Genomic DNA, 124,814 nt, shown 5'->3' with positions numbered 1-124,814 from the left:
CTTTCTCTTCTCCACCCCCTGTTCAACAATTCTTCCTCTCTTCCCCCCTTTGCAGCTGCTTTCTGTCCCTGCCATCCCCCTGTTCTTCCCTGCCGACCAACATCCCCCCCCCCCCAAAATCCTAATGCAGCAGGCTAACAAATGCGGGCTCTGAACAGGCTTGTTCGCGGCCTGCCCTGGCAGGGCTTCCCTCTGCCACGTCATCAGTGACGTCATCAGAGGCAAGGCCTTGGCGGGGACAGATAGCGAACAAACCTGTTCAGAGCCTGCACCTGCTAGTCCTCCACCTCCGCCGCTGCTTTAGGAGGCCCTGAAGGTATGTGGGCCTCACTGGTAAGCCCGATTTTGGAGGGGGGGGGGACAAATCAATTTGAATCGATTCGCTGAAGTGAATCTGTGACTCGGGCAGCACCAGTGAAGAATGTAGCCACCTCCGTTCCTTTATAGAATATGCTCCTAATTCTATTAAACTGGATGTCCGACTTTACACATAGCATATAAAGCTGAGTGTTCAATTTATAGAATAAAGTCAGTTTAATCACTGACTGTTAATTGGAATTAACAGCCAATTGTTTCTTAAATCGGTGTTAAGAGCATTAACTGGTACCAAATAGCAGTTGTGTACATAAATGGCCTTAGTCATTGTTCTAGGACAGGGATGGGCAACTCCGGTCCTCGAGGGCCGGAATCCAGTCGGGTTTTCAGGATTTCCTCAATGAACATGCGGGCGATCTATCTGCACGCCCTGCTTCCAAGTGCATGTTGTGGAAATCCTGAAAACCCGACTGGATTCCGGCCCTCGAGGACCGGAGTTGCCCATCCCTGTCCTAGAACAATGACTAAGGCCATTTATGTACACAACTGCTATTTGGTACCAGTCAATGCTCTTAACACCGATTTAAGAAACAATTGGCTGTTCATTCCAATTAACAGTCAGTGATTAAACTGACTTTATTCTATAAATTGAACACTCGAGGACTGGAGTTGCCCACCCCTGTTCTAGAAGCTGTGCATCGTGTACAGCTTCTAGGAGGGCACTACCATGCTTATGATCTAGGTGTGGGCGATCTTTAAGTGGGGGTTGCTTATACTACAAAGTTCCTTTTGGTGTTGCTCCATTATATCTTGTCGACAGATTTGTTATCGTGGTGCATGAGAATAGTAGAAAATCTCATGCCCTATTTACGTTCCCTTCAGCCAAGGGCTGTAAAAGTAAGAAACATCCTGGGCGTTGCCTTTCCTACCAAGCAGCTTGCTATGAGAAAGATTTCCGTCCATTATTGATTAGATCCACATCTTATGAACATTTCAGAAAACTCTTCTTCTTTCCAAATTCTTGATCAATTAGATTTCGGTGTATTACATTATTTCTGTATTTTCTCATAGCCTAATCCTTTGTTAACCCGCATTGAACTTATGGCTATGCGGTCTACAAATTTGCTATTATGTGATGTCACTTGGGGTATGAACATAAGAACATAAGAATTGCCGCTGCTTGGTCAGACCAGCGGTCCATCGCGCCCTGCAGTCCGCTCACGCGGCGGCCCCCAGGTCAAAGACCTGCGCCCTAACCGAGACCAACCCTACCTGCGTTCGTTCTGGTTCAGCAAGAACTTGTCCAACCTTGTCTTGAATCCCTGGAGGGTGTTTTCCCCTATAACAGCCTCTGGAAGAGCATTCCAGCTCTCCACCACTCTATGGGTGAAGAAGAACTTCCTTACGTTTGTACGGAATCTATCCCCTTTCAACTTTAGAGAGTCAGAAAGTTCTGCTTCGCAAAGCGGGTGGTGAACGCCTGGAACGCTCTCCCAGAAGATGTGGCGGAGGAAACCACCGTTTTAGGATTTAAGGTAAAATTGGTATTTCTTATGTTCTTATGGGTATGTGCATAGCTACCAACAGTTGGGCACGAACAATTACACCAGGCTATAACATGGTATAAGGGCTTGTGCCAAGGCACAAAACTGTATATTTAAGCTAGTATTCTATAGGTCTATAATATTGTTGGTGGTAGAGAAGGACACCGGAAAATTCAAGAAAGGGCTAAAGACTATTTCAACTGAAATTATGAAGTTGACGGAGAGAGGAAACTAGAACGTTCAGGGTCCCGTGTAAATAGATACAGCTAGTTGAAACGGCCAACCTCCTTAGGAGGTGTATGAATATAGTGTATTTAGGTGCAATATTAAACTTAGTTTATATGTGTATATATTTAGGACGATTGATTTGATATAAGTAGGATGATCAATGTGCCAGTAACATAATTAAGATGATGGATTAAGTCATGATTATGCCGAGGTTAATAACTCTGTATAGGGGAGAGTGTGGCGCAGCGGTTAAAGCTGCAGCCTCTGCACCCTGAGGTTGTGGGTTCAAGCCCACACTGCTCCTTGTGACCCTGGGCAAGTCACTTAATCCCCCCCTTGCCCCAGGTACGTTAGATAGATTGTGAGCCCACCGGTACAGACAGGGAAAACTGCTTGAGTACCTGAATAAATTTATGTAAACCGTTCTGAGCTCCCCTGGGACAAGGGTATAGAAATTGAAAAAAATTGAATTGTAATACCACCAAAGAGCTCCGTGCATTTCAGTATAGAGCCCATGCATTGTAACACCTCACAGAAGCTCTTTGTAACTCTGTATGGTAACATCTCTACAGAAGCTCCTGGCACGTAACACCTCTGCGGAAGCCCAAGTAAACCGCTCTGAATGGACTCCCCAGTCGTTAGTAGCGGTATAGACACTCTCAACATAAACATAGGGGGCACAGTGGGCAGGAGAGAGGGCCACTCGCTGCTGCAGCTTGTGGCTCTCTCAAAATGGCCGCCACGGCCTCTCAAGGGCACACTGGTGGCCGCTGTGAGGCCGGAGCAGCAAGAGGCAGGAGTGAGTGGGCATTGCTGCTGCCCGTTGGATTTCTATACCGCCAGCAATATTAAAGGTAGGTCTGGGGGGGGGGATTATAATCTTCGTGGGAGTGTGTGGTGCAGTGGTTAAAGCTACGGCCATGGCACCCTGAGGTTGTTGGTTCAAATCCTGCACTGCTCCTTGTGACCCTGGGCAAGTCACTTAATCTCAATTGCCCCCAGGTACATTAGATAGAGTGGGAGACTGTGGGGACAGTTAGGGGAAAATAATTTGTAATCCGCATGGAATTGTAAAATATGTGGAATATAAATTATGTTTTTTTAAAAAGGGGGGGGAATAGAATTGGGAGGAGTTGGGTGGGAGGGGCTATCGGAGTCAGTAGGGTACTTTAGGAGGACCTGCTTCCTCTTAGGTGGGTTTCAGCTACAGCCCACAGAGTCAACCTCTCCGTGCTATTGGTGTGGTCCCACTTGCAGTTAGCGATTCAGTGCCAGGATGGCGGTGGTGCCCAGATAACTTCTGACTGGCACCAGACTGATCCAGCATTAAGCTGAGAGTGCTTTGGTGGTCAGATACTTGACGCTAGTAAGCACCAAGGTGGTTGAGGGCAGAGCCTGGGCAGATCCTGTACTTGTCCTGGGTTTATGACAATAGTTACTGGCTAAGGAAAGTAAACTAAAGTTAGCAACAGCAAAAAGGCCACCAAGCTTAAAGTTCTGCCACGTCGGTTCTTTGACCAGGCGGGCTGACTGAACTGGGTCAGTGCCTCCGCTGCCCGGTGAAATTCCTTTTAATATCCCACACCTCAGTGTTAAAATGTACAGCCACTGAGCCGGTCAGAGCCAGCCAAGTGCCAGCAGATTGGCTTCAAATCACCTAGGTTCATAGACAACTCGGCCCAAGACGGAGGCGCGTGCCGAAGAAAATTACAGTTTTTAGGGGCTCCGACGGGGGTTTTTGTTGGGGAGCCCCCCCCCCCAGTTTACTTAATAGAGATCGCGCCGGCGTTGTGGGGGAGTTGGGGGGTTGTAACCCTCCACATTTTAGTGTAAACTTAACTTTTTCCCTAAAAACAGGGAAAAAGTGAAGTTTTCAGTAAAATGTAGGGGGTTACAACGCCCCCACAACGTGGCGTGATCTCTATTAAGTAAAGTGGGGGGGTTGCCCCCTCACGGCCCCCCCTCCATCGGAGCCGTAAAAACAGTAATTTTGTGCGGTGCGCGCCTCCGCGCTGTGCTCAATTGTCTGCGCGCGCCTTTGTCTCGCCGCGATTTTGACCTGACACCAATCACCTAGAGCGGGTACCACATGGGCTTTATCAGAGTCAGGCCATGTTTTCAGCCCAATTAGAATGAGTTTGGGGCATGTTTGGTGACCTAGTTCAGGCTTGGAGGAAGTGTTGCTGATAACGTCATGTGTGAGCTGTGATACCCAGTCTGGGCTACAGATTGCGCGTGACTCAAATGAAAGGTACAGATCCTCTTTGTTGACCCACATTTTTCTACTGCCCCCGTCATTGCAGCCTGCACAAGGAAGTAACAATCGGTGAACCTTTTCATTTTATTATAGAGAACACAGCCCGGATATAGTAAAACACTGCTCTGTCCTGCTGCAGAGCTGGACAGCGATTCGCGGAGGCGTAATGGAGTCCAGGGAGCTCAGGAGGCATCCTTTTGCGACTTAAGGTGCCGACCGTGGGATTCGCTTTCACATCTCTTTTTGTGTTTTCAGCGTTGTGATGGGCGGCAGGGAACGAGGGCTTGTTTGCAGTGTGAGTCTAGGATGCAGAATGGCAGACAAGTATCCGCGCACAGGGAGGGCAGTAGAAGGCGGAACTGCTCTGAGGCCAGTGCTGGCATCGGACAAAAACGCAAGCAGCCTGGGAGGGACTGAGGCATAGGCAAACTAAGCATATGCCTAGGGTCCCTGGCAAATATTTTAATTATGTGGCTCTCAAAGCAGATTTTAGCCCTGATTAGAGTGTGTGTGTGTGGGGGGGGGAAGGGCTTGTCTGCCCAGTGTTTGTTTATTCTCCCTATCTCCTGTGCCTTGTCTTCAGCACTTCTTTCGCTGGCGTCAGAATCAGGAATTTTGGGTTTTGAAACTTAAACTTTTTCAGCATACAATAAAAGACTTTACGATAACTCCTGGCCAACGTTTTTTGCCTGGGGCTACCAAAGGGTTAGTTCTGCCCAGGAAAGAGCCATGGTGGAGTCGTCTGCTGAGCCTGGGGAGAAGGCAGAGTGGCAGGGCAGGTGACTTGGAGGGCGTGAGTCAGGAGACTGGTCCGTCTGTGTTCTGGGGGGGCTGCCTGTTGATGCACAGATGGCAGTCCTCACGCTGCTGCTTCTCGTAGCGGAACGAAATCCAGGCGAAGAGCAGGAGAGCCGCCGCTTGAATGCCACCAAGCAGGAAAAAATACCGGTCCATATGGCAGTTATTAATATTTCCTAAAAGAAAAGTGATAAATATGATATCACCCGCTGTTGCGAGCTGGTATGTGAGGGGGTGGGGAGATAAGGGGAATGCTTCCATTTATTGCACTTGGTCATGAAGGCTGGTTTTCCACTGCTGCTGGCTTTCACGGGGCTGTAGGTTGGTGAAAAAGTGTAGTTACTTACCTGTAACGTAGGTTCTCCATGGACAGCAGGATAGTCAGCCACTGACTATCCTGCTGTCCACGGAGAACCTACATTACAGGTAAGTAACTACACTATACTCTGTATTCAATCTTGGGCACTGTTTCCTGATGATAAATTTGGGTGTCTTCTCTCGCCCTATGCTGTATGAAGACAGAGAAAGAGACACACGCAGACACAAAGACATAACCCCCCCCCCCCCCCCCCCACACACACACATGCAGGTATATATAAAGAAAGACACGCATACAAGAGACCCAAAGACAAATATGCAAACACAAAGTTACACTAACAAAGAGAGACATAGACAGGGAAAGAGAGAGAAGCATACACACCCAAAAAGACACACAAAGACAGACATGGAAATACAAAACAAAAAAGCAAATATTCTCACCCCCTTTACAAAACCGTATTGCGCTTTTTAACGCTGGCTGCGGCAGTAACAGCTCCGACGCTCGGTGACAGGTCAAATGCGCGCAAGACAACAGCGCGCCGACAAAACCGCCAAGACAAATCAGCGCAAAGATAGCAGCGCGCAAGTACAACTCAGCGCAAGGCATCTGAGCGCAAACTTGCCAGCACTTAAATGTCTCTCGCTCAGTTGTCGTGTGCTCACTTGCCAGCGCTCAGATGTCTTGCACTCAGATGTCTTGCGCTCACTTGCCGGCGCTCACATGTCTCTCGCTCAATTGTCTTGCGCTCACTTGCCGGCGCTCAGATGTCTTGCGCTCAGTTGCCCCGCTCGTGCTTGTTACTGAAAATGATTTGCGCTGAATTGTCTTGCGCTCAAATGTTATGTGCTCGGTTGTCTTGGCGCTCGGTTGTCTTCGCGCTTATTTGCCTTGCGCTCACTTGTCTTGCGCTCACTTGTCCGCGCCTGTTTGTCCACATGCTGTTGTCTTGTGCGTAATTGGAAATTCTTTGAGAGTCAAAGCCGTTAACCGGCGCTAAAAGTCACGCTATGGTTTTGTAAAAGAGGGTTTTAGTTTCCGTTGAACACCAAACTGGCTCTTCACAAATCATAATAAAAAGATTAGCCAAATCTAGAGAGTAGAATTAAAACCAAACGCAGAATCAAAGACAGTGAAGAATTTTCCAAATAACTATCGCTGGGTTTTACTAAGCAGTGTAAGTGCATTTTACCGCAGGCCAGCAATATAAATGCTCCGACGTTCATAGAAATGCAATGAGCGTCAGAGCATTTACTTCACATATGTATGCGAATGACTTCCTCTAAAGCAGTTAACAGAAGAGCATACACCATGATTTAATGGTGCCTACGTTCTATTGAGCTTGCCCATAGGGGGCGCTGGGGCAAACAGGTAGGGTTACCATACGGAAAGCAATGGAAGTAAAACCCAGAAGGCAGGGGAAGGTGTGGCTCACCGGTAGAGCCACTCACTGACTCTGCACCCAGAAGTTGTGAGATCAAATCCCAGCACCACTCCCTTTGACCCTGGGCAAGTCACGTAGTCCTCTAGTGCCCACCCCCTTGAATGTCAGCTTTGAAATGCCAAAGCCACAAAAAGGCAGCATACGAGTCCCCATTCCCTTCCCTGAGCTAGCAAATTGGCAAAAGAATAGGGAAACCAATCCACTGTGACATCACCAATGAGGCTGGCTCTTAGGCATTGGTGGAATGAGTCATTGTGACATCACAATAGGAGGGGCCACTGAAAAGTTCTTAGCCCAACCAAGAACAGGATGATGTGAAGCCATGAAACGTACAAGTTATTTGACACTTTTCAGCCAATGAGGGGAAGGCAGAGCTGCCTCTGCACCCAGAAGTTGTGAGATCAAATCCCAGTGCTGCTCCTTGTGACCCTGGGCAACTCAGTGCCCACCCCCTTGAACGTCAGCGTTGAAATGCCAAAGCCACAAAAAGCACCCCCCCCCCCATTCCCTCTCAATCCATTCTCCCTTTTCTGAAGCCATATGGTAAGCCTGCGTGGGTGGAGTGTGCGCATTAATTACAGAATTCTATCATTTACCTGCACTTGCGCGTTTGCGTCAGCTCTAAAGCAATTCGATTGTAAGCTCTCTGGAGCAGGCATTGTCTCTTGGGTACTAATGTACAGCGCTGTGCGTGTCTGGTAGCACTATAGAAATAAGTAGTGGCAGTAAGGCTGGTGTTAGTTCTCGTGCCTTAAGCGTAAGCACGTTTTCAGCCGGTTACGCTAACGTTCTATAAATGGAAAGTAAGCGCCTGTTGTTCTTTATACAATGGGCTTAAAATATATGCCGAAACCAGTGCCCTGTTAGACAACTGTCCTCCACATGGGCACCCTTCAGCTTGTGTATTTCTGGTTCCTTACCGTAGTCCTCCGGGCAGTGCATCCATCCATTCTCTGGCGCAGAGAGGAGCGAGAGGAGTCCCGATCCCAAGAGAGATCCCACCCCGGAGATGAAGAAAAACAGCCCCATGATAACTGACTGCATGGTCCTGGGAGCCTCGGAGTAGGCAAACTCCAAACCTTGGAGAAAGGGACGAGAAAGTGAGCGACATAGGGAAATGGAGAGAACCAAGGTTCTCGTCAGCGGTGCCCCTCCCCCGCGCGCGGTCACAACCCCCCTTCTCTTCCCCCCATACCTTTTGAACTTCTCCGGCGTGAGCCGCATGCACACCTTGCTGTTGGCTCGCCCTTTGACGTCACTTCCTCTGCACGGGTCCTGGAAGTGACGTCAGAGCGAACGCCAAGACTGATGTAGGCGGCAACCTCATAAGGACATAAGAATAGGCTTACTGGGTCAGACCAATGGTCCGTCAAGCCCAGTAGCCTGTTCTCACGATGGTCAATCCAGGTCACCAGTACCTGGCCAAAACCCAAGAAGTAGCAACATTCCATACAGAATCTCAAAGAATAGCAAGATTCCGGAATCCCAGAGAGTAACAAGATTCCGGAATCCCAGAGAGTAACAAGATTCTAGAACCTCAAAGAGTAGCAACATTCCATGCTACCGATCCAGGGCAAGCAGCGGCTTCCCCCATGTCTTTCTCAATAACAGACTATGGACTTTTCCTCCAGAAACTTGTCCAAACCTATCCGCTCTTGCCACAACCTCTGGCAACTTAAGACAATTTCCTTGGCTGTTTTAGGCCAAAGATGACCTAAAGTAGAGAATGACATGGGGATAAATTTTTCCCCATCCCCACAGGAACTCAATTTCCCCGTCCCATCCCTGTGAGTTTTGTCACTGTCCCTACCCCATTCCTGTAAGCTCTGCCTTAACTGCACAAGCCTCGAACACTTATGATTTTAAAGTGTTTGAGGCTTGTGCAGATGAGGACGGAGCTTAGGCATTGGTGGACTGAGGCATTATGACATCACAATCTGAGCTCTAGAATGTTGCTACTTATGATGTTAAAGTGTTTGAGGCTTGTGCAGATAAGGACGGAGCTTAGGCATTGGTGGACTGAGGCATTATGACATCACAATCTGAGCTCTAGAATGTTGCTACTTATGATGTTAAAGTGTTTGAGGCTTGTGCAGATGAGGACGGAGCTTAGGCATTGGTGGACTGAGGCATTATGACATCACAATCTGAGCTCTAGAATGTTGCTACTTATGATGTTAAAGTGTTTGAGGCTTGTGCAGATGAGGACGGAGCTTAGGCATTGGTGGACTGAGGCATTATGACATCACAATCTGAGCTCTAGAATGTTGCTACTTATGATGTTAAAGTGTTTGAGGCTTGTGCAGATAAGGACGGAGCTTAGGCATTGGTGGACTGAGGCATTATGACATCACAATCTGAGCTCTAGAATGTTGCTACTTATGATGTTAAAGTGTTTGAGGCTTGTGCAGATGAGGACGGAGCTTAGGCATTGGTGGACTGAGGCATTATGACATCACAATCTGAGCTCTAGAATGTTGCTACTTATGATGTTAAAGTGTTTGAGGCTTGTGCAGATGAGGACGGAGCTTAGGCATTGGTGGAATGAGGCATTATGACATCACAATCTGAGCTCTAGAATGTTGCTACTTATGATGTTAAAGTGTTTGAGGCTTGTGCAGATGAGGACGGAGCTTAGGCATTGGTGGAATGAGGCATTATGACATCACAATCTGAGCTCTAGAATGTTGCTACTTATGATGTTAAAGTGTTTGAGGCTTGTGCAGATGAGGTCAGAGCTTGCAGGAATGGGGCAGAGACAGGAAAAGAACTCACCGGGACGGGTGAAAAAAAATTTCCTCCAATTGGTTTTAAAAGTATTTCCCTGTAACTTCATCGAGTGTCCCTTCACACCAGGGAAGTGAAAAAGGTACAGGGGAGGCAAGGGGTGTGCGCGCAAGGAGAGGAGCAGGGGCAGGAGAGGAGGAGGGATGCTGTGCCCTCAGCAGGACTGTGCCCAGGGCGGACCGCCCCCCCCCCCTTGCTATGCCACTGGTTCTTTCAGACATGGGTGTAGAAGAGAACCAACACTGTAGTGGATGAACAGGAAAATATGTGTCAATTAAGTGCTGGAAATGTTCCTTGATGTCAGCAACGATCGAAGAATCTGTTGCAGTATCAGCGAGACCCTTGAGCAACCGGACGTGTGATGGAAGGACGTTGCGGGTGGCAGGAGTCTGATCAGCAGACAAGGCTCTTGTTGCCACATCAAAGGCAGACAAGCCACAAATGATGTCATTTGACAGTAGTTCATTTAAATCGAGAAGCAGCTTCTGCAGTTTAAAAAAAAAAAATCTTTGAATTCAGCTGCCAGTTACTAAACTAAACTAAACTAAACTAAACCTTAGGTTTGTATACTGCACCATCTCCGCGTGCGCAGAGCTCGGCACGGTTTACAGAGGTTGAGAGGAAAGGAACTACAAAGAAAGGGTATAGGAGAGGGACTGAGAAGATAGAGAGGGGCAGGGAACTAGAGAACGGGAGGTGATTAGATTTTTGAGAAGAGCCAAGTTTTCAAGCGTTTACGGAAGGATTGGAAGGAGCTAGAATTTCTGAGCGGGGATGAGAGGTTGTTCCAGAGTTCCGTAGTTCTAAAGGGGAGGGATGTTCCGAGTTTTCCTGCGCGGGATATACCTTTTATAGATGGGAAAGATAGTTTCAGTTTTTGGGAGGGTCTAGAAGAGAGCGGGTTTGAGGAATTCCAGAAGAGTGGGATAACGGGAGGAAGGACGCCATGTAGAATCTTGAAGGCTAAGCAGGCACATTTATAGAGGACTCTGGAGTATACTGGGAGCCAGTGGAGCTTGGAGAGGAGTGGGGAAACGTGATCGAACTTGCCTTTTGCGAAAATAAGCTTGGCCAGTTGTCTAAGATGTTAGTTTTTACATACTGACACTAGCATTTTATAAATGCTGTTCTATCTAGCTGAAACAGGCTGATTAAGGCTAGTCTCAAATTAGAGACTGACGTGGGGGGCACAGTTTGCCCCCGTCACCCGAGGCTCTGTCTCCATCACCGCCCTGCGCTGATCTGCGGGTACCCATTCCCATGCCATACTCTACTACGCAGCATCCGCAAGTCTCTTTCAACTGAAAGGAAACTCTGGAATGAGGGGGGTATAAAATAAAGGTGAAAGGGGTTAGACTTAGAAGCCACCTCAGAAAATAATTTTTTCACGGAAAGGCTGGTGAATGCGTGGAATGGCTTACCGGTGGATGAAAAGTGTATGGATCTCTATGGGAGAGGAAGGGATAATACAGAGGTTCTCAGCATTACAATTAATACTGTTATTATGGGAGCGGGGGCTGGGGAGGAGCTTGGGCAGGTCTGGGGTGGAGCTTGGGCAGGTCTAGGGTGGAGCTTGGGCAGGTCTAGGGTGGAGCTTGGGCGGGTCTAGGATGGAGCTTGGGCGGGTCTGGGGTGGAGCTTGGGCAGGTCTAGGGTGGAGCTTGGGCAGATCTAGGGTAGAGCTTGAGCGGGTCTGGGGCGGAGCTTGGACGGGGTACTCAGTTGACATTTCATAGAATTAGGAGATACTTGGCTTGAAGAAGTTGAGAAACACTGGAATAGCAGATGGCAAGGTTAGTTAGACTAGATAGGCTTTATGGTCTTTAATCTGCCTTCATTTTGCTCTGCTTCTACTTTTTATTAAGGAATCTGGGCAAAATTTGGGTGGGACTATCTTGTAATATTAAGGAGACCTTTTTTCATATATAGTGGGAGTGCCCCAAGGTGCACTCTTACTGGACAGAAATCATGTGCTGTCTGAACGCTATTTTGGATACTTCTTACCCCATGTCTATGAACGTTTGCCTTCTTCATCAGCGACTCCATGGGATGCCTAAACTTGCTATTTTCATAGCGACTAAGTTGACGTTGGCGCAGTGGTGGAAGCAGTCCAATGTCCCTCCTGTGAATGTGGTGTTGGTCAAAACGGACTACGTTTGCTTAACGTCTAAATTGACAGCCTTTCACTGTGGACGCTTTGCTAGTTTTCATAAGCGCTGGAATGCTCATTTGTAATTGCTCATGTAATTGTTTAGGGGTTAGATAGCAATTAGCTGTCCAGGAGGCTAACAACGTATACTGTGATACAGTTAATTAGCAGGTGTTCAAGATAAGATGTTATATAGCTTAACGAACCATGAAATCTGTATAATTGATTAGTAGATATTTAACTTAAGTAATAGACTCAAGAGGCTGTATTATAATGTGATCATTCCATAATTAAGATAGCTATCAATTTAATTGCATTTAAAATTATTATAATTTAAAAGTTCACAGATTCCACCTCTGTAACTGTATTGTTTTTAGAAATGGAAATAATATGTTGAGGCCTGTTTTGAAGTGCTTATGTATCATGTAAATAGGGCTGGAAAATCCTGGACACCAGGTTGCCCAAGCTCCTAAAATTTGGTGCCTGTTGTCTAATGCTACTTTGATTTGGAGAAGAGTGCTTGCCCTCAGCCTGGGTCCAGGCCTGAGAGGAGGTGATGTGGCCAGTTTGATATCTTGGCTAACCTGGAATGCTAGGCCTGACTGGAGCCACTGTGGCCTGGGCCTCCTTTGCTATGAGGCTAGAGGAAATGAAAGGAAAGGGAGATGAAAGAAAAATGAAAAGAATAATAATAAAGAATTAAAAAAAAAAAAAAAAAGTTTAAGGAAATATATTTTTATTTTCCTTTTGGCTCATGACTGAAATCTAATCACCTCCCATGCTCCAGTATTCTGTCCCTCTCTTTCCTTTTAATCCCTCTCCTTTATCCCTCATTGTAGTTCCTTTCCTCTTAACTCTGTAAACCGTGCCGAGCTCTGCGCTCGCAGAGATGGCGCGGTATACAAACCTAAGGTTTAGTTTAGTTTAGTTTAGGTTTTCTAAATGTTTTCAACGTCATCGATGTTTAATTTTAATTTCTGGATTTTTATGTAGCCTTTCTAAATGATGCTTATAGAACTCTTTTGTCAAATTTGGGTGGTAATTAGATAATTTAAATAAATAACAGTAACTGAGACACTTCTTATGAAGTCTCCTCTTTTTACCTGAAATACTGGCAAAGACCTCGCTGATCCCGATCAGAAGATACTGGGGAATCTGCCACCAGATGGGAAGGTCGGCCGCTGTGTACTGGTCTGTGCCAATGACCTGCATCACTGTCTGGTTGTTATGCACATAGATCAGCCTCTCTTTCTCCAGAATGCCTACAAAAGAAGGCCACAACGTAAGCGACTGCTGCCCCCAGCCACAGCAACATCCTGGTTATGCAAACCAAAGGCTTCCCCTCTGCCTACTAAGTGAAAACAGTATTACAGGAAATTAATTTAGGGAAAAGCTCTAAGCCTCTAAGGCAGTGGTCTCAAACACGCGGCCCTCCAGATACTATTTTGAGGCCCTCGGTCTGTTTATCATAATCACAAAAGTAAAATAAAACAGTTTCTTGATCATATGTCTCTTTAGCTATAAATTACAATATTATTATTAAGACTTAGCCAAAAGGAAAGATTTATAAACTTTAAAGAGTTGCCGGACTTGATGGACCTAAGGTCTGATTCGGTGAAGGCATTTCTTATGTTCTTATGGAAAATTGTTATTTCTTTAATAAGACATTAACTATTTTTTTTCTGAGGCCCTCCCAAGTACCTACAAATCCAAAATGTGGCCCTGCAAAGGGTTTGAGTTTGAGACCACTGCTCTAAGGGGTGTCAATGTCCCTCCTCGAGGGCCGCAATCCAGTTGGGTTTTCAGGATTTCCCCAATGAATATGCATGAGATCTATTTGCATGCACTGCTTTCATGGTATGCTAGTAGATCTCATGCATATTCATTGGGGAAATCCTGAAAACCAAACTGGATTGCGGCCCTCGAGGAGGGACTTTGACACCCCTGCTCTAAGTCCTGGAAGAAAAATATAACCTTCTCACATACAACTGGGCCTAGAAAATAATTCTATCTTGGTGGAATAATGCTAGGTAGTGTTTTGCACCTTATAGTGGGTGGCCCTCATTGGAGACAGTAAAAGCTTAGTAGCCTCTCTGTGCAAGCTCTTTCATCCCTCATTATAAATGGATTGCAGTCTGGCAGCTTCAGAGGGTGACGGGACTAAATCGCGCGAGACAACGGCGCGCCGACAACTGAGCGCAGACAACTGAGCGCAAGGTTGACGGCGCGCCGAAGAAAAGCACTATTTTAAAGGGCTCCGACGGGGGTGTGTGGGGGGGGGACACTTTACTTAACAGACATTGCGCTGGTGTTGTGGGGGGTTTGGGAGGTTGTATCCCCCCACATTATACTTAAAACTGAACGTTTTCCCTAAAAAACAGGCAAAAAGTTCGGTTTCAAGTATAATGAGGGGGGTTACAACCCCCCAAACCCCCCACAACGCCAGCGCAATGTCTGTTAAATAAAATAGGGGGGTTCCCCACCAACACCCCCCTTCGGCACCCTTTAAAATAGTGCTTTTCTTCGGCGCGCCGTCAACCTTGCGCTCAGTTGTCTGCGTGCTGTTGTCTCGCGCAATTTTGTCTATGAACCGCTTCAGAGTCTTATTGTCGACTTCGTCGATCCCATGAAGCCCTTACTAGAAGAAGCAGTGTTAATGCTCCATGTAAGCCCCTCCCAAACTATGACCCAGTGTCTGTATCAGAGCGCGTTTGGTCCCCACTTATTCTCATGACATGGGGGAAGTTCAGCCCGGAGGCAGGACAGCTGCAGCTTCGCTCCATGGAAACCATTCAAACTTGAACAGTTTTTGAGAATTCCTCGTGTAGCAGAAACTTTTGAGAGTCTTTACTTTGCACCAGTTTTCAAAGAGAAAATGAGTTCACTAAGGAAGAACCAGTGTGGGTTTATCAAAGTGAAACTTGTTCTCAGGCTTCTGTAGCTGCTGTTCTAGGGTTACCAGATGTCCGGGTAAACCTGGAGATGGCCTCTTTTTGGAGGACTGGCTGGGTGACTGAACTGATTTTTAATAAAACAGCTGTTTGTCCGGGTTTTCGAAGAGCATCGAGCTTGGGGCCATGTCTGGAATGCCTCCGAGCATGCATGGATGTGATGCGATGACTTCACCCGCATGTACGTGATGTCATCATGTCACGTCCATGTATGCTCGGAGGCCCTCCAGACGCTGCCCTGAGCTTAAGGAAAGAGAGGAGAAGAGGTTTGTGCGGGGCTGGGGCGTAAAAGGGCGGGGCTGGGGGGGGCTACATGTCCTTTTTTGGCTCCATGAAATCTGGTAACCCTATGCTGGAGGCGGGGCCACATGTCCTTTTTTGGCTCCATGAAATCTGGTAACCCTATGCTGGGGGCGGGGCCACATGTCCTTTTTTGGCTCCATGAAATCTGGTAACCCTATGCTGGGGGCGGGGCCACATGTCCTTTTTTGGCTCCATGAAATCTGGTAACCCTATGCTGGGGGCGGGGCCACATGTCCTTTTTTGGCTCCATGAAATCTGGTAACCCTATGCTGGGGGCGGGGCCACATGTCCTTTTTTGGCTCCATGAAATCTGCTAACCTTATGCTGGGGGCGGGGCCACATGTCCTTTTTTGGCTCCATGAAATCTGGTAACCATAATAGCTGTGGCTGTCCAGGTCGTGCCACATCTAGGTAAGTGGAACCGACGTTTCATCCATCAAGCTGTGGTTTTCTTCAGGGTGTGCTTTGAAGTCTCAAGAGTTATATTTATTTAGTAAGCTCTCAAACCTGACTGGCTGGGTTTTGAGGTGGGTGGTTTCATTGAAACAGTGTGATTCTAGAAGGCAAGAAGATTCATTGGTACAGTTTAATCTGGAAGTGGGAAATTTTGGTGCAAAATTGAGATGCGCAAAGTTCATTTTTATGTAAATTCCAAATTTTGGCAGGAAAGTTTATTGGCCACAAGTTTGAATTTCCCACCCAAACTCCCAGCCTTCCAGAGGTTAAATTTTATCAATGAATCTTCCAACCTTCCAGAACCAAACTGCTCAAATGAAACTACCCACCCACCTGCAGACCACATGTAGCACGATGGCTGACATGTCAGTTCCACTTACCTGGATGTGGTATGAGCCAGACAGCTGCAATGATTGTAACGTGAAGAGTAGCTCGGAGGAAACATGAGATTCCTCCTTCCCGAATCGCTTTCATAGGGGATCGTAGTATTGCCTTCGGCCACTGCATGTGGCTTACAAGGCGGACACATGAACCTTGCTTTACCTTGACAAATTACAGCTATACTCGCTCGAGGAGTGCAGAGAGAGGGGGAACATGATCGAGACGTTCAAGTATCTTACGGGCCGCATCGAGGCAGAGGAAGATATCTTCTTTTTCAAGGGTTCCACGACAACAAGAGGGCATCCGTTGAAAATCAGGGGCGGGAAACTACGAGGTGACACCAGGAAATTCTTTTTCACTGAAAGAGTGGTTGATCGCTGGAATAGTCTTCCACTACAGGTGATTGAGGCCAGCAGCGTGCCTGATTTTAAGGCCAAATGGGATCGGCACATGGGATCTATTCACAGGGCAAAGGTAAGGGGAGGGACATTAGGGTGGGCAGACTAGATGGGCCGTGGGCCCTTATCTGCCGTCTATTTCTATGTTTCTATGTTTCTATGTTACCTCAAAACAATCACACTGTCTTTCTTTTGCCGACAGGCGGACAAATCAGTCTTTTTAAAGACGAAAAGTGAAGTTTCACACGTTTGTGAATCCCTACGTATCATTTTCCTCAGTTCACAAAATCAGACTCCTGAGGCAGGGGCCGAAACACGATCGTGTCGCGTCAGTGTCATATTATCTAATAAAGGAGATCGAGCACCAAACTAGTCACCTTCTTTGCCTTCCTGTAAAGTGAAACTTGCCATGAGTACAAGGATATTTGCGCTGTTTTGTGTGGGTGAATGTTCTGTGTGTAGACCTGAAAATGTAATCTACTTGTGCAATTTACCAGTCCTGTCCATAATAAACCGTAGGAAATTCCTTTCCTAAATTCAGCTGAAAGTACCTATGTTATGGACGCCACCCTCCTCCCCTCCCCCTCCACACACACACACACGCTTATATTTAGAAATACTAAAGGAGGGTAATTTTCAGACTCACAATTTATGTTCGTAAATCATTATATGCCCATGTAAATGGCTCTGAAAACTGTCCTCCTCATTAGCTTCAGAAGATGAGTGCCATATTCCTCTTCATTACCTGCTGTTATAACAGATGTGAAGCCAAAAACCATGCCAAGGGCCATCCTCTTGAGGGCTGACGGCAGCAACTTTCTCTGCAGCAGGAACGGGTCAATGACACGATCCTTCAGAGGGACCAGGACCAGAAGAACGATGACATTGGCCATGAGGAGCCATGCATCTGGGAACTGGCGAGAGAGAAGGAGTATGAGTGAGAAGGGGGAAGAACCGAACGAGACAAGGCAGAGAGTGAGGTACATGAGGACAGAGATGTGCAGAGAGAGAGAGAAAAAAAGAGATTGAGGATGTAGAAGAGGGGTCTTGCAAGGAGACCAATATACATACCTGTGGTAACTACAATTGCAGGATAATGCATGTATAAGACATCCAAAATATATCTCGGGGATATTAAAGTAAAATCAGCACTCACTCTAATATATCACAAAAATAATAGTGTATAGCATATATGTAAAAATAGAAAAAACTAATATCATATAGCTATATGTAATATATGGTAATAATAGAGCACATTCATAACTATTACTACCTTACATTATATATATCCGCGATTGAGAGGAGGCTTTTCAAAACTCGGACAAAGTGCTGGGTTTTGAAAAGCCGTCCGGACCCCCGGACCTGTCCTCAAAAGGAAGACATGTCAGGGGTAAATCTGTACGTCTAGTAACCCTAGGTAACATCAGCTAGGACGGACATCTGTCTGCTTTTAGACTGGACAATCCGGTTTATCAGCAAGTTGTACAATATACTTTTACAATTATGAAAATGTGTTTTTTTTCTAGAATTGCAGATGTAATGAAAGGGGAAGGAAGCAACACTGGGTTTCAGGAAGCTGATGCAACTTTAAGGGAGAGATTTCTGGGGTCAGAAAGGCTTTTCTGTGAAGGCCAGTTGAAGCTAGCTAGGATATGGTTTGAGCAAGGAACAACATTTTTCCGGGAGAGATGTGAAAAAACAGAGAGCCATGAAGCTGTCAGAAAGGGAAGGGACCAAAGCAAGACTGCCAGGAACGTCGTAGGGTTACCAACGTCTGGACGGCTTTTCAAAACCTGGCAATTTGTCTGGGTTTTGAAACCTCAAAATCACCATTGGGCAGGAGGGCAACGCGATGACGTCATGTGTGTCGCATGGGTGCAGGCGCGGATGCCCTCCTGCCCGACCAGAGCAGGCAGCGGGGGCAGGGCTAGGGCGGGATTGAGGGCATGGTAGGGCGGGGATGGGTAGAACTTGGCGGGCCTGGGGGCGGGTCTAAGGGGGTCCGGGTTTTTCTAAACGGAAAATCTGGCCACCCTAGGAAAGTCGTGGAGTGAAAGCAGGAGCTGCTCAAGGGGAAATTATGGTAGGCTTAATGGTGGCAATTCTATACAGAGCTGTCAAAAGTTATACGGCAAGTACACACATAAGTACGTGAATATTTTTGATAGAATATACTTTGCCAGTAGATATTCACTTGGGCAGAGTCTGGGTGGAGATTGGGCAAGGCACACGCTTACATGCATTTATAGATTTGGGTTTGTATGGATCAATTATTCATACATATGGTTCCTCAAAACCATGGAAAGTGAGTAATAGGTTCCTGCATGGGACAACACTTGACAAAAACCGTATAGAACATTCAGAATGTTGCAAACATATTTTTTTGGGTTGCAATACTACTTATAGAAGTAACATGTTTCTCTCTTTTTGGAGTCGTTGCTTGCAACTCATTTCTTGGATGCTTGCTGGCCATTTTCAGAAGTGAAAGTGAAAGTAAAGAAGGCTGATTTTGTAATGCGCGGGTCTGCGAATATGCAAACATAGTGTTATGAATGGCGAAGAGTGGTCACAATTCACACACCCACGGATACACAAAATCGCAAATATTGGACGCATGACTAACGAGAACGCACAGTATAAATTTAGACCTGCCATTCATTTGCTTAGATTTATGAGCCTAATTTACGAGCTTAGTACAAAACGGGAAGGGGTATAACGCGGACCCGATGGACCTCGCGGATCTAAACCCGCACGTCCTTAAAAATCTGACAGATCTCGGTGATAATTTAGTGCTGACGGATCCGTCTCAGCATAGGGAGGGGAAAGTATTAGGATCCGTCAGCGCTAAATTGTCACCGAGGTCTGTCGGAGCCAGAGACTAGTGCTGGAGCGGCTCTAAAATGAATCCTTTAAACTGGTTTCCTGCAGCCCCACTAAATCGGCTCTGACAGACCTCGATGACATTGTAGCGCTGACGGATCCTAATACTTTTCCCTCCCTATGCTGAGACGGATCTATCAGCGCTAAATTGTCACTGAGGTCTGTCAAAGCCAGAAACTAACTACAAGTGACACGGACCTCATATTTTTAAGGACGTGCGGGTTTAGATCCGCGAGGTCCGTCAGGTCCGTGAGGTCCGCGTTTTATCTCTTCCCGTACAAAACTGATGCTAAACTCTTACATTCCATGTTACCATCCACTTTTATGCTCCTAAATTTAGGAGTTTGGTGAAATTTTGAGTATAAAGTTTGGCTGACTATCCTGCTGTCCACGGAGAACCTACGTTACAGGTAAGTAACTACACTTTTGCACTGAGCCCTAGTAAATTTTCAGTGAATCCATTTCATTAGCATAACCTTCACAGTTAGGAGCAAAAATCCTTTGAATATAGGACCCTGTATTTATATCACATGGTATGTGTTAGCGGACAGCAGGGAGCAGGGAGGAGGTCAAACAGTACAAGACTGGTACATCTAGGGTTACCAGATTTTCCCAAAGGAAAATCCAGACCCATGGCCACGCCCCCAGGCCCACCCAGTTCCGTCCCAATTCACCTGTGTCACGACCCATTTTGCCCCCAAACCTGCCCCTAGACGGCATCCACGCATGCGCGAACACGACACAATGACGCAATTTTGACGGGAAGCTTTTTGAAATCCAGACAAAGTGCCGGGATTTCAAAAGCCGTCCGGACCCCCAGACATGCCGGGGAAATCCGGACGCCTGGTAACCTCAGGTACATCTACTAAAGCCATATGGCTAAAAGAGTGGGAAGATGGGACCGATGTTACCGTGTAGCCGCTGGCTATTCCGCTGGAGCTGGAGCTGGAGCTGGAGCTGTGGTTTGACGGTGTGCTTCTGAAGATGTCAGGGATGTGGAGGTGTAGTCCTTGTAAGTAGTAAGTGCTCTGCATCTAAAACAGAATGAAATTCATGGGGAGAGTATAAAAGAAACTCAAAGACAAGAGAACAGAATTGTTTAAATGCAAACTGCAGGCAACATAGCAAACACCACTTTGCTTGAGACAAGCCATTTAAACTAAACTAAAGCTTAATTTTGGGTGTCAGGTCAAAAGCGCGCCGGGACAAAGGCGCGCCCAGACAATTGAGCATAGCGCGGAGGTGCGCGCTGCTCAAAATTACTGTTTTTAGGGCTCCGACGGGGGGGCGTGGGGAGGGAACCCCCCCACTTTACTTAATAGACATTGCGCCGCGTTGTGGGGGCGTTGTGAGGGGTGTGGGGGGTTGTAACCCCCCACATTTTACTGAAAACTTCACTTTTTCCCTGTTTTTAGGGAAAAAGTTAAGTTTACAGTAAAATGTGGAGGGTTATAACCCCCCAAACCCCCCATAACGCCGGCGCGATGTCTATTAAGTAAAGTGGGGGGGCTCCCCAACAAAACCCCCCGTTGGAGCCCCTAAAAACTGTAATTTTCTTCGGAGCGCGCCTCCGTCTCGCGCTCAGTTGTCGGCGCGCGCCTTTGTCTTTCGCGCCGTTGTCTATGAACCTAATTTTGTATGCCGAGTCATCATTCTGAGAAGGCTCGACTCGGTTTACAGCAATTAAATAAACAGGGAATGATTTACAAATGATAAATAGAAGATAATTGCAAAATTTCAAAAGAATTAATTTTCAAACTGTTTGGCAAATAGAGTAGTTTTTAATGATTTACGGAAAAATTGAAATGAACTGGAACTCCTTAAAAAAACGGGGGAGATCATTCCAGAGTCGAGAGAGTTTAAAGACCAAAGATTGACTGAAGATCTTGACTCCTTTAATCCCTTTTTTAGAAGGAAGGGAGAGTTTAAATTGTTGGATACCTCTTGCAAAGGAGAATCGGTAAACGTTCCAAAATAAAGGAATAAGAGGATTGAAGATACCATATAGAATTTTAAAAGAATTCTAAAATAAACCAGGAGCCAATGAAGACTCTGAAGCAAAGGGGTCACATGGTCAAATGTACTTCTATATCATCACTTCCCAAGGTACGTCCCAAACATTTCTCTGATGTGATCCCATTTCAGAAGCAAAAGCTCACATGAACCCCATATGGTGATGAAATCAAATTATTACTCATTCATCATCTTAACAAGCACATTTCATTGTGTTAGTTAACGCGGCGAGACCCGGAAACCTGCAACAAGCACAATGCCTTGAGAGAACACATTTTGTACGAGCTGAGTCTGTCCCAAGAAGATGTGTTATTTGTTTCGAAAGGGATCATGCTAGTGGTATATTTGGATTTACGATACTGATACCTTTGGATATAACAGACAATAATGTGAATGGTGATATTTATAGGATTCTACGGTGCTTATATCTATTGATTATATTTAACTGGTTTATGAGGGGGCAGGACTGCTGCTAAGCCTGCTGGAACAGACGTTATTTCTGGGAAGAATACAGACCTGGAAATACACCATCCAATAGGGAATGAGAGTCACCATCACGGGCAGAATCTTTTTCAACACTTGGATGTTACAGACCACCTCTTTCTGATCAGCGAGACTTCTCTTAGTGCTGCTTTGCATATGAGGCAAGATTGTTTCTGTCCTGTGATATGAAATGACAATAAATGGTTAGAGGGGATTGTGGGATGTGCATTAAAAAAAAACAACTACACAGTTCAAAAACTATTACGCTACAAAAGTGTTGTTCCAGCAATGGTAAAAACATTAAAGACACAGTGAGCTTAGAACTACATAAAGCTCTTTTTTAAAATGATGGTGGGCTTTGATATCTAAGATAACATTAAGCCAGAAGAAGAGTGATACACTAGACCAGTGTTTTTCAACCTTTTTACACCTATGGACCGGCAGAAATAAAATAATTATTCTGTGGACTGGCATCGGTCCGTGGACTGGCGGTTGAGGAACTCTGGGCTAAGTCGTGGGCCAGACCCTGCCCATCTCTACCCAATCTCCATCCCAGCCCCCACCCCCATAAAGAACTAATTGCACCTTGCACGTCCCGTGCCTCATCTGGAAGCCTTCCCTCTGACGTTGCAACATCAGAGAGAAGGCTTCCGGTTCAGGCGCAGGATGCCCGTAGGAGCCGCTGCCCGTGGCTTTGTGCACTGAATCAGTTAGGAAGAGGGAACTGGCTCGAAGATAACGCTGCATCGATCACACCGTGGACCGGTGGTTGAAGAACATTGGGCTAAGTCGTGGGCCGGACCCCACCCATCTCTACCCAATCTCCACCCTAGACACCACCCCCATAATAGTACTAATTGCACCTTGCACGTCCTGTGCCTCATCTGGAAGCCTTCCCTCTGACGTTGCAACGTCAGAGAGAAGGCTTCCGGTTCAGGCGCAGGATGCCCGTAGGAGCCACTGCCCTTGGCTTTGTGCACTGAATCAGTTAGGAAGAGGGAGCTGGCTCGAAGATAACGCCGCATCGATTGCACCTTGGATCGGTGGTTGAAGAACACTGTTTTGGGCCTGATGCACGTGCTGACCCTGTGGACCGGCAGGAAATTTGTATGGACCGGCACTGGTGGTTGAAGAACACTGCACTAGACTACTAGAACCCAAATCCATGATCCATGATCAGATCTCAGAATGTTACAGCACAGCATATCCTATTTAAGAGGAAGAGTGATGCGCTGGGGGTTCTCCAAAGTATGGCCCATGGATATGATTTTATCCGGCCCGTGGAAGAATTGTGCGGAAATGCGCCGATTGGACTAATTTTCAAATGAGAATCCACAAAAAACACACGGGGGGTGTTGATAGATATCAAATGCATTAATTAAAAATTGTGTTCAAAATATACTGATATTCCATATTATGCTAATATTAATATTATTTACAACTTTATTTAATACTGAATCGTGATTGCATACTTCGCGGTATTTCTTTGCACCTGTTCGGCCTCGATCGACAGTGTCAATTCGCAGAGTTGTAGGTAACAGGGCAAATTTATCCGATGGACGTTTGAAGTCGCTACTTGTAATTAGCGTTTCAAAATTTGAACCTCAATTTAATAAGATTTTAAAAAACACAAAAACAGTTGTCTGGTAGGAGAGATTGGGCGATGATCGTGGGCGTTGGGGGTTCAGGGGGTTTATGTTCGGCAGGAGGGATTGGGCACCCTCCTGCTGGTAATCACAGCTGTTGGGGGTTTGGGGGGGGTGGTTTATGTACAACAGGAGAGATTGGGCATCTCTCCTGCCGATGATCATGGGCGTTGGGGATTCAGGGGGTTTCTGTTCGACAGGAGAGATTGGGCACCCTCCTGCTGGTAATCACAGCTGTTGGGGGTTTGAGGGGGGGTTTGTGTCCTGCAGGAGAGATTGGGCATCTCTCCTGCCGGTAATCGTGTGGGTGTTGGGGGGGAGGGGGGTTGTGTACAACAGGAGAGTTTGGGCATCTCTCCTGCCGGATCGTTACCAGTGCAGGGGGACTGGTTGCCTGGTTCTGCTGAGCTGATGGCGGCAGCCGCGATCAGCTCGGCAGCCCGATTCAGAACTTATATCTGTTTTGACTTGGTCTAAGTCAAAACGTATAAGTTTCATCTGGCAACCTGTCAAACCTTTTTAGTTATGGCTGCCAGCAGCTGACTAAGTCTAGGTCGGTCCACCTCCCGCCCTATCCACTCCTCCCAAAACAGCCCTTTTCACTCTGGGCATACAGAGGCAGTGGAAAGGCCTAAGCTGGTTTTAGATACGTCGTTTTGATTATCGGTATTTGGACGATCTGTCATTTGATCGTGTAAGTACCGACTTAGACCACTTTTTGTACGTTTTAAAAAAAATTGAACAGCCAACGCCTTTTCCATTTTATATATATATATGACAAACAGAATTCCACCAGAAACAATAATTAAGACCATTCCAATTTTTCAAAAAAAAAAAAAAAAAAAAAAAAGGGAATTATAACAAATTTAAGGATGTGTGGAGGCCATTGATGGATTTTTGTAAAGATTAAAAATTATTCTTGCCTGAATTAAAAAGTTTAAGAAAATAAGGGAGGGAGGGGGGGGGTATTTTTTGATTATAATAAAAGAATATATTTTTCATAATTATATAAGGAAGGGGGATATTATTATATTTTATAAGGGTTATTTATAAGATGTCAAGTGTATTTGAAAGTGAAATTGATATTTGTATTTATTGTATTGTACTTGATTTAAGATATGAAATGAATAAAGTACTGTATTACAAAAAAAAAAAATTGTTATGAGCTCTTTAGTTTTTTTTTGACTCATCACATGATGATACTAAGCCAATCAGATTGCAGATAATAGCTGCCCACCTGTCCTGGTTGCTTGTGCTCCTCCTGGTTTGACAGCAGGTTTGAAAGCTGGTTTTTATCATGGTTGAGATCTGACTGCCATGGGCAGGTTTGATGATGAAGGACGGTGTGGCCAGCAAGAAGACAAAGAGGGCTAGCACCACACAGATGGAGGGGATGGCATAACCAATTAGGAAATCCACGTTCTGCTGAATAAAGGCCACCACCAGCAGTGAGATGATGCCTCCAATGTTTATGCTCCAGTAAAACCAGTTAAAAAACTGGCGGGTGGCTTCCCGGCCACAATCGGTCACCTAGCCAGGGCAAACAAGAAATTTGCGTCAGAATCTCTAGTGCTTTGACTGTCCTTTAGAGAATGACACAGGGACACCTTTTTTCCCGTCACCGCACGAACTCAATTTTCTCGTCCCATCCCTGTGAATTTTGTCCCTGTCCTGCCCCATTCCTATAAGCTCTGCCTTAACCGCGCAAGCCTCGAACTCTTATGATGTTAAAGTGTTTGAGGCTTGTGCAGATGAGGACGGAGCTTAGGCATTGGTGGAATGAGGCATTATGACATCACAATCTGAGCTCTAGAATGTTGCTACATAGGATTTTAAAGTGTTTGAGGCTTGTGCAGATGAGGACGGAGCTTAGGCATTGGTGGAATAAGGCATTATGACATCACAATCTGAGCTCTAGAATGTTGCTACTTATGATGTTAAAGTGTTTGAGGCTTGTGCAGATGAGGACGGAGCTTAGGCATTGGTGGAATGAGGCATTATGACATCACAATCTGAGCTCTAGAATGTTGCTACCTAAGATGTTAAAGTGTTTGAGGCTTGCGCAGATGAGGACAGAGCTTGCAGGAAGAGGGCACGGACAGGAAAAATGAATTCCTGTGGGGACGGGGAAAAATGAATGTACTTATAAAAATAATACAGCTGAAATGGAAAGAAAACCATTAGGCTTCCACCCCCCTTTTGATATTTACATTTCATTTCTGTGATAAGGTTTGATTTTAAGGGTTTTGAAAACTGCTTCTGTGGTTATGAATCTAAATAAAATCAGGTGTTTTCTTCTTTTCATCAGAGCTCTGCGCGGGCATCACATTGAAAGTATGAATACATAAGAACATAAGAAGTTGCCTCCGCTGGGTCAGACCAGAGGTCCATCGCGCCCAGCAGTCCGCACCCGCGGCGGCCCATCAGGTCCATGACCTGTTAGGTGGTCCCTGACTTTTTCTATAACCCATCTATACAGCATGGATGGACAGCTGAGATGTAGCTTTGGGGGTGTAGGAGATTTTTTAAAATCAAGAGGAAGTGGCCATTGCGGAAGTTCCACCACTCGGGATTTTTAAAACGGCAAAAGAAGTAAAATATTAGGATGCAGAGAAGGGAGACGACTTTATTTTTATCCCGCGTTACCTTAAAGTTGTATGTGGGGAACCAAAAAATAAACAGTACAAACACAGTGAATAAGCCTGCAGAGTATGTGCTTGAACCCAAAGAGTCTCTGGGCGGCAGCAGTTAATGGGAATGTTTTGTAAGGTTAAGGCAATGAGATGGGGGGGTTTCCTGGGGGACTAATGCCTTGTCCTCTGTCTGCTTCTAGTGCTTGCCATCACAGTGACTCCGTCCACTATAGCAGAGGTTCCCAAGTTTAATAGTTCTCTTGATTAATCGCTTAGTCATATTTCAAAGCGATGAACAATTTAAAATACATTCATTAAAAAAATACAAAATGAACAATACAATACATATTTTAAATAATAACATTGGGTTAAAAACTAAAACATCATTTTGGGAACATAGGGAAGGAAGGGATTTTGAAATACAATTAGGAATAGTAAAGCAATACAAAGGAAAAGTACAATAGGAGGACAAATTAAAACATGGTTTTAATAAAGTATAATCTATGGCCTAGGGGTTACTAAAAGCATCTTTAAAAAGAAAGGTTTTTAGATTACTTTTAAATTTTCCTAGATCCTGCTCCATTCGCAAATAAATTGGGAGGGAATTCCAAGTCTGTGGGGCTGTCACTGAAAAGATAAACCGCCGTCTAGTATTAATGATCTTAAGCGAAGAAATAGTTAATAAATGTTGTTCATTGGATCTTAGTGTTCTATTTGGATGATACGGAATTAATGATTTATATATAAATGCTGGAGTTTTGTTGAAAAGAGTTTTAAAGGTAAGCAAACAGAGTTTATATGTTATCCGGTGAATAACTGGGAGCGTTTTTCAAAAGAGGTTTAACGTGGTCAAATTTTCTCGATTTGGTTATGAGTTTCATGGAGATATTTTGGATAATTTGGAGACGTTTAATTTCATTTAATGATATTCCTTTAAAGATATGTGGTAGATGTCAATGGTGCCCCTCAGCCATTCAAGGTGAATCCTGGCAGGTCCCAGGGCGCCCAGTTACTTTGAAAGCCCAACATATTACTAATTGTGATTCTCAGGGGGTGATTTATATTATAGTATGCCCGTGCGATCTCATATATGTGGGACGCACGAGTAGGAAAATAAAGACCAGGCTAACAGAACATAAATCACGAATTGTTAATAAGATCACACAGGCTCCTTTGGTCGAACACTGGTTAAGATTAAATCATACAGTGGCTGATTTGAGATGGCGGGTGATCAAGAAAGTAGTTGGGTGGGACGGACGGGGGGACTCTGTTAAACTTAATGAACTTGAGCAAAGGTTTATTTTCTCTTTGGATACGGTTGAACCACACGGATTAAACATTGAGTTTGAATGGGGTACGGTATGATTCAGATAGGACCCATAGAATACAGGGGGCGGAGACTTTGATGACAGTGCGGGAGGATTTAAATTTCACTCCAAGGACGACGACGCCATCTTTTCTCATGAATAAAGTGGAGTCGGATGACAGTGGCGCCCTTGGTGAGTACACCATTGAAACGTGATTATTATTACCTTAAACTAACTAACCAACTATAGATTGGAGGGAGAGGTTATACAATTGTATGTGACTGCTTTCTCTTTTACACCCTGCAGGGAGACCCTTGATAAAACACACCTTTGTGAAACATGTCGGGTCTGACTCCCTGGGTTTATGCTGAGATAAGTATAAAAAACTTTTAGAGTTTATATCATGACATTCAAAATTGAAGAGTCTTGGAATATTTATTTCTTAAAATTTCTGAAATTTCTTTAAGCTTATTTAAAAGTGAATAAAAATAAAAAATAAACAGAAAAAATAAAAAACAAAGATTATAACGATCTAAACAACGGTACAAACCCGGCAGCCAATGATGAGGCGCCCACATAAAACTTCCCGCTCTTTAAATTGAATATTGCGGTGGAGTGGTGGGGCTGAGGCGTCAGGTTTTGAAAAATTAAATGCAATCTAGACATATCTGAGACACATATAGATTACTATTAGTCTGGATTATACCAAATAACTACTTTGGCCACACGGATTGTAAGGATTCCTTTAAAGAGAGCATTACAATAATCTATTTTTGAAATCACCAGAGAGTGGATAAGAATATTTAGTGAGTTTGGGCATAAGAATTTTGAAATAGATCGAATCCTGCGTAATCTATAAAAAGTTGATTTAACAATATTACTCATGTGATCGTGAAAATTTAGTTTGTTATCGAAAGTGACTCCTAAAATTTTTGTATTTTTAACTATTTCAAGGGGGACATTTTTTATAGTAATAGGAGCAATGAGTTCAAGATTTTCTTTCCATGGGAAGAACATCGCATTAGTTTTTTTGATGTTAAGTGCAAGTTTGTTTGTTTTCAGCCAATGATGTATTAGATCTAGCTTCTCATCAATCTCTTGAATATCCTGGAGGGCCACCAGCCAGTCTGGCTTTCGGGATAGATTGGCATGCCTGCCACCTCCATGATATGCAAATCTCCCTTATGCATATTCATTAGGGTTATCCCCAAAACCCGACTGGCTGGTAGTCCTCCAGGACAGGGTTGGTAAACCGCTGCTCTATGGTAAACAACGACAGGCGTGGACCATGTTTATGATTCCTGCGTATCTTGTGGGCTAGGACAGCCCAGCTCAAGATATGACTAAAGAAGTTTCTTTTGGAGTTTTGTCTGAAGGAATAAAAAAGCTGCTTTGTGAGAGAAGCCGAAGTAAGGGAAAGGCATTGGGACTTGTATACCGCCTTTTTTGCAGTTATACAACCACACTCAAAGCAGTTTACATACAGGTATTTCAAGCATTTTCCCTGTCTGTCCCGATGGGCTCACAATCTGTCTAATGTACCGGGGGCAGAGGAGGATTACGTGACTTGCCCAGGGTCACAAGGAACAGCACGGGGTTTGAACCCACACACAACTCAGTTTGGTTCTCACCATCAGGCCAAGGAAAGTTAGCTTTTGCCTGAGGAACAGACAAAAGGGGGCAGAGAGTCAAAATGAGGGACAGAAACAGAGACAAAAGGGGAAGCAGGGAAATGGAGGGGAGGACAAGTCAAAATAAACCAATTAAAAGATAACAAGAGTTGTTTACTGGATATGACACAGTCTAATGGAATACTCCATGGCACTTTTGCTGGATATTTCTTTTTTAGTTTAAATGCTTTAGGACTTTAATATTGGCTGCCTACAGGATTCTTATTTAGCACTAAGTGTGTTTTTATTCCGCGCCAATTTTACCATATATAGAATGTAGTCCTAAGCGCAAAATGTGTATACAGAATTAAGGGGCTAGAGCACGACAATGAGAGAGGACAGAGAGAAAGAGAACCAGAGAGATGTCCAGATAGATGGGAAAAGAGAAGGATATGCACAGTAGAGAATGACACAAGGAACAACTTTTTCCCCGTCCCCGCGGGAACTCCTTTTCCTGTCCTGCCCCATTCCTGCAAGCTCCATCCTCACCCGCACAAGTCTCAAACACTTTAAAATCATAAGTAGCAGCATTCTAGAGCTCAGATTGTGATGTCATAATGCCTCATTCCACCAATGCCTAAGCTCCGTCCTCATTTGCACAAGCCTCAAACGCTTTAACATCATAAGTTCCAACATTCTAGAGCTCAGATTGTGATGTCATAATGCCTCATTCCACCAATGCCTAAGCTCCGTCCTCATCTGCACACTTTAAAATCATAAGTGTTCGAGGCTTGTGAGGTTAAGGCAGAATGGGGCACGGACAGGGACAGCGACAAAACTCGTGGGGACAGGACGGTGAAAAATTTGTTGTGACACCTTTTACAGAATCTGCTTAAGAATTATTTATGGATATATTCCACTTAGGGCTTGCAAGCTTATATACACCATCTTTGAATAAGTTTTTTTTGTGGGTTTAATTTAAAATATCACAGCCACCAAACTCTGCTATTTTATGGCAAAAAAACCCAATTGTTTATCTACTTTTCCCTTTCCTTCTCTACCCCTTTTCCCATGTCCAGAATCTACCCATTCCTTCCATACCCTTCCCTTCCCTACTGCCCTCCCAGGTGTCCAGCATCTCCTCTCCTCTTCCCCACTTTCCTTTGTCCAGCATCTACCCATTCCTTCCATATCCTTCCCTTCCCTACCGCCCTCCCAGGTGTCCAGCATCTCCTCTCCTCTTCCCCACTTTCCTTTGTCCAGCATCTACCCCCACTCCTTACGGCTGATTTTGCCTCCATCACTCTCTGCCCATTCTTGCCCGCCACACCTTTGCCAGTGCTGCCTTTACCAGGGGAGGGTTTCAATATCTGTAACCTTACCTGATCTGCTCCAAAGGATGTCACATTGGCTCTGACGGAGCTGATCCCAAGAGCGAGTATTATCAAGCCACTGTACATTGCGGGAGCGCAGTACAATGCCGGCTCTTCACAAATGTCAGCACTCCGACACGAGTTCCCCAGAAGGTTAAACTGTTGCACTTTGCCACACAACAGAGGTCGAAGCTCATCAGAGGCTGTGGCTGGCAGGATGCTGGAGGCTGTCATGTAGAGCAAGAAGCTGACTAGGATGGTCCAGTAGCGGCCCAGGTAGGCGTCTGCCAGCCAGCCTCCCACTGGCGAGAGGAGATAAGAGGCCCCGAGGAACAGCAGAGAGGCTTGCGACGCCTGTGGCCCTCCCCAGTTAAAGGTTTTGCTATTGAGGTAAAGCACAAGGTTGGAGACAATCCCAAAGAAGGCGATCCGCTCCAGGATTTCCACCAGCAGGATTGCCCAGCAAGCCGTCTTCCGCCCTGCAAAGAGGGAATTGTCGCTGGGTCTACCAGTGGCTTCTTTCCCCAGAAGAGGTCTGTGCTCTCCATTCTGCCCCGTGGGCATACTCCCGGCCTTCCGTGGCATCTTTCAGGATGTACCGTATATCCCAGTCAGCGTGTACGAGGGTGTGTGCAGAACTCCAGGTTACAGGATATGTGAATGAATGTATACATCAGTGTGCTTATGTGTGAATGTGGTACATCTATGCCTGTCCTTGAACCTCCTCTTTGGTGAGGTTGTGTTGTTTACTTTGTATATATTGTGTGACTTGGTGTCCTGCGACCTGTCTTTGCGCTTGTCACGCTCTTTGTGAATGTGTGTGTGCCTGTTCTTTACCTCTCATGTTTCTGTGTGTCTGTGTTTCTCTGTCTGTGTCTGTGTCCAGGATTCTGCCTACCTTTGTGTCGTTGTCCGGCGGTCGGTGTTGGAACTCAGTTTCCCCTATGCACTCTGCGACTTCCTCTTTAAATGCTACACTGATTTTGGGAGATCACATGTTCGATCAGATGACAGCGGGGAACTGAGCAGAACTGAAAGTCTTTCTCCAAAGTCACTTGAACTTTGAGCAAGGTTCCTGTTTAGAAACGAAAGGCCTTTCCATCTATGCATTCTTCCCGTCTCTTTGCTTCTCTCCCTCTTATCTTTTATCACTAATTTTTTTCTGTTCATCTTTCCATCCTTATCACTTTTCCCTTCGTGCGGTCTTCAGAGGCAGTGGATGAGAGATACCACTGCCCTGTCAAAACCTAGCTCCGGTCAAGAGTGACAGGATGTGGCTAAGTTTGTGTCATCCTGACTGGAGACAGTAAGAACCTTCCCCATACTCACTAGCACAGCTGTTCAAATGAGAATAGTGGTAGTGCAGCGGTCTCAAACTCGTGGCCAACCAGGTACTATTTTGAGGCCCTGGTTACGTTTTTATTTATAGATTTTTAAATTTACATTCAAGTAGTCACTTGTACAGAAAGTTGGTCAGTAGAGATATAACTTATATCCAATATGAATCACAATCAACATAAAAGAAAATTCTTGCCACTAACCCAACTCAAGTCCTCAAAAAGAGATCCAAGATTACATCAAGCGAGAAAAAAAGAGGGAAAACAATTGTTGTAATAGGACAAATTACAGACAGAACTGAGATGTGATGAACTATTGAGAACTATAAACTATTGAGTTATTGTTGATTCCTCTTTATCCAGTCAAGACAAAGCCAGAAAAGCGGTTAACTGATGAGGTTAAAAACAAAACATATTTAACTGAACGGTAGCAAATAATACACTTGCAAGGATATCTTAAGTAAAACGTTGCTCCCAGCAAAGTAACTCCAGGTTTCAAAAGTAAAAATTCTCTACGACGCTTTTGAGTTTCTCCAGAAAAATCTGGAAACATTTGTATTTTGCATCCAAGAAACTCTTTCTGTTTATTTTTGAAAAAAAGTCTCAATAACCATACTTTATCTATTGCGAGAGCTAATGTCACAACCATTGTAGAAGGTACAGCTGTCTCTCTCTATCTGATGTTTCTAAAAATTCAGAAACATTCAATGGTGTTTGAATCGATATTTTAGACTGCAATTGAACCCCATCTTTATTTGGCAAGTAATACACGTGAGTAAATGGCGGTAAAGTTTCCTCAGAAACTTGCAATATTTCAGTCAGGTATCTCCTAAGCGCCCTCGTTACGTTTATCATAATCACAAAAGTAAAATAAAACAGTTTCTTGATCATATGTCTCTTTAGCTATAAATGACAATATTATTATTAAGACTTAGCCAAAAGGAAAGATTTATAAACTAGAAAGAGTTTTTACCTCATGCAAAATTGTCATTTCTTTAAGAAGATATTAAATATTTTTTCTGAGGCCCTCCAAGGACCTACAAATCCAAAATGTGGCCCTGCAGAGGGTTTGACTTTGAGACCACTGGCTAAACTGTAACTATGACATCCTGTTTGTCTTCGGGAAGCAGAGCTGAGATTGTGATGTCATAATGCCTCATTCCACCAATAAGAGCCAGCTTCATCAGTGATGTCACAATGGCTTGATTGTCCTGTTCTCCCCTCTAAGAGTTTCACCTCATGCAAAATTGTCATTTCTTTAAGAAGACATTAAATATTTTTTCTGAGGCCCTCCAAGTACCTACAAATCCAAAATGTGGCCCTGCAAAGGGTTTGAGTTTGAGACCACTGTGGTAGTGTGTTTAGGGGAGGGGGTAAGAGGTGTTGTAGTTGATAGGGCTTTATGTTTGTCATCATTATTTTATTTTTTGTCATTTATTATTTTTTGATGGGTTTGGAGTTTTATGTGGAGGTGGGTATTTAACACATTATTAAACGCATATTTTATATTTGATTTTTCTAATGCAGCACTGTGGGATGGGCCTGATCCCAAAGTGGGTGGGCACAGGAATCCCTCCAGAGTGAGAGGGCACGGGCCGAAGTTATGAGGTGCTAAGCTCAGGAATAATCTAAGGGGGAGACAAAGACTGAGTCTGAATTCAAGAAAGCGTGGGACAGGCACGCGAGATCTGTTATGGAGAGGAGATACTGGATGCTGTGGATGGGCAGACTGGATGGACTATTTGGCCTTTATCTGCCATCATGTGTATATGTTTCTGTCTCTAAGTAGTGCTAAATATTTGCGGACAACCCACAGAGTATCATTTAGGCAGGCAAGCTATGCAACGATCAAAAGAAATTCCAGAAGAGATGAGAAAAAAAAAAAGTTGTTGAAAGCAGAGGGAAACACAGGTGCTGCTATCACTGGCTGAGTGGCATGCCAAGTTGAAGTAACTTCCTGTTCCACATAGCTGGGACTTCTATAGAGAAAGAGACTCTGGAGCCGGCTAGCTGGCCGGCAGTGTAAGGAAGGTGGGAGGGAGGGAGGGATACCAGACTGCAGAGAGGGAGGAGGGAGGAGGAGGAAGGGCAGTGTCGGGGGGGTTCCCTGCCACTCTGTCCCGAGATTCCCTTGCCGCGATCAGCTGATGGCAAGAGATCAGGCACAATTCTCTAACCAGTACCTGTGACATGGATTGCCGGTTAGAGAATCGGGGTGGTTAGGACAGGCGCGATTCTGTATAGGACGCCAGTGAGTGATTCTCAGCAGCCACTAATCACACGCCGGCATCCTATAAAGAATTTCCCTCTTACTGCCTACGAAAAAGGTGTTGGTAAGTGCTCGCAAGCTAATTTGTTTTAACAGCCATGTGTTAGTGGCAATGGTTTATAGACAACGGCGCGAAAGACAAAAGCACGCACCGACAATTGAGCACAGCGCGCGCTGCCGTGCTGCTCTAAATTACAGTTTTTAGGGGCTCCGACGGGGGGGTTTGTTGGGGAACCCCCCCAGTTTACTTAATAGACATCGCGCCAGCGTTATGGGGGTTTGGGGAGTTGTAACCCTCCACATTTTACTGTAAACTGAACTTTTTCCCTAAAAACAGGGAAAAAGTGAAGTTTTCAGTAAAATGTGGGGGGTTACAACCCCCCACACCCCCCACAACGCCCCCACAATGCGGCGCGATGTCTATTAAGTAAAGTGGGGGGGTTCCCCCCATGCCCCCCCATCGGAGCCCTAAAAACAGTAATTTAGAGCGGTGCGGTGGCGCGCGCTGCGCTCAATTGTCTGGGCGCGCCTTTGTCCCGGCGCGCTTTTGACCTGACACCAGTGGCAATATTAGCATGTGGGCCATTGATAAAAGAAAATTGGGAGAAATCGGCCAGTTTTTCCTGCATCTTTGTAAAAAGATCCTTAAAGCAACAGAAATGTCTGCTCTCAACTAGAGGTCTGCACAGGAATCCCACGGGAATCCCCCCAGGTCCATGGGACTCCCGCGGGGATGGACGTTGGTTCTCCGGGGTTCCCATGGAAATGCCAGCCTACCTTTGTTCCAACGATCCCTCTAAGCTTCTTCAATCCCTTAGTGTACCAGTTGCTGATTGCCAGTCGCATGGGAGAGCTCTGTACATCCAGCAGTCACGGAGACAGAACTGGAGCTTGATGGCCAATCATGAGCACTTGTAGACGTGCTCCCAGATTGAACCTCGTTGGCTCAAGCCTGCCACCACTCACTGCGGCTGTGCAGAGGAGCACGGGCCCCATAACTGTGCAGCTCCGGAGCCAGACTACCCTGCATTAGACTGCTTCAGCCCAGCAGGTACCAACATTAAATATATAAGTTAAAAAAAAAAAAAAAAGAGCGGAGGGGAAGAGAATTGCTTCACCGGGCATCTTCTTTGTTCATTAAATTCTGCCTTAAATCGCCTAGCAACGCCTATGTTGAGGCACCCTCTGACGTCTATTGACACTTATCTGAAAAGTAAAAGGCCTATAGGTGCCTATAGGTTAACCAACAAAATAGCTGTAACATAAACCCCCTCTTTTACTAAGGTGCGCTATGCTTTTTAGCGTGCGGTAAATATTAGCATGCGCTAATCATGTGCTAAATGCTAATGCGTGCATGTTATCCTCCGGACGCATTAACAGTTAGCGCACACATTGATTTAGCGCGTGATAAACGTGCGCTAAAATGCTTAGCGCACCTTTGTAAAAAAAGGCCAAAGGAATCATGAGAACTGAAAAGTAAAATAAAAACTCAGATTAAAAAGTTTAACCAATTTAAAAAAGAGAGAATCACAGCCTAGACTGAAGGACCACATTTTGTTGGAATAATAATGTTTTCATAGATTTGTGAAATAATTGAAAAGAGAAAGGAATATTATTCCAAATTTCAGTTAATCTGAATGAAACAGACTGACTCAATTTTCCTACAGATTTTACACCCTTAAAGGAGTGTGTGGCGCAGTGGTTGGATCTACAGCCTCAGCACCCTGGGGTTGTGGGTTCAAACCCCGCGCTGCTCCTTGTGACCCTAGGCAAGTCACTCAGTCCTCCATAGCCCCAGGTACGTTAGATAGATTGTGAGCCCACCGGGACAGATAGGGAAAATGCTTGAGTACCTGATTGTAAAAAACCACTTAGATAACCTTGATAAGTGGTATATCAAATCCTAATAATAAAGGAAAAGAGAGTTTATACCTGTGTAAGTTTCTCGAGTCGGACAGTCGATTAACATTTAGAGTCAATGGAACCAAAGATGAGAATATGCCGTAAAGAAGTTTGAACACTACACATGCACATTTAAACTGTATTCTATAATAAACCAGAAGCCAATGGAGCTGAATCAATAGCGGAGATACGTGATCAAACTTTCTCTTTCCAAAGATTAATTTAGCGGCAGTATTTTGTATAAGTTGAAGCCGCTGCAAACTGTTCTTACTCAGACTTAAATAAACTGAATTGCAGTAGTCTAATTGCGCCAGTAAAATTGACTGTACTAGTATTGAGAAATGTTGCTGATGAAATAGTGCTCTAACTCTTCTCAACATACGTAGGCTAAAAAAACATTTCTTCACTAGATGGTATATCTGATCCTGAAGTGAAGGAGAAGAGTCCAGAATAATGCCCAAAATCTTAGAAGAGAATTCAATTGGTAAGGAAAACAGACTAACATTTTCTAAACATTTCAAGAAAGTATCCTTCCCCATAACCTCATCCCACATTTGTCCCATATCCAAAAATTGTTAACTCACCAATCTGAAGAGAATTTAAAAGTGCACTGTGCAAACGTATAGTACGGGTGAGTTGTGTGCTAGCAAATGAACTAAACATTATTAATGCTTTGTTTTTCTTGATTTTGTCCCCAAATCTGTCTTTTGACTGTGGACTCTCTTGGCTTTCTCACCTGTCTTTTTGACAGTTCTAAATCCATGATGACAAGAGACAGTTCGTTTTGCAATGTGAAAACCATTTTGTATACTACTTAGATATGAAAGATAAATGAGGCTTATAATCTGGTCGTGGGGACTGGTATTTAGGAAATTTGCAAACCCAGATTTTTAATTTTCTTTTAAACATATACTGTACATGATAAACCAAAAACGCATTTTAATTATTCATTTTCAAGTTGTGAAAGATGGCATAGCCCATCATATCCTTCACTCTTGCAAAGCATAACAATTGTCTTGTGGTTCTGGGTGGATTCTCAATATATTTTAAAATGTTTTTTTGAATTATCCTTTTATTAAGCAGTGATTAGGACGTCCAAGTGCCAATTTATGACAGTTTTTGGATGACTTTATTTTTTTTTTTATTATGAGCTCCATAAGGTCCAGGAGGCACACCTCAATACTTCTAGACCAGGGGTCTCAAAGTCCCTCCTGGAGGGCCACAATCCAGTCAGGTTTTCAGGATTTCCCCAATGAATATGCATGAGATCTATGTGCACGCACTGTTTTCAATGCATACTCATTGGGGAAATCCTGAAAACCCGACTGGATTGCGGCCCTCCAGGAGGGACTTTGAGATCCCTGTTCTAGACACTGACTTCTTCAGCATATGTTCTAAGTGTACTCATAGATCCTCCTAAAACACTTGTACCTTTGGGCAGGTTGAGAAAATGTGTTCATACATGTCAGGTATGTTTTCACATTTGGCACAAGATGTCAATTGTTTGAGCCACACCTTAGCCACCCATGTCAGATGCATCTAGACCAGTGGTCTCAAACTCAAACCCTTTGCAGGGCCACATTTTGGATTTGTAGGTACTTGGAGGGCCTCAGACAAAATAGTTAATGTCTTATTAAAGAAATGACAATTTTGCATGAGGTAAAACTCTTTATAGTTTATAAATCTTTCCTTTTGGCTAAGTCTTAATAATAATATTGTCATTTGTAGCCAAAGAGACATATGATTAAGAAACTGTTTTATTTTACTGTTGTGATTATGATAAACATACCGAGGGCCTCAAAATAGTACCTGGCGGGCCGCATGTGGTCCCCAGGCCGCAAGTTTGAGACCACTGATCTAGACCCAACATTACCCATAATAAAGGACACTTTTCTACCACTGAATTTCAGAAAATTTTCCAAATAATCAGGGTCTGTAAAAGTCTATTTATTCCCAAGATGGCTGATCAAGGATTTACAAGCAATTTTTAAGAATAAAAACTTCTTCCACTGCTAGAACCTGTGATTTCAGTAAAAGAAAACTCTTAGGAAAATGTGTACATTTTGACTGCCCATTTTTAACTTGAACAGCCAGGCCTGACTGGGCGTTTGAAGACCAATATTCAAAAGCCCTTATGTGATGGTGGTAGCACCAATCAAAAAAATGCTTTCATTATAAAATATTCTTAGACATTAGATGTTCACAATATAACCATGGAAGGGATGAAGGTCATGAAAAAAAACCCTTTTATACATTCTATAGCAAAATCAGCCTGAGTTATCAGTCCAAGTGCTAACAGGTATGCAGCAAGTTTAACTTTAAATTGAAAGTTATAAATATAGCACTTCTGAAAGCACATATCATTTTAATTTAAATGGAAAACTTGCTCATTTCAATTTAGATGGCACCTACCAGCTTAATTTTTATTTCGTGATTTCTCAAAATGCCCATGAATATTTCTGGATTTTTGTGGTGTGAGATGTCCTGGAAGAGTAATCCCCCTTCTCCAAGCCAGCATGGTTCCAAGGGCTTTGGGGTTGTAAAATGACTGCCCGTTCCCCCTTTCAGGCCCCAGTCACTGAAGATGAGGTTATCCATGGTTACATGACATTTTATAAACATCTAAAATCAGAAGCCCTGATTATAACCAGTTCCTTCTAGAGGATCTTTACTGTCTCAAAACCACTTGGTGGCCTCGTTCCCAACATTGTTGGACAAGCAGAAGGTATTATGGGAGAATAGTGAGATGGGGATTCATTATCAACATCCTCGTGGAGCTTTTGTAATACAGTGTTTCCGGGTAACCATTCATCCACATAGATGGTAACTGCATTGTCTTCCAGCTCCTCCTCCCTAGGGGAAAAACAATTCTGCATATTTAAAACGCTCTAAGGAGAATTTTCTAAGCATGTCAATCACTTAAAAATGGAGCAGCATGACTGTAAACATCATCAGCTAAAAACTGCCCCTTTTCTCCTGCTCAACAGCACAGACAGACATCTACAATTTGTGAACTCTTAATTGGTTTGCAAGAAGGATTTCCCAGATGGGTGTTTAGGTCTAGAGAGAAAAACTGTGCATATTTGCAACATTTTCAAAAGGGGCAAAATATGCCCCTTTGGCATGTGCCTTTGATAGGATGCCTCAGAAAACAGTATGAGTGAGAGGAAGTGATGTCATCACTACCCCCGATTTAAGAAACACTGGTTTCTGAGGCATCATGCCAAAGGGGCACATTTTGCTCCTTTGTATGCCCCTTAGTATGCAGTTCGTACTCAGATATATTGGTGTATATCATCTAATTTATAGGACATAAGAGCAGCAATTTCACTTATTTGGGGTAGAAGAAGGGTCTTTAATAGAAGCAGGACTTCAGCTAGATGTTTTCTGTCTCCTGTTCAATTATTGTTTTATTGATTCAAATGTTAAATTGCACATTGGACTTTTGAATTTTAGAGCAGTGAGTTCCAAGAAATGTCAGCTTTATGATTTGATGCTAGATAATAGTCTAGAGTAGGTGGGTTTAACTGAAACTTGGCTCACTGAGGGTGATACTATCTCACCGTCACAAATGTGCTTCTCAGATCATCCGTCTATTTCACAGACAAGGGGGATGAAAAAGGATGGTGGATTAGCCTTTACTTTCAAAAAAATCTTATCAGTTTTATAAAAGGGAGATTATGAATGTGTTTCCTATAGAGTACTTGTTTGTTTCATCGGATGTTTTGTCCTCTTCTTTTTTTTCTGGTTTATGTTCCACCAAATTTGGGAAGTTTATCTTTGAATCTTTTCATGGAACTAATTGTACATACTGCTACTAAATTTGTCGACCTGGGAGATTTTCATTGTGCAGGTGAACTAGGACAGAACAGTTATTAAAAATTATTTCTTGAGACTATAAAAGACTTGGAATTGAGTCAGTTAATTGCAGTCCACATGCCTGTGTTGGGAAAAGACCCTTGATTTGGTATTTGCATGAAAATCTTTTCTCAGTTTTGGCTGGCGAAAGATGTGGTTCCAGCAAGCTGGTCTGACCACTATTTTATACATTGTGTACTCAGCTGATAAGTCAACAGTTATTAAAGTTACTAAAGTTAACAAAAATATGACAATGACACAGACAATTTAAGTATTGTTCCGTTTGCAATTCCATCTTTTGATGGTTTTGACCTTATGGCAATTCTTTCAGAGTGGAGCAGTCTTTAATAGCTAACAAAATCCTTGATTTTAAATCAATTATAGTGCCCTACTATTCTTCTGGCAAGTCTATATGGCCAGTCTACTAGAACTGCTTTCCTTTCCTACGTCCAAATGGCTTGTCTTGTGTGTTTTTCATTTGGACGTCTCATTGTTCGAAAATGGCCAAAAAGGACAGATGCACTGAGGGTGAAAGACGCCTAACAGGTTATTTTCAGGGGGCGGGAAAGATAGATGAAAATGGCCATTTTCTTCACCCGACGTTTGGATGCACGTTTTAAGATGTCCAAAGTTGGACTTATGTGAAAATAGTAGTATCCGGATACAAATGAAGCTCTCTGTCCTTTTCAAAAAGACGCCTCAGCCCCACCACTCCACCGCTTAAAGTATTTCATATCGCGGGAAGCATATTGTGGTGCTTCATCATTGGCTAGTCAATTTTTGAAAAAATTTTTTATATAAAGTTTTCTTTTTACTTTTAGTTCTAATTAGTTTATCATTGAATAAATATTTCAAGTTAGTTTTTCACTATTTCAATATTTCAAGTTAGTGAAAAACTAACTTGAAATATTTATTCAATGATAAACTAATTAGAACTAAAAGTAAAAAGAAAACTTTATATAAAAAATTTTTTCAAAAATTGACTAGCCAATGATGAAGCACCACAATATGCTTCCCGCGATATGAAATACTTTAAGCGGTGGAGTGGTGGGGCTGAGGCGTCTTTTTGAAAAGGACAGAGAGCTTCATTTGTATCCGGATACTACTATTTTCACATTAATACAGATTTTGACTGGATACATAATATAGAAAAAATTTTTTGCCACATTTTTGCAGCAAAGTTGGACTTAGACACATTATCGAAAATGCCCCTCTACACTGTCACTTATGCGCATTATGAAGTATATACAGTATGTGTGTAAAGTTCATTATTTTGTGTATGCATTTTGGCCCTGATTCTATAAAGTTCACCTGAAGTTAGGTGCTGATATCGGCGCCTACTTAATTGAGCTATAGGATTAATCAATGCCGATATTGACACTCGGCCTCTCACACCCGGCTTTAATTGGACGTCATTGAACGTTGGGCGTCTAACTTGAAAACCTCAATTCTATAAAAAGTAGACACCTAGCTGAAAGCACCTACCGTATACTAAAAGTGGGCGTGGTTGGGTCAGATCACGGGCGTGCTTTCAAGTTAGGCACCTCTTTGTGAATCAGGTGCCATTGGGCTCTGATTTTGGCGTCTAACTTTAGGCATAGAAAAACCCTGGCATAAATGCCGAGAACCACCTAAGCATGCTTAAGCGAGGCCTAAGCTTTGTAGAATCGGTGCCAATACTGGCGCTTTATAGAATCAGGGCCTTTATTACCTGTCTAGAGAAAAGGCAGGATATAAATGTTAGTTTAAGTTTAATAATAATTTGATTAATCGCTTAATCTAAATTCTAAGCGATGTACATGTTAATAAAATTACAAAGGGGGAATAATACAATAAATTAAAAAACTAAGACTAACACAACTATTGACAAATTTGACAAAATTAGGAACATAAGGGAGGAGATGGGTAGGAATTACAATTTGTATAAAAGTTAAAGAGACAAGTAAGGAGGATACATAAGGAAAGGGAGGATAAAAAAAAAATTACTTCAAATTAGTTCAAAGACTAAATGATTAGTTTATAAAAGCATCTTTAAAGAGAAAACTCTTCAGTTTACCTTTAAATTTTTCTATATTATGTTCTTCCCTTAAATGGCTAGGGAGTGAATTCCAAGTTTGGGGGGCCGTAACTGCCCCTTGAAAGTGTTGGTATTCTGCACATTCACGCATTTGATGGGGCATAATGTGGGTGTCCAGTTTTTGAATAGTTCTTTAAACCCAAAGTATGAGGGGCCGCTGAAAAGCTCTGAGCCCAACCAACAAAGTTGGGACAGTCTCCATCGAGGGTTGCGTACTTAGTTCAGTAATTTTCCGCTTTTTTCATTCCGTCGGCAAAATATAGACCTTAAAAAGCATAGAGCCCTCGATGGAGACTACCCCAACTTTGTTGGTTGGGCTGAGAATTTTTCAGCGGCCCCTTATAATGTGAACCTGCCCACTCTTTCTAAAACTGTATGCCTGGTATTCTGTTATCCGCTTCAGTCCTCAGATTAGAGATTCTTACCTAGATTAGCTACGAGGGGTGCTTAACCTCCCTTTCCCCCCAGAACATTATTTCTAGTCAAAAGGGCAAATCTAAGCCAGCTCATGTGATTTGTTTAAAATCCAGTTTTTATTCTGAGCCAGGTTAGACTGGACTAAGGCAGGGGCTAAAAATATATGCCACACCCAACCCTTATGCAGTGTGGGTCAGAAAAGCTCACTCTTTTCCTTACCTTTCCATTGGAGTGGTATTATATTGATCTACTGGGGACTCATCAAGGTCCAGGTGAATCATAAAACAGTCTCCATGGTAGAAGAGAGGATACAAATCAGAGAGATGATTAATGTAGAAACAACAAGAACCTTATACTGATAGATTTGCAACTCAGAGACCTAAAACGGTCAGAGAAAAATGGATTTTCCTGCAGAAGCTCACAGATATTTGCATGTTAGTAACTAACTGTGGCATTCTGGTCCATATCCTGCATTTATCAAAGGTGATTTCTGGATCTGCAGTTCTGTTACAGACAATAACTTTGGTACTGACACTTAACCAATCGTGCTTTAACTCGACCTTGGCACCTTCCCTCCACCAATCAGGTTTTCAGGATATTTCTAATGAATATGTAAGAGACATATTTGTCTAGGTAAATATGGTTGATGTTCTGCCTGTGGAGAAGTACTAGAATCTTGAGCACTCCACAAGAATAGAAGCAATTTTGGCATGTCGCCAACCCCTGTAACTTCCAGAAAAGGGGCTGTATCTTCCTGCCTGATGGATGGGTGGGTTGATCCATCCCTTGCAGGAAAAATAGGGTAGTGTAAATACTAGGGCTGCATGTCAATAAAAAAATTGTAATTGTGATGGGGATTCCTTACCATTGTCCTCTTGGAGCTTTTGCAATATATCTTTCCCAGGAAACCATTCACCCACACAAATGGCAACTCCCTCCTCTTCCAACTCCACCTCCCTGGGGGAGGAAAAAATTCCACGCATTTAGAACACTCCAAGGAGAATTTTCTACGCATACTAATGATTTAAAAATGGAGTAACATGACTAAGCAGCCTCATCTCAAAACTTCCCTTTTTCGCTCCTGGTCAAAAGCACAGGCATACACACCCACAATTAGTGAACGCCTCGCTGGGTTTGCGTGGAGGACTTCCCAGATGTGCGATGAAGTCTGGCGAGAAAAACTGGGCCTAGAGGCAACGTTTTCTAAAGTATACGTTTTGTTCTATTCGCTTCCGTCGTCGGCACCAATCACAAGCGAAAATTAAGGGCCTCTTCTATTAAATTGCGCTAGCGGTTTCTAGCGCGGGGTGCGGCGCTGAATGGCCCACGCTGCTCCCGACGCTCATAGAGTTCCTATGAGCATCGGGAGCAGCATGGCTCCCCGTGCTAGAAACTGCTAGTGCAGTTTAATAGAAGAAGTGGCTGATGGTTATGTGCACTTTATGCTAATTTCCAGAAAGAAGCAACCCATGTGGTTTAGAAATTAGCATAAACTAGGTGCACAAAAAGCACCTGCTATTTGAAAATGACCTCTATACTGACTGCCCTCTGAAGAACGTGAGGCCTCAGACCAGGGCCAGTGTTAAGTGTGATGCAACCAGGGGAGCCCGAAACTCAGAAGCTGAAGGAGGCACAGCTTGCTGGCAGGTCTTAGACGGGCCCTGAGCCGCCAGTGGAGGGGGGAGGGGGGATTGCCTCCAGGATGTGCCTCTCCTCCCCAGCATCTTGCGGCACACCTTTTGCAATACAATGCCATAGACATTCATAGGTGCCTAGATGCGACAAGGGCACAGATAACTTACGGTATTCTGTAAGCAGTGTGTGTAAGTGGCAGCACCACCCATGGTTCATAGTCAGTCGCGCGTGAGACACCAGCGCGCTGACAATGGAGGGCAGACAATTCAGCGCAAGACACCAGCGTGCCGTGGGAAAACTTAGTTTTAAAGAGCTCCAAAGCAGGGTGTAAGTAGGGAACCCCCCCACTTTACTGCATAGTGTTCGTGCTGCTGTTGGGGGGGGGGTTGGGGGGTTGGAGCCCTCCATTATAGAGAAAACGGAACTTTTTCCGATTTTTTTCTGGAAAAGTTCTGTTTTCTCTATAATGTGGGAGGTTGCACCCCCCACGCCACCCCAACAGCAGCGAACGGCAGCGCGAACAGTATGCAGTAAAGTGGGCGGGGTTCCCCACTCACCCCCCCGTCGGAGCTCTTTAAAACTAAGTTTTCCTGTGGCGTGCTTGTGTCTTGCGCCTAATTGTCAGCGCTCGATTGTCGGCGCGCTGGTGTCTGGCGCGCGATTGTCCCGTCACCCCACCCATACCCCTGCCATGTTCCACTCATGTGAGTGCCCCCTTGCATTTACATGTCATGCCACTTAGGTGGCGCTGTTGCTTTGCTTGGGCGCTAAGTGTTCACTGACTGTGAAAGTTCTGGTGGGGCATATATCTGGGTGATGCCTAATTATAGAAAGTGCTCACGTTTTCTAGTACCATATATCTGATTAATCTGGCATCCACTTCAATCCTCAGTTAGATTCTTACCTAGGTTAGCTGGGAGGGTCCGTAACCTCCTGCCCCTCCCCCACATCTTCCAGTAAGAAGGGCAAATCTAAGCTGGCTCATATGCAGTGGCATAGTAAGGGTGAGAGGCACCCGGGGGGGGGGGGGTGTTGCGCCCCTCCCCCGACCTCTTCCCCTCCCCCCACAGCCGCACATGCATGCGCCCCCCCTTTCGCTGTACCTTTTTAACTTCTGTGGCGCAAGCGCCAAGCCTTTGTCGGTGTCGGCTCGCTGTTTGAAGTCATTTCCTAGGTGTGGGTCCCAGAAGTGACGCCAGAGAGCGCTGATGCGGGCAACAACCTCGCGCCAGGGAAGTATAAATGGTACCGGGGAAGGCAAGCGGCATGCGCAGGCAGCAAGGAGAGGAGGGGGGAGGAGGGGTGTCATGCCCTCAGAAAGACGGCACCCGGGGCGGATCGCCCCCTCCCTCCCTTACTTTGCCACTGCTTCTGTGATTTGTTTAAAATCATCACCGTGATCCTGTTTTCACTCTGAACTGGGCTAGCTTGGACTCAAGGCCATAGCCAGGGCCGGATTTTCCTATAGGCTAACTAGGCTTCAGCCTAGGGCCTCAAGATCAAGAGGGGCCCACATTCAAATTGTTAGCAAAATTAAAATTACACTATTCTAAAAACAGTGAACACTAAAACACTGAGTCCTGGTGGCGTGAGGTGTGCTTCTGTGTCACTCCTCACGGCGCCTGCGCCAGCGACTCATCAAAATTCAGCTGGGGGTGGGGAATCCGAATTGCACACATGCTCCAGCTCCGGATCGGATCCCGCTGCTCCTCTCTCCCCCCCCCACCCCTTTTCCGGCTCCGGAGGGGAATCGGTCTCAGCCCCGGGTGGGGGCGCGCGCCGGTCCCCGTTCCAATCCTGCCTCCGGTTCAGGTTCTCGACTTTTTTTTATTTATTATCCGTGTCACATTTTTTTTATAAAGGTTAGTACTGATAACAACATGTTTCATTTAACATATTGATATATATCACAGTAATGATGTATTTTATTATCTCTCATGTAATTTACAAACTTAAAAATGGGAGGTGAAAGGGCCTCGTAAGTGGTATAGCCTAGGGCCTCTTTTCATCTAAATCCGGCCCTGGCCATAGCTATAAATTTATGCTAGGTCTAGTCCTCAAAGAGCCCCCAATCGGATGTTATCTTTGCTTAATCAATCCAAGACTGTGGCGCAGTGGTTAACTCTACAGCCTCAGCACCCTGGGGTTGTGGGTTCAAACCCATGCTACACCTTGTGACCCTGGGCAAGTCACTTAATCCCCCCTTTGCCCCAGGTACACTAGATAGATTGTGAGCCCACCAGGACAGACAGGGAAAATGCTTGAGTACCTGAATAAATTTATATAAACCATTCTGAGCTCCCCTGGGAGAACAGTGTAGAAAATTGAATAAAGAAATAGTGTGAAAAGTTTCAGCTCTGATAACCAGAGCTACTATTGTGACATCATAATGCCTCATTCCACCAATAAGAGCCAACCTCATCAGTGATGTCACAATGACTTGATTGTCCTTTACTTGGCTCACTCGATTATGATTTCTAGAGTGGCGCAGTGGTTAAAGCTACAGCCTCAGCCCCCTGGGGTTCTGGGTTCAAACCCACGCTGCTCCTTGTGACCCTGGGCAAGTCACTTAATCCCCCCATTGCCCCAGGTACATTAAATAGATTGTGTGCCCACTGGGACAGAAAGGGGAAAATGCTTGAGTACCTGAATAAATTCATGTAAACCGTTCTGAGCTCCCCTGGGAGAACAGTAGAGAAAATTGAATAAAAAAATAAAATAAAACTTGGGCACAACAATAATTCCTATTCCTCCAGTCCCAAGTACAAATTGTTTAAATCAGTTTCCTTAATTCATTCTTTATATTCTCCTTGAATCTCTCACTGGACCTCAGAACCTACAAAACCATCCTATTAGTTTTTAAAATTCAACTTTCCCATCAACCTTCTTTCCTCGATAAGTTCCTTATTCCTCTGCGTCCTTCACTAACACTCAGATGCTTACGGTTCATAGACAACGGCGCGAAAGAGAAAAGCGCGCGCCGACAATTGAGCGCAGCGCACGCCGCCACGCCGCTCTAAATTACAGTTTTTAGGTGCTCCGACGGGGGGTTTTGTTGGGGAACCCCCCCAGTTTACTTAATAGACATCGCGACGGCGTTATGGGGGGTTTGGGGGGTTGTAACCCTCTACATTTTACTGTAAACTGAACTTTTTCCCTAAAAACAGGGAAAAAGTGAAGTTTTCAGTAAAATGTGGGGGGTTACAACCCCCAAATTGCAAGTACTAAGGAAGTATCAATTGAATTCTACAGTACACAATTACTTCCTGAATTATTCCTTAGTAAACTTAGCCGTGCCTCAGAGACTGAATCATCTAGCAGATATTTTTATATTGCATCTCATCAGTCAAGCATGACGTTTTTCACGTTTATACGTATGCACGTAAGCACCGGGAGCGGCGCTACACTAATTAAAAACCTGAGCGTTCTTTCAGCCTGTCGCCATTTTCAAAATCCCTTTACACGGAGGACATAAGAGAATCTGGTTCCGTAAGTTGCTTCATTAAATTTCATCTAAATGTTTCATTTAAGTATGCTTAAAGATTTCTGCAACAATGTAAGGAATAAATAAATGTAACAAATTAAACTGTTTATTTCAGGCACTGCTTATTTTCCCCTGAGGAAGCCACATCGGGTGAAACGGTGGCCCCGTTGGGAACCAGTGCTGACTACTTAAAGATAAGTGCTTTGAAGTTTTGCACTATCTTATTAATAATCTTCATATTTATTTCTTAAAAAAATTTTTTGAAAAATTAAAAAAGAATATTGAAATAAGTTATTTAAAATGTAAACACCTGCCAGCTGCCAATGAATGAGAGCTTGACTGATGAGATGCAATATAAAAATATCTGCTAGATGATTCAGTCTCTGAGGCACGGCTATTTTTACTAAGGAATAATTCAGGAAGTAATTGTGTACTGTAGGGTTACAACCCCCCACACCCCCCACAGTGCCCCCATAATGCAGCGCGATGTCTATTAAGTACCCCCCGCCCCCCCATCGGAGCACTAAAAACAGTAATTTAAAGCGGTGCGGTGGCGCGCGCTGCGCTCAATTGTCTGGACGCGCCTTTGTCCCGGCGCGCTTTTGACCTGACACCGAACTTACTCTTCATTCCTTCTATAAAGGAATTTTTCTATACTAGGAAAACAAACTTTTCAGTGGTAGCCCCAACCCTATGGAATGCTTTACCATCTCATCTCCGTCACGAAAAACCTATCGACAAATTTAAGACTAACCTAAAAACGTTTCTTTTTCAATTGCGCTTGAATTTCTCTTCTTAAACCCACCAACCGCTTTTAAGAAGCGATCCTACCCCTAATGTTTTATCCTCTCTCTGTCCATTTCCTTTCTACCCCCTTTTTTTTTCTCCCCCTTTCTTATATCTAATAATGTAACTTTTACCCACTCCCCCCTTTCAACCATCACTTCAAAGTCCGTCTTGTCGATGTCTTTAATGTCCACCTCCCCTTCTTTCCATAGACATTTCCATTAACTATTATTATTTTTTTTAAATCTCTATTTTAATATTTTATTGTAAACCGGCTAGATACTCGTTGATGGTCGGTATATTAAAAATCAATAAACTTGAAACTTGAACTTGAAACACAATTGGTCGGGTGCCGACGGAATGACTGTGGGAAACGATCCTTGCTAAAGCATCGCTACGCGAAACATGTTGGATCAGAAATTTCCCCGATTGTTATGAACAAGATAAGTCAACTAAATCTGAGAGATTAAATGATCTATATAATCATTTAAATAACTTAAATGAATTTGATATTCAAAGCACTCTGAAGCGCTTTATTTGTTAGCACTTTCAAGAAATTGCACTTTAAGGTTAACCCTTTCAGGACCAAGGGACATATTTGTCCCATAACTTTAAAATCCTATAAATTTTGATTGGGATAGTCTACAGTTCTAAATTTGATATGTACGGATTCCATATGATACTGCCTTTATGTAAACAAACTGGTTCCGACATTCATTCATTAGCGTCGTTGCCAGATTGACGAGAAGATTCACTTGCCACACTGTCCATAAGCCAGAAGTGTGATTTTTAAAAAAAAAAAATAATGATATTTCACAAAAAAAATCAATTTTTTGGCATCTGCAAGCCCTTTTTACCATAAAAATGTCATCAAAACCACAAAAATTGGCCTACGATCCTTATGGTCCTGAAAGGGTTAAAAAGAGTAAAGCGATAAGAACCGGTGTGACTAAGTAGCACATAAAGCTAGCCACCATGACATTGTCCTTTTGATCACTTTTCTCCTCAACAATGAATTTCCTGTCTAATTACTTCTCTTTCCTCTTCCCCTCTTGAAGTCAGTCAATTTGTACCTTTGCTTAATCTTTTGTAAACCGCATAGAACTTTGCGGTATATAAGTTGTTATTATTATTATTATTGTTTGAGTGGCGAGTTGTGTTCTGAAGTCCGCTGGGAGATTCAAGGAGAACATGAAGAATGAATTAAGGAAACTGATTTAAACAATTTGTACTCGGGCCTGGAGGAATAGGCCTAATCCTCATGCCGGGTGAGTCAGAACCGGGATGCCCACTCTTCTCCTTACCTTTGCTTGCCAATACAACAGGAGGAAAGACAGATCCATTTGGTCCAGGAATTGCAGCACGCGTTAATGGCGCTGTTCCCCATGGCGTCTCCGAGGAAGGAAACGATCAGAACCGAAGCGGCAAAAGAACGCACAAAGGACAGTCGCTTGCTCAGACGCCAAGCCTCAACACCAAGGGGGGGGTCAACTTTCAGAGACCTGCTCTTCAGGCGAGATAACTCTCCGTCTTTAGACAAAGTTTTAGCCAGACCTAACTCGACTGGATTTAGGAGTGTTATTCATGAAGTTGGAGTTGCCAGGCTAAGCAACTCTTAAGCCTACTCCCGGAAACACCTCCTTTTTTTTATTTGTGAATTAAAAATGACAGATTTTCCAAAATCTGAAAAAAGAAAGAGGTTTCACAGGCCGCCTTCTGCAGTGCAGAGCCAAAGGCCAAAGTCTAATGCCAAGCGACAGCCAAACACTACAGACAAACGCCAAAGCGTGGAGATCAGATACAGAGCCAGACGATAAACACCAAAATTGCCAAACACCTAACTGCAAAAGCAAATACCACACAGGGAGCAAAATGCCAGAACCACTCAGCACGGGGAAACCCAGGTATTGAGAAGAGATGGGGAGCAGCTGTCTTCCTGCTGACCAGGGCTCTTACGGTGAAGTCACAATGCCACAACGTGCCTCAGTCAGGATCCCTGTTACCTGTTGGTTGCTCTTATCGATGACGTCACAATGTCGCTTAATAGTACCATATTGACAAATCTATATCAGCTTCCTGTGGCAGTCACCCGGGTTCATCGGAAAGTGGCCTGATACTGTGTCTGGCCCGCCGAGGGTAGCAGGAGCCTCAGAATTGTGCCCCTCTGTCTCCGTGCTGTATTTCTGGTCTTCATAAGGCAGGGAGACACGTGTAAGGGACTTCAATGATGCTTTCTTTGTGCCATTGTGATGTCAGCATTGGGCTCTGTAGATCTACACAGCAGATCCTGATTCGCGGAGATTCATGAAGGTAGAAGTGGTAACTTACAGAGGAGCCTTGGAAACCCTTAACAAGGGAAAGGGAAGGGAATGAAGACTTGTATACCACCTTTTTGTGGCCTTGGTATTCAAAGCTGATATTCAAAGCAGTGGTTATTGGAGGATTGAGTGACTTGCCCAGGGCCACAAGGAGGTGCACTGGGATTTGCTCTCACAGCATAAGAACATAAGAATTGCCCATGGACTTCTCTTTTAGGGAATTATCCAAACCTTTTTTAAAACTCTGCTAAGCTAACTGATTTCACCACATCCTCCAGCAACGAATTCCAGAGTTTAATTACACGTTGGGTTAAGAAATATTTTTTTTCGGTTTGTTTTAAATCTACTGCTTACTAACTTCATCCCATGACCCCTAGTCCTAAATTTAGGCACGGTTTCTGGGTGGAAGTGCTATTCTATAAACCAGGCCTAACTTTCCTCCTGGCTGTGGCGGTAACAGTTCCAACTGTTACTGCCGCAGCCACCACTAAAACCCGCGCTAAGTTTTTGTAAAGGGTTGGGGGGTTAAGCACTGCTTATAGAACAGCATTTTTTTTTTCTGTGACAATTTTTTGGGCACCATATATAGGGCTAGATTCACTAACTGCCAGATCGTGCCCGATCCGTGGCCAATCTGCGGCAGGCCGACTGATCCACAATGGGCCGGGATGCAAATGGGGGCAATCAGAGGAACACCCCCCCCAACGGCCACACAGATCGCTAGTGAGCAATCCTGAAGCATGCGCAGACCATTTTCTTTGCCTATAGATGGTCTGCGCATGCTCACCGTGAAGGAAGAGCTGCAATTTTTACTTTACTTTTTTTACTTTTTTATTTTACTTTGCGAGCCCATGGTTTTAACCTACTTTAAACCCGCAGGTTAAAACCACGGGCTCGCACTGCTCGGGGAAGGGCAGGAGAGTTGGAGTGGCGAGTCAGGGAGTTTTGTCATTCACCAGGCGCACAGGGAGATGGGGGAGAAGGAGAAACACACTGCATGGGGAGGCAGAGAGAGAGAGTCGGGGATGCAGAGAGCAGGTTCGGGGGAGGCAGAGAGCAGGTCGCGACAGAGAGCGGGTCGTGACAGAGAACAGGAGAGTCAAGGAGGCAGAGAGAGAGTCGGGGAGGCAGAGAGCAGGTCGCACCTTTCGGGGCAGAGAGCAGAGCAGCAGAGATGCAGGGGCTTTTTTGATGGTTTGATGGGCTGCAGGGCTGGGATTTCAGGGTGAGGACAGGCAGAAAGGACGTGGGCCCCCAGCAGTCGCTTCTTCTATTGATCGGCCAGCCCAGTCGGTGTCCCAGATTTGTTTAGTGAATCGCTCCTTGCCTACTTTGCATGCCTTTTCCTCTCATTTGCATGCACAGATTAGAATCGGATCAGCACAGGGGTTAGTGAATCGGGTCAGAGGAAAATGGAGTCTCAAAGGGGTCGCAAACCGATCGGTATACAATTGGTTTGCTTAGTGAATCTAGCCCATAGAGTTTAGCCCTATATGTTTTCACTAATAACAGTTCTTTATTCTAAATAAAGAACCTGTAACTTTTTTAAAGTTACCTTTTCCATCTTGTAAGAATTTTAAATCTAAAAGAAATTTTTCTACATTATTTTCATACTAAGCAGCTAAGTTTTGGAATATAGTTTATGGGTAATGTAATGCAAATGGCTGAATTTTTTTTTTTTTTAAAATTAATGGCCATAGTTCCATATACTATCTTTGCCATTAGCATGTGGCTATTAATGTGTGAGTCCCTATTGCCACCAATTATGTAGGCCATAAGAGTTTAAGTGCTAAACACAAGCTAATCATTAGCACATAGCACTGACGATTAGCACAGAACTCGCTCAATCTCTGCCCTTAGACCAGGGGTGTCAAAGTCCCTCCTCGAGGGCCGCAATCCAGTCGGGTTTTCAGGATTTCCCCAAGGAATATGCATGAGATCTATTAGCATACAATGAAAGCAGTGCATGCAAATAGATCTCATGAATATTCATTGGGAAAATCCTGAAAACCCGACTGGATTGCGGCCCTCGAGGAGGGACTTTGACACCCCTGCCTTAGACATACTACCCGCACAAAAAAAATAACACCCTCCCCCTATGTTATTATGAAGGGGCGCTGAAAAGTTCTCTGCACAACCAAAAAGAGAATGACGTGGATATAGTTCAATCAATGATCTGAAACAACGTCAAAAACATAGAATTTCATCTCTGCAAATTGCCAGTTTTCAGTAACGTTGTAGACAATTTCTTAACATTGCAAGCAAATTCGTACTAATCGGGTTTTCAGACCACCCCCCTGAGTATCATAACTCGCTGGAGTTGAATTCCTCATTCTTCCCAATGTAGCAAAAACTTACATATATTTTAATTTAATTTTTTTTACTTCATTATTTAAATAGTTTAAATAGTTTTGACTAAATAACTTTGCTTTTCAGCATTTCAGCAAAATTCTCCCCTCTACCAACGCGTTTTGCTTTGTCTTTATCAAGGTCGGGGAAACTAACGGCCTGTTTAGTATAATTTTATCTCATTTACTGTGCCGCCGCTGGCGTTTCGCTTTGACTGTGCCGCTGGCACAGTCAAATGAGATAAAGTTATAATTAGTTTCCCCAACCTTGATAAAGAAAAAGCGAAACGCATTGGTAGAGGGGAGAATTTTGCTGAAATGCTGAAAAGCTAAGTTATTTATTCAAAACTATTTAAATTATGAAGTACAGAAAATTAAATTAAAATATATGTAAGCTTTTGCTACGTTGGAAAGAATGAGGTCTTGAACCCCAGCGAGTTATGATACTCGGGGGGAGGGGTCTGAAATCCCATAGGCATTAGCACGAATATGCTTGCAATGTTATGAAATTGTCTACAACGTTACTGAAAATTGATATTGTGTTATACTGACTGAAAGTGAACTAATAAAGGGACAATCTCTGCAAATTGGCACTTAACGAAATAAAATAACACTCCTTTCAGCTCCAGTGGCAAAATAACGCTCAGAATTTAGGAAGTTGGTTGGTTGGGCTGAGAACTTTTCAGCACCCCCTCATATGTAATAAAAGTGAGCCAAGTAAAGGACAATCAAGCCATTGTGACATCACTGATGAGGTTGGCTCTTATTGGTGGAATGAAGTATTATGACATCACAATCTCAGCTCTGGTTACCAGAGACTGAAACTCTTCACACTACTAGGGGGGGGGGGAGTGCTGACAAGTTTTCAGCCCAACCAAGAAGAGAATGACGTGGATATGGTTCAATCGATGATCTGAAACGGCAAAGCACAGAATTTCGTTTCTGCAAATTGGCACTTAAATATATAAGATAACCCTCTTTTCAGCTCCAGTGGCAAAATAACGCTCAGAATTTAGGAAGTTGGTTGGTTGGGCTGAGAAATTTTAGCACCCCCTTCTAGTAACTAGCCCCCTCTTTTACTAAGGCGCGATAACCAATTAGCGTGCGCTAATCAAATTAGACTAACATGCACGTGTTAGCGTTTAGCGTGCGCTAATTGGTTTGTGCGCCTTAATAAAAGAGGGCCTAGGTCTCATCGCTTAAAATGGAGCCAGAGATAAAATAACCCAGCCTGTGGTAAAACAACCCCTCTGAACCACAGCCCACGTCAATATCTTTCTCCCTTAATGTCCTTCTACATTACTTTCCCATCCTAAGATGACCAGCGCGGATGGCAATCATAAATACATATTTAATATAGAAGGAAGCAGTATTAAAATACAATTGGAAAGTTAATGCACAGCTAAATGCATAAAAATAGAAAACGCAAGGATTGCAAGGATAAAGAGCTCGGCATGGAGTCTGATTTTCTCTGCTTTATGCCTGTGTATGTAAGCGTCTTTCTTTCTCTTCCTCCTTCTTGTCTCTCATTTTCTGCATCTCCTTTTTCTCACGGTGCTTTTTTCTTTTCTAATTCCTCTCTTTTCTTCTTCTGCACCTCTTGGATAGGCGGCAATAGCCTGCAGGTGGCTAAGTTTGTATGCCTGGCAGCTGAGAGACACCCAAAGCGGTGGAGATGAAATAACTTGGCGAGCTGGATGGGACAGCCAGTCCTTATCTGCTGACAATCTCTTGTGCACTCTTCCACTGACTTCCCATCACCATCTCTTCGCCTCTCTAGCTTTACCTCTGTCTTGCTTCGTCCGTTCTTTCCCTTCTGCGGTCTCTCTTTGCCGGCCCCTTTCCTTCTTTTACCCTTGCCAAATTCGGGGGTTTCTCTTTGTCACCTCTTACTCTTTTCTGCTGAGTGACGTACAGTCACCTGAACTTCCTGGAGGCTCTAAGCACAACCCTGAGTACAAGAAACAAAGAGAAATCACACTGCACAGAGAAAGAAAAGGCAAGCCTTATCTGCAAATGGATTAATTAGTGAAAAAAAAGAGAGACAGAGAAAGGTTGCATGAGAAACAAAGAAAGGAGGAAGAGAGACATAGAGAGGAAAAAAAGCCAAAGAGAGAGGAAAGGGAGGGGAAGTGAAAAGAAGAAGGGGAGAAGGGAACAAATACCTTCTCTTGTCCTGCAGATGAAGAGATCGGTGTGTTGAGCGGGAGATGGATAGGACGTTGGCTCCAATACCAGTTGAACTCATTCTCGTTGTGCTTATGGCAGTAGCACCTGGACAAGGTAAAAAGAATGGATTGGTTCGATCTCATGATTCCTTAACAGTTTGGGGGTTTCTCTGACATTTATTTATTAGGATTTTATAGTCTTTGCTTCATTTTTGGCTATGGGAAAAGCACTCGGGTCGTGTACAGCAGACGCTCGCCCTCTGATATTTATAACCAGTTGGAGCTGGGCCACCAGCTGCAAAACTGTTCCTACCGCTCTGATGTAAGGCTGCTAATGCCACTCCATTTCCGTAACATTCTTCTGAGCTCCAGACCTCTTTTCTATAACACTGTTTCCTAACTCCTGTCTACCTATTGGAAGGTCACTGAGGGCTCCCTCTGTGAAAAAAAAAAAAAAAATTCCTCTTCTATAAGGCTGCTTCACTTCTCATCCTGTTTATTTGGTTCTTTTACTCTGTCCGCCATGACAGACTTTTCACTAATGAAACCTTTGACTTTATTACCGGGCCTTAGTGGGGACACTCGCCAAACAAAGACTAGGGGGATATGCCCTGAAGTTACGTGGTAATACTTTTAAAATGAAGAGGAGAAAGTAGTTATTCACTTAGCAAATAATTAAGCTTTGGAACTCGTTGCCGAAGAAAGTGGTAAATGCAGTTAGCTTATCCGGGCTTAAAAAAAAAGGATTGGACAAATTCCTAGAGGGAAAAAGTCTATAATCTGCTATTAGGATAGACATGGGGGAAACCACTATGTATCCCTGGGATCCGTGGCATGGAATCTTGCTACTCTTTGAGATTCTGCCAGGTACTTGTAACCTGGATTGGCCACTGCTGGAAACAAGAGACTGCGCTAGATGGACCATCGGCCTGACCCATAAGAACATAAGAATAGCCTTACTGGGTCAGACCAATGGTCCATCAAGCCCAGCACGGCGGCCAATCCAGGTCACTAGTATCTGGCCAAAACCCAAAAAGTACCAATGTTCCATTCAGAATCCTAAAGAATAGCAAGATTCTGGAATCCCAACAAGTAACAAAAGATTCCGGAATCCCAGAGAGTAGCGACATTCCATGCTACCGATCCAGAGCAAGCAGTGGATTCCCCCATGTCTTTCTCAATAACAGACTATGAACTTTTCTTCCAGGAACTTGTCCAAACCTTTCTTAAAACCAGCTACGCTATCTGAGCCAGTATGGCTATTCTTATGTTTCAAGTTTATTAGGATTTTTATATACCGCCTATCAAGGTTATCTAAGCGGTTTTACAATCAGGTACTCAAGCATTTTCCCTATCTGTCCCGGTGGGCTCACAATCTATCTAACGTACCGGGGGCTATGGAGGATTAAGTGACTTGCCCAGGGTCACAAGGAGCAGCGTGGGATTTGAACCCACAACCCCAGGATGCGGAGGCTGTAGCTTCAACCACCGCACCACACATGTTCTTATGTAAAGGAGGGAATCTGAGAATGGCTTGAAGAGGGAACAAATTTGCACTAGCCAAGGCAACCGGTATGGCTAGCAGAAAGAGCCAGCATAAGGCCAGAAGCTATTTGGGACTTAAGCACACAAATAGTTATACACAAATTTTAGGCTTAATTATAAACTATACTTGTAGATGTAAGCTTCTTCGCTCAAGGGGTTCAGGGCATGGAATGGCAAGTTAATGCCTGACCTATGACGACAGAAGGGAAGTTTAGGAGCACTGGAGGGAATCTTGCGCCCATGCCTTTGAGGGGGTGGTAACCCCCTCCACGCTGCTGTTTTATGTGCCAGGGATCTATAGAAATGTGTTTTAGAAGACAGCAAACCTGGTTTCTAAAGCGGGTCTGCTCTGAGCAAGGGAGGCTGGTGGAAGTGGTGTTGCTTTGAGGAGAGGGTTGGAAGCTGCCCTTAATCTCTGAAACAGTCTGTGCTCAAACATCTCACTAATAGCTTTTGTTTTAGTTTAGAAAACAGAGAATTATGCTTAATCTACATTACATAAAGAAGGCCTGGCGAAAGCTTAGCGTAATGGTTTCAGTAAGATCGCTTGGATGCGCAGGGCAGTGACAGAGACTTTCACGGTATCGAGACTGAAGGACTAGGAAGCAACAAGCAGCTTATCCATAATACAAACAGCCTAATCCATGCAAAGGGCAGTGAGTGTTTTGTCCTTAGTATAAAGGTATATGGTACACTCATGTAGGTTGACAGAGAGGGGAGAGAGTGTTTCCTCCTTAATGTGCGATGTAATCCATATAAGGAGGACAGTAGGGCAGGGAGCGCATTGTCCTTAATATAAAGTTACTATATAGTACAGTGTAGTTACTTACCTGTAACGTAGGTTCTCCGTGGACAGCAGGATAATCTATCCTGCTGTCCACGGAGAACCTACGTTACAGGTAAGTAACTACACTTTTCTCCTTAATGTATACATGTAATCTGTGTAAGGAGATGATAAGGGCAGTGAATATTTTATCCGTAGTATAAAGTAATATTGTATATTCATATAAGGAGGACAGAGAGGGGAGAAAGAGTTTTCTTCTTAATGTGAAATATTCTCCCGATGATAGAAATTAATTTCTGAATTTTTGAATAAAAAAAATAAAAAACAGTCTTAGAGATATTTGGAGCATGGAGACAAAGCAGTATATTTCTGCATCTCAATGGCCACGAATTTGGACTTGGAGGTTGAAATGTACAGCGTCAGCGTCTATGAGACAAACTTGGTTTTTCTTGTTGCATAGGATTTTTGGACCCCAGTTCGTTTGCAAAAGTTAGAAAGTTCTAAATCTAATAGATGCTGGCATTGTCGTACTGATGTAGGAACTTTGGATCATCTGATATTCTATTGCCCATTGATACTTAATTTTTGGAAGTCGATATGGGGCCAAATTATTGTAGTACTTGGGTCATCGATACCACTGACTTATGAAGCCATAATTTGTGGTACTCTATTACATGTTAAACCTTCTTTGGATCGCTATAAAAGCCGTTTTTTCTTAATAATGATGGGAATAGCCATCCAGATGATAACACGCAACGGGAAGAGTTATGATTGACTTAATTATACTTTCTGGTGGGCAAACATGTTCTAGCTACAAATATGAAAGAATGAATGCTGAAATTTGAGGATACAGTAGTGCATTTGAAAGGGTGTGGAGCCCATTGACATCATTTATTGAGTCACAATAGCTGTCATGTACCTTTTCTTTTTATTTGTCCTCCTTACACATCCAGGGTGGGAGGGAGGGAGATGGGAAAACATTATAATTATTATTCATTATATCTATTTTATTGAAATTATACATGTGGTTTTATTTTCATTAGTTAAGGGGAGGAGGGGGTGAACATGTTTGTTGTTGAAATATTTGTATATTTGTATGTTTGTTTGTTGTTGAAATATTTGTATATTTGTATGTTTGATTCGTTTATGATTCAATTCACTGTATTGCACTGTTAATAATTGAAAACTAATAAAGATTTACAAAAAAAAAAAAAAAAAAGAAATATTCTCAATGAAGAACGGTAAATAACAGGGTTCCCCAGAGGTCTGTGCTGGACCTGCTGCTTATTAACATATTTATCAGTGATGTAGAGATGGGAATAACTAGTGAGATAATTAAATTTGCTGACGACACAAATTTGTTCAAAGTTGTTCAATCGCAGTAGGATTGTGAAAGATTGCAAGAGGATCTTTGGAGACTGGGCATCAAAATGGAAAGTGACGTTTAATGTGAGCAAGTGCAAAGTGATGCATGTGGGAAAGAGGAACCCGAATTATAGCTATGTGATGCTGGGTTCTGTACTAGGCGCCATCGCCCAGAAAAAGGGTCTAGGTGTCACCGTTGAGGATACGTTGAAATCCTCAGCTCAATGTGCAGCTGCGGCTAGGAAAGCAAGTAGAATGTTAGGAATTATCAGGAAAGGAACGTATTGTAAAGATTAATTTGAAATTGTTTCCCTTATACTTATCGATTTAAGGGGTAGGGAGGGGGGAATTTTATTATTACATGTTTTATATGATAATGGAATATAAGGGTGGGTGGGGTGGGAAAAGGGAAGGGATATGTTTTTATGTAATATATCAATGATTGTTTGTAAGTGATATAGTTAATGTTAAGCTGAATGAATATATTTAACACTTAATGTAATTTTGAAAATGAATAAAGAATATTAAAAAAAAAAAAAAGGAAAGGAATGGAATGGAAAATAAAGATGAAAATGTTATAATGCCCTTATATCGCCGCACCTAAAATACTGTGTGTAATTCTGGTCAGTAGCAGAATTAGAAAAGGTACAGAGATGGGCAACGAAAGTGATATAAGGGATGGGATGACTTTCCTATAAGGAAAGGCTAAAGCTGCTGGGGCTCTTCATCTTGGAGAAAAGATGACTCAGGGGTGATATGACATAACAGAGGTCTGTAAAATACTGAGTGGAATGGAAATGGTAGATGTGAATCACTTGTTTACCCTTTCCCAAAAAGCCTAGTGATTAAACTCTGGAATTCGTTGCCGGAGAATGTGGTGAAATCGGTTAGCTTAGCAGGATTTTTTAAAAGGGTCGGATAATTTCCTAAAAGAGAAGTCCATAGGCCATTATTGAGATGGACTTGGAGAAATCCACTGCTTATTCCTAGGATAAGCAGCATAGAATCTGTTTTACTACTTGGGATCTAGCTAGTTATTTGGGACCTGGTTTGGCCACTGTTAGAAACAGGAAACTGGGATTTGATGGACCTTCGGCCTGTCCCAGTATGGCAACTCTTATATTCTTATGTATCTGACACACATAAAACTGGCTAATAGACTGGTACCACCATATCTAAACTAAAACTAAACTAAACTAAACCTTGGGTTTATATACCGCACCATCTCCACGAATGCGGAGCTCGGCACGGTTTACAGGAAGAAGGATGAGAGAGGAACTACAGTGGAGAGATTAAAGAGTTAGGTGTAAAGGGGGAAGGTGAGAGGCCTAAGAGGGGGGAAGTGTTACTGTTTTGAGACTAGCCAGGTTTTTAGGTGTTTGCGGAAGAGTTGGAGGGAGCTTGAGGTTCGGAGAGGGGAGGTGAGGTTATTCCAGATCTCAGTGATTCTAAAGGGGAGGGATGACCCAAGTTTGCCTACATGGGAAATACCTTTTATGGAAGGGAAGGATAGTTTACAAATTTGGGAGGATCTGGAGGAAGTAGGGGTTGGGGAGTTCCATGCATTAATACCATCCAAACCAGTCACCAGTGACTTTTTTCTTTGGATTTTTAGACGGCGGGCAGGGTATATCACTCCTGTTTTTCCTGCCCTTATCTTCATTGATCCATTTTCCATGCGAACGGTTTTTGTGGAGCTTTCGATTAGCACCTCAACCCTGAAGAAGAGTTTTTGAAATGTAAATTCATGTCGGGAGGGGGGGGGGGTGAAGCCTCGGCTATAAGATAGGTTGCTTTTTATATAAAAACAAACAAACAGATAAGTAGGCCAAATAAGTGATGATTTGAAGCACTGTTTATTGAAAAATTAGGAAAATGGATCAATGCTGATACAGGCCGAGAAAACAGGAGTGATGTACCCTGACAGCCGTCTGAAGATCCATAGAAAAAAGTCACTGGTGATTTGATAGATTGACTTATGTATCTAAAGCAGATGTGCTGTCTTCAGTATAAATTTATACAGTATAAATTTATTCAGTATAAATTTATACAGTATAAATTCGACTGCTCCCAAAGCTCATAGAGTTCCTATGAGCTTCGGGGCAGCGTGGAGCATTCAATGCGGCTCTCTGCGTTAATAACCGCTGTCGCGGTTTAGTAAAATGGGGTGGTTATTCTTAATATGAAGCTATGTGATGTAACCAATGAATTAGGGGAGATGGAAGGGGTGCAACTGCTTTATCCTTAATATAAAGTAATACGGCATAAATCAAGCGTTACCTGTGATAAGAGGGACAGGCATTGTTCCAATATTTTCACTTTTTATTCACAGATATAACACCCAAATAAGGTTCCCTCTGTAAATGTCAAATGTTGTAAATTGCTTTTGAGCTGTATAGACAGAGCTGACCCTTGCGCAATATGCCATGTCCTCAATGGATGGTTCATTTTGTATCTGTCTTGTCAGTTTAGATTGTAAGCTCCTTCGAGCAGGGACTGTCTCCTTCAAGACTCTGTACATAGTATAGTAGTAGTGTGAAGAGTTTCAGTCTTTGGGAAGCAGAGCTGAGATTGTGATGTCATAATGCCTCATTCCACCAATAAGAGCCAACCTCATCAGTGATGTCACAATGGCTTGATTGTCCTGTACTCCCCTCTGCCCTCCAACCCAGCCAGCCGTTCCCCTTAACTGTATCCATGACATCCTATTTGTTTGTCTGTCTTGGCTGTTTAGATTGTAAGCTCCTTCGAGCAGGGACTGTCTCCTTCGTGACTCTGTACAGTGCTGTGTACATCTGGTAGCGCTATAGAAATAATTAATAGTAGTAGGGTGAAGAGTTTCAGTCTTTGGGAAGCAGAGCTGAGACTGTGACATCATAATGCCTCATTCCACCAATAAGAGCCAACCTCATCAGTGATGTCACAATGGCTTGATTGTCCTGTACTCCCCTCTGCCTTCCAACCCAGCCAGCCGTTCCCCTTAACTGTATGCATGACATCCTATTTGTTTGTATGTCTTGGCTGTTTAGATTGTAAGCTCCTTCGAGCAGGGACTGTCTCCGTCGTGACTCTGTACAGTGCTGTGTACATCTGGTAGCGCTATAGAAATAATTAATAGTAGTAGGGTGAAGAGTTTCAGTCTTTGGGAAGCAGAGCTGAGACTGTGACATCATAATGCCTCATTCCACCAATAAGAGCCAACCTCATCAGTGATGTCACAATGGCTTGATTGTCCTGTACTCCCCTCTGCCTTCCAACCCAGCCAGCCGTTCCCCTTAACTGTATGCATGACATCCTATTTGTTTGTATGTCTTGGCTGTTTAGATTGTAAGCTCCTTCGAGCAGGGACTGTCTCCGTCGTGACTCTGTACAGTGCTGTGTACATCTGGTAGCGCTATAGAAATAATTAATAGTAGTAGGGTGAAGAGTTTCAGTCTTTGGGAAGCAGAGCTGAGACTGTGACATCATAATGCCTCATTCCACCAATAAGAGCCAACCTCATCAGTGATGTCACAATGGCTTGATTGTCCTGTACTCCCCTCTGCCCTCCAACCCAACCAGCTGATTAAGGGTTTCCCTTAACTGTATCCATGACATCCTGTTTGTTTGTCTGTCTTGGCTGTTTAGATTGTAAGCTTTTTCAAGTAGAGACTGTCTCCTTCGTGACTCTGTACAGTGCTGTGTACATCTGGTAGCATTATAGAAATAATTAATAATAGTAGTGGCAAGAGCAGTGGCTTTTGTTTCTTGTGCCTGTCCTTAATAAGTGTAATACAGAGCTAACAGCAAGACAGTCAGTGAGAGCAGCAAGCTTACCCCGGACAGAATGATGTCCTTAAAATGGGGCTTGCTTTCTTTGTTTTTCAAAGAACTATTTTTATTATTATTTTTTTTTGCAATGGTGTATGCATTTCTAGACAATAAGAAATGTAACTGCTTTCTGTGCCAGAATTGATGTACATCAGATTAAGCAAACAGTTTATTTTGCCTAAAGCCAGTTTTTAAAAAGAGGGGCTTTATAATTCACAAGAACCCTAAAGACTCGTGAAATAAACCCTGTTGTGAAATGCTTGCTGACATGGCAGCAGCAGCTGTAGAGCCCATGAATCGTTTGATGTGGAACCCCATGCTTGTACTCCCATAAGGATAGATTTTCCAAAAGATAGTTAGGATATACCAGTGGAACGGTGGAAGTTACCTGCGTATATTCGGTAAACGTGATGTGGGTGCCGTGTTAGTCCACTTTCAAGGCCATAAATAGAATATAAGAAATAAGAAAACGACGGGAACAGCCATGCAGATGATAACACGCAATTGGAAGAGTTGTGATAGACTTAATTATACTTTCTGGTGGGCGAATTTGTGTTCTAGTCACAAATATGAAAGAATGAATGCTGAAATTTTAAAATGTTGTGGAGCCCATTGACATCATTTATCGCTTCAAAATAGCTGTCATATACCTTTTCTTTTTAGCTGATCTCCTTGCAGATCCAGGGTGGGAGGGAGGGTGGTGGGAAAAGCATTATTGTTTGCTATACTTATTTTATCTTTTTTATTGAAATTATATATGTATTTCTACTTTTATTAGTTAAGGGGAGGAGGGGGGGGAGAAAATGATTGTTTTTTGAATTATTTGTATATTTAAAGTGCGTTTCTTGATTTGTGTATGCTTAAATTCATCGTATTGCACTGTTAATATTTGAAAATTGATAAAGATTTACAAAAAAAAAAGAAATAAGAAAAAATGCTAAGCTGTTTTTTTGGGACTAACGTTTTTGGACTGGCTTTTGAAAGCTAGAACCTTCTTCCTCAGGTCAGGAATGAGCAGAGATAGCAAATATCAGAATATACGTAAATGGAGCAAAAACACTAGAGGCTCCTTTTACAAAGGTGCGCTAGCGGTAAGCGCACGCTAAAATGTCACGCACGCTAGCCTTTTAAGCAGGCGGTAATTTTTCAGCTAGCGCACCTTAGTAAAAAGAGCCTTAGGTATATTCAGCTACAGGATTTGAAAATACCTCCCTGCACAGAAGATAAAAAGTATGTACATATTTCTGTTGGTGAATACTGTAACCCACATTTAAAATATGGACATTCCCTGGGTATATTTGAGTTAGGGAGGAATATATTCTGGTCCTGTAACCCCTTCTGAGAACATAAGAACATAAGAACATAAGAAGCGCCATCTCCGGATCAGACCTTCGGTCCATCTAGTCCGGTGATCCGCACACGCGGAGGCCCTGCCAGGTATACACCTGGCTTACCCTATAGCCAACCATATCTCTATATGCCTCTCTCAAGGAGATATGCATCTAGTTTGCCCTTGAAGCCTAGGACTGTCGATTCTGCAATAATCTCCCCTGGGAGAGTATTCCAGATGTCAACCACTCTCTGTGTGAAGCAGAACTTCCTGATATTAGTCCTGAACTTGCCCCCCCTTAGCTTCATTTTATGTCCTCTTGTCCGTGTCAAATTGGACAATGTAAATAATCTTCTCTGCTCTATTTTGTCGATTCCTTTCAGTATTTTGAAGGTCTCGATCATATCCCCACGCAGTCTCCTTTTCTCAAGGGAGAACAATCCCAGTGTTTTAAGTCGATCCTCATATTCCAGTTTCTCCATACCCTTCACTAGTTTGGTTGCTCGTCTCTGCACCCTCTCCAGCAGTTTTATATCCTTCTTTAGGTAGGGAGACCAATGTTGGACGCAGTATTCCAAGTGGGGTCTGACCATTGCCCTATAAAGCGGCATTATAACTTTCTCCGATCTACTCGAGATTCCTTTCTTTATCATGCCCAACATTCTATTTGCCTTATTTGCCGCTGCCGCGCATTGTGCCGACGGCTTCAGGGTCCTATCTATCAGTACACCCAGATCCCTTTCTTGTTCACTTTTTCCCAGAGTTGCTCTTTGGGGACGGGATGGAAAACAAATTAAATAAAAAAAGTATTTTTCAAAATATGCGCTCAGTTTTTCCTGTGCAGGTCACTGCGCACCAATGGTTGGTCGAAGTATATGTGGGCACTGTGCGCTCGTGTACATTTTAGGTGGATTTTCAAACAGAAATGAATCTCTATTTGAAAATGTCCCTAAAGTTACATGGACATAAATGATGTCACCGCTAAGCAACTCACTCAAAATTAGCTCCAAAATGATCAAACATTCCAGGCAGGTCCTGAAGCATCCTTTTGATTTCTTCCAGAAGTTTCTGTGCTTTCCGCATCACGCTTGTAGGGGTTCTGCCCTTGCTGATCTCGAATTTTGCATCTTAAAATAAGCCATTTTGTTTCACTGACCGCTTTTCAACTCGAAGGTGGATATCTGGTGCCATTCCAAACGCCGTCCTTCTTCCCCAGTTAAACCCTGGCTAGATTTTATTGCTGCCCTGCCGTGCGAGTTCCACACAGGCATTTGTAAAGTCTGAGACCACCACTTCCATTTTATAGCTGGCTGTCTGACAAAGACTTTACCAGCTGCACCAAATAGAAATGTAAAGTGGGTTTAAATGTCACCCTCCAGTACTGGAATATTAATGAGAGAGCCGCATAGGGGGCAAGCTAGACAACTTTTCTGAGTTATGGCTCTCTTTTCTCAGGTAATTGACCTTTCTCCAAGAAATCTGCCATTTTTTTTCTACCATTAAAAATACCACAGAAATAAGATTAAAGTGGCTAGGGCTCTTCAGCTTGGAGAAGAGACAACTTGAGGAGATGTGATAGATGTCTATAAAATACTGAGTGAACGCAAATCGCTTGTTTAGTCTTTCCAAAAATACTAGGACTAGGGGGCATGCGATGAAGCTACTAAATTGTAAATTTAAAACACACCAGACAAAATATTTCTTCATTCAATGTATAATTAAACTCTGGAATCTGTTGCCAGAGAATGTGGTGGAAAGCAGTTGGCTTAGCAGGGTTCAAAAAAAGTCTGGATAATTTCCTAAAAGAAAAGTCTATAAGCCAGGGAAAAATCCACTGCTTATTTCTAGGATAAGCAGCATAAAATCTGTTTTACTCTTTTGGGATCTTATCAGGTACTTGTGACCTCGATTGGCCAGAATACTGGGCTTGGTGGACCTTCAGTCTGTCCCAGTATGGCAACTCTTAAGTTTCCATTCATGATATCTGATATTGAACCTCTGTCTGCAGTGTTCTACCACCTTACGTAATCTCACATCTGCTATCTGAGCATAGACCTCAACTGCATTTATCAGCCCAAAGAGCTGATGTGTGATTTCTATATAGAGACATTTTTATCACCGTTGATAATATAGGAGGAATCGTACATCTGACCGGAACAAATCCAAGAAAATTATGTTGTAAGAAAACAACTAGGCTTTTTTTAGATTAACCATGGTATTTATTTTTACAAATCTTGCAGCCTTTAGAAAAGTCTGTGACTGAGGCTGTGGCTTTGAGAGATGTCTGTAAACAAGTGTCTTGCACAGTCCTAAAAGATGTCCTCTTAAAGTTCACACCACAAGTTATGAGGTAGTGTGGGCAGGGTCTTTCTACCACCCTTTGTTCAGAAAAAAAATCATAAAAATGTAGGCCCATTTCAAAATCTTTTATTGTCTCACGCATTTCAGCTGATAGCTTGGCCTTTAGTTATCTTTAAAACTTTATAAACCTAATTTATTTATATTAATTATTGCCACTGCTTATATTTGATGAAAGCTGTTTGATTCACAGCACTATACAAGTGAAGGGAAATAAAGGAGACCAAACTACAAACAACCAAACTAAAAACACCAGTCGCTTTTACAGGAAAACAGAACCATCTTTAGAGCAGATTATTTCCACTTTCTTCATTTCCGGAAATTGGAAATGCAACAATTTCATAACAGATATTAACAGAGGAAACCCTGCCTGAGGCCTACCCGTGGAAGTAATAATTTTACCTCAGTGTTTTCATGAAAAAGTATTTGGCTCCCCAAAGTTAAGAATCAAATAAAAGAGCTATTAAAACAATAATATTTGGAAATTAAAGAACATCTTTATTCTATTAAAGACAGAAGTGTACGAACATGGGAAACATCCTGTCATTAGTTTTGTGAAGAAATTAACATTTTTGGTGGAAGCTTTCACTATCGATTTTAAGGCCAGAATACAGTGTAACATTTTTTCATGAATAAATGAAAAGCAGTGCTATTATTTTGTAAGCAATATGAAATTAATAGTACATTCCCAAGAAAAAATAGAGCTCAATCATAGGGGTTATAGATTTGAGTTTAGGCCACACCTCTCCTGCTGAATATCTGTGGTTAGATGCCATTATGCTATTTAACTGGCCAGTAGCCTTTCCCCTTGATATTCAAATAGCTTTGAATATCAAGGGGATAGAGTCTAAGAAAAGCCATACTGGGTAAGACTGATGGTCCATCTAGCCCAGGATTCTGCTTCCTATAGTGGACAATTCAGGTCAAAATACCTAGCAGAATTCCAAATGGTAGCAAGATTCTTTGCTACCATTTCCAGGGAGAGCAGTAGCTTTCTCCATGTATACCTTAATAGCAGTTTATGGACTTTTCCTCTAGGAACCTGTCCATACCTTTTAAAAAATGATCTCATCAAAGATGCTATCAGTAACAATATATATCTTAACAAAAGTAAGATCAATATCACTGTGAATCTGGGCTATAATTAAATCATTTCATAAAACAAGAGGGGAAAAGACCTCAGACATTTTGTATGTCGTTTCAAAACAGCCAAAGCTGATCAATCAAACGAAACATCCATGTAATCATAGGTCATTAAAAAAACCCTCTTGTAAATTTATATCTTAATGTGGTGTATTATCAACAATCAATAATAGTTTAGCATGCAAACTTAGCTTTTGGTTGGAGAAATCCTGATTCCAATGGGACCCGTTTCACCCAATGCTTCTTCAGTTAATCAGTGATGGAAAGTGAATAGGGAGGCTGGAACTAAACCAGTCCGCCAACATAATACCAACCAGATGCCATTACATCCTAAAACAAATAAAACATTCAATTAGACAGTAGTCACAAACAATACACTTTCTCCGTATTCGCGGTTTTGATTATTCACGTTTTTTAGCTTGCTGGCTCCTCCCCCCCCCTAATTACATTAGCTTGCATAGAGAAATCGCTGATTACAAGCGTTTCCAGAGAAGATCGCTGATTCCCGGCACTTTCTTCACCGTGTTTTGCCTCTCCTTCAGGAACAGGCCAGATCTACCACCGTGTGATTCGCGGTTTCACCACATTCACGATGGTTTTTAATAGAAAACAGCAAATAACATATGAAAAAGTTATTTGCGGTTTTTCTGTATTTGCGGTTCTGTTAATCCCCTATCACAGCAAATGCGGAGGGAGAAGTGCACTACCACACACACAGACCACAAGCCAAATCGGAAAACCCCGATCTGGGGAAAAGCTAAACAAACCATGGAAAAAGCCTGCACCCTTTTAAAATCCAGATGTGTAAATTGCTGTCACCCCCATCCTCTGGCAACGAGTTCCAAAGCGTAACTCTTTGGGGGTCCTTTTATTAAGGCGTGCTAACAGATTTATCACGCGCTACATGCTAAGGCATCCATTATATTCTAGGGGGCGCCTTAGCATTTAGTGGGTGCTAATCTATAGAGCGCGGTAAATCGGTTAGCGCGCCTTAACAAAAGGACCCCTTTGTTAGTTCAATCATCTTTTTTTAAAAAAAATTCTTTATTCATTTTCAAACTTACATTAAATGTATATATATATTCAATCACATGAACAATAAATATATCATTAACATTCTATCATTTTACATTACATAAATTCTTATCCCTCCCCCTTCCCACCCCTCCCTACCATATATTTCATAATCATATAAATACATATTAATAAAATATCCCTCACCCTACCCAAATTTTTTTTTTTTTAAAAAAATCATTTTATTAAGGAGTCAACAAGGGAAACAAGCAAATACAATGGGAATACAGGCAGACAACGGCAGCCATACTAATAATAAAAACATCAAAGGGCAACAAGCAAATAGTATACAGCCCCAAACCACAAAGCTCTGCTAGACAGCCTCTCTCCCATATCGGCTCCCCACATTTTCAATAATGTAGCATAGCACCAGAGCAAGCCCTCCCCCTACCACACCCAGAGGGAGAACAAGCACTCCAGCCATCGCAACCCAGACAAACAAACATACACACACCAGTTGCGCATCCCAATCATTCACACCCGCCTCCCCCTACCCCCCCCACTCCGGGAGACCAGAGGCAACCCCAGGAACACCTTCCATAAGGCCAAATAGGCCAACACCTCAGGATTAGCTGAGCGGGTGTGGTAGCACAGTTCAAAACGGGCCAAGTCGGTCATCTGGATGATCCAATATGATAAAGGAACAGGATCCTCCTGAGTCCAATAATGTAAGATAGCTCTTTTGACCGTCAGTAAAGTCAAATAAATAAAACCCTAACCAAATTAATTGATACATTTCAGTGAAACATTTTCAACTATGACATTCAAGGATAACATTGAACAATCAACCACAAATTGTGGTTTCTCTATTAATTTAGATGGAAGATTCCGAGTTAGATAAGGAATTCCGGTTGATTTCAACACCCGACCTGACTCCGATTGATCTTGAATGCTTGGAGCAACTTGAAGACAGCTCGGATGGGGGAAATACAACACGTATCTACCACTCCCCCGAAAAAGAAGGCCCGAAAGGAGAAGAACATTGTGGTAAAAAACAATGTTAAATATAGTAGATGGTGTTTTACATTGAATAATTATGTCAATAATGATATAGAAAAATTAAAGCAATTTTTCACTGTTAATGGTTTCCACACATCCTGAAATTTCTTGAAATATCCCCTTTGTAATGCAATAAATCTTTCCATTTTATAGATATGGCATAAAGAATTCCACCAAAAGCTATAATTTAATCTCCTCCAATCCTTCCAATTATATGTAATTTGCTGAATGGCAACACCAGTCATTAGTAGTAGTAATTTATTGTTGTTCGCAGAAATCTGACTTTTTGCTCTCATTTCCATACCAAATATCACAGTATCATAAGATAATGCCACTGGGTTTTCTAATAAACTATTAATTTGGTCCCAAATTGATTTCCAAAAATTCATAATAAATGGGCAATGAAACAATAAATGATCTAAAGTTCCTGCTTCTAGATGACAATGCCAACATCTATTAGACAATCATCTTTATTGAAATTTTTTTTTTAAATACAGAACAGTAGGGTAACAATGACCAATAAACACACGCACTTAATAGCACTAGTATCGCATTTTGTCAATCATTACCACAAAAGAAAATCGAAGGTAGGAAACATCCTACCAAATCAATAACCAAAGAGAAAAAGTAAAACTGGTCAGACGTGTAAAGTACAATATACAAGCAAGATCAGGTTACAAATGTTGTTATCAGAATGAGCATAAAGAACAGTACAGCTTAAGTCATCTTGGGGGTGGGTTAGGGACCCATAGAGAAGAGGACCCATGCCCATAAGCCCCTGTAATCACTGCATTGATACTTAAACATGTGCATTCCCCTATACACCCCCAAAACCCCTTTTGACTGGCATATAAGTAGCTCCTGAAGTCATAAGGGCTATTGGGGTGGTAGATAAGTGGGTCTAGGGGATTCTGGAGGCGGTTTGGGGGGACTCACCGTCACCTATAAGGGAGCTGTAGTGAGGAGAAGCCATGGCACCCTTTTTGTGAAGTTCACAGCAGTGACCTGTAAGGTACCCCACTATTTAGGTGGCATGTCTGGGTGTTCAATCCATCACTTTGCAGACCCCTGCCACGTCCAACAGGGCTTGTTCTAGGCGTTTTGGACTTGGACGGAAAGTTGGACGGAAATGTAGTATAAAGATGGACAATTTAGCGGCTTGGACGATCAGACCGGCAGGACGTATAATTAGACGATTTTCGAAAGTAAAAAAAAAGTTGGACGGTATCTTTCGAAAATGTGTCTTAGGCTCTTTTTAACTTTGGACGACTTGCGAGATGGACGTAAACGGACTTAGATGTCCCTTTCGATTATGCCCCTCCACGCATCTTATTGTCACTGGTATGTTTATAATCAATCTTTCACAGATCCTCAACGAGGCCACAACCCACTCAGTATACTCTCATAGTGAGTGGCTTTATGCCTCAAATCGTCACTGGATCATTCTCTTATTTAATATTTTTACTTTTTTACTTAATATTATTTATATAAATATGTACTACATATTTACTATATATGTACTACATACGTTTTCTTTAATAAATATATACTAGAAGTACTTAGCTGTATGGTCTTGATTCAAAACAGGGGAGATACATTGACATGTTTCACCCATCCATTTTAGTAGGTTTTTTCAAGGCTACCACTCCCTATTATGCTTGACGCAATTCCAACAGACCACAGCGTTCAGGGTAAGCAGTCCCCATGTCTTTCTCAACAACAGACTATGGACTTTTCCTCCAGGAACTTGTCCAAACCTTTCTTAAAACCAGCTACGCTATGTGCTCTTACCACAACCTCTGGCAATGCGTTTCAGAGCTTAACCATTCTCTGAGTGAAAAAATATTTCCTCCTATTGGTTTTAAAACTATTTCTCTGTTTGTCTACTTATTAAATTTGAACGTCATATTGCTGAACGTCATAATTCTCTATCCTCCTATACTAAAACATGGTCATTGTTGTTAGATTATTGTAACTCTGACCTTTGACTGAATGCTTAACTGATTGCTAGATTAATTGCCTTCTATGCCTACAATGTTTTAGATTCTGATGGATCTCCCAGATTACGCACTGTGCCTTTCTATACATGGTATACTTACCTTCTCTCATTTATACCTGTCTACCACTACTGTAAACTAAACTAAACTAAGCCTTAAGTTTATATACCGCATCATCTCCACGGAAGCGGAGCTCGACACGGTTTACAAAGCTTAAAAATACAAGAAGAGAGGGGAGAGAGAATTTACAAGAGCATATGAAAAGAGGGGAAGTAAGCAGGAGATGTTATATATTAGAGAAAAGCCAGGTTTTCAGTTGTTTTCGGAACAGTTGGAGGGAGCCCAGGTTCCGCAGCGGGATAGTGAGATCGTTCCAAAGGTCCGTGGTTTTGGAGAGGAGGGATCTTCCCAGTTTGCCTGTGTGGGGGGTGCCATGTAGAGAGGGGAAGGATAGTTTATGTCTGTGGGCGGATCTGGTGGTAGCAGAAGGGCAAGGAAGGATAGAGGGATTAGTGGCGGAAGGATGCCATGAATTATCTTGAAAGCCAGACAGGAGCATTTGAAGTGAATTCTGGAAAGTACAGGGAGCCAGTGAAGATTGGTAAGTAAGGGGGAGACGTGATCAAATTTGCGTTTAGCAAAAATCAGTTTGGCCGCAGTATTCTGGATGAGCTGGAGTCTGTGAAAACTTTTTTTTGTTAGGCATAGGTAAATGGCATTACAGTAATCGAGTTTGGATAAGATGATGGATTGTACCAGGACGGTAAAGTGTTTTTGGTGGAAATAGGATCTAACTTTCCTCAGCATGTGAAGGCTGAAAAAACATGATTTTGCCAAGGAATTCAGGTGATCGTTGAGGGAGAGGGAGGAATCGATAATGATGCCAAGGACCTTGCTTGAGAACTCAAGGTGAAGAGCAGGACCTGTGGGTAGAGTGAAGAGGGTGGGCAGGTGTACTAACTTTGGGCCGAGCCAGAGTAGTTTTGTCTTTGATTCATTTAATTTCATCTGAACAGAGAGGGACCAGGCATGAAGTCTCATTATGCATGAGGTGATGTTCTCTTGGAGGTTTGTAAGGTTCTGGTCTGTTTCGAGGAGGATAAGGATATCGTCTGTATATGTGTATATTGTTTCAAGGGGGGATAGTTTGAGAAGCTTCAGGGAGGTCATATACATGTTGAAGAGGATAGGAGATAGGGGAGAACCCTGTGGGACCCCGCAGGATGGTGTCCACGAAGCGGATTTGGAGCCATTTGCGTTGACAATGTAGGAACGTGCGCGAAGGAAGTTTGAGAACCACTTTAGGACAAAGGAGTCTATTCCTATCTCAGAAAGTTGGTAGATTAGTATGTCGTGGTGCACGACGTCGAAAGCTGCGGAGAGATCGAACTGTAGGAGAACAGCAAATTTGTTTCGGGCGTGAAGTTTTTGAACCTTTGAGATTAAGGAAACTAGGAGGGACTCGGTGCTGAAGTTGGGCCTAAATCCGAATTGGTAGAGTTGGAGGATGGAGAATCTCTCTAGGTAAGAGGAGAACTGGGTAGCGACTATGGTCTCCAGAAGTTTTGTTAAAAGAGGGATGTTAGCTATGGGGCGGTCGTTCGATGGTAAGGAAGGGTCAAGATCGGCTTTTTTCAGGAGAGGGGATAAGGCAATGTGACCCATTTCTGATGAGAACAGGCCCGATAGTAAAGCTTTGTTTATAAGGTTTGTAAGGGAAGAGATGGCCTGCGCTGGGATGTTTTCGTAGAGGTAAGATGGGAAAGGATCTAGGATGCACTTGCAGGATTTAAGTTTGAGGCAGAGTTTAGAGATCTGGGGCTCGGATACAGGTTCGAAAGTAGTCCATGATCTGTCAGCAGGGATAGGGTCGGAGTCTTTCAGAGGAAGAGAGTTGTAAAAGATAGCTGGGGGGAACGAACTCTTTATGGTAGTGATCTTCTCGTTGAAAAAATTGGCTAAGTCATTTGGAGATGGGAGGGTGGGGGAGGGGGAGGAGTCGTTTTTAGAAGTTAGGTTTCACCAGATGTGGAAGAGTGTACTGTTTTGGTTTTTTGATCTGGAGATTTTATCTCCATAGAAGATCTTCCTAGCTTTTTTTAGTACGGAGTTGTAGGATTTGATGTTTTCTCTCCAGGATTGCCTATCTGAAGGGGATTTCGATTTTTTCCATCTTCGCTCTAGGGCTCGGCATTTCTGTTTTAATTCCCTGTGGTATGGGAGATACCAGGGGGCCTTGTGAGAGTAGGAGATGGATTTAGTGGCTAGAGGGGCAAGAGCACAGTACGTGGTTTCGGAAAGAGTCACCCAGTTGTGCCAGAATGCGTCTGGGTCTGTGTGAGTGGGAAGAGGAGGGAATTTGTTGAGGAACTGGGACCAGAATAGTTCACTAGTGATTTTTTTTCGGTAGGTGATGGAGTTTGAGGCTCGGGTAGGGGTACCAAGGACTGACATGAAGACAGGGAGGCAAAAAGAGCCTAGGAGGTGATCAGACCAGGGGACAGGTTCCCAACGGGTCTCATCAGTGGAGGTTTTGTGCTCAGTCAGGTCAAGAAAGCTGATGATGTCGATGGAGTGCCCCTTTTCGTGGGTAGGGGTGGGCGGTGGGGCGGTGAAGCCTAGAGAAATGAGGAAGTCTTTGAAATCAGTTGTGTCCTTGTTGGTGTTGTCCTCTAGGAGAAGGTTTATGTTGCCAATGATCAGTAGTCTTTGGAATTTTAGATAGGCCCTTGTTATGGTCTCAAGAACAATTTCAGAGGATTTGTTCCAGGGGGTGGGAGGGCGGTAAAGTAACAGGATGCCTAATGGGTGGGGATGAAGTTCATCATTTATTGAAGCTAACATGAATTCTAAGGAAGGATGGCTGCCCTTTTCAAGAAGCTCAACATTAAAGAATGTTTTGTAGAGAAGGGCAAGACCTCCTCCTTTCCGGTTTATTCTAGGGGAGAAAAGACCATGGTAGCCTGGGGGACAGAGTTCATTTTGAGTGAGTAAGTCATCTTTTTCGATCCATGATTCAGAGATGCACAGAAAACCCGGGTCACGATCCTCGAGTAAATCTCTTATTATTTGGGTCTTATTTCTGACGGATCTGGCGTTACAATAGAGGGTAGGGACTGGGGTGAGAGAGTCTGAGGTAAGGTTGGGTAGGTTTGCTGGGGGAACAGGTTTCAAGGAGGCGAGGTTAACTCCTCGGTGTTTTTTGAAGTGATGGGGTCTGGTGGGTACTAGCGTGGGGATTCTGAGGCCAGGACAGGTGTTGTTGATGAATGTGGCATCGGGAGAGTTTGGGGGGAGAGGTTTTTGGGAGTGGGAAGTGTTTGTGAGGGAGAGGAGAAGGAGGAAAAGGGGCCAGAGTGAAGGCTTCATGGTTGGAGTCAGGTGGGCCAATGAGAAGGGGTTAGTCAGAGAATTTGCCAGGAGGAGGGGAAGGAGAAGAGAGAGTTGAAAGAAACAGGCAGTGCAGTTAAAGATAAGACAAGGAGTGTATCCTGGGGTCGGGAAAAATTTTTTATTTTTTATTTTTTAAATTATTGATTGATTTATTTATTTTATTTATTTTTGGATTTGCCGACCAGGGGGGGGGACAAGTTAAAAGTACACGTTGCCAGTTAGAAAGTTGGGCAGGGGCAGCTGCCCGAAGTTGCCGGGCTGAAAACGGACCTTTTCCTGCTCCTGAGGAGGTCAGGCGAAAATGTAGGGGTTTCGGGGGCGGAGCAGGGTTCCCACGCGGCCCGAGTCTCAAGCTGAAAGTTAGGAGCAGCACCCGATGGCAGAGGGCTGCTCCCGAAGAAATCCGGTGAAGTTAGCAGGGGATTCGGGGGCGGAGCAGGGCTTCCACGCTGCCCGAAGATTGCTGGGCTGAGAGTGAGGAGCTCCCACGCGGCCCGAAGTTCCTTCCTGCGGCAGGAGAACAGTTTTTTTCGTTGGGGCAGCTCCCGGTTTCAGTGGGGCTGCCCTGAAGAGAAGAGCTGTGTGAGCTGCTCTGCAGGGGGCTTCGGGAGGCGGAGCTGGACTCCCACGCGACCCGAAGTTCCTTCCTGCGGCAGGAGAACAGTTTTTTCGTTGGGGCAGCTCCCGGTTTCAGTGGGGCTGCCCTGAAGAGAAGAGCTGTGTGAGCTGCTCTGCAGGGGGCTTCGGGAGGCGGAGCTGGACTCCCACGCTCCTACTGTAGCTACTTTACTTATCCAAAATTATTCTTCATTTCTCCTACATCATATATTTTGAGTTGCTGTATTTTATTTTTCCTTCTGCCATTTATTTATTTATTCAATTTTTTTAGCCCGTCCTCCCAAAAGAGCCCAGAACGGGTTACAATGAATATATTGGTGCATTAAAATTATAAGTAAGATAGGTACTTAGAAATTCCCTTACTATAGCCCTTTTCTGCCGCTTTTTTCTATGTTTTCTATGTCCCGAAGGCTCACAATCTAACTAAAGTACCAGGAAAAATGACAATTAGAAGAGTAATAAAGAAAGAAAAATAGAGATAGAGGAGAAAAATAAGAAAATAAACATACTAATAAAATTACAATGATCTAAAGGAATTTGAAAGGTTAAAAAGAGGGGAGATAAGAATAGATGCAGAGGGAGAACCGTTGAAGCAAAATAATTCTGGGGAAATTTAAATTTATGAGCATAACTTCTCTATTTCATGTGATTTGATCTACCAGACTTGTGTTATTTTTCTTAGTTTATTCTATGCTTCTCGAAGCATATTCTCATTGTATTGTATTGCTGTTTGTAATATCATAAAATCAATAAAGTTCTTGAACTTAAAAAAACCAACTATTTCTCTATGAAATAGGACTATAATAAGTAAATAAGCCGGAAAGGTCACGTTAAGCCTTTTCCTTTGTTTAGTCTTATAAATAGATCTCCTTATCTTGTTACTTGTCTCTCCCAAGATGTAATTGGGGTCTAAGGAAGAGAAACACTATTCTTAAAATGATAATTTTCCTTTTTCTTTGATTTAAGCTTTAACAAACTTTTCCTTTTTATTTATTGTTTCCTATTAATGTTTACCTGAGATAAGGAGACCAGAATTGAACGCAATACTCCAGGTATGGTTGCACCATGGAGGGATACAGAGGCATTATAACATTCGTAGTCTTGATAACCATCCCTTTTTAAATAATTCTTAGCATCCTGGTTGCCTTCTTGGCTGCCGCCACACATTGGGCGGAAGACTTCAGCGTATTGTCTACGATGACACCCACATCCTTTTCTTGAGCGCTGACCAAAGGTGGTCCCTAGCATCCGATAACTAAAATTTGGATTATTCTTCCCAAATGAAAAACTGTAAGCACCCCCCCCAAAAAAAAAAGAACCCCCCCCCAAAAAACCCTTACTGTGAGATCAAACCGGCTATGTCACTCAAAGCCCAAATGATGAAGTTATGACTGTCTTATTTTGGTCACACTGTCAGAAGGGAACGATCATTGGAAAAAGACATTAAACATAAAAACATAGAAATAGACGGCAGATAAGGGCCATGGCCCACCAAGTCTGCCCACCCCAATAACCCTCCCCTACCTTTCTCTGTGAAGAGATCCCACGTGGCGATCCCATTTTGACTTAAAATCAGGCACGCTGCTGGCCTCGACCACCTGCAGTGGAAGATCATTCCAGTGATCACCACCCTCTCGGTGAAGAAATATTTCCTGGTGTCACCGTGTAGTTTCCCGCCCCTGATTTTCCACGGATGCCCTCTTGTTGCCGTGGGGCCTTTGAAAAAGAAGATGTCCTCTTCCACTTCGATACGGCCCGTGAGATATTTGAACGTCTCGATCATGTCTCCCCTCTCTCTGCGTTCCTCGAATGAGTATAGCTGCAATTTTTTCAGCCTTTCCTCATACGGGAGATCCTTGAGTCCCGAGACCATCCGGGTGGCCATACGCTGGACCGACTCAAGTCTCAGCACATCTTTGCGGTAATGCGGCCTCCAAAATTGTACACAATACTCCAGATGGGGTCTCACCATGGATCTATACAATGTTTTGAAAGATCGAAGGAACCAGCTGAAGAGAGTGACCTGCAAATCAGATGGCTGGACATGTTGAAAACCACCATGGGGATGATGCTGGAGGACTTTATCAGACTAACACAAAACTGATCTCTTTTTAGATCCATATTCCATCAAGTCGCTAGGACATCAACACGAGTCGATGGCACCTAACTAACTATTATGAAAGAAATAAGTCTTCAGTTGTTTGTGAAATTGCAAATAAGAAGTTCATTGAATCTTGTGCTATTACACTTCAATCTATGTATTTTCTATATCACAAAGCCCTATGGACACTCCATAGACTTAAATCTGCTGGCCTTCTACCTACGAACTAGAGAATGACACGGTGACAAAATTCATCATCGTTCCCATCCCCGCGGATAACTGCGGGAAATAATCCCATGTCATTTTTTAGTGTCTATTTCAACCTTGGTCCTTCTACACCAGCATTCTTCAAAGCAAAGCTTGCGGGTCAGTGGTTGTGGCCATTCATACTCTGATTCTTATGTGAGCCAAGGATAATGAAGCCATTGTGACATCACTGATGTGATTGGCTCTTAGGCACTGGTGGAATGAGGCATTATGACATCACAATATCTGCTCTGGATACCAGAGACTGTCATTCTGTAGTGTCTGTTTCAACCTCAGTCCTTCTACACCAGCATTCTTCAAAGCAAAGCTTGCGGGTCAGTGGTTGTGGCCATTCATATTCTGATTCTTCCCTCTCTCCTTAAAGAATGACATGACGATGGTTTCCCGTGGTTATCCACGGGGACGGGAACGGTGATGAATTTTGTCACCGTGTCATTCTCTACTATGAATCTTTGTTGGAATTGTGAGTCTCAACCTGGTTCATTAATACACATGATGTTTGAATGTTCCTCAGTGCATTCCTTCTGGTTAGAAATATGGAATATCATGAAAAAAAATTTTCAGATTGATTGCAATTTATCTTTTTCTATTGTGATGTTTAAATCTCATTCTCCACGTATTAATATTCTGGACTCTGATAAAATAAACTTTTTGATATATTATTGACAATTGCACAGAAATCGATTCTTTCCAATTGGAAATCTTCAAACTCACTTCATGTCCAACACTGGTGGAACTCAGTTTACAACATCATAAATTTGAAATCGAATTATCAAAATGTAGAGGTAAAATCCACAACCCTATCTTGGTCTCCATTAAGCACTTATTTGCAATCTCTCAATGTCTAAGTTTTGCCCATTTATATTTGCCCATTTGTATGTGCCATTGTACAGGCAATGACCTTATCGTGGCTGGACTACTGCAATGTCCTGTACCTGGTAATAACCAAAACTAGGTGCAGGGCATTGCAGGTGGTACAGAATGCCACGGCTAGGTTGATAACAGGAACGCCAAGATATGAGCACATTACTCCTTATCTTCGACAACTGCACTGGTTGCCAGTTGTATTTAGACTCCAATACAAAGCAATTATATGGCACAATCCCAGAATTCTTGAAGAGCAAGCTGTCTGGTTATCAACCGATAAGATCATTGCGTTCGGAAAATTCTGCATTGTTGAAAACAAATGTCAATCCAAAATATGCAGGAACCAATGCAATGACCTTCTCGTGTGCAGGAGTAAAATTGTGGAATACCCTTGTTGGACAAATTCAGAAAATTGTTATAAGAATTAATTCCGTCTGTTTCTACTTGTCCTGATTTGTTTTAACATTTTATGGATGTAATCGTTTTGCAAACCGTTTTGATATAAAAATTTTTTTTAAAGAAATAAATAAATTTACTGAGGCAAGGAATTTCATATCTTTGCTAATTGATAAAACAAAACAAAAAATATAAGAATTGTCATGAAAGTTTCTACATCTTAAACCTTCCACAGAAGGAAAATCCAAAAGTAAACTATCCTTTATGACGAGAAGAGACAAATCTTAACAGACACAAAGAAGAGAATACACTTTTAAAATCAAACAACAGTTTGTTATCTCTGTAAACAAGGTCCGTCTCTTAGGTGTGTGTACATGCTCTTAGGGCTGTTGAAATCAGAACTAGTAGCAGTATCTTTGGAGCAGGGACTGTCTCTTCTGTGTTTTGATGTGCAGCGCTGCGCATGTCTAGAAGTGCAATAGAAAAGATTAGCAGTAGTAGAAGCTGTCTGAATGCCCAGTGACATCACAATGCATCTGGGTAATTCTTGATGACATCATAACAGAGCTGCATATGGTTTCCTCAGCACAGGAGAACTAATGCACCTTCTTGTCCAGTTTGTCTGTTTTGACTAGATTGTAAGCGCTTTGGAGCGGGGACTGTCTCTTCTGCGTTTTGATGTACAGCGCTACGTATGTCTGGCAACGCTTTAGAAATGATTAGTAGTAGCGGTAGCAGTTATTTCTAGGATAGGCAGCATAAAATCTGTCTTACACTTTGGGCTTTTGTCAGGTACTTGGAAGATTGGCCACGGCTGGAAACAGGATTCTGGGCTTGATGGCTTCAGTCTGTTATGTTGTATTCTTGATCTCCTATTCACATCCCCTAATCCTGCTTTCTCTTGACCGATTCATTGCATTAATTACTGCCTGGATAAAGACTGATTATTTAGTGCACCTTAAACAAGTGTTGAAAATGGCACCATTAGGCCAGTCTATTTGTGAAACTTATTGTCCAGTGGCTAATCTGACCTTCTTGGCTAGTTTAGCGCAAGATGAGCCAACGGAAAGCTCATTTGGAATCTTCTTGACACGGCTCAGTCTGGCTTTTGAAAGGTTTTTCAGTGGTCCTGAACTTGTACTGCTAGCTCTAATGGGGAGAGTGTGGTTAAAGCCTCAGCACCCTGAGGTTATGGGTTCAAACCCACGCTGCTGCTTGTGACCCTGGGCAAGTCACTTAATCTCCCCCCTCCCCCCCCCATTGCCCCAGGTACATTAAACAGATTGTGAGCCCACCAGGACAGACAGGGGAAAATGCCTGAATAAATTAATGTAAACTCTTTGAGCTCCCTCAGGAGAACAGTATAGAAAATTGAATGAATGACTTTGGATCAAGGAACGGAGTGGTATGGTCTGTGGCACTGCAAGTGAGTGTTGGGGGTAGGACCATGGACTTCCTATGCAGGAGCAAGTTTCAGCAGTGGTTCAATCTGCATTTTTTTCCAGCTCCGGCTGTTAAGTCCGTCAAAGCCAATGTTGTCAGCCCATGATTCTAGGCAGGTGTTGCAGTCCACGATATTAGTGAAATTCGACTATTGCAATGCCTTGTTCTTGGGAATGGCGGGGACCGGAATCATGGCATGGCTTTTGACGGGATGTGCTGGATGGATGCATACGACCCCCCTCCCCCTGCCCTGTCTTGAAACAGCTTCATTAGCTGCCAGTATCTTATCAGATTGAGTATAAGGTACTGCTGCTACTCCTATTAATTATTTCTACAGCGCTACCAGATGGACGCAGCGCTGCGCAGAGTCACAAAGAATAAGAAAACCATCTGCTACTTATTCATCAATTGGCGTACGAAAGATTGCCACAAGAAATGGAATTTGGTAGATCTGCGTTATCAGCCGAGAAGGTCATTACGATCCGAAACTGAGGTACAGTTGGAGACAGCAGGGCCCGCAGCCATTGACAGAGACAAGAAGGATGGCTTTTTTGGCGGCTGGTCCTCCTCTAAGGAATAGTTTGCCGGGAAACTCGAGGCTATGCAAGCAGGGGGGACATAAGAACATAACATAAGAACATAAGAGATGCCGCTGCTGGGTCAGACCAGTATTCCATCATGCCCAGCAGTCCGCTCACGCGACGGCCCTTTTGGTCAAAGACCAGCGCCCTAACTGAGACCAATTTTTTAAAAAACTGCATATGTATTTTTAGGTTTTGTATGTATATTGGAATCTGCCTAGGACAGTGTCTTGCAAACTTTGCAAAGCCGCAGCACACTAAGTATGGTGGCTATGGCTCGAGGGCATCCAGAAGTGCGTGGACGTCAAAGCGATGACATCATGTGTATGGGTGGTGTCATCACGTCGACATCCGCGCAAAGGCCCTCCGGACAGGGCCCTGAGCCACTTGTGGGAGGTGCTGGAAGGGAAGAGGCATGGCGAGACAGAGAGGCGCTGATGCCGGCTGACTGCCTACAGGACGTGCCTGTCACCGCAAGAGGCGCGTCCTGTAGGCAGTCGGCTGGTGCCTCTCCTCCTCCCCATTGTCTTGCGGCACACCTCTACCGCAGCTTAGTAAAAGGGGGGGAGGGATAAAGTAAATTTATAGCAGTATGGAAGATCTTTTATGTGCAATCCTGTAGATTTTGTTTAAGCTTTTATTTTTGCGTTGACTGTTTATTATTGCTTATTGGTTTTTATTAATAGCTCACCTGGACCAAAGAAAGTGTGATTGTACTGTAATCTGTTTTGCACTGGTTTGTTGGACAACATATGCAATATTCAATTGAGAAGAGGCTTATGAGTTCTTCCGGACTGTTTTGTGTTATTATCTTTTAGGCTGGCCAGAGCCCACTGAGTCACTCATGGATAAGCAGGATCCTTTTGAGAGCACAGAGCAACTTGAACAGCCAGGTAATGCAACCCTGTGCCTTGGGACAGCAAGAGAAAAGGGCTGTAGTGGGAGTATGCTTAAGTGATCAGGGCTGTTCTGCTGGGAAACTGAGCATGTCCTGGCTATAGAGGAGAATGCCTCCAGGAGCCCAGTTCTATCTAATACCATGCTGGGAGATGGAGCATATCCTGCTTACAGAGGACAATGCCTCCAGGACCATAGTTCTCTCTAATACCATGCTGGGAGATGGAGCATGTCCTGGTTATAGAGGACAATGCCTCCAGGAGCACAGTTCTCTCTAATGCCATGCTGGGAGATGAGGCATGTTCTGTTTATAGAGGACAATGCCTCCAGGAGCACAGTTCTCTCTAATACCATGCTGGGAGATGGAGCATGTCCTGCTTATAGAGGACAATGCCTCAAGGAGCATAGTTCTCTCTAATACCATGCTGGGAGATGGAGCATGTCCTGGTTATAGAGGACAATGCCTCCAGGAGCACAGTTCTCTCTAATGCCATGCTGGGAGATGGGGCATGTCCTGCTTATAGAGGACAATGCCTCCAGGAGCACAGTTCTCTCTAATGCCATGCTGGGAGATGGGGCATGTCCCGCTTATAGAGGAAAATGCATCCAGGAGCATAGTTCCTCTAATACCATGCTGGGAGATGGGGGCATGTCCTGCTTATAGAGGAGAATGCCTCCAGGAACATAGTGCCCCCTAATAACATGCTGGGCATTGGGGAACAAAATGTGTCCTGTTTTGTAGGACTGCACCACCCCAAGAACAGCACCCTTTACATCATGCTGTAAGTCTGTGGGAATTCTTAAGGGGATACACACGGTTCTTGCTTTTTAGGTCAGCCTTATCTTGGTGACATTTTGATAGCAACAGACAGGAAGATGTGTGGGTGGAATCTTGAAATCTTCTTACACCTGCATAAAGTTGATAGGGTGTAAATATTTCTATTCAGCTAAAGCCTTTTGTACTATTGTTTTGAAATGCCAAAGACCTTCAAGCTCTTTCCCTGCCTCTTCATATCTGTCTGTCTCAGAGATCAGAGAGATTGTGAGCAGGAGAGTGACAAAGACGTGGCTGAAACGAATGGGGCTGTGAAATCGAAGTTGAAAAATGCTGTGCAACGGCTGTTTCCTTTCCTGTCATTTCTAACAAAATGAAAAAAATATCAGCAAATTGTGTGTGTGTGTTTTTTAAAAATTGTTTTTGTGTTAGCATGTGCTGTTTGCATATATATATATATATATATATATATATATAGATATGAATATAAGAACATAAGAATTGCTATACTGGGACAGACCAAAGGTCCATCAAGGCCAGTATCCTGTTTCTAACAGTGACAACCCAGGTCCCAAGTACCTAGCTAGATCGGTGACAGGTCAAAAGTGCGTGACAACAAAGGCGCGCCGACAACCCAGCGCAGACAACTGAGCACAAGGCGGAAGCGCGCCGAAGAAAAACAGTATTTTAAGGGGCTCCGATGGGGGGCGTGGGGGTGGACCCCCACTTTACTTAACAGAGATCGCGCCGGCGTTGTGGGAGGTTTGGGGGGTTTTAACCCCCACATTATACTGAAAACTTCACTTTTTCCCTAAAAAAGAGGGAAAAAGTTAAGTTTCCAGTAAATGAGGGGGGTTACAACCCTCCAAACCCCCCACAACGCCGGCGCGATCTCTATTAAGTAAAGTGGGGGGGGGGGGTTCCCCACCAACACCCCCCGTCGGAGCCCCTTATACTGTTTTTCTTCGGCGCGCTTCCGCCTTGCGCTCAGTTGTCTGCGCTGGGTTGTTGGCGCGCCTTTGTCGTCGCGCGCCTTTGTCTATGAACCAGCTAGATCTCAAGTAGTGAAACAGATTTTATGCTGCTTATCCTAGGAATAAGCAGTGGATTTCCCCAAGCCACCTCGATAATGGCCTACGGACTTTTCTTTTAAGAAATTATCAAAACCGTTTTTAAACTCTGCTAAGCTAACTGATTTCACTAGCCAAACTTAGAGATCCTAATATGTATACTTTGGAAGAAAGGTAGGAGAGGGGAGATACGATAGCAATAGCAAGATGTACATAGGATATCAAATTAGAATCAAGAGCTTCTCCTTCTTCACAATGCCAGCGTCCTGTATGTCTGTCACTCAGTCTCCCATTCCCTGTTTCATTCTCTCTCTCCACTCGCCCTCTCTTTTCATGTCTCTCTAGAATAACTCTTTGTGCTTTATCTTCCCAGCACAGCCTCTGGTGCGTCTGGTGAATGGGACCAGTCGCTGTGGTGGGACTGTGCAGCTTCGCCACCAGAGGGAATGGCTGGCCCTCTGCAGCGAATTTGCAGAGCTCATGATAGCCAGCCTCATCTGCAAGGAGCTGCAGTGTGGAACCGCCAGGAGCTCCAATGCCACCTTGCATGGCAAAGGAACTCCCTGCCCAGAGAGTCCCAGAGTCGTGACCAACCGCACTTCTGCCTTCTTCCTGAGCGTGCACTGTCCTGGATCTGAGGAAGGTCTGGAAAACTGCAGTTTAGCACGCCTGAGCTCCGAGTCCTGTCCCAGTGGAAAAGCTGCCATCATCAGCTGCACAGGTAAGGAAGACAACATGGCCGGTCGCTGCCAATATTCACTGATATTTCGATGTCAGGAAAAAAAAAAAGAAAATTCTAGAAGGTGATTATCAACTAAAATACATCTTAGCATAAGAAGGCATTAGCAAAAAATTGAGTTTTCAGCATTTGCTTAAAATTCATCCTCCCCCGTACATTACTTAACAGTTGTGGTTAGAATGGTTTAGGTCATTTCTAAATGGCCGTACGCAGGAGGTCAAGGTAGATGGTGGATGTTCAGGACGATGAGTTGTCAAAATTGGTGTCTAGCAGCCAGATTGACCCAAATAAAAAGCAGGTCCATCTTTGGCTGCTGTGTCTTAGCCGGCAGGCGGATGAATATCAGCTTGGCTGGCAAAGTCTTTGGCAACTACATTTAACCTGGAAATCCAATGCTGGTGGTTGGCATTGAATATCCGGGTCCACTGCTGACCTCAGGAGTTAGCCGGGCTGCCTTCCGTAGCCTGAACATTGACCCCTTTGTACCTGAGACAGAGGGTGAAATGACTTGCCCAATCGTTAGGAAGACTGGTGGGAGAGATTTGAATCCTAATTCCCAGCCCACAGCTCTAAGCGCTAGGTAGCTAGGGATCGGTGCAGAAAGGCGCGTGGTAAAACCGTGTGCCAGCGGCTGAGCCTCGTGGCTTCTACCGCAAGATTAGCCAGAAACTCTTCCACGGCAATGCGCTATGGCTGAGATGCAAACTCAAAACATGCAGAAGCTGCGCACCGATCGGCCCGCTGGATACGTCCACGCAACAGTTCTGCAACGAGGGCAGCTCCACGCTGCACATTTCGGAAGGAAACGAAAGTGCCGGCATGCACCTGCCCTTGTGGTTCTGCGCATAAACCCCTGAATTCTATAAAAAAAAAAAAAAAAAAACATTGAAAATTGTGCACGCAATTTAATTGAACATGCTAATAGAATTCCATGTCATATTAGAAAGCAAAACAGCTTAAGGACGTTTAAAAAATTACTAAAACGGTATTTATTTCAAAATATGAAGGATCTGGATTGAAAATGGCATTGTAGTGAGAGAGAAGAAATGGAACTGTAACTTTGTTTTGGCTGAGAAGAAATAATTATGAGTATTTTATGTTTCATGATTGTATTATAATTTTTTGGTCCTGTGATACCTTGTTATGTTTTATGTATGTTTGGAAAAAGCGGATTATAAGCAAATAAACTAAGCTAATTAGCGCCAACTAGCAATTATTGGTGCTCATCTCTCTCTCTACCTGTCTGTCTCTTTCTTTTCTCGCAATTTCTCCTTTTGTTCCAGAGCACCGGGAGTTGCGCTTGGCGGGCGGCGGCAGCCGCTGCGCAGGTCGAGTGGAATTTGAAAAATACGGGAACTGGGGAACAATTTGTGACGACTCCTGGGATCTGCAGGATGCTGATATTGTGTGCCGGCAGTTGGGGTGTGGCTCGGCACTCAGTGCCCCGGGGGCCTCCTCTTTCGGGAAAGGAGCAGGCCCCATCTATCTGGACGAGGTGAATTGCACTGGGAATGAATCTTATATCTGGGACTGCCCTGCTGAGGAGCAACACGACTGCGGGCACAAGGAAGATGCGGGTGTAATGTGTTCAGGTCAGTCGTTGTTTTACCCTTCAATCTAAAATCAGCTTCGTTTGCATTTTAAAGCATCCATGACTTGGGCACCTACAATTCCAAGGTACATATTTTGCATAGACATGAAAAACAAAGTCGAACCTAAAGATGGTTGAAAGCAGCAGTTAGGAACTGCGTACTGATAGCCTGGATTTGGCGCTAAGGCCCTGAAGCGGTGGTTACCGGCTACGAAACGATCGTCGGCCTGACCTGTTTGTGTTCAGTGGTTTTTACAATTAATCATTCTCGGCTATTTTTTTACTCCCACCTGCTAACTTTAAACTTGTGCGAAAGTTTTTTGCCTATGATGCTTGGGTGGAAGAATGTGGGTCCACCTCTCCGTTTGTCTGAGACTTTTCTTTCGCTTAAGTAGTAAGCTAGCTTTCTTGGCTTGTGTGGTACTTTTGTTTTGGAGTGATATTTTTGAATCTTTGTACTATGTTTCCATATGACCGAAAAGATGTGCTGAGAGTAGAGTCGGTGCAACGGATGGCCACCAGGATGGTCTCAGGGCTCAAGGATCTATCGTACGAGGAAAGGCTGAAAAATTTGCGGCTGTACTCACTCGAGGAACATAAGGAGAGAGAAGACATGATCGAGACGTTTAAGTATATTACCGGCCGTATCGAGATGGAAGAAGAAATTCTCTTTCTCAAAGGACTCTCAGCCACAAGAGGGCATCCGCTGAAACTCAGGGGCGGGAAATTTCATGGCGACACCAGGAAATATTTCTTCACCGAGAGAGTGGTCGATCCTTGGAACGAGCTCCCGGTGCAGGTGATCGAGGCAAACAGCGTGCAAGAATTTAAGAGCAAATGGGATGCCCGTGTGGGATCCCTTAGAGCAGGGGTGTCCAATGTCGGTCCTCGAGGGCCGCAATCCAGTCGGGTTTTCGGGATTTCCCCAATGAATATGCATGAGATCTATGTGCATGCGCTGCTTTCAATGCATATTCATTGGGGAAATCCTGAAAACCCGACTGGATTACGGCCCTTAAGGAGGGACTTTGAGATCCCTGGTTTAGGTCATTTCTACATGTCCATACGCAGGAGGTCAAGGTAGATGGTAGATGTTCAGCACGACGAGTTGTCAAAAGTGGTGCTCCACAGGGGTCAGCTCTTTAATGTTAATCTCCGACCACTATGCACATTGTTACGTAAGGAGTGAAAAAGTGGGCTTTTAGCCTAGATTTGAACACCGCTTGTCATATTGACTCATAGTACGGAGGCTCCGCCAGCGACATCGCTGGATGAAGTTAGACGCAGTTTCGATCAGGGTGAGAAATTTTTTGCAACCTTTCTTGACATATCGGCAGCAAAGTGCGATCGTGTATCATGAGGTACAAATTGCTGTCGCTAACCTATGTAGCAATATGGAAATTATTACCGCGATACCCGTCAGCGGTAATCGCATGTCGGACTTTACTCCTAAAGTTACATTCTGCTGGTAACGGTGGTTTGGTTATGCCATCTAGAAAGGAGTTGTGGGCTGCGACATTTTCATGTGCGGGCCCAGCAGAGTGGAGTACCGATGGGTTTGCGACCCCTTTGCGACCAGATTTCCCTCCGGCCCGATTCACTAACCTCCCTGCGATCTGCTTCCAATCTGTGCATGCAAATGAGGAGAAACGCATGCAAAGTAGACAGGGACGCCATTCACCAATGAAATTTTTAAAACCGACCGGGCTGGCCGATCAACCCAAGAAGCGACTGCTGGGGACCAGTCGCAGACGTCTTTCCGACTCTCCAGCTCCACTGAAGCCCTGCTCTCTGCATGCCCCGATCTCTCCTGCCTGCTCTGCCCTGAATCGCCGCCCTGCTCTTCCCCAATCTCTCCTGCCTGCTCTGCCCCGAATCGCCACCCTGGTTTCTCCTGAATGGCCGCCCTGCTCGTCCTCGGATCTCTCCTGCCCTTCCCCGCACTGCAAGCCCGTGGTTTTAACCCACAGGTTTATAAATGTTTGAACATAAGACACCTGGGTTTTACTTCCATTGAAAGGAATGGAAGTAAAACCCGGATGGCTCAATCCGTCCTCCTTTTACTGGAGCCATATAGTAACCCTAGGAAAGAGGGCACGATGAAGCGCTTCCAAGAAGAAATGACTGAGAATAGCTGGGACCCAGCTGGACCTTTGGTTTGAACTGCTATATTTATTAATTTGGATTTGGTTCACATCCTTTTCAGTAACTCAAGGCGAGTTGCATTCATGTACACCAGCCGGCCAATAGTGTCCACCGACCGGTTAAATCACTCGTTCGCATAATCTTATCATTTATTATTTCTTCTTCAAGTACATCATTCTAAATTGACGAGTAATTTAAGAGGTAATTCTATTTTATCTCTGATGAGATCAGTTTGGGGTAATTTAGTTAAATTATGGAGTTACAATCCTCATATTACAGACATGTTACCTATTCAGGGCAATGGAGATTTTCAACCTAGAATGATGTCTAGGGTTTTTAGAAATTGGGGATTTAAAGCTATTTCTTATTTAGCACATGTTTTGGATGAGAATGGTAAGATGAGGAGTTTTCCTGATCTTTCTTCCATTGTAGGAAGGGGTCCTGGATCTTTAGTTGCATATATGCAATTGGTAAATTATTTAAACAAATTAAAGAGAATGGATTTTTCAATTGGAGTACATGAAAAAATTATTTCATTTTTTAATCAATGTGAAGATATACCTATTTCTGTTTCCTTATTACATAAATCGTACATATGAAAAATTTTTACAGAATTGGAGTGAGGAATTGGGAAGTCAAATTTCACTTATGGATTTTACACAAGCTATTAATAGAATTCCAAAAGTTATTATGGGTTCTATTTGGAGGGAATGTTCATTTCGAGTCTTACAAAGAGCTTATTTTTCACAAATTCAAGCTTTTCATGCCGGTTTGATTAATACCCCAATTTGTATTAAGTGTGATAAGGATCCTGGTACTTTAGTTCATGCTTTTTGGTCATGCCCTTTAATTAGGTCATTCTGGTCTGCCATCCTGTTATTTTTAGGCTCATTATGGGGTTGTTCTGTTGTAGATTCATCAAGGGGAGTAATTTTTGGAAAAGCTGCGGCTTGTGGGGTTTTTGGTAAAAAGAAGTGTCTCTTATTTCAAAAGGCGTGTATAATAGGACATAAATGTATTATGCAATTTTGGTCATCAAAAGAAGCTCCTAGTTTTTGGCATTGGAGGAATCAATTTCATCGTCTATTGTTATTTGAGACTTGGGAAGTTAGGCGTTCGGCTAGGAAAATTCGTATGTGTATGGAAATTTGGGATCCGTATATTCAGAATCTTTCAACTAAGGCAAGAAGTTTAATTCTTAATGATTTACATTGAAGCTACGATTATTTATCTAAAATTCCAGTTCTTTACTTTTATTGTTCTTTATTTTTGTCAACTTTCATTGAGTTTGGGGGGGGTTTAATATGATTCTTTCAATAAAAAAGTTATAAACTAAATTTTGGGGGAGGATAGGGGGGAGAGGTCAATAGGAAAAGGGAAGGGAGGTAGGAATTAGGGGGAGGGTATTGAGAGATGGAATGGGTATTTTGGAAATATATTTTGAAGAAATGAAAGATATTTGATGGAAATTAATATGATGAATTTTAATTTAATGACTATTTTATTGTATTATAATATTGTATATTCACTGATTTCTTCAATAAAAATGTTATAAATTGAAATCACTCGTTCGCAGCTAATCCAGTCATTTTCAGTGGCACTTAACTGGTTGTGTTTGCCGAAGATGACTAGTTAGTGCCAAATTCAAAAGCGACTAACTTGTGGCCATTCCAGGGACGGAGTTAGGTTAAGCGCTGACACTGAGCCCCTCACCGCATAAATAAATTGCTTAAATCAGGCTACATAAATACCAGTCCTGTCTTTAAGCGGTTTTGCATATGCGGCCAAGGGCTCAGTATTGACGTCACCACCTATGCGTTAGCTGGCTGAAAAACAACCAGATATTCAATACCAAAGGCCAGGCACGGCAGCAGAGGGCAACAGTTGTGAAAGGTAAGTTTCTGTGTGTAAGTGCAGACAAACTTAGTACTTAAGGCCCGGATTCTCTAACCGGCTCTGATTTTTTAGGTGCCAGTAGGTGCCCAGGCTCGGTAAAAAAAAACACTGTTTAGACGTTTTTAATGTTTAATGTTTTTAACTGAGTTTCAAGGCGCCTAAAAATTGTTGCCGTAATCGCGCCTCCAGAGGCACTTTAGGCTACCCAACACTACTGTAGGCGCAACTAACGCCGGAAGTGGCGTTAGGGGGGCTAAAGCGCCTACACAGGCATGATTCGCGTCAAAAGTAGGCGCCGGAAAGGTAGGCCTTAAAAACCCTGGCCTACACTTCCGGCACCCGCCTTTGCCAGAGGCTCAGTTCTGTACGCGTCGCTGTTGTGCGATTAACCTGCAATCAGCAGCCGCTTTTACGGCTCGTGCCGACAACAGCACCGGTTACAGAATCCGTACCTAAATGCATAAGCACCGTAAACACTATTCTACAAGGGTGCATGTAAGTAATATGGTGTTCAATTGTAAGGGGTCGTACATGAGGGTGGAGTCTAGGCAGGATATAGGCGGAGCTCTCAGTTACATGCATAGCTTACAGAATACTGTAAGTTACAGGGGTCCTTGCCACATTTAGCTGCCCACAGTATGCCAGGGCTATGCAGGTGCTCCAAAATCAGGTTATATTAATATTTTATAACAGTATCTGGGCACCCAGATGCCTTTATCGAAGAGAAGCCTGTCAATGCATGACATTGGAGCACTTTACAGAGGTACCCACTTAAAGAACTGCCACAAAGTTTATACCTGAGGTAACAGAGGGTCAAGTGTCTTGCCCAAGATCACAGGTGGCCGTGGCATTCAAGCCCTGGTTTTCCTTGTTCTTCTATGTCACCATTAAAGGCCACCAAACTCTCACCAAGATATTCAGTATATATCTCAAACTCCTCACCTCCGTTAAAGGCCAGGCTCCATATCAGGTCAGGCTGTATACTTCAGTGCATGCACGGAAATTTCTGCTTCAGAACTACGAATCCCACAATGCACTGAAATGTCAGCAGCGGCTGGGGTTGATCGGAGGGTTTGGCCATGCTGTACCCTACCTTCACTCACTGTGGGTCTCCGTCTCCCCACAGAGCACCGGGAACTGCGGCTGTCTGGCGGGCAAGACCACTGCGCTGGCCGTGCAGAAGTGTTTTTCCAGGGCACGTGGGCTACCGTGTGTGACTCGGTCTGGTTCCCAGAGGATAGTGATTTACTGTGCAACTTCCTAGGGTGTGGGGCCACGGCATCGATGCTTAAGTTCCAGCACAAGCTCCCAGGCAGGATAAGCTTTCTGTGTAAGCAGAATTTAACCTCGCCCTGGGACTGCGGATGCTACTTTAACAACGAGAATGTGTGTGGCCAGTCTGCCGCAGTGGGAGTGATCTGCACAGGTAACGCACTGCCCTGGTGAGCTCTTTCACTCTGTATGAGACAGGGCCAGAGAGGTGACAACACTTTCCCATGAAACGTGTGAAAGTGAAGAATTTATGTCTGCAAGTTATTTGTGCATCCACTGTCTTGACCTGCTATTGCTCAGTTCATACTAGTATGCTCCATGAAACTGGGAAAACCCCAGAAAGAAAGGAACCTAGGGGACAGGGTGCGAGGGTAAAGATGGAGAAGCACCTAAGAGGGCAAAAGACAGAAATCAAAGGATAGGGAGAGATGGAGATTATGAGTGGTAAAAGGAAGAGCCTGGGGGCTGGAGGAGAGAAATGGGAGGGAGTCGGTGGGGAGAGGCCTGCTGTGGGTTGGGAAGAGTTTGAAAGGAGCCGAATGGAGGAAGAAAGGCAAGAAGTGAAGATGAAATGAAAGGAGGAAGAAGGGAGGGAGTGATGGTTCCTCAAACCATCTGCACCTCTTATATATATATGTTTAATACCCCTCCTTTCACTAGGATCTCAAGAATCCTAAATCTGTCTATTCATGCCATATTTACGTTCTGAAAATTCAGCTTTACTGAAATCGAATGTGAACCCAAGGCTTGTTGAGACTGGCAAAAATGACCTTTTGCTGTGCAGGAGTTAAAAAATGGAACTCCCTCATGGGCCAAATCCGAAACTGTTCTGGAAATTAGTCAAGACACAGCTATTTGAAGATGCTTTCTTCTAGTTAATAGTTGCCTTTTTCGGCAAAGCTGATGAAATGTTCACGATCATTCTTATTATGGTTTTAGTTTTACCAATGTTTTAACATGATTTTTTAGGATGATTTGTATGTCATGCCGATTTTGTTTTTAAATTATGTATTTAACTCTATGAACCACCAAAGATGCCGTGGAAACTTGCACACAGCATCAAAGCGAAACCTTTGCAAGTTTCCACACCGTCTTTGGTGGTTTAGACGCCCTCTATCATCCAGCTTTACCAGCCTTTAAGCCTTGTCATTTGAAGAGTCTCTCAATGAGCGCCATCTACTGGGCCGACCCCCTGAGGAAGGCTTCTCCACAGAAGCCGAAACACGGACCGTGTTGGGTCCACAAAATTCACAAGACTTGGATTTTTTTATAAGGCTTGGTTTTACATACATGATATGATTCTAAGATATTTTTGCTTATAATAAAATTGTATTTATTCCTTTAGGCTGATGTATTCAGTCCCTTTCCCACTCCTTCTTTGGTTTACCTAGTTTGTTCGGGGGGGAGGGGGTCCTTCCTTTTGGATTATATTTATATGAATATCAGCCTAATTTATTCTAATCTAATATGCAGTTTGTTAATTGCACTAATACCAAAAGATAGCTCAAAGTGATTTACAATAAGGAAAACAGATGATGGGAGTTTACAATTACCAGTAACTAAAATCCAGAAAATGAGTATAAATATCAAGAATAAAAAACATTTGTTAAGATTTCCCATATAAAACTGTTTTCAGATTGGGTTTTTTTTCAGTAACTCATATAACCAAATTCTACTCTAATTTGCCAAGGCAAATTATTCCAAATGTTAATAGCAGCCGAAATAAATAGTTAAACCGTCGTTTAAATCACAGGCCCTTCGATGAAGGGTACCACAATAAAAAAAAATACAACTTGCCATTTATCTATGAAAGCCCAAGAAGGCAGATTTAAACTCCACTCTTTTGTACGGCAGGACAAATGCTCTTGTCTAAGCAGGACAGAGGACAGTTTAATGAAAACAGAAGTGTTTTGAACAGAGCAGAACACCTGGCCTCCCTCATGGTGGGGATGATGAAGCGTGGAGAATGACACGGGGACACATTTTCCTGTCCCTGCCCCATTCCTTCAAGCTCCGCCCTCATCTTTCATAAGTGTCCGAGGCTTCTGCGGTTTACAGGAATGGGGCAGGGACAGGGAACGGCGACCAAACTCGCGGGAACAGGACAGGGAAATTAAGTTCCTGCGGGAACTGTGGGAACGGGGACAAATTTGTCTCCGTGTCATTCTCTGAGTGGGGGTTGAGGGGTGCAGGCTCAAGATGTTTGCTGCAACCAGATACTGGAATTTTAGGTGCCTTGGTCTATAAAATATTCAATCACAATATACACCGCTCTTTCTAAATATATATATATATTGTTTTGCATTTTTGTGTTTTTCTTATCTCCTCTCCCTTATTATTCATGATCTCGCTTTTCTGTCTTGTGCTTCCTTCCCCTGTTTTCTCTCTTTTCCCCGGTTCTCTGTGTCTGTCTTTGGGTTTTTGTTTTTTTACTCTGTCTCTGTAAGTCTTCTGTGAAACAATCTAATTTTTCTCTCTGGTGTACTCCAGGGTCTTTGGGCTTGTTAACTACGACAGTTACGATGGAAAGAACTGAAGAAATGACTTCCAGATTCATCCATGGAAGAACAGGTGAGAGAAGAAGGTAGATGTGAGCACGCTGACAGATGAGAGAGAGAAATGGGAGGCTGAGATGAGGGGAGAGAGCGAGAGAGGTTGGGAGGTCAGACAGGTGAAAGGATCGAGGGCCGGATTCTCAAAACTCACTGGTAAAATCCGGTGAGTCGATGTAGTAGCCATCGTGGGGGCAATTTTTATTTTAGGGGCAATTCTCAGGATAATAGCATGCAAATTATATGCACACTATTTGTGCGGAGAATTGCCAGCAAAGGGCGGGAGGAACCGTGCCAGGCGCTTGCTCAAAAGAGCAGTCGCTAAGCATAGCTCCTCTCCTTCTGTGAAAGCTGCTCTCCCTGCCACGATCAACTGAGCCGCAGGTCTCCCCGAGTCCCTGCCAGCTCAGCTGATTGGCTGGCAGGGAGAGAAGCAGAGGGAAATGTCCCCCCCCCTTCATCTGCCACAACCTGCTCCCCCCACCCTGTAGAAAATTGGCAAGAGGGATGCTTACTCACTCCTGCCGCCGGAGTCCCCACCCCCCCCGTACCTTCAAATCTAAGGACACCAGGAGGGATGTCCACTCCCTCTCTCCACCGGGGTTCCCCGACCCCCCTGAAACCCTCCGCAACTTTATCACACAGAGCAGGGGTAGGGAACTCGGGTCCTTGAGAGCTGTATTCCAGTCGGATTTTCAGGATTTCTCCAATGAATCTGCATGAGATCTATTTGCATGCACTGCTTTCAATGCATATTCATTGGGGAAATCCTGAAAACCCGACTGGAATACGGCTCTCGAGGACTGGAGTTCCCTACCCCTGACACAGGGGATAATGGGAGATTCCAGCTGAAGAGCTTTAACATCAAACGGAACGGAGTCAAAATGCTCCAACACTTTGCCCTTCCAAGATCCCTAAATCTATCCATGTGCCTGCCCAGTGCTCTCTCTCATCTCTTTAAATCGAAGGACGGCAGGAAGGATGCCCACTCCCTCCTGCCGCTGGGGAATCACCCGGAGTACTCCTTTAAATATTAATGAGCCCATTTTGCTACCATTCTAATATGAATGACCTCGTTGCGCTACAATTGCATGGTAGAGTCGAAGACTACTAGGACGTTTGGAAAAGACAACGGCGATCCGTTCTGATAACTGGCCGGCAAAATACTGGCATGCTAAACTGGCTGGAATCAGTTTAGCAACTGTTGTACAGGGCACGGTAAGTTTTGAGAATCTGGCCCCTGACAGGTGAGAGAAAGAATGGGAGATGGGTAAGAGGCAGCTGGGGGCGGTGGCAACCTCCTCTCCACCTCCCCCCGCTCCTTCCATGTTCCCCCCTCCCCCCAACACCCCCATATCTCTAAATCTTCACTTGCACCAGCAGCTTCTCCAGCTTGCTGCTCACGCTGGCGTTCCCTCTGTCACTTCCGGGAGGGAGCCAGGCCGGCGCGAGGAGCAGGCTAGGATAGTCGCCTGCACTGGCAAAGATTTTTAAAGAGGTACGTGGAGGGTGGGGAAGGGAGGGCGCCAGTGTGGAGTGTGGGGGCAGAGAGGTGCCAGTACCCCCACCAAGACAGTGCCTGGGGCGGTCCACCCCCCCATACTACACCACTGGGTAAGAGAGAGTGTGAGACTGGGAGCCCTGACAGATGAATGGTAGGGGGTAGGGTTGTTGGGAATCCTGACAGATAAGAGAAAGAATGAGAGACTGGTGAGAGATCATAGGAGACTGGGACCCTTAAAAGATGAGAGAGAGCACTGGGCACATGGATAGATTTAGGGATCTTGGAAGGGCAAAGTGTTAAGAACATAAGACTAGCCTTACTGGGTCAAGCCCAGTAGCCTATTCTCACGGTGGCCAAACCAGGTCCCTAGTACCTGGTCAAAATCCAAAGAGTGGCAACATTCCATGCTACCGATCCAGGGCAGCAGATTTGGACAAGTTCCTGGAGGAAAAGTCCATAGTCTGTTCTTGAGAAAGACATGGGGGAAACCACTGCTTGCCCTTGATTGGTAGCATGGAATGTTGCTACTCTTTGGGTTTTGGCCAGGTACTACGGACCTAGATTGGCCACTGTGAGAACGGGCTACTGGGCTTGATGGACCATTGGTCTGACCCAGTAAAGCTATTCTTATGTTCTTACATGAGCCAAGTATAGGACCATTAAGCCATTGTAACATCACTGATGAGGTTGGCTCTGAGGCATTATGACATCACAATCTCAGCTCTGGAATGTTGCTCTCATTGGGGTTCCGGAACCTTGCTATTCTTTGAGATGCTGGAATGTTGCTACTCCTTGGGTTTTGGCCAGGTACTAGTGACCTGGATTGGCCACCGTGAGAACGGGCTACTGGGCTTGATGGACCATTGGTCTGACCCAGTATGGCTATTCTTATGTTCCTATGTGAACCAAATATAGGACCATTAAGCCATTGTGACATCACTGATGAGGTTGGCTCTGAGGCACTGTGGACTGAGGCATTATGACATCACAATCTCAGCTCTGGAATGTTGCTCTCATTGGGGTTCCGGAACCTTGCTATTCTTTGAGATGCTGCAATGTTGCTACTCTTTGGGCTTTGGCCAGGTACTAGTGACCTGGATTGGCCACCGTGAGAACGGGCTACTGGGCTTGATGGACCATTGGTCTGACCCAGTATGGTTATTCTTATGTTCCCCCATGTCTTTCTCAATAACAGACTTTCTCTCCTCCAACTCACGCGCCTCTCACTTCTGCTGCTTCTCTCAGCCACTCCTGCAGGGCTGGAAGCACAGTGGATGCAGGGAGGAGATGGAGGAGGTTAAGGCCATCAGTAGCGTGGAGAGAAGGGGAAGTGCCAACCGCTTACCCCTCTCTCCTGCCTCACAGCAGGCTGCTGGCTCTTCCTGTCCATGCCTGACGGAGCCCTCTCTGCCCGCTTGGCATGAGCTGGAGCCAGAAATCAGTGGTGGCTGGCACCTGTGTGGGCAGGATTATAGTTACTGCTCCCGCTGTAATCGTCTGCCGCAGCAGAGGGAGAAAGTCCAAATTAGCGAGCAGAGCAAGTGGGCAGAGTTTGCACGCACCAGCTGCCAGGAACTCAGAGCTGCCATAGCACCAACACTGCAGCTTCCTGCCAGAGGACAGAGACAACTGAAAGCAATGTGTGTGTGGGGATGTGGGTGGGTGGGTGGGTAGGGGGTTAGTGTTGAGTCTTCTCTTGCTGCTGCAATCAGCTGTTCCCAGGAGAGAGTGGGAGCTCTGCTTCAAAAGGAAACACAGCCCCCCCAAAAAAAATAAAAAATAGGAGACTACACTCCAGGGGATTTCAAATAATGTCCAATAAATTCTCACTAGAAAAAAAAATCCCTGTTTAAATACATATAAGACAAAATTCTGAAGGCCAGAACACATTACAGGGGTTCAAGGAAGGTTTGGATAGGTTCCTAAAGGATAAGGTGATCGAGGGGTACAGATAGAACTAGTGGTAGATTATAGATAGAACTAGAGGTAGGTTACAGCATTAGTCAGAAACCACTTCACAGGTCACAGACCTGATGGGCCGCCGCGGGAGCGGACCGCTGGGCGTGATGGACTTCTGGTCTGACCCAGTGGAGGCAACTTCTTATGTTCTTATGAAGGATAGCTGAGAGGAGAGAAGATATTCTAGTTTCAAGTTTAATTTTAATACATCGACCATCGATGTGCACCTGGCTGGTTTACAATGCTAAAAATGAAAGGTTAAAATAAATTTTTGTAGGGGGGGGTGGAAATGTGAACATTAAATAGACAAATTACAAATACGAACATGAGCTGGAGGGGAAAGGGGGAGGGGAAAGTTAATAATTACATTATTAAAAACAAATTAATTAAGGGGAAGAGGGGGGGAGGATAAAACACCAGGGGGCAGGGGAAGAATAGCTAGGAGGAGAGGATGAACACATGGTTAAATCAGTGGCATAGTAAGTGGCGGGGTGGAGGGTGGACTGCCCCAAACGCCATCTTGGTGAAGGTGCTGGCAACATTCCACCTCTCCGCCCCGCACCTCTTTGGCTCTTCGCTGGCCCAAGCTGCATCTCTAACCTGTTGCTACCGCTGTCCTCAGCTCTCCCTCTTCCCCGGGCTTTTGTAGTTGATTCATCGGTGACCAAATCAGGTTAGAGGGACTGATGCTGGAATAAGGGGGGGGGGGGTTTAGGGGTGGGGAGGAAGAAATGGGAGAAACCCTGAATTTGCGGGAAAGGAGAGGTGCTGGACTCGGAGAGAACAATGCCAGCATCTGGAGCATTCCTGATCCAGACAGCCCAAGGCTTGGCATGAAAATTGGAGGCTTCTGGCCAGGGAGATTTAGCCTCCCTGATCTTCTTATACCAGGCGCCTAAGCAGTGAGGACCTGGGACATTCCTCCTGTCACTGCGTAGGCAAGCGCATTGTGGAGTCTTGCTACGCAAGGTAGAGAATAATTGGTTTGGATTTAGCTTACACCTTTGCCTCCGTTTTCTTATTGCAGTCTCTTTATTTGCATCTTCATTGTCTTCTTCCCTTCAGATGCCCCTGAGTTGGTGAAGAATGGGACAGAAACCTCTAAGGACCCCACCCTGCGAAGTATTTGCATTATTCTGGCCGTTCTTCTCCTGGGGACCCTACTGGCCTTTGCTTTCTTTGTCTTCAGAAGGCGAAAGAAACAAGGTGATTACTGAAAGCTCTGGGGAAAGGAGACCAGGGCCCAGAATTTTCTGAATCTCAGGGCCTCCATCAAATTATTTCTTTTTAGAGCTGCACTTTAATTGTGATCAGTGCTGCTATTAATGTGTTCGTTATTAATTCTGATTAAAAAAACGTAATCACAGTTAATAATTAATCATATGTTGCCTGGCTTTTCCTCCTTCTGTCCCTCCCAGCATGGTCTGATATCTCTTCCTCTCCTCCAGGACCTGCCCATGGCTCTCTCTCAGGTTCCCTCCACCCCCCTACCCCCCGTCACTCCCTACCTGGTGTACCTTTGGTAAGATATAGTGGAACTAGAAAAGGTTCAGAGAAGAGCGACCAAGATGATAAAGGGGTTGGAATTCCTCTCTCCTGATACGAGAAGAGTTCCAACCCCTTTATCATCTTGGTAGATCCATAGTCTTTGTAGAGTCTTGGTAATTCCCCTAGTCTTTGTAAGTTTTGACAGTGAAAAATTGGTAGATCCCCTAGTCTTGGGATTACCAGACTAATTGGTAGATCCCCTAGTCTTTGTAGAGTCTTGGTAGATCCCCTAGTCTTTGTAGAGTCTTGGTAGATCCCCTAGTCTTTGTAATTTTTGACAGTGAAAAATCAATCCACTTGTACCCATTCTACTCCACTCAGGATTTTGTAGACTTCAATCATATCTCCCCTCAGCCGTCTCTTTTCCAAGCTGAAGAGCCCTAACCTCTTTCCTCATACGAGATAAGACTAAAAAAATTAGGGCTCCTTACTCCTGAGATTGTACGAGGAGGATGGGGGGCGACTTTGGCGGTGGACCTGCGACCCGTAAGTGACATCAGAAGGGAGCCAAGGCCAACGTGAGCAACAAGTGGATAATGCTGCTTGTGCCAGAAAACTTTTGAAGAGGTACGTGGGGGGGGGAGCAGAGAGGAGGAGAGGCGTTGGTGCCCCCCCCCCCCGCAAAGATGGCGCTTGGGGCAATGGAGGGTTATGCGACTTGCCCAGAGTCATAGGGAGCAGGCTGGGATTAAACTCACAACCTGAGGGTGCTGAGGCAGCAGCTCTAACTACTAGGCCCCTCCTCCCCATTACCATCACATTTCCAGATATTGATAGTTTTACCAGTTATGGATCTACCACAGACATTATTACAACCAATGATGGATTTCTCCAAGTCATGGTCCCCCCCCCCCACCTAGTCACAGAAGTTCGTGAAAGCCCCAGATAGATGCTGGGCATTGGCACGTCACAGTCAGAGTGCCAGATTAGAGAATGACACGGTGACAAAATTCATCACCGTTCCCGTCCCCGTGGATAACCGCGGGAAATAATCCCATATCATTTTCTAGTGTCTATTTCAACCTCAGTCCTTCTACACCAGCATTCTTCAAAGCAATGGTTGTGGCCATTCATACTCTGATTCTTATGTGAGCCAAGGATAATGAAGCCATTGTGACATCACTGATGTGATTGGCTCTTAGGCACTGGTGGAATGAGGCATTATGACATCACAATATCTGCTCTGGAATGTTGCTGCTCAATCTCAGCATTCTTCAAAGCAAAGCTTGCGGGTCAGTGGTTGTGGCCATTCATACTCTGATTCTTCCCTCTCTCCTTAAAGAATGACATGAAGATGGTTTCCCGCGGTTATCCGCGGGGACGGGAACGGTGATGAATTTTGTCACCGTGTCATTCTCTATGCCAGATCTATCTGTGATTCCGGGAGGTCACCAAGAGAACACATCCAGCTCATTTTCTTCAGTCTCTTTTGGTTCATTAGTTGCTCCGGTCCTGGTACACCACAGCCTGCAAACCTCCAACATGCCCTCCATAGAAAGCAATGATTACAGGAATCCTGCCAGCATCGCTGCAAAGATTGAAGGTAGATGCTCCTCCCATCTTCCCTATCTGCTACTGACTCTCGTGTGCCCCTCTCCTTCCTGCTTCTCTTTTGTCCTCTCGTCATGATTACTTTTCTTCCTTAACGTGGTTCAGTTAACTTTATCAAAGCAAAGGAGAGTATCTCTGTCCCTCAGGACCTTTTCTATATCTCATACTCTCCTGAAGATCCTCTTAGTATTCTTCGGATAATTGGTGCCTTTTTTTTTTTTTTTTTTTTACAGAGCCTGCCCTGTCTTCCGCCCACCACCTATCTGAGGACTCTGATTACGAAGATTATGATTTCAGCAGTAAGCCTCCTCTGGCTCTCTCGACGTTTTACAGTGAGCAAATCCTCTGCTCTAGGCTCATCTCTGCCTGTGCCACCCCCAAGATGGGTCCAGATGAGTGAAGGAGATTAATTCCTTCATCAAGTCAAATCCTTGCATTTTGCATGGTCAGACCAGTTAAACAGTGAAAAGAAATATCCTAGGATACAAATTTTAAATTTTCTTTCATATTTTTCTTTCAGATTCTCTTCGCTATAAACCGATAGATGACCACGTCCAGCAGAAGAACACGCCAATGGCACCTCTTCAAGAAGGTTGGAAGTGAATGTGGCACACACTTAGGAGAAGACGGATGAGATATACATATACCCCCAGATTCCATATATGGGGACTAAAGTTGCAGGCACAAATTTGGCAGCTTGGCCAAACTGCACATGCAACTTAATTGTTTGAGTCAATTGGCGCTGATAATTGGCCATTGAAAAGCAACTATCAGCACTAATTAGAATTTATGTGCACAAAAATTTCTAAGCATAGTCTGTATAGTGGTGCACGTAAATTCTGACACACGGATCTCAAGAGAGGTTATGGCCACGAGAGGGGCATGGGTGTGCTGTGGGCGTTCCTATAAATTACGTGCATTATTATAGAATATAGAATTTAGGCACGAGCATGTACACTGGTTTTCGTTGGTAAAAATGGTCGTTTTAGTCATGTGGCCGGCCGCTAAAGCAACACAGGACTAAGAGATTGCACTCTGTGCTCTGGCTTTAGGAATGATTCTGATCCCTGAAGTTTGGTAATTGCATTTTGCTCATTGGACGACCCCTGATGCAGGTCTTGTATGCCAAAACACGGCTCGTGTTGGGTCAATAAAGGGCCTTCTGGAGGTTGGGTGAATCCCCAGCTCTACATCCCTGCATTTTTTTTTAAATTTTTTTACTTTATGCTTGATGCAATTTGATTTGTTGAGCAGGCAGCCTACTCAATCAGTCAAACTGCATCAAGCAAAAAGCAAACAAACAAAAAAAGCAGGGATCTAGGGCTGGGGATTCACCCAACCTCCTGAAGGCCCTGACAGTGCTGATCTGAATTTCATTGGTTGAATAGCCTCTGCCTGCTGCCTGCTCAGTCAATCAAATTCAGAGCAGTGCCCTCAGGGCCTTCATGGGGTTGGGTGAATCACCTGAAGACTTTGATTGTACACCAATGGTCCTAAGTTTGGATGTCCTGTTGGCTAAGACATCAAAGTAGATGATTTTGGGGGGGAAAATTTTTTTTAGACATTTAGCGATTTTGCTGGTTTCAAAAATAGGTGTTTGTTTGTCCCCCCCCCCCCCCCCCCCCCCGACTTTGGACAACTTGTGAGAAATGTCCAAAGTCGGACTTAGACGTCCCATTGAAAATGCCCCTCCATGTCTTACAGAAATGCTCAAAATTCTTTTTTGTCTCCATTTTTAGGTTATCAAGATGCTGACAGACCTGATTCTCAGAGCTCCTTGTCAGAGAAGGTACAGGAGCAAGAAAATTACTACAATCAGCCCATCTCTAGCCCCTACCCAGCGCCTACCTGTGTACCTTCGGCTGCCTCCCCTCAGGGTAAGAGGTTTCCCGTTGTAATCTCACTGACAGACATTTCCATTCACCTGCCCTAAGTTTCTGCCTTTTGTTAGTTTCCAGATTTCCTAATGTAAAATTTAATAAGTTCCTCAACCACTGCAATATGTTCTGGCACCTGAGAAACGTTAGAAAAATCCTACAATAACAACGATAATTTTTATTGAACGTTTTCCTACAATGTGATTTTGAGGACATGTGATGTCACATGTTGGGTCCGGTTGGACAATCACATGTGTACTATATATTTGAACTTATAGTTGAATTTTTATTGCAAAGAGCGAATAATGAATCATCTTTCAGAACATCCACATCTTTATTGTTTGGATGGTTCTCACCCTGGAGGATTGGGTCTTCTCTTTGTTTTGCTGAGTCACATTGTTGAATACATCTGATCTTAAAGTTACAGGCATGACACAACAAAATAGCTTTCTCTAGCCGATTACACTTCAGTTTTTATGCCTCAACATCCAAGGTCGTATCGTAGCTATCAGAGTTTTTACTAGCACGGATTATAAAGTAAGTTACAGATATGCTGTGAAATAAAATAGGTGGGGTTTTTTTTTTTTTGGGGGGGGGTGGGGGGATAAAAGAACTACAAACAATACAAAACACAGCCCTACGACTGATCTACTCACTGAAGAAATTTGACCACATCACAGAGGCATCCCACGACTCACATTGGCTCCCAATACAAGCGAGAATACACTTCAAATTTTACTGCCTACTATTTAAAGCAATAAACGGAGACAGCCCAGCCTATTGGAACAATCGACTAGTTCAATCCACCTCAACCAGACGGTGTCAGGTCATAAGCGCGCCGGGACAAAGGCGCGCGCAGACAACTGAGCGCAACGCGGAGGCGCGCGCCGAAGAAAATGACTGTTTTAAAGGGCTCCGACGGGGGGTTTGGGGGGATCCCCCCCCCACTTTACTTTATATAGATCGCGCCACGTTGTGGGGGCGTTGTGGGGGGTTTGGGAGGTTGTAACCCCCCACATTTTACTGAAAACTTCACTTTTTCCCTAAAAAACAGGGAAACAGTTAAGTTTCCAGTATAATGAGGGCGGTTACAACCCCCCAAACCCCCCACAACGCCGCTGCGATCTGTATTAAGTAAAGTGGGGGGGGGGGGAGTTCCTCAACAAAACCTCCCGTCGGAGCCCCTAAAAACACTTTTTCTTCGGCGCCGCTTCCATCTTGCGCTCAGTTGTCGGCGCACGTCTTTGTCTTCGGCAGTTTTGTCTATGAACCCAACCAGACATAGGAGAACCCACGCACCATTCACACACCCTCCAACCAAAAACGTCAAAAGAAAAAAAACTGTACGACAACCTCCTAGCCACTCAACCTCCAACTCTACAGCCTATTGACCTCAACCACAGACTACATAACCTTCAAATAAGAAATAAAAACCCTTCTATTCAAAAAACACATAAAACCGAACCAACTCATCAGAAATGTCCCAAGCATCACCTGCAACTACTCCATATGTATTTCTAATACCATGACAATTCAGATGTAATCCTTAGCAACTCAAAGAAATGTACAAACTACTCCCTAAATACTTCTAGTGTCCTGACAATCCATTTGTAATCCGCCTTGAACCACAAGGTAATGGCGGAATAGAAATCCCTAATGTAATGTAATATATGCTTGGCTTGTTTCAGCCTCACGGGCTACAGAAGACACATCTAGCACTTCATCTGAGGAAGAAGGCTGGTATGAAAATTTCAGACTTCCTCAATCTGAGAATCTGCTCCCTATCTCAGGTGAGCCCACCTGGTGTAAACAAGATGATGAACTTTTTAAAAAATAAAATTGATGCATGTTTCCTATTTCAGAAACAATATTCAATATGGCTCAATTTATCCTTTAGCTTGAACCAGTCTTCAATATATATCTCGAAAGACACACCATTAGTGATACTCGCACATCTAAACCATTACACTTCCCCCTCCGTATTCGCGGGAGTTCAGGGCAGAGCCGGCCCGCGAATATTTAAAAAACGTGAATAATATTCAAGCCGGTTCTGCCCTTATCCCCCACTTCCCCTGGCTATTTTAAGCCCTGAAAGTCCCCCCTTAAGCCTTACCTGGTGGTCTAGCGGGTTTTCGGGGCAGGAGCGATCTTCCCACGCTCCTGCCCCGTGCAGATCGCTCACAGGAAATGGCTACCTTGAGCTCCCGTAGTCTCTCGAGCCATTTCCTGTGAGCGATCTGCACGGGGCAGGAGCGTGGGAAGATTGCTCCTGCTCCGAAAACCCACTAGACCACCAGGTAAGGCTTAAGGGGGGGCTTACAAGCTTAAAATAGCCTGAAAAATGAAAATGTATTTTTTGATCTGAAACCGCGAATAAGCGAATCCATAAATACGGAATTCGCAAATACGGAGGGGGAAGTGTAAATTTGATTTAAAGAACCTCAGAACATCTCCATGCAGTCTCCATGTAGTCATTGCCTTAAGCTTGACGTGCAGGTTACTTATTAACAACTATCCAATTTAAATAATTTAAAGTGCAAAGTTTAAAGTGTAAACTTAAATATCTTCATTATATCTTAAAGGCTGTTAGTACTTAAAATTTTTTTTCCAAGTACTTAGCTTATTCATGTGGTCTTAACCATCGGGATAATCAGGCGGGATAGCGCAGTGGCATAGCCAGACCTGTCACTTTGGGTGGGCCTTCCAAAACTAACCCCTCTTTGTCTCTATCCCTCTGCTCTGCCCCTGGATCTGGCATTTGCTCCTTGCAATATATCCTGAGTCCTCCTCCCTGGTCTACCTCGGCGTCTTCACAAGGTGAAGCAGCAACGCACATCTGCTGCCCGTACCAGCCACGCAAGCTATCCTCCGCCGCATCCTGCCAGAAAGGAAACAGGAAGTGACATCAGTGAGGGTGGGATGTGACAGAGGGAATTCTGCAGGACAGGTGCGGGAAATTGATGTGCGTCACTGCTGCCCCCTGTGAAGATGACGAGGTAGATGTGGAGGGAGGAGTTGCTGGGCTGCAGACGAATCCGGGGAAGGAAGAGAGAGAGATATGGGGAGGAGGGGCAAGGTAGCTGCTGTGGAAGTGTGTTAGGGGACCAGACAGGATGGGCCTGAGCATAGCTAAGTCACTGAGAGAACACGAAGCCTAATGGCTGTAGGCCTCTGTGCTGATGAGTGCATGTGATTGTATTAATTTATCTTGTTTGTGGTAACAGAAGTTCCTTCCTCGGGCCCCCAAGTGCAGGAAGATGCCACAGATTGTGAATACGACGACATTGATGCTTCCACGTAATAAAGGTGATCACAATGGGATGTTTTCTGGACGTTGTCTTCTCTGTCCCCCTCACCTAAAAAAGGGAACTTACAGACCAACCCTATACGCAGAGGGTCAAAGGACTTTTACAGCCAGATCTCAAGTTTCTCAAAACTTGAGATCTTTAGAGAAGTGACCCAGTATTTAAAACTGGTGTCATCCTGGGGTATTAGTTCAAGTCTTCCCTCTACCACTCACTGTCTATGTGATATATGGCAAAAGACTCTGTCTCTCTGTTCCCGAGTGCTAATCCTAGCCTTTGCCTCTCTGTGTGATCCTGGGCAACTCATTTTTTTGTCCAGTGCCTCCAGTACATACCTGAAAACAAAAGGGGTAATATTCAGCCTGTGGTGATAAGTGGCTTGTAAGCTGTTCACAGCCATCAGATGAACTAACTGGGGATATTCAATGCCAGCGCCTAGATTTTAATATCTGTGTATATACCCCTCCCGGTGCATTTCTCAGAGCCGGATTCAATTAACACAACCATTTGTGTGTCAGTGTTTTGTCTAACAGGCTGCATACTGAGAATTTGGACTATGAAGGGAGGCCGTTCCTGTTCCGATCACCTCTGGACCATGAAGGAGAGCAAAGGAAAGAAATACCGAGGAATGACTTTCACCAACTTCCAAAACTAAGATATAATGTGCTAATCACCTCAACATATTCCTTTCTGCTTCAAGAAACACACACACATGTCTGCAATGTCTGGAATGTAATCGAGCCTTGAAAAACTCTTTAGAGGAGCTTGTTAAAGAGATATCTATTTTAATTTTCTGAAGAATGTATCTGAAACGACGGATAAAATGTATTGTAAATAAGATAGTGTCTGATGGATTTTATATTGATTAAAACGTTTTCCTTCATGTAGACCGACCAAACAATTTTGAGAATAAAAGTCTGCAGTATTTAGTTTTCTGAAGTGATGCTAATCAACTTCAATAATTGATTGCTACCACCTAATTATTGACAATTGATGACGTGCTAGTCAACTACTTTGTGTGCACATCTTGGTGCATGCCCAAATCTGGACACCATATGTAGAATCCTGGGGTTAATGACCAGCTGTAAGGGGGGCACAGACATGGGTGGGGGGACATGTAGGTGCAGCCTGAATGTGTCACTAAGCGACATGTGCAGCCTAAAAAAATGGTACCAGGCGCGCACATTGCATGATGAACGTAGGCCAGGGGTGTCAAAGTCCCTCCTCGAGGGCCGCAATCCAGTCGGGTTTTCAGGATTTCCCCAAGGAATCTGCATGAGATCTATTAGCCTACAATGAAAGCAGTGCATGCAAATAGATCTCATGCATATTCATTGGGGAAATCTTGAAAACCCGACTGGATTGCGGCCCTCGAGGAGGGACTTTGGCACCCCTGACTTAGACGTTTCAACTTATACCAGCCATTGACATACAATGGCATGCCAGAGGAGCTACCTTATAATGTAGGGTTGCCAGATTTTACTATAGTAAAACACGGATCCCCCTAGACTCACCCCAAATCCTCACCATTCTACCCATCCCCGCCTCCTTATGCCCCAGCCCCGCCCCAATCCTGCTCTAGCCCCGCCCCCGGCTCTCGTCAGGCAGGAGGAAATCCGTGTATGCACGGATGCCACGCGGTAACATCACGCGGGCGTGCATATGACGCTATCGCTTGGCGTCCGCACATGCACGGATTTCCTCCTGCCCGACGTGATGTAGAGGAAGCTTTTCAAAACCCAGACAAAGTGCTGAGTTTTGAAAAGCCGTCCGGAGCCCCGGACATGTCCTCGAAAAGGAGAATCCGGGACAATCCGGACATCTAGGAACCCTATTATAATGTCTTCGCTGTGCCCAGATACCGTTATAATACTGGTGATAAGCACACATAAGCAATGCCTCCGCTGGGTCAGACCTGAGGTCCATCGTGCCCAGCAGTCTGCTCACGCGGCGGCCCAACAGGTCCAGGACCTGTGCAGTAATCCTCTATCTATACCCCTCTATTCCCTTTTCCATCAGGAAATTGTCCAATCCTTTCTTGAACCCCAGTACCGTACTCTGCCCTATTACATCCTCTGGAAGCGCATTCCAGGTGTCCACCACACGTTGGGTAAAGAAGAACTTCCTAGCGTTCGTTTTGAATCTGTCCCTTTTCAACTTTTCCGAATACCCTCTTGTTCTTTTATTATTCGAAAGTTTGAAGAATCTGTCCCTCTCACAGTCGTGCCCACATCTTGGCACCAATTTATAGAATCACCTCCTGTGCTTTTAAGGTGTATTTTGAGAGTAGAATATTACAATTTTCCATGTGGACAGTCCAGTTCAGTTCCCCCCTCTTCAAGTGCAAAATGAACTCATTCACTACTAGAAGTATAGAGACCATAAGCCATTATTAAGATGGACTTGGGAAAATCCACTGCTTATTCCTAAAATAAGCGGCATAAAATATTTTTTTACTCCTTAGGATCTTGCCAGGTACTTGTGACCTGGGTTTGGCCACTGTTGGAAACAGGATACTGGACTTGATGGGCCTTCAGTCTGTCCCAGCATGGCAACTCGTATGTAACCAGGTCTGGTAAATTTCTCCTGCTTATCCTCTAACTTAGTCAACTGAGGCTGGGATCTGACATCCTGAGATTTTAGTTCAAACTGCTTAAGGATTTTTCCCCTTCATTTGGTGTTCCCCTCAGTACAGTCATTGTAATAACATGCCTCCATCTGAGGCCATGCACCAGGGCTCCTTTTGGATCCTGCAACAGTGGGTTCTAGATCCAGCCACTAGGTGTCACCATTGTGCATTGACGAGTCTCCCTCCTCCCCAAAGCCCCTGACGCTTCCCAGGAATTCACAACCCTGGCTGACCCAGGGAGAGGGAGTCGAAGACTTGAGCTGAGAATCTACTTCACACATCTCACAGTGTGCAGAACAATCAGTAAGCCAGGATGAGAAAAGAGAGTGTTAAAAATGTAAAAAAAAATATTTATTATAACAAATGACTGCATGATTGCCACTGCTGAATACCGAAAAACCGCGAATAACTTTTTCGTTATTCTACTGAAGGCCCCGAAGCAGCGTGTGTAGAGTGCTGCAGACGCTGCTGAAATCGGAAGTTTTCAGGACCCGCAGCCCTTGCCAGACCCGAAGCGAGCTCTGGGTTTTGTTTTGTTTTTTTAAGTGGGCCCAGCCGGAGCAGGAGGAGAAGCTTGGGAAGCAGCAATTAAAGTCCGTTCCGGCCCCCGCTGACGTCGCCCTGGCCAGTTCACATCCTTCAGAATGCAAGAGCCGCCGCGTCCGACAGGCTCCGCGCCGCCGCGCGCGTGCGCACTCCTACCTGCGGGTCCCTACAGCTCACGGAAAACGGGAGCATGCAGGTGGGAGTGCGCGTGCGCGCTTAGGGCTTTATTATATTAGATATGCGGGAAGAAGTAAAAGGGTTGGGAGCCACATTCTTGCTTAGTTATCCATGTAAATGCCTAGTAAAATATGCCGGGACTAAGTAAGTATTCTTTTTACCAGAGCAACTTCGTAGTTTTTTGAACTCTAAGAAAATCACATAGTATGTCTGAAGGCTGTTTTATCGTAATAGAGCCGGAATAGTATCCACGTTAAGCCTTTCTTTAGTATACCCCTACAACCCTTTTCTCCTGTAACTTTCCCCTCATGCATTTGTAATTTGCTGAATGTCCAGCCTTCTCTTGATGTGAACCGCCTAGAAGTCGACTGACTATGGCGGTATAGAAAAATAAAGTTATTATTATTATTATTATACATGATGTTTAAACCCTTTCAGGACCAAGGGACATATTTGTCCCATAACTTTAAAATCCTATAAATTTTGATTGGGATAGTCTACAGTTCTAAATTTGATATGTACGGATTCCATATGATACTACCTTTATGTAAACAAACTGGTTCCGACATTCATTCATTAGCGTCGTTGCCAGATTGACGAGAAGATTCACTTGCCACACTGTCCATAAGCCAGAAGTGTGATTTTTTTAAATAAAAATAATGATATTTCACAAAAAAAAAATCAATTTTTTGGCATCTGCAAGCCCTTTTTACCATAAAAATGTCGTCAAAACCACAAAAATTGGCCTACGATCCTTATGGTCCTGAAAGGGTTAAGAAGTTAGAGCTCCTTATCTTTTCTTTTTTTTTTTTTTTGTTTCTCAGTCTTAATTGAGGTCAAATAAGAGCATTAATATGGAGTTAAATTTAAATCCTAACTTAAGAGATATTTTTGATTTCTTTTAATTAAGGATGTTGATTTGGACTCTTTTTTCTTTATATTAACTTAGGGTATCTATGTATATTCTTATATTGAAGCTCTGGTTTTCTGTAACTAGAGGAGTTCTTGTGTATTTGTTGGAAAATGAATAAAAATTAAATTAAAAAAAAAAAAGACAGGTATGAAAATTTAGATGCTGGATCAAGGCCTAAATTTTACAGGCATTGGGGATGTTCCTGTGAGCTACTTTCATAATTACGAGGGTGGCTTGAAACGTTTGGTGAAAAAGCAAGTCAAACGACGTAGCCTCCATCGAGGGCCAGACACTTAGGGCTCCTTTTACAAAGCTGCGACAGCAGTTTTAGCCCGCGCCAGACGCGAATGCCAACATTGAGCTGGTGTCGGTTCTAGCCGCGCAGTGCAGGTTTAATGTGCGCCAAAAACACTAGCGCATCTTAGTAAAAGGAGCCCTTAGTCCAGCGAGTTTCCGTTTTTTTTTTGCGAGCTATTTTTCCTATGATATGAAAAAGCTGGAAGCTCGCTGGACTAAGTGTATAGCCCTCGACGGAGGCTACGTTGTTTGGCTTTTTCCACCAAATGTTTCAAACCATCCTCATATAGAATAAGGTGGATCCATGCCTAGTTTTCGGCATGAGGTTTTGCACCAGGTTTCTAGATTGTAAGCTCCTTCGAGCAGGGACTGTCTCCTTTGCGGTTCTGTAGTGCTATAGAAATAATTAAGAGGAGGAGGAGGAGAGTATAACGAGAACGGGAACAAGAAATTTGAATGAAGTCTGACAATCAAGAGGGCTTGGTTAGTTTCCCAGTTCCTTGGATCTGAATTTCCTATTACCAGAGAGCATCGCTTAAAGCCTGGTCAAGTGAAGAACTACTCGTGGAAATCTGCAGTGGAAAGCCATGGAAGCCTTTCAGACAGCACGCTTTCATTTGCTAAATAATTCACACATTCCCCCGTGCCAAGCGATGCTGTCGTCTGAATTTGAGAAAAGCTGCAGCTAAAAATAAAAGCAAAAATCCAATCAGAACAGAAGTAAACATGGCTGTTAACACAACAGCGTAGGCGATGGAAAATCAAGCCACACGGCCATTACATCAGAAACTCCCTCCCTTAACAGTGGTTCCATTTCAATGCGATGAACATCTCAACTGCTAGATCAAGATGGTGCTTAGTTGCTGAGTTTTAATTCATTATTTTATTTTATTTTTTTTTCATTGTATATAAGAACTTATGAGTTGTCAGGCTAGGACAGACTGAAGGTCCATCAAGCCCAGCAACCTGTTTCCAGCAGTGGCCAACCCAGGTCCCAAGTACTTGGCAGAAACCCAAAGAGTAGCAACATTCAGTAGAGATTGTGAAGTCCCTCCCCCTCCAAAGAAAAGCATACAGAAGGCGACCAAAAGGTCTCAAGCGTCCCCCCCTCCAAAGAAAAGCATATAGAAGGCGACCAAAAGGTCTTAAGCGTCCCCCCCTCCAAAGAAAAGCATACAGAAGGCGACCAAAAGGTCTCAAGCGTCCCCCCCTCCAAAGAAAAGCATACAGAAGGCGTCCAAAGGTCTCAAGCATCCTCCCCTCCAAAGAAAAGCATATAGAAGGCGACCAAAAGGTCTCAAGCATCCCCCTCCAAAGAAAAGCATACAGAAGGCGACCAAAAGGTCTCAAGCATCCCCCCTCCAAAGAAAAGCATACAGAAGGCGACCAAAAGGTCTCAAGCGTCCCCCCTCCAAAGAAAAGCATACAGAAGGCGACCAAAGGTCTCAAGCGTCCCCCCCTCCAAAGAAAAGCATATAGAAGGTGACCAAAAGGTCTCAAGCGTCCCCCCTCCAAAGAAAAGCATACAGAAGGTGAGAAAAAGGTCTCAAGCGCTCCAAAGGCCCATACTCTTGTGGCCCCTAGGCAACTCACAAGTCTTTGCCCAACTAAAAAAAAAAGTGTACAGTATCCGATCCTGGGCAAGGGCATGTTGCACACCAGAGTGTCTAAGATCGAGGATTTAAAAGGAGGCTATGACCTCATGGGGATAAGGAAGCCAAATAAGCTCTCCAAACAAGCCTGCATCTCGGGCCTCCCAAATTGTGTACCATAAATCTCCAGTTCCAAAAGGAGGGAGGTTCAGAAACAGTCCAAGACCGTAAGATACATTTTCGAGCAAGGAGACACACCTTACGACACAATTGCGGGCCCCCCCCTCCCCCGAGGGAGACCACTGAAAGCTCCAGGCATGTCCAGGACTAATTGCTCCAGCACCATACCCGAAAGGGCACACTGGAATCCTTGCTTCTTTTTTTAATGTAGGCCACGAAACGTGGTACCCAGGAGAACGTGGGCTGCTGGCCTGGGGGCATATAGCCCAACTGCTATACCAGATAGGGCTAGAAGGTTAAGCTGAAGGTGAGCGCTCTGAAAAATCTCCCGAAAATGACTCTGCGCCCCAGAAAATACAAAAGCACATGCTACGGTGACATTGGTTTAGACTTGTGTTTGCATCTGTGTCTGTGCGCGTGTGCCTCTCACTTGTTGCTACGAGGGTTTCAACGTCTCCCCACACCACTGTTTCTATTTCTGAACCTCCCCCTTCCTCTTCTCCACCATATGTGGTAGGGCAAAGCCTCTTGCTTTGATGAAGAATCCGAGATAAACTCCAGCTGAAGGAAGTGGCTGTGGGAGACCAGTTTTCCACTGAGGCTAGGCGAGTCTTTTTGGTTGTCTTTCCAGTTTGCTCTCTTTCTTTCTTTTTCTCTCTGTCAGACTCCGAAAATTGTATTGGCCCGACATTTTGTTTGTGTAGGGTCATTCCAATCATTAGGCAAATCTAGGTGGATCTAGCGCTAGGGTTACCGTGTTTTGAGTGGTAAAACCCCAGACACATGTCCCTGTCCCGTTCTGCCCCAGCCTCGCCCCCACAAAACCTCCTCTCGTCTTCCCCCGACAAGCTCCGGCCATGTCTAGGGGGACCTGGCGCATGCGCGGATGTGTGGATTTATAGATTTCGGGTTTTTTTGTTCGGATGTGCGCGACAACATAATTGTCACAAATCATTTGATTCTCATACTAAAGCGTTCTAACAACTATTCAACCAAGATTGCTTTCTTACCCCCGTTTACAAAACTGCAGTGTGGTTTTTAGCGCCGGCTGCGGCAGTAACAGCTCTGACGCTCATATGAGCTGTTACCGCCGCAGCTGGCGCTATTAACCGCGCTTCAGCTTTATAAAAGGGGAGGGGGGGAATAGTTTCCCTATCTATTAACAGTCTTTCTAAGTGATCTGATGCAAAGAAGACAAAATAATAATAATACCGCAAGGCCGTAAAGTTCTATGCGGTTTACAAGAGTTAAAAAAAAAAACAATTAAAGAAGTTGAATAGAACTAAAAAAGTTAAAAGCCAATAATCAGAGACACTAAAATGATCAAAATAGTGCAGGAGTAGGGAACTCTGGTCCTCGAGAGCCGTATTCCAGTTGGGTTTTCAGGATTTCCCCAATAAATATGCATTGAAAGCAGTGCATGCAAATAGATCTCATGCATATTCATTGGGGAAATCCTGAAAACCCGACTGGAATACGGCTCTCGAGGACCGGAGTTCCCTACCCCTGAAATAGTGCTTCATAAAATTTTTATGAATTAGCTGCCTAAATACTTTGAAAACAGATATGTTTTTAGACATCTCCTAAATTCCCCATAAGTGTCAGTAAGCAAAAGCAATTGTTCTAAATCCTGACCCCATAACGCTGCTTGATATAAAAAAAAGATTTTGATGAAGTTTTTTATCTTTACATCTAACAGGCAGAAAAACAAAATTCAGATGTGAGTTTCTCTTATGTCTGTTGCTTGCAAAAGAGAAAAGCTCAATTATGTATTTGGGAGCTAAACCAAACAAAGCCTTAAAACAGAAGCAACCAAACTTATTTAGCATCTGAAAAGGTAAATAATACATTTTGAAGAAAATTTCAAGAAAAATGTAGCTCCCAGAGCCCAAACTCTTGATTTACATTCAAGGAATTGTTTGAGCCTAGCCTGCACGGCTCTGGAAAAATCTGTACCTTTTTCTCCACCAAAAAAATAAGGTCCCTTTTTATCAAGATGCGTTAGGGTTTTTTTTAAATCGCTGGCCATGGTGGTAAAAACTCCATGGTCATAGGAATTCTATTCTGGGCCTTTCTCGTCATGACCTCCCCTCTGAAATTTCATAGGTAAATAATAATAATTTGTCATTATAATATCAACATTGGTCAGAGCTAGCAGTTCTTTGAAATATTTTCTCAATAAAATCTCTGCTAACAACAAAAGACAAACTGGGAAATTCAGAAATCTCAAGATTAGAAAATCGAACCCGATTCATCACATTCTCAATCTGTCTATGGAGAAATCAACTTGTTCTTGATTCCAGTAGTCCCGACTTGCTGCGGGGAATTTATCTGAGATTCAATCTTTTTAACAGAGGTATCTAATCCCAACAACTTTTGATCCATGTCCTCCACTTGAAAGACGGCCTCTTGAGAAAATAAACAGAGCTGCTGCACTGGACCTTGCGACATTGCTTCAGTCCGCTCCAGAACTTTCTAGGCATCAATTAAGGAAATCCGTGATTAGGGATTGTGGCGCCCTGAGCTAACTTGCAGCGGCGCGTCCTTGCCCACCATCATATCACTTCAGGCACCCCCCACCCTCCTCCCCTGTGTCCAGTCTCTCTTTCCCTTTCGTCTGTCCCCCCTTTCCTGTGGCCAGCCCCTGGGTCTTCCCTCTGCCACATCCCATCCACAGGAGGAGAGAGGACACACCAGAGAGAATACCCAGGAGCTGGCCGAAGGCAGCCTGTCGAGCTTAGGATTATGATATGGCTCTGGAAAAAGGAGGACATAAGTATGTTTTCAATAATTTCCTGAACTGCTGGTAAGAGATGGAGCTAACTAACAGATTTACAAACTCTTTCATCAAAAGAAGCTGCCTGAAAAGGCCATTTGTTTTTATGCTCACTGTTTCAATTTTATTTTGTAAACCGCATAGAACTCCTAAGGTACTGCGGTATATAAAGTCATTTTTATATTATTCAAAGCCATGGAAGTAAAATCCGGATGTCTCAATCTGCCCTCCTTTTTCTGGAGCCAGATGGAGCCTGCTGCTGGAAACCAACATAAACCTTACTAGGCCACGGGGGAGTAAAAGAGGTGAGGAAGCACTGCTGGACCCGTAGGGTGGCGAAGAAAAAGCTTAGTCTGCAGACCAGTTGAGGTCATAGGCTGGGCAATTTGGCACCCTGAATCTCCAGCGCCCTGGGTAAGATCCTCACCTGGTCCAGTGGTTCAGATGGTCCTGTCTACGGTGCTTCAGCATCAATTACTGAAACCATAGAAGTAAGATGAGCTGTACAGCTGACCCACCCCCTTCTGGGGGAGGGGGGGGGAACCCCCATCTAGGGATAACCCTTAGAAGAGGATGAATGTGAAGAAATGGATGGATCAGGGCTTTCCCCTGAACTTAAAGAGGCACCGGAGTCTAAAGCCAAAATTAGACGTCTCTCTATCAGGCCTGGAATAGATGGTTTACTCACCACCAGTGTTTAAGCTTAGACTTGTGTTTCCCTGCGGCAAATCAAGTTTCAAGTTTATTAAAAATTTGATAAAACGCTAATCATAAAATCTAAGCGCTTTACAGTAAAAAAAAAATGTAAAAAGGGGTCCAGTTAACAAACTATTAATGACATAACTTTACTTACATGAGACAATAGGATAGTGGGGAGAAATACAATTTGAAAGAAAGAGAGAACAATTAAGGGGAAAGGGAAAAATCAATTTTGGTGTGGAAAATGAGCAAGGAAAGTCCCATACGTCAATTAACAGTCATATGCAGTTAAGGATTTACAGTATTACGGCACAACCTGGAATCTGAAAGAAAGTTAAAAAGCTTGACAACGAGACACATCCAGAAGGAGAGACAGTTGCTGCTAAGTTATGAACAATGCTATATGCACTTTAATAGAGTAACTCAGCAACCGAGCAGAGACTCCTGGCTCTACTGGGGCTCCAAAGGGGCTCCACAAGGGGCCTGGCATTCCCCTTAGGGCACATCCTTTTGGCCATGCTTCTTCCCATCCTTTATGTTCTTTCCTCTAATGTAATCTTGTAGTTCTTCCCTTCCTTACCCCACTGTCTGATGAACGTTATGTACTTTTTTTGTTGTTGACACTTATGGAAAATTTTATTTGTATTAATGTACTTTTTAGGAATGTTCTCTACCCAATTTTAGTTTGTACAGCGCTTAGAAAGTTTTCATAAGCGTTTTATCAAATTTTGAATAAACTGTAAAAAACCCCCCCCCCCCAAACTTTAAACATACGAACTTCTTGAAAATCGAGTTATTTGTGCTAAGTCTCTCATATCCTCTACAATTCTGGGTTGGGTTGTATTATTGGCTAAAGTGGTCTGTGAAGAGGATGGTCTTTTATCCCTTTCTTGAACTTTCCGGTGTCCTTTTTTAGTTTTAGTTCCTTCGGAAGGTCGTTACACCATCTTGGAGACATCAACGAGAACATTCTTTTCTTGACGCTTTTGTATTTGATGTCTCTGAAGAAGGGAATGTCCAGTAGATGCTCTTTGGCTCAAGCATAGGGCGCACACTGACGTGTGGTGGTATAGTCTGTTCGCTGGAGCCTGTGACTCAGGTGAAGTATTTTCTTTAGTTGCTATATGGATAGAGACCTATAGGAGTTAACCTTTTCTCTTTTCCAGCCTCTGTTCCCAATAGATTTTCTCTTTATTAGCTTCTATATATTATTATTTTTTCTTGGAGTTTTTTTTTGTCTCATTTTGTCGCTTTCTATTTTCATGTATCTTATTCTTCCCTCCATGGCGGTCTCTTCTTCTCATCTGGTTTGTCTCCCTTACTTTTCTTCTGAGAAGTTGATAGATGTTGCACCTTGATGAGAAGGGGAAAGAGAGAGATGAAAGCACTTGATTGGAAGAGATATGTGGTGAAGCTTTAGATGACTTTAGAAAAGGTCAAATGTTAACTTAAGATGCTGGAGTGTCTTCAGGAAAGGAGGACCCTGCCCCTTCCTTCCTGAGTGCTGCTGACAACAAGTTGTTTTTCAAGGGCTGTGTCTCCCAGACACGGGGCAGACGCTGGTTCTGGGTGCGTGGGAGCATCAATCCCAACCAGCAGGAAAACCAACAAAGTAATCCCATGTGCATCACCTCTGCGTGCCACACGCCCACAGGCAGCTAGAAGATCCGCAAATGGGTTTGGTGTGCTAGTTCCCTCATTGCCACCATCCAAATGGCTACTCCACGGATCAACTGCACTGTCCTTCCAGTGTTTCCCAATTCAGTCCCCGAGTATCCCCTTGACAGTCTGGTTTACGGGCTATCCCCAATAAATATGCATGAAATTGATTTGCAGACACTGCCTCCAAGCAAATCACTTTCATGTATATTCATTGTGGATATCCTGAAAACCTGACTGGCAAGGGGGTACGCCAGGACCGACTTAGGAAACATTGCATCTATGTTTTTCTCTTCATGGCACACGTCCACAGATGCAGCATAAGATTAACCTAAGGCAGAGTTGTATTATTATTTCACACATATATTGTGTCATGTCAACAGCTCGTGTCTATGTGGTATGAATGAATCCCTGCTACTAAATATCACTTACAATACGTTTTAAACCATTTTTTTTGCTCATATACGATTGTATCCCTTGACATATATATTTTGATGCATTTTAGGGTTCGGCCAGTTGTCTGCATCTCAACACACTCTTGGGGGTTAGCCCGTCGGACATTTCATCACGCGCTACCCCCCCCCCCCCCGCGGCAGCCTAAAATTCTAACGCCTCGTCAATGGAGGCGTTAGGTACTAGCGCGGCAGGCGGTTTAACGCGCGGTATTCCGTCCGTTAAACCGCTACCGTGCCTTTGTAAACGGACCCCCTAATGTCCCTTCACTAAAAATAATTGGCACTCGTCGTGCATACATCTTCTCGGGAACGGCACCTTCAATTTGGAACTCGCTTCCATTATACTTAAGAGCAGAACAAAGTCTGGATAAATTTACGAGTCGTTTAAAATGCTTTCTTTTTAAAGATGCCTACGACTGATTTATCCCATGCCGTTTTTATTTATTTTTATTTCTTAAAATTAAAATATTTCCCCCTGTTACCCTTTTGGTTTTATCCTTATAGGTTTTGGTTTTTTTTAAGAATTGTAATTTTTCCCTTCTATCCTTTTGTTATTATCCTTCTCTCCCCCCCCCCTCCCAGTTAGTCTGTCCTGTACGAACATGTTCATTTTAGATTTTATTGTACAATGCTTTGAAATTTTATCTTAAGTGTTTAATCAAATTTATTAAACTATAAACTATGTGACGTGTATGTCATATGCAATTTGATTTTTATATGTAAGTGTGTTTTATATGTAAGTGTGTTTTATATGTAAGTTTTGTTTTATAGTGTGTTTTTGATGTGATTTGTACAATAAATGTTATGTCTTATTATGTATGTTAATATGTAAGTCGCCCTGGATAAAAGCGTGAGATAAATAAACAAACAAACAAAACCTATTTCTATATGTAAAACAAGCCAAGACGTGGAAAAGGCTTTCTAAAATTAACCATGGTTATGTGTATAAATTTTTAAATATTGATGCCCACAGTAATTATTCATTATGCAGGATTCTTCTGGGAAGGCTGATGTTGGAATAATGATAAAATTGCTGAGTAATAATGAATAATTTATCCAAATTGTAGAAGCAAGGGGTGTGGAAGGCCTAAGAGTCTTAAAGATAAAAGGGGAGGAGAGGCAAGGTTGAGGGGTTTTCCTAGGGCACATAATACCCCCAACCCTGTCTAGAAACAGGTTCTCGGGGTTCGTATGGCTCAGATGCTAAAGCTTTAATTAAAAATAAAGATATTCTGAAGGAAAAAGCCCCCGGAAGTACAAGGTTTGCATAGGTTAACAGGATCGAAACATTCAAGATATTGAAGGGAATTGACTTAGTAGAGAAAGAGAGATTGTTCACCCTCTCCAAGGTGGAAAGGGCACTCTCTAAAGTTAAAAGGGGATAGACTCCGTACAAACATAAGGAAGTTCTTCACCCAGAGAGTGGTGGGAAACTGGAATGCTCTTCTGGAAGCTGTTATAGGGGATTCAGGAAAAGGTTAGATAAGTTCCTGCTGGACCAGAACATACACAGGTAAGGCTAAAGTCTAGTAGAGCACTGGTCTTTGACCTAAGGGCCGCCATGTAAGCGGACTGCTGGGCACAATGGACCACTGGTCTAATCCATCAGCGGCAAATCTTATGTTCTTAAAAACCCATAAAAATGATCATAACCCATAAAAACAATCCTTTGTTTTCTGGACTAAAGTTTACACGTTTCTTGAGTAGCTTTGATGAGCTGGCACTCCCTCGCTCAGGTCAGAGCAGAATTTGCACAGAGAGCTGGTTTTATGCATTCAAGGAGCTGCTCCCCACACGCCCCCGCACGTCCCAAAAGGTTCTTTTTGCACCATGCTAAGAACAAAACGTGACAAACAGCAAGATATACCCTAGCATGATCTATCATCTGAGGGTTTTTTTTCAGCTCTGCCTCTGTACATCCTAAACGGTACAATAAACACTTCATACCTCAAACCAAGAAAGGTAACATGGTAAACAGATAATACCAACCCTGCTAGTACAACTAGTTAAAAAAAAGGCACAAACATTTATCTCCGGGGAAGGTCTCAGCTTTTAATGTTTTATTCTTTTTGCCATTAGAATATCAGTTTCTCCAAATCATAAATACCATTTTGTTCTCTAGTCTATCTCGACCCGTAGAACAAGGATCTGACCTTTGGAAGCAAATCAAATACCAGGCAATTCTATCACTAGGCACCAGAAATTTGTTACCTAGATGCACTGTGCTGAGGCTAATTCTATAACAGCAGCCGGACCCCCAGATTATCTGACATCTAAAATGTTTTTTTTTTTAATATTGCCTTGTAATTTTATTTGGAAACATTTTAGTCTGGCATATGAATGAGATTTAATCTGCATGTACTATTTCCATTATATGTAAATATATCTCATTATATTCATTGTGGAAATCTTGAAAACCAAGGACCATGGGTTGCCCACCCTAGTTTAGTGGGAGACCTGTGAGTAACAAAATTCCGATAATCTGAGCAGAAGCTGTGGATAAGAGTTTTTAGTAGTGTGCCAAGAAAGGAAAGAACACATTTTAGTGATTGATAGAGAGAGAAACAGATGATAAAGGGGATGGAACTCCTCTCGTATGAGGAAAGACTAAGAAGGTTAGGGTTCTTCAGCTTGGAAAAGAGACAGCTGAGGGGAGATAGGATGGAAGTCTACAAAATCCAGAGTGGAGTGGAACGGGTACAAGTGGATCGATTTTTCGCTCCATCCAAAATGACAAAGACTAGGGGGGACACTCGATGAAGTTACGGGGAAATACTTTTAAAACCAATAGAAGGAAATATTTTTTTCACTCAGAGAATAGTTAAGCTCTGGAACGCGTTGCCAGAGGTTGTGGTAAGAGCGGATAGCGTCGCTGGTTTTAAGAAAAGTTTGGACAAGTTCCTGGAGGAAAAGTCCATAGTCTGTTATTGAGAAAGACATGGGGGAAGCCTCTGCTTGCCCTGGATCCGTAGCATGGAATGTTGCTACTCCTTGGGTTTGGCCAAGTATTAGGGACCTGGATTGGCCACCGTGAGAACGGGCTACTGGGCTTGATGGACCATTGGTCTGACCCAGTGAGGCTATTCTTATGTTCTTAGATACTTGAAACATTGAATGTAATTCGAAGGATTTCTCTCCAGTAATTCTTGTTTTGTAATCTGAATAGAACAGTCTGGATAATTGCAGAATACAAGAATCGTAAAAGTTGTCTAATTGTGAGGCTTGAAATGATTTATTTAATTGTTTTTATTGAACTCGTGAGAATGAATGATCTGGTGCTACACTGGGATAGAGGGTCTTTTTTTTTCTTTTTCTTTTAAGCATTGCAGCTCCTTTATTTGTTCTCATGCATTCAGTTAAAAGCAAATTTTGAATCAATCAATCAATCGGTGGTATATACACAGACGCCAAATTATAGACCTCCTCCTTTACAAAGCCCCGCTAGCGTTTTTAGCACTGGCCGCATCGGTAACAGCTCAGACGCTCACAGGAATGTTTGCAAGTGGTGGTGTTTTTGCAGCGTGAATTATATGATATCGAATTGGACGTTGGATGCCTTTGTTTTTTACTCTTACACAGACCTATGAGACTCCTGAGGCAGGCCATTCAGGCCGAAACATGTACAGTGGTGCCTCACACAACGAACTTAATTGGTTCCAGGAGCAAGTTTGTTATGCGAAAAGTTCGTTATGTGAAACGCGTTTTCCCATAACAATACATGTAAAAAAAAATAATTCGTTCTGTAGCATAAAATATGCTAAGATGACATAAAAAAGATAAATTTTTTTGTTATTATTTTTATTTAGATACATCTAAAAACATAATTGTTTTTTAAAACAACACACATTTTTTAAATTTAAAGACAGACTAAGTAGAGTCTAATTTTACAGTGAGAGAGGGCAGAGTCTCAGCTGCAAAAACTGGGACTTAACTGTTCATTTTTTTTTTTTTTTCTAGCATCGGGGAAGCGGCGAGAGTAGCTCCGCCCCCCCAAAGCAGCCCCCTTTCCTTCTCCCGCTGACTCTCTCTCTAGCCCCCTTTCTCTGTCTGTCTTTCTGTCCCTCTCACTGCCCCTGTGTCTTTCTTTCTTTCTTTCTGTCTCCCTCCCTCCCGCTGTCTGTCTGTCATTTTTCCCCATTTCCCTGTGCAGCAGCATAAGGGGTTAGGGAGTTTCTCAGGCTGGCAAACTGTCTTCTCCTCTCCCTCTCTAATGCTCCTCCTATGTTTTCCTTTTCTGTTCTCTTCCTCCTTCACCATCCCCTCCTCTTTGTCCAATCTCTCTCTCTCTGCTTCTCTCCTCCTCTCTGATTTTCTTCTTCTACCTTGCCTCTCCTCCACCCTCTGATGCTCGTCTCTCCTGATTCCCCCCTCTGGTGCTGGCCGACTCGTGGCTGGCACCCATTGGCTGCTGCGCGCGAGACCTGCCAGCGGCCGGATGCAATGGGAAGCAGTCATCTGTTGGAGGCTGTAGTCGGGAGTCAGCGCCGCTAAAGCTGGTGGTTCTGCTTAGAAAGAACCACGCGCCTGTTTGAAAACTGTCACGCCGCTGGAGCCGGGAGGCGACAGAGAGCAACCGTTGCCAATCCAGCGCGTCTCTCCCCGTCTCCTCCCTGTGCGCGCATGCTCGCTCTCAGGCCTCCTCTCCCCACCCCACCATCCTAACTCATACCTGAGGCCGTCCACCACCAACACCACTTCCGCAGCTCGCTCGCGCTTCGATACCCCGTCCCCTCTGACGCGGGCCGCCTCGCTGGAAACAGGAAGTATTTGGGGGGGAGGGCTAGATGCTGGATAATCGGGGGAAACAAGTGAGAGAGGGCAGTTAAGCGCAGTGCCTGCGCGGAAGGATGCAGCTCGGGCGACTTCGTTGTGTGAAACGAAGTCCGTTGTACGAATCAAGACAAGAAGTTCGTTGTGCGCAGCGTTCGCTGTGCGAGGCGTTCGTTATGCGAGGCACCACTGTACATGTCGAGTCGATGTATGTTGTATTGAAGGAATAAAGGATTTTGTGAAATACTTTGAGTTCACCAAGTCTCTTTTGGGCTTGTTCACTCTTTCGCGTCTGAGGGCTCCTTTTACAAAGGCGCGGTAGCGGTTTAACGCGTGTAATACCGCGCGCTAAACCGCCGGCCGCGCTAGCCGCCACCACCTCCTCTTGAGCAGGCGGTAGTTTTTAGGGCAGCGCGGGAATTAGCGCGTGATGAAAAGTCACGCGCGTTAAACCCCGCTAGCGTGGCTTTGTAAAAGGAGCCCCGAGTGGTGTCATTGTGGATTTGACTCTCCCGTGTGTCCTTAGTCAATAATTGTACACTTTGGGCTCCTTTTACTAAGCTGCGGTAGCGTTTTTAGCTTGCGCTGCAGATTAGCGCACGTAAACTCCCGCGCTACGCAGGTAAACTAATGGCAGCTCAATGCTGGCGTTAGCGTCTAGTGCGCAGGGCAATTCTGCGCGCGCTAAGTGCACGCTAAAACCGCTATCGCAGCTTAGTAAAAGGAGCCCTTCATTTATTGATTTTATAAACTTAATTTTAAAAAAAAAGATCTATTGTATCTTAAATTCTTTTTTTTTTTTGTAAATCTTTATTAGTTTTCAATTATTAACAGTGCAATACATAAACGAATCAAACAAAAGCACTTTAAATATACAAATATTTCAACAACACTTTCACCCCCCTTAACTAATTAAAATAAAACCACATGTATAATTTCAATAAAATAGATATAATGAATAATAATTCGAATGTTTTCCCATCTCCCTCCCTCCCACCCTGGATCTTATATTCTTAATGACTGCATACCGAAAAGGGTTCATAGACAACTCGGCGAAAGACAAAGGCGTGCGCCGACAACTGAGCACAAGACGGAGGTGCGCGCTGAAGAAAATTACAGTTTTTAGGGGCGCCGACGGGGGGTTTTGTTGGGGAGCCCCCCCAGTTTACTTAATAGAGATCGCGCCGGCGTTGTGAGGGGTTTGGGAGGTTGTAACCCTCCACATTTTACTGTAAACTTAACTTTTTCCCTAAAAACAAGGAAAAAGAGAAGTTTTCAGTAAAATGTGGGGGGTTACAACCCCCCACACCCCCCCACAACGCCCCCACAACGCGGCGCAATCTCTATTAAGTAAAGTGGGGGGGGTTCCCCCCACCCCCCCTTGTCGGAGCTGGAAAAACAGTAATTTTCTGCGGCACGCACCTCTGCGCTGCGCTCAATTGTCTGCGTGCGCCTTTGTCCCGGCGCGCTTTTGACCTGACACCACCGAAAAGTGTTCGGCTCATGAAGAAGTAAGAACCGCCTGTGATTTTCTGAAAAGCAATAGGGAAACACAGTGAAGGCGGTTGTGTGGAATAATTTAAGAAAAGATATGACTGAAGCAGCACGGCCCCTGAGGTCACCGTCATAACCCGTCGGGCTAAAGCGAAGTGCTCTTTTTCTGTATTTTGGGTTGGAGCCAAGTGCCCCCTTTTTCTATACTGTTATCACACGCAATTGTTTGTATGACAGCCTATATTTTAAATTTACACATTTGATTGCCAAAAAGACCAATGATGAATGCACCCCCCCTGCAAAGGGCACGGAAGAAATTAAAGTAGTGCCTTGGGGGTACGAGGTCTTGTGAGAGAAATAAATATATTGTACAGTTTGCTCTCTTATCATTATTTTTAGTGCCATGTACATTTAACTGGTTATCATTTACAAAAACACAGAAAATAAAACCTCATGTCTCCTCTTGGGGGGGGGGAGCAATAGATAAGTTGGGGGGACAATAGACGAGAGGAGCCTGGCTGTATCAGCTCTGCTGCAGATGAAAAGTAAATGGGGGAAGGGGTGCAGAATTAGGGTGACAGGGTTGCCCATTGAAGAGGGAAGATCTTTTGGCCAGTCCTGGATTTAATCCCATCTGAACAGCCCCCACCCCCTCTTCTAATTCCCTACATGAGCACTGCTCTGACTCCCTTTTGTCCTGTGTGTCTGTCATAATTAGATTGTAAGCTCTTCTGAGCAGGGACCATCTTTTGCATGTACAATGTACAGCGCTGTGTGAGCCTGGTAAAGCTATAGAAATTATAAATTGTTGTTATTGAGGCTTTTCATATTAGAACATAAGACTGGCCTTACTGGGTCAGACCAATGATCCATCCTGCCCACTAGCCCGTTCTCTCGGTGGCCAATCCAGGTCACTAGTACCTGGCCAAAACCCAAGGAGTAGCAACATTCCAGAATTCAAAAAGAGTAACAAAAGATGCTAGAACCCCAAAGAGTAGCAAGAT

The 124,814-nt window shown here is 43.9% G+C and overlaps 2 protein-coding genes across 15 annotated transcripts; one reads left to right on the top strand and one right to left on the bottom strand.

The window, feature by feature from the left end:
• Nucleotides 1-4,414: 4,414 nt before the first annotated feature.
• Nucleotides 4,415-31,470, bottom strand: SLC15A3 (solute carrier family 15 member 3). Its single transcript, XM_033919474.1, has 8 exons — nt 30,282-31,470; nt 24,587-24,879; nt 21,737-21,881; nt 20,119-20,241; nt 17,073-17,241; nt 12,942-13,100; nt 7,823-7,981; nt 4,415-5,318 (listed from the first exon to the last, which is right to left on the bottom strand). The coding sequence occupies exons 1-8, from the start codon at nt 30,855-30,857 to the stop codon at nt 5,143-5,145; spliced, it is 1,800 nt and encodes a 599-aa protein (XP_033775365.1). The 5' UTR covers nt 30,858-31,470; the 3' UTR covers nt 4,415-5,142.
• Nucleotides 31,471-35,707: 4,237 nt separating this feature from the next.
• Nucleotides 35,708-106,510, top strand: CD6 (CD6 molecule). Of its 14 annotated transcripts, none has more exons than XM_033919636.1 (15): nt 35,708-36,264; nt 69,099-69,267; nt 81,761-81,835; nt 84,063-84,405; nt 85,707-86,015; nt 91,182-91,481; nt 93,818-93,898; nt 98,408-98,548; nt 100,332-100,433; nt 100,675-100,773; nt 100,962-101,033; nt 102,181-102,318; nt 104,007-104,108; nt 105,543-105,624; nt 106,142-106,510. In XM_033919636.1, the coding sequence occupies exons 2-14, from the start codon at nt 69,199-69,201 to the stop codon at nt 105,617-105,619; spliced, it is 1,908 nt and encodes a 635-aa protein (XP_033775527.1). In that variant the 5' UTR covers nt 35,708-36,264; nt 69,099-69,198; the 3' UTR covers nt 105,620-105,624; nt 106,142-106,510. The 14 variants fall into 14 exon arrangements, with proteins under 14 accessions (XP_033775527.1, XP_033775524.1, XP_033775521.1 ...); XM_033919633.1 differs by having other exon boundaries at nt 84,058-84,405; nt 100,675-100,740; XM_033919630.1 differs by having other exon boundaries at nt 84,058-84,405.
• The last annotated feature ends 18,304 nt before the right edge of the window (nt 106,511-124,814 follow it).

The sequence above is a fragment of the Geotrypetes seraphini genome, chromosome 14 (assembly GCF_902459505.1).
Source record: "Geotrypetes seraphini chromosome 14, aGeoSer1.1, whole genome shotgun sequence".
Lineage (NCBI taxonomy): Eukaryota > Metazoa > Chordata > Amphibia > Gymnophiona > Dermophiidae > Geotrypetes > Geotrypetes seraphini.
This window is presented reverse-complemented; position numbering and strand designations above follow the sequence as displayed.

What these genes read in the sequence shown, in the direction of transcription:
- CD6 (XM_033919630.1), top strand. Translation starts at nt 69,099, where the DNA reads ATGGAAGATTCCGAGTTAGATAAGGAATTCCGGTTGATTTCAACACCC. An exon ending in TGCCATCATCAGCTGCACAG is followed by an intron (nt 84,406 to 85,706) that starts GTAAGGAAGACA and finishes CTTTTGTTCCAG; the next exon opens with AGCACCGGGAGTTGCGCTTG. An exon ending in TTCGGCTGCCTCCCCTCAGG is followed by an intron (nt 102,319 to 104,006) that starts GTAAGAGGTTTC and finishes GGCTTGTTTCAG; the next exon opens with CCTCACGGGCTACAGAAGAC.
- SLC15A3 (XM_033919474.1), bottom strand. Translation starts at nt 30,857, where the DNA reads ATGCCACGGAAGGCCGGGAGTATGCCCACGGGGCAGAATGGAGAGCAC. An exon ending in CACATCTGTTATAACAGCAG is followed by an intron (nt 13,101 to 17,072) that starts GTAATGAAGAGG and finishes CTTCTTTTGTAG; the next exon opens with GCATTCTGGAGAAAGAGAGG. An exon ending in GCACTGCCCGGAGGACTACG is followed by an intron (nt 5,319 to 7,822) that starts GTAAGGAACCAG and finishes CTTTTCTTTTAG; the next exon opens with GAAATATTAATAACTGCCAT.